This window comes from Globicephala melas, chromosome 15 (assembly GCF_963455315.2).
Source record: "Globicephala melas chromosome 15, mGloMel1.2, whole genome shotgun sequence".
Taxonomy (NCBI): domain Eukaryota; kingdom Metazoa; phylum Chordata; class Mammalia; order Artiodactyla; family Delphinidae; genus Globicephala; species Globicephala melas.
The window spans coordinates 23,506,064-23,649,729 of NC_083328.1; the positions used below are offsets into that span (position 1 = coordinate 23,506,064).

At 39.6% G+C, this 143,666-nt stretch overlaps 3 protein-coding genes and 1 non-coding gene across 6 annotated transcripts; 3 read left to right on the forward strand and 1 right to left on the reverse strand.

Annotated features, from left to right (window-relative positions):
- Window positions 1-216: 216 nt before the first annotated feature.
- SMG1 (SMG1 nonsense mediated mRNA decay associated PI3K related kinase) lies at window positions 217-98,064 on the forward strand. Its single transcript, XM_030847169.2, has 63 exons — window positions 217-579; window positions 25,374-25,537; window positions 26,062-26,217; window positions 28,071-28,207; window positions 29,733-29,791; window positions 30,784-30,997; window positions 33,570-33,695; window positions 34,091-34,163; window positions 35,246-35,343; window positions 36,629-36,802; window positions 38,633-38,857; window positions 40,431-40,532; window positions 41,147-41,416; window positions 42,933-43,063; window positions 43,580-43,741; window positions 44,179-44,297; window positions 44,766-44,853; window positions 44,944-45,045; window positions 45,434-45,574; window positions 46,168-46,367; window positions 46,765-46,961; window positions 47,130-47,291; window positions 48,760-48,914; window positions 50,630-50,772; window positions 50,925-51,126; window positions 53,953-54,062; window positions 54,731-54,878; window positions 55,279-55,438; window positions 56,248-56,368; window positions 59,538-59,786; window positions 60,116-60,400; window positions 61,550-61,694; window positions 62,159-62,297; window positions 63,211-63,441; window positions 63,551-63,728; window positions 64,391-64,552; window positions 65,331-65,548; window positions 65,850-66,004; window positions 67,648-67,870; window positions 70,334-70,580; window positions 71,003-71,232; window positions 72,126-72,374; window positions 72,863-73,001; window positions 73,081-73,190; window positions 73,319-73,537; window positions 74,798-74,988; window positions 75,719-75,891; window positions 76,041-76,320; window positions 76,773-77,045; window positions 77,273-77,507; window positions 77,669-77,895; window positions 80,194-80,344; window positions 80,447-80,636; window positions 80,832-81,301; window positions 83,829-83,966; window positions 85,320-85,472; window positions 86,917-87,096; window positions 88,042-88,269; window positions 89,200-89,411; window positions 89,573-89,679; window positions 90,766-90,945; window positions 91,024-91,130; window positions 93,435-98,064. Exons 1-63 carry the CDS (start codon window positions 488-490, stop codon window positions 93,510-93,512), a joined length of 10,983 nt encoding a protein of 3,660 aa, XP_030703029.2. The 5' UTR covers window positions 217-487; the 3' UTR covers window positions 93,513-98,064.
- Window positions 33,103-33,211, reverse strand: LOC115847400 (U6 spliceosomal RNA). The gene has a single exon (XR_004037296.1). It is a non-coding gene; the product is annotated as a U6 spliceosomal RNA (small nuclear RNA).
- Window positions 98,065-100,444: 2,380 nt separating the features above from the next.
- ARL6IP1 (ARL6 interacting reticulophagy regulator 1) lies at window positions 100,445-108,629 on the forward strand. 2 transcript variants are annotated; one of them, XM_030847173.2, is made up of 6 exons: window positions 100,445-100,601; window positions 102,796-102,929; window positions 103,365-103,484; window positions 105,881-105,998; window positions 106,594-106,678; window positions 107,110-108,629. In XM_030847173.2, the coding sequence occupies exons 1-6, from the start codon at window positions 100,566-100,568 to the stop codon at window positions 107,226-107,228; spliced, it is 612 nt and encodes a 203-aa protein (XP_030703033.1). In that variant the 5' UTR covers window positions 100,445-100,565; the 3' UTR covers window positions 107,229-108,629. The 2 variants fall into 2 exon arrangements, with proteins under 2 accessions (XP_030703033.1, XP_060140971.1); XM_060284988.1 differs by lacking the exon at window positions 103,365-103,484.
- A 3,547-nt stretch (window positions 108,630-112,176) lies between these two features.
- Window positions 112,177-118,070, forward strand: RPS15A (ribosomal protein S15a). Of its 2 annotated transcripts, none has more exons than XM_030847174.2 (5): window positions 112,177-112,211; window positions 113,305-113,442; window positions 113,931-114,010; window positions 116,687-116,772; window positions 117,938-118,070. In XM_030847174.2, exons 2-5 carry the CDS (start codon window positions 113,310-113,312, stop codon window positions 118,029-118,031), a joined length of 393 nt encoding a protein of 130 aa, XP_030703034.1. In that variant the 5' UTR covers window positions 112,177-112,211; window positions 113,305-113,309; the 3' UTR covers window positions 118,032-118,070. The 2 variants fall into 2 exon arrangements, with proteins under 2 accessions (XP_030703034.1, XP_030703035.1); XM_030847175.3 differs by lacking the exon at window positions 112,177-112,211 and adding an exon at window positions 112,233-112,556.
- Window positions 118,071-143,666: the final 25,596 nt, after the last annotated feature.

Here is a 143,666-nt window from a genome sequence, read left to right on the forward strand (position 1 = left end):
GCCCCCGCCCCCGCCCCAGGCCCCGCCCTTCCGATTCGGCCCCGCCCCTCTCCCCTGGCCCGGCGGGCGCCGGCCCCGCCCCTCACTCCCAGCATGCCGTGCGGCAGCGGCGGCGCGGCGGGCGGAGTCGGGAGGTGGGGTAGCCGTGGCTGTGTGAGCTTGAGGATCCGCGGCCACCGCCTCCTCCTCGCTGTTCTCCTCCTCCTGCGCCCCGGCGTCGCGGGCCGCGTACGGCCCTGTAAGAGACGTCGCCTCCCCTTCCTCCACCTCCCTCTCACCGCGCCGCTCCCGCCTCCCAGTCCTGCGCTGCGGGCTCAGGCGGAACCCGGAACGGCCGTCCGCCTCCCCCGCCCTCCGCCGCCTCCTCCTCCTGCTCGGCTTCCTCCTCTGACCCGGGCCGGAGCGGAGTGTCGGCGGCGGCCGGTTCGGGCGGCGACTCGCGCTTCTTCGGGCGGCGGCGCTTGGCCATGTCGTGTCGGGGAAGGTAATGAGCCGCAGAGCCCCGGGGTCTCGGCTGAGCAGCGGCGGCGGCGGCGGCGGCACCAAGTACCCGCGGAGCTGGAATGACTGGCAACCCAGGTGGGTGAGCCGGCGCCCAGCTCGCCGACCCGACCACGGGCCCCGCCTCGGGCGGGCCGAGGCCTAGGACCGCCGGGGTGGGAGGCGCGGCCTAGGCTCTCCACCCTCCTCCCCCCACCCCATCCCCCGCCCCGGGGAACCAGGCGCGGCTTCCTGGGTCCCCTCCCGCCCCGGCCGGGGGAGGAAGGCCGCTGGGAGGCGAGGCCTAAATGCCTCCCCTCTCCCTGCATTTCAACTCGGGGGCTGGAGCCAAGAGCCAGGGCGCCGGGAGAAGGCACTGGCCTAGGAGTTGGGTGAAGGAAGGGGGACCTGGCGGTGGGGGCACTTTTTACTTGCCACCTTGCCCTCAAGTTGGGATATGAGTTGGGGGATCCTGAGAGTACGGGACCCTCTCTGTTACCCATTAACTTCCCTGATCTTTAACCCTTTGAGTCCCCACGTGAAAGATTTCCTTAACTGGGATCCCTTCTGTGACCCCCACGTGTTAATATTAAAAAAACAAAACAAAACCCAGCACTCCAAGGCATTACTCTGACAACAGCGTAGTTGTGGAGCATGAGACTAGATTGTGACTGTGTTAATGGGGCCGACCGACCCTGGTACTAGGAAATGAAGTTTTCCCCAAGTGCAGGGGCAGTTACTCTGGCGGAGAGCAATTCATACCCGGACACTTGTACGGACAGTTGCTTAGAGGAGTAGAGAATTTGATTTGATTTCAGACAGGTTTGGGGCCTAGTTGGAAATGAGTATATGAGGAGGATCGAGTTTTGTTCCCGCCCCCCCGCCCCACCACTTTTTGGCCACCCCGGGCCGATTGCAGGATCTCAGTTGCCCAACCAGGGATGGAACCTGGGCCTCGGTAGTGGAAGCACGGAATCCTAACCACTAGGCCACCAGGAAACTCCCTGCGGAGCATCGACTTCTTAAAAAAAATTAATTTTCGTGTCTTTCTGATTAATCATGGGGCAGTTGTACCTAATTTAGGACTAATTTATTCTTATCTCTCTTACTGAATAAGTGCTTGTAATACTCAAGACTATCTTGGAACTTAGCCCAGCGCCTAGAAGAACTTCCTAAACGTATATAATATTTTGGGGTTAGTTGATTCATGGAGCTCTCATACTTTGAAGCACACTTGCCATATGATTGTCCAGGAACTGGCCAAATAAATGTTAGACAAACACACGTTGTTGGGATGACTTTTGCTTCTTGATGGTTTCATGTAATTCCAGCAGTGTTTGGAAATAATTTGGTAAGATGTTCGAAGGTAACACTTTAATACTTGATAGAAAAATCAAAATACTCTTTTGGCTACTGAGTGGTACACATCTCATTCTGTTTAATATGCCTTCCCAAATCCTGTGTCTGTTGAGATCGGGTGTATATAACTAGGTGACTTTAAAAGTTAATGCCTGAGCCTAGAATTGAGATAAGTAGTTAAAAAAAAAATGTTTTGAAAGCATAGTTTTACTTGTTCTTTACCACTTAGGGTTTATGCCTGCTTTACATAAAATCAGTTAACTAGTTTTGGTATTTTTATCTGTAATTGACATTCTTTTGTATGTTCATTGAAATGTGTGAAATTTGATTTTTTTTTGCATCTAATGAATTAGATGATAAATGAGCTTGAATTTGACATTTGAGAGCTCTTTGACAGTAGATTTTCCATTATTTTTCAGTACTGTGGTCAGCATATGTAAAAGAATGTACACAGTATCCCTTTAGAGGACTAAATAAAGTGCCCTTCACAAATAGTCCTGGAGCTTCTGGAAAAGAATAAGTTGTAGCTTGTGTTTCTAAGTAAATGGAGTAGCCCAGTTGCAGCTATGGGTTGAGATCACCTGGCTTAATTTGACAGGTATGAAGCAGAATGGCTTGTATAGTTGTGGAATATGTACGTGGGTTATTAGTATTGTCTGTTTTTCTTCAAGTACTTTATTTCTTGGCTGTGTGTGGGGGAGGATGTATGCATTCTTGGAAGCTGTGCTGTTTCACAGTCTCAGAACTTATTGCCTAGGTAGACAGATACTGTGAGATGCCCTTGGTTACATGGAGTAACAGTTGATTAGGATGTTGGAAATACTTGACTTTTTTGTAGAGGAAGGAATAGAAAAGTATGGACAGTACGCCATAGCAAAACTTGATTTCTTTGCACTGTTGCCTAATTGTTTTGTTAAATAGCCAATAAAAAACTTCAGGTGTTTGCCAAGTCATAAATTTTCATGAGTTAAATTTGAGGTGGTTATTCTGTACCCTCTTCACTTTAGAAAGGTGACAGACTCCAGTTAACTGACAGAATGGAGCTCGATTTTTCCCCTTGCTTAAATGGGGGTTTGTTTTTCTAAACATCTTCAAATGCAGGCACATTCCGTATGGTTCATCAGAGTCATTTTGGTTTAAAAAAATTTTTTTTTGCCTTTCTGTACCAGTCCTTGTCTGATTTTTTTGGGTTCTATTTTACTAGATTTAGTCTTTTTGAAAAGTAGGATTTAAAAAAGCAATTTTTGCTTGGTTTCTTTTAGTGTTAGTTTGTCAGTTAGTCTGGAAACCGACTGTTGAGTCAATGATGGCCACACCTGATACTTCACACGTATTGACAGGAAGTGTTCCAGGTGGCTGAATAGACTAGTGTCATGTGGCAACAGAGCAAGCCCACCTTTGCTAAAAGCATACCTCTAGCAGAAAGCATTTTCTTCGTTTTCATTCACTGTACTCTCCATTAACTTTTTTTAAAATAAATTTATTTTATTTATGTATTTTTGGCTGCGTTGGGTCTTCGTTGCTGTGCGCGGGCTTTCTCTAGTTGCAGCGAGCGGGGGCTACTCTTCGTTGTGGTGCGTGGGCTTCTCATTGCAGTGGCTTCTCTTGTTGCACAGCACAGGCTCTAGGCGCGCAGGCTCAGTAGTTGCGGCTCGCGGGCTCCAGAGTGCAGGCTCAGTAGTTGTGGCGCACAGGCTTAGTTGCTCTGCGGTATGTGGGATCTTCGCGGACCAGGGCTTGAACCCATGTCCCCTGCATTGGCAGGGGGATTCTCAACTGCTGTGCCACCAGCGCAGCCCCTCCATTAACATCTAAGAATGATTAGGCAAATGAGTGGTTTCATTATTGGCACTAACCAGTCTCTCCTTTTCTTGACTTTATTTTGGGGAGTAATCTTCTGGGTGCACCAATCAAGACAGAGATCAGAATGATTTGTTTTAAAATTAAGTGTATATGGGACTTCCCTGGTGGTCTAGTGGTTAAGACTCCTGGGCTTCCACTGCAGGGAGCCCGGGTCTGATCCCTGTTTGGCGAACTAAGATCCTGCATGCCAGGCGGTGAAGCAAAAAAAAAAAAAGTGTGTAATTTGTTATATTGTTCATTTTAATTCTCCAAGATGACAAGACTGATTTGACATTGGAGTCAAATATAGATTAGTTCAACAAGCAAGAGTGAGCGTTGTCAAATGAAAACACATAATTTTACTTCCACACTTGGGCATCTTAAGACTTTATTCGTTTAACAGATATATCTTGGGTATCTTACTGTGCCCAATGTTAAGATCTTTCTACAGTTCTAAAAGGATGAAACTGTATATTAAAGACAGCTTCTATTTTTGGTAAAATGTAGACAGATTGAAGTTCTCACAAGTACAAATACCTTCATTCTCCATTGTCACAGACCAAAAGATGGGGAAGAGGGCTGTGAAGATAGAAAAGCCAAAAACTAGTATGTCTGACATTGTGAGAAGCTGGATTTTTGAAACTAGAGTTGTCTATTCAGCCTTTTATGAGTCTGTACTGTCTGATGTCCATAGGTGCATAATATAGTGAAATACATAAAGGGTGAAATTAAGTGGAGTTACATATTTTATAACTATAAATAGAGCTTTAGTTAAACAGAATTTAATGGTTGCCAATTCTGTACCACAGATTTTCATGTACATTAAGGAGTTCCAGATAATTGTGTATGGGTGTTTAATTTGGGGGGAAAGTTTATTTTTTCCATTATAGAATAAAATATATTCCTTATGAAACATATGGCAATTTTATCTTTAAATTGAACCCTTTTCCCCCTTCTGTTGTGGTTCCTTTTTAAGTTGGGAGTATAACTGAAGGGTTTTTTAAATAATAGGAGATTGTGAAATATTCTAATTCAATGAAAATATTCTAATTCAGGAAATAGTGATCCTGTAGGGATTTTTATGACTAATAGAGCTACTGTCTTTAAGGAGATTATCGGTTAGTATGGGGGATAAGAAAGGGCTTTGTAAAAGGTAAAGCAGTATATGGATATTAATTGTGATATAATTCTTGGTAAAATTCTTTTTATATGTAGTTTACAGTTTAAAACTTGGAGAGTCAGAGGAGGGAAAGCTGTATAGTTGAGTAGGGGGCAGTGGGACCATGAAATTGATCTGTTCTATTTTGACAGTAAATTTGGGGGGGGGATCAAAAAATAGAAGAAAGCAGGGAAATGGCAAAATGCAAGTTGTCCTTGGTAAAATGTTACCAGTTTGGTTAGAAGGATGGGGTATTTGTGAGGTGTGATACAAATAAGAGATGAAGCTTAAGAGCTGGAGTGGGGCTGTATTGTAGGTCTTGAATCATACTGGACGTGTTTGGAATGACTTTAGGGAACTACTGAAGTTTTACCAGCATGGAAGTGGCGTAATTGAGGAAGATTAAAATTAGTTGTGTGTGTGTGTATGTGTGTGTGTGTGTGTGTGTGTGTGTGTGTGTGTGTGTAACCACAGTAGGAGGCAGTTGGAACAGTCTAGACAAGAGACTGTTGAGGACCTGAATATTGTTTATAATTCATGGTTTAAATTCAGACAAAAGTATTCAGCTCAATATATGGAATTTCCATAAGCAAGAGCCCCTTATTTGTTATCTGGTGTTGATTGAGGGTGATCACTAAAGTGATACTTTTTATCTGCTCACACTACAATTCAGGTTAGGACACTTACATTATATAGGATGATCATATACACAAAATGGAGTGTGGTTGATGGTTTTTTTTTTTTTTTTTTTTTGAACACTGAGTTCTCACAACTTTTAAATTTAGGCTTTCCTGCTTTCACTGCTTGGCACTTGCTTACTTGATTTTCTTTCCCAATCCTAATCACCTAAAATAAATCCCTGAGGCGGCTTTCAGTGGACCTCCCTTTATAGATTCACACAAGCTGTCATTTGTTTGGTGTCTCTTCATATTGTTTTCTGCTTACCTGTCTTTGACTATCTTAAAGTTTTCTCAGAATCCATTTTATTTTGGGGACTAGAAAATAAAACACATCCCCTCTTGTTTAGAGGTCTAACAGTGAAGGTTGCAGACATTTTGTGGTTTAATTCCTGTATGAAATACTCCAGCTTATTACTTTTTTTAATGTAGAATATAACCTATTAAATTTTTAGGGAGACATTTGTGTTCTTTTTTTTAAATTGAGGTATAACTGACATACAACATATTAGTTTCAGGTGTATGTATATGTTTTTATTATGTTCTGCTCCATCTTATATTAGTTGACGGTACTTTTTCTCTCTTAGTTGAATTGTTTTTTGAACTTGTTACTTTTTTGAGATAAAATTTATCCATGTATAGGTCTTAAGTTGAGTGATTTTTGACAAATGTATACACCTGTGTAACCATAATCCTGATCAAGATACAGATACACAATGACTTTGCAGTTGGATAACTTCCCTTCCCACTGCACCCACCCACCCCCAAAAAAAACAAAAACCCTGGCAGAGTGTACATGTGGATCTTACCTTAAAAGTTATTATAGACAGGAAATTTTTGAATATTATCTTATGATTTATTACCAACTTATGGTTTCTGAAGATTGATAACCTCGTCATCTTCAACATAGTTCTGTTATTCCTCTTTTGCTATAAACAAACTTGGGATATCTGAAGATCCTTGTGAAAACAGTTTCAGATGGTGGATCCACTGTTAACCTTTTCAGGCATTTGAGTCCTGGAACACAGAGGAGCTCTCCTAAGTTTGTTGGCTAAATTTATTCCTGTGAACTACAGGTTCACGGACTTTTCTCTTCCCTCTTGAACCTACCGTTGGTAGCTCTGTTTTTTTGTCCTCTCCCCAACCTAAACATTGCACTTCCCTTAAGATCCTTACCCTACCCTCTGCCCTCTGTGATCTTTCCAAATCTTGGTACAGGTCTACAATGAAAGGGAACTGTGCTTATCACTTCAACCTTTTTTTGTTCTCCCAACTAGTTTGTCCCTGAAGGCTGAGCCTGTCATTTTCTCTACTGTTCTGTGTACTTAGCCTAAAGCACTCCCCAAACTCATTTCTGTCTTAAGGGCCTTTGCAAGTCCTGTTTTTGCTGTGTAGCTACTGCATAGATTGTTCTTCTCAGAGTGCTTGACCTGGGTGTTTTCATGCTATCTCAGCCTAAGTGCACCCCCTCAGTGAGAAGCACCAGGCTTCTCTAATAACACTCACTATCTGAGTTTTTTTGTGTGTGTCTTCCCCAGTAAGACATAACCTTTATGTATGCATGCATTGTATAATGGTTTTACTTCTGTATCCCTTCTTCCCTACCAGTGCGTCAATAAATAGTAAACACTCTAAATTTGAGTGTCCTTTCTCAAGTAAATACATGAAAATGGAATTCTGCAAGTTTGTTTTTGTGTTTAGAGTTAACTGCAGGGCTTAGAACACTGTAACTGTAGGAGGCATTTTGAGAGGAACTGTTCCTTGTACAGCAGCTCGGTTAGCCGGAGGCAGCAACTTAAGTAAGGTGATTGTACAGGTTCAAAGGGACAATGTTCTAGTGGACTGAGGTGACCAGATCAGACTATGGCCATTTAAGATTCATAGGTTTTATCCATCTTGAAGAAATACTCTGCTCACATAAAGTTAATTTATACATTGACAGTTTATCCCATATCTGTTGTATCTATTTGTACATTATTTAAACAGTCTAATCACCAAAAAGTTAAGCACTGGGTGGGTTGAGCCTCTTTTGACATTCCATTAGAAGGCCTGAGGAAACAAACCTCTTGCCAGTTGTATGCCTGCTGATTGGGGAATGACTGAAATCCAAAATTTCCAGAATCAACAGGTTTCTTTCATAGTGAATTACTTCTTTCATATTAATCTTCATACCCTTTGAAAAAAGGAGATTGTATTCCTGTTAGAAATCATTCCTTAGGAAGTTAATGTTGCTATTCATAGCGTGTCTAGGATCTCATGTTTATTATTTAAAAACCTGTTACAGACTTTTTGTGTTTATTACTTAAAAATCTTTTTCAAAAGAGGAGTTTCTGGGGAATTCCCTGGTAGTCCAGTGGTTTGGCGCTTTCACTGCCAGGGCCTGGGTTTGATCCCTGGAGGGGGAACTAAGACCCTACAAACCACACAGCCCGCCCCACCTCCCCCCTCCCCCCAAAAGAGGAATTTCTGGCTTCCCTGGTGGTGCAGTGGGTTAAGAATCCGCCTGCCAATGCAGGGGACACGGGTCTGAGCCCAGTCCCGGAAGATCCCACATGCCGCGGAGCAAGTAAGCCCATGTGCCACAACTGCTGAGCCTGCGCTCTAGGGCTCGTGAGCCACAATTACTGAAGCCGTGGTGCCTAGAGCCGGTGCACCGCAATGAGAAACCACCGCAATGAGAGTCCTGTGTGCTGCAACTAGACAAAAACCCGCGCACAGCAACAAAGCCCCAATGCAGCCAAGAATAAATAAAATAAAATAAATAAATTTAAAAAAAAAAGAGTTTCTGGTATCAGAATTGTAGATTGCTTTTTGGTATGGAACTTACTAAATTCTGCTATTTCTTTGTTTATAAGGAAAGGCACTACTTTTTTCCTTTACCCTTTTTATCATCAATAAAGCACCTCAGCAGTGCTCTTATAGGTCCACAAGAAAATTATTACAAGCTCTGCAGTGGCCTAAGGTAATTATATGTATATGTGTGCAGATTTTTTAAAAAAATTGTTGAACTTAGTATTTACTAGATTTTTATTTTTGGGTGGCATCTAATGTATTAATACCTTTTCTGCTGATTAGGCAAAAGCCTTCACTAATAAGCATGTCTTGGACTATATAGTGACATGTATTAGTTTTTCCTCTGTATATGACAGCATTGGCAACAATCTTGTTTTTTACTGAAGTTCTTTGAATTAAAATTTTCCCTCTTATTTAAATTTAATTGAAAAATTATCTTTACTGTCTCCTCTTTAGCATTTTAATCTTCTGATTTAAAAAGATGTGTGTATATGGAGTGTGTGTGTTTGAAATTTTAACTTTCATCTTGGAATATTTAGTTCTTTGAAGCAACCTATGACTCTTGCTATCCTGCCTCTTAAGGGTCTCCCTAGTTTATATTCCTAGTAATATGGACCCTGGAATCCTTGTCTGAAATATATCACTTTATTTCCAGTCTCTTTGCTTTGATTCTGACACTGGAAATTCAGACTCATTGCCCTAATGACAGAGTGTATGTTGACTTCCTGCAGTTTGCCAGAAATTAGGCAGAAAAATCTATTAATTTGAGGAAAAATGTCAGACTTTTTGTCTGTTCTCTGTAGAATGGGACTCTCTTCTGATTTGATGATTAAAAAGATCCAAAGATGATCACCAGTATCACATAGTATTGTACAGATGAATTAATGCATATTTAATTGGAAAGAAAACACATCCTGGATTTTCTTTCCTAAAAAGATTGATTGTTTTTCTTCCTGTCCTTATATTCTTTTGATAAATTTGAAGAAAAATGAAAATGGTTTTCCAGAAGTAAGACAATGAACCTTGAGATTTAGTGTCTATTCATTAGTCTGGTTTAGAGGAATCTACCCTGAGGTACAGTTTGTATTGTTTTTGAAGGACTTGAGTTAGAATTCTGTTATAAGTGATTAATTGTCATTATTTGAAATATTGATGTAATTTTCATATGTGGTATCTTGTTCCTTTTTTGAAAATACTGAAACTAAAGATGAACTTATGCTTAATAAAAGTGTGTTGGGGGTGGTAATCAATTGACTGACTATAAGACAAAGTTTTGTAAAAGCAGCCTTTTATTTAATTAAAGTGGCCTATCTTGTATAGTTACTATAATGCTAGTATTCCCTGTGTTTTTATTGTAATCTTATTGAAGATGTGAAAATTACACCACAGTGCTCTTCTCCCTGCTCTTTTAGTCCATTTAAAAATCCACTTGTTGTCTTACTATAATTACATTGGAGAAGTTAGAAGTAGAACCAGAGTGTTTTAGATTCTTCTCTAAGGTATATTTATTTTTAAGAATGTGTGCATTTTTAGTTTTGATCCTTTACAAATATTTGTCTTAGGAGAGGCTGGGGTCATGAAAATAGCAATGGACTAAGAATGGGAAGACAGAGGTCTTTTGTACTGACGTTACCAGCTGTCCCTCTGAGGAGGGATGCATTCCCTAAGACGCAGGGTTGTGAGGGTTAAAGATAAAGTTTGGGAAATTACTTTCAAAACTGTAAAATGCTATACAAATGATATTTATTTTGTCACATCTGAATCAAATTTGGAATTTTAAAGAACCTCCCTCTTTTATCTCTTCCTCAAAAAGTTAGAATTTACTACACACATGCACCCACGCTCTAGTTCAAATTTCATTTTTCTCTTCTAGAACTCTGAGTACCTAGAATGTGTGTGTGTGTATGTGTGTGTGGTAACTTCTAAAAGTTTCATGAAGGGCATTTATGTCAAGTGTCTTAGAGGATATATGACTGGAAGCTCATATAATTGTTAAATTTCTATTAGGTATGGCATTTGCCATCCTTAGTATAATAGTGGCTTTTCTTTTTACATTTTCTACTTATAGGCTTCTAGAATGAAAATTTCCATTAGGCTATCATCCTGTTTCAAGTTGGCCAATGAGGAATTTGACTGTAGGTCTGCATCATTCTTTATTATTTTTTCTATATATCTTATAATTCACACTTTAAGAACTTGATACCAGTTGAAATTGTGAGACAACAAAAATAATCTAATCTTTCTGACTGCATTTATTGTAGGGCAGGTGCAAATGGAATTAAATAGAGACAGGGTAGGTTAAAAGGTAGCTTGTACCTTGCTTAACTTGCATTATACAGTTGGAATTTAAAAACTGATTCTTATAAGAACATCAGTTGAATGCTGCATTGCGTTTTCTCCCCTACTCTAGTACGTATGTATGTTTGTTTTAAAGGGAGTAGGGAAATCATGGAATCATGGAAAGGATAGCCTCTGGCAATGTAATAGTTTGAAATACATAAAAAAAGAAGAACCACATACATCTTCTAAACAGATAGGAATTAATGAAATTTTGTATCATTACGTAGTGTATATACAGTATTAAGCTTTCATGAGATTTTGGTACTATTTTACATTGTAGCACTATAAATTTACTCAAAATGGGTAAATACTGCCTCCTAAGGAACTTCATATCTAGAAACATTGATTTTTCTCTTCCGTTTTAAAGTTCTTATTTTATACCACTTAAATCGATCTGATACAAGTGTGTTTAGTGTAAAATATAACAAAAGAAAGAGATAGGGTTTGTATAGGCCTTTTGAGTTTGTATAGGCCTTTTGAGTTTAAAGTGGCTTAAGTGATGATTTTGAACTGTTTCATAGCTTTCTCAAACTTATAGCTAAATACTTTAAATACCTCAGTGTATTTCTGGCCACTGCTGAGCACAGTTGGAGTGCTGTTTCTTGGCGCTTGATTGCTGCTTACTAGAATATTTCAATAACTACCCCAAACTGTCTTCATTTAATAAATATTTCTGCAGTTAGAAGAGTAATCTGGTTTTTGTGAAAAATGTCTTCCTTTCCCAACTATTTGATTTAGGAGCCCATGTCTTTTGAGATTTATCTATGAGACATTTTTATTTGTTTATGTTTAAGCAGGGGAGGATATGGCTGTTCAAGATCACCTCTGAAAAAGAGGTTCCAATGCTTAAGTAGGAGGGTTTACCATACATACTTTACCATGATACCACTGACTACAGGTAGTATGTTTCTTTACCAGTTTGGTGTTTAATAGTGTTATTTCCTACCCCAGGATACCTAAGGAGATAGGTCCTAAAGGAGTTACTGGACATGTTGAAAGGAGTCAGAGTCCATTTAAAAATCCATTTGCTGTCTTCGTATAATTATGTTGGTAAAGTTAGAAATAGAACCAAGTGTTTTAGATTTCTCTCTAAGGTGTATTTATTTGTTTAAGAGGGTTGGGCTTGGGGGTCATGTGTCTGATTTGAGAATGGCCTAAAGATATTTCTGGTAATGTCTTCCTCTGTTGAGAATCATGTGTGGAATATGAAAATCAGTGTCTTTTCCCTACTTGCCATTATATTTAAGATGTGTTACATGTTAAGGGGTGCATGTTAGAATATTGCTTTTTCGATGCCCACATCCTTGACTCTGCCCAGGATTTGTAGGGTATACCATACCATTGTGGCAGTAGAGCCTAACTTGGTAATAGTTTTCTTTAAAAATACCTGTGTCTAAATTGCCTAGTATTTACTTTTTCTTGATGTGTTACAAGTGATTTTTGGCAACCACATCATTTTTCTTGACCTGTAAAAAAAAAAAAAAGTGGTAATGATGTTATCTGTTACACAGTACATATTTGTACCACAGTGCTTTTTTGGATTATTTTTAAAGGGAAAATTTAAAATATGTAATTGTTAGAGAATCTCACAAGCATGTTAGTCCCTTGGGTGTATGCTTGAGTCTATTAGTCAGAGGAACTTTATCAGAATAACTCTACAGTCGTTATTTGCCTGTTTTCAGGACTTTTGATTTTTATTTACTTATTTGTTTGTTTTGGCCCCCCCCACCCCAGTTTTCAGGACTTTTTATGTTTTTAAATATTTATTTATTTGGTTGTGGTGGGATCTTCGTTGCAGCGTGTGGAATCTTTTAGATGCGGCTGCAGGATCTTCAGTTGCGGCATGCAAACTCTTAGTTGCGGAATGTGGAATCTAGTTCCCTGACCAGGGATCAAACCCCGGCCCCCTGCATTGGGAGTGCAGAGCTTTAGTCACTGGACCATCAGGGAAGTCCCCAGGACTTTTTAAAAGATGGTCGCACACATTTCTTATATTATAAAACACTCTGCCCTATCCTTGATTAGAGTCCCCCTCTGGTCTCAAGACTTCGTTTTAGGATTTCTTTAGTGTTTAACTCTTAGTGATTCTTAATCTTCTGTGTCCTAAGTGGCTATGTTTGGCATATAACTGGAGAGTCTGCGTGAAGGTGAGGGGGTGGGACATGTTTCTTGGTAGACTTTCAGTCTTTTTGTCCTTCCTCTACTAGGGAGGTCACGCAGTAAGAGATTTCCTTTCAATCTTGGCATTTTCCCAGGCCGAATGGGATGTTTCTAAAGTACTTCCAGGACTTGCTGACAAAAGAGGAAGATAAGGGATGCAAATGGTAGCTGAAGCAGGGTTTTATTTAAGGCTGTAAACTAGCTTGGGTTAAAAATAAAGGTCAGGGCTTCCCTGGTGGCGCAGTGGTTGAGAGTCTGCCTGCCGATGCAGGGGACACGGGTTCGTGCCCCGGTCCGGGAAGATCCCACATGCCGCGGAGCGGCTGGGCCCGTGAGCCATGGCCGCTGAGCCTGCGTGTCCGTGTCCGGAGCCTGCTCCGCGCGGGAGAGGCCACACAACAGTGAGAGGCCCGCATTACCACAAAATAAATAAATAAATAAATAAATAAAGGTCAGAAGAAAGTGAGTCCAGTTAACGTGGTGCCTTAGATTCGGAAGCCTTCAGGTGAACAATTATTTAGCATTAACAAAATTGGTTTTTTTTGTTAAATGCTGAAAATTGAATTCACATCTGTATTGGAGATTAAAAGCATACCACCTTTTATCAATATTCTTAATGCCTAGTAAGAAATGAATTTATGCCAGATGAGGTACAGAACCTCATAATACTTAAATACGTGAAATAAATTAGAAGTGGACTGCCTGTCTCTCTCTCAGGCAATGATTTTTCTGATTTTGCCAGCGACAGTGCTTTGACTCTTTAAATTTTTTATGAAAGCTATCAAAATGGATAGGTAATAAAATATTAGGAATTTACAGGGTGTTTCTTTTTTAAAAAAATAAAGTGCTATAAGGACTTATCTCAGGCATTTCTCAAGCATTGCTGAAGAGTAAAATTACTATCTTGCTAGAAATTTGGAACTTTTTTACTATTAGTCTAGGTAACAGTTGTCTTTTACTGGTTTAAGTGCACTGTTTTGTTTCTTTCTGTACCTTGGCTAGGTTAATCCTTCCCTAGCTTAAAGTTCCAGCTCTCATGCCTGATTAATTCAGACACTGACAGTCTTTGGTTTCATTGGAGAGCATCCAGTGCTACGTTTTTGCTTTTCCATTGAGAATGGCTACAAAATATGGCAGGCAATATAAGACATGAAATATCGAATTATTAAAAATAAATCAATGTTCTTTTACTTTTATACCTTTACTGTAAAGAAACATACTCTTTCCTATATGTCAGATTTATTGAGGTTTAGTTTATATGCTGTAGAGTTCTTTGAGTTTTGAGGAATGCAGATAGTATTGTAACCATGAGCACCACAATCACGCTGTAAATAGTTCCATCATATCTTCCCTTCCCCCACCCCAAGTTTCCTTGCTCCCTTTTGTAGTCAACTTCTCTCAGCCCTTGGTAACTGGTCTTTTTTCCCCTATAATTTTGTCTTTTGAAGAATGTCATAAATAAGGTTTTAAAAAATTGTTGTAAAATACACATAAAATTTACCATTTTACAATTCAGTGGTATTACGTACATTCATAACATGTGCAACCGTGACCACAATCTAGTTCCAGAACTTTTTATCACCCCAAGTGGAAACCCAGTATCAATTAAGCGGTCACTCCCCATTTTCCCCTCTTCCCAGCACCTGGCAACCACAAATCTATTTTCTCTGTGGATTTGCCTATTCTGGATATTTCATGTAAATGGAATCATGTAATATGTAACCTTTTGTGTCAGACCTCTTTGACTTAGTATAACATTTTCAAGGGTCATCCGTGTTATAGTAGGTATGGCTGAATAATCATCTGTTGTATACCACATTTTGTTTATTCATTCATCCTTTGATGGGCATTTGAGTTTCTATCTTTTGGCTATTGTGAATAGTATTGTGGTGAACATACACCTAGAAGTTTTTGTTTGAACATTTGTTTTCAGTTCTTTTGGGCATATACCTGGGAGTGGATTTGCTAGATCATGTGGTAATTCTATGTTTAACTTTTTGAGGAACTGCCAAACTGTTTTCTGAAGTCCTTTGTACCATTTTACATTCTTATCAGTGATGTACGAGGGTTCCAATTTCTCCACCTCTCACAACATATTCCATTAAAATTTTTTTGGCTATTCTAGTGGGTGTGGTTTCTGTTTGTGGTTTTGATTTGCATTTTCCTATTCACTAATAAAGTTGAGCAACTTTTCATGTGTTAATTGGCCATTTGTGTGTCTTCGGAGAGATGTATCAATTCAGGTCTTTTGCCCATTTTTAAATTGGATTGTCTTTTTGTTGAGTTATAGGAGTTCTTTGTATATTTTGGATACTAGACACTTCTCTTATGAGGTATATGATTTGCAAGTATTTTCTTTGGTTTTATGAGTGGTCTTTTCATTTGATAGTGTCCTTTGCACAAAAATAAATAAGACTTCTAAAATGCATATTAAGTAGAATTTAAAAATTTGGAATCATTTAAATATATTACCGAAGCCATCCGTTTCTATTACTGGCTTCTTTTTTGTGTTCAGAGAAGTTATTATTAAGATCATATGCATAGACCATATTTTAGTTATGTAAAGTTTTACCTTAGAAGACAAAATTTTTACTTAAATAATCACAATGGATTTTGATCCAAGGTCATCTTCTACTCAGTTCCCCACCCCTCTCCATGCAGCAACCACTATATTGTTTTCCTTTCCTTATGAAAGGTGTGTGGTATTAGATAATACAGTATCTCTGCCTTCAATACTAGCATCTTTTCAAACTAGTGGGCAAATTGAAGCTAGTATATAACTACTAAAGTGCAAGCTAGTGTGGTTCTCTCTTTGAGTGTTGTAAGAGTTTGAAGAAGGGGCTGAATGATGGGATTTTTATTTTATGTTTTTTCTGAAAGCACAGAACATTTTATACTCCTAATTGGAACTTATACTAACAGTTCTTTTTTTTCTAGATTGTAAATTCTTAGAGGGTTGGAACTATCTTACTTAGTTCGCCTTTTGGAGTCATTACTCCAAGTTAGTGCTCTTGTTGTAGAACATAACCAAGAAAATATTGTTGATTAGGGAGTATGGGTTCTAGGTTGAATGTTGAAGAAAACTTAGTGTTGGGTTAGGTTAGGGGACTGCATTCCAGTGTCAAGAGAAAGGCCTCAATTGTGAGAATAGGCAATCATTTAGTCAACAACTAATTTGTGTGCCATCAAGGCAATGAGGGGTACAATGATAAGCAACGCTAACAGGCTCTTGCCCTTTTGGAATTTACAGTCTCCTGGCAGAACACAGTTAAATAAGCTTCTCAAATGGTGTAAGAGCTAAGGGAACTATTAGGTTCTCTGGAAGCACTTATATAGCAGGGACTCCTAGTCACCCTCAGGGGAATCAGAAACTTTGTGAAGGAAAGCTGAAGCTTGAAGGACATTGAAAAATTAGCTAGGGTTGGCAAGTGCTGAGGACAAGGCTGTTCCAGGCAGACGAGCTGAGCAAGGTGACTGAAAAATTGGGATGGATGGAGCATAGAATGTAAAAGGATTACAAGAGTGTGGAGAGTTAGCTGAAAAGGGAAGTAAGGTACATAAGATGATAAAGGGCAGTGGGAGGACATCAGATTTGTGTTTCATAAGAATTATTTTTGTTGCACTGTGGAGGAGAAGTGGGAGAGAGGTGAGAATTGGAGGTGGGAAACATACTGTGTCTGACTGGCCAAATAGTGCCATTTATTGGAAAATACCTGATGGTGGTACCATTTATTAAAATGGGGGTTCCAGGAAGAAAGGAGCCAGTTGTGTTTGAGGCATTAGAACATTAAGATTGTTTTTTTAAACAGTTGGGTTTATAGGTCTGGACCTCAGAGTGGACATCTATGATGGAGGCCTGGATTTGGGAGTCGATGTCATATAGGTGATAAGTACTGCCATCGGCATGGATTGCGGGAGAGAGTACAAAGTGAGATGCATAGAGGGCCTGTGGTCAAGCTTTGAGAAACTCCAAGATTTAGTATTTGGTAGAGGAGGCTGAGCAAGCCTTCAGAGGTTCCTGAAAAAGCAGAACCAGAGAGGCAGCAAGAAATACAGACTATAACATACTATAAGCCAAAGGAAGGGAAGAATCTGGTTACTTTGAATTCTCAGGATCTGAGCCCAAGTTATTGTAAGGATTTTAAAAAGAAGTTTTCATTCAGCCCACCTCATTCCTCTGTAAGGCACCTTTGTGTAGGCCACAGCCTGCTCAACCCTGCTCAGAAGCCCTGTGAAAACCTGCTATGAGAGGATGAGTAAGAAGCAGCCTGGAGTATATCTTGCTTTTATCAACCTGGAGGTCTTAGTTGGTTTTGCCAAAAGTGATAGGGCAGAAGTTGGATTGGTGTAGCTGGAGGAGCTAGTGGAGGTAAAGAAATGATACAGCGAGTAGAGACAATTCTTAGTGTGACTGCAAAGAGCAAGGGCAGATTGTTTAGTTGGAGGGATGTGGAATTGATGGACTTTTTCTGTTTTTGGGGAGTTTTTTTTGTTTCTTTTTTTTTTGCGCTACGCGGGCCTCTCACTGCCATGGCCTCTCCCGTTGCGGAGCACAGACTCCGGACGTGCAGGCTCAGCGGCCATGGCTCACGGGCCCAGCCAATCCGCGGCTTGTGGGATCTTCCCGGACCAGGGCACGAACCCGGCGTCCCCTGCATTGGCAGGCAGACTCTCAACCACTGTGCCACCAGGGAAGCCCTGGGTGTTTTTTAATTTTTTTTAATATTTTTATTTTTTTTCCGATACGCCGGCCTCTCACTCTTGTGGCCTCTCCTGCTGCGGAGCAGAGGCTCCGGACGCACAGGCCCAGTGGCCATGGCTTACGGGCCCAGCCGCTCCGCGGCATGTGGGATCTTCCTGGACCGGGGCACGACCCGTGTCCCCTGCATCGGCAGGCGGACTCTCAACCGCTGCGCCACCAGGGAAGCCCCCTGGGTGTTTTTTTAAAATATGTTTTTGTATTCTTATGTTGGAGATATTAGGAAATTTTACATGTTTAAGGAGAGCATTCAGTTTGGTGGGAAAGGTAGACTCCCTAGGAGAAAGACTATTTGTGAAAAGTTATGAGCAGGTAGACATAGAATCCTAATCAAGGCCTAGAGTTGGGTGCAGGTGTGTTATGGTATCTTTTTTTTCCCCCTTGGTTAGGTAGAAAGAGAGAATTTGTCAGGGATTTAGGAGAGTATTTTGGAATCTGAAGAGAATGGGGAATGTCTGGATAGTGCATGTGGGAGATGAACATTGGAGGACCTGGGGATGTGGTGCTTACTGATGGATGATGGAATTGATAATTGGGTTTATGCAGGGTTGGGATTTTGCCAGATTGGTGTGAGGGAAATGTTAAGGCAGGTTAAGGGAATTGGCAAGAGTTATTGAAATGATAAACCATGAAAAACTGGTTAAAGAAGGAAGTTAAGAAGAAAGAAGTTACTTGGATTGGAAAAAAGTAGAGAGAATCACTGGAATTAAAGTTACTAAAAAAACCTTTAGAGTGGTATTGAGAAAGTGTGAGTAGTAGAGAGTTGTCAAAAGCAAAGCAAGTCATTGGGGGCATTGAGCAAGAAGAACTGAAAAGGGCTTGTGGGATTTTAGAGACAACTAAGCCACCAGTGGCGGTTGCTACTGGGGCAGGAGCAGTTTCTGTGGAGTGCGGAGGGTGGGACCCTGGTTACAGTGAGTTGGAAAGTGAGAGAAGGCAAGGAAAAGAAATTTTCAAGAGGTTTGGCTGTGAAGAATCTATCTAGACAATTAACTTTAGAAGGAGAAAGAGAATTAAGGTTTTTGTTTTTGTTTTTTTAGAGGAAAGACCTGAATGTGTTTATATGTTGATGTTGTGATGAGCATTGGGAAAGTCAGAGATGCAAGGCATACTCCAGAAGGTAGGGGAATGTACGAATCCAAAGGGTTACTGCAGATAGGAGGTTTAGTTGTTCCATTATGTGAGTGTGATGGGAAGAAATGTTCTGTGTGCAGACATAGGTAAATTTGTAGATTGCTGGAAGGAGGTTGGCAGGCAGTGGTGGAGTGTTGAAGAACTTGAAAGTTAGAACTGAGTTTGAGTTCTTGCTCTGCCTTTAATTAGCTGTGCTGCTTTAGGTAAGTTATGGAATCTTTGTTACCTCATCTGTAAGAAGGTAACTTACCATCTTCAGTAATCACAATAGGATTATGTTGAAGATTAAATGAGGTGATAAATGTATGTAAACTGCTTGGGGAGGTTGCCTACCAGACTTTATTATGAGCTCAGAATTTAGTTCTTACTATTCAGAGTGCTGTAGAAAAACTTGTATTTCTAATATAGCAAGAATCTGTAAGGTTATCAGTGGTAGTGCTGGGGGAAGGAGAAAAGTGCAGAAAGTTTGAAAGCTGTTTTGGAAAGCAGAAAACCCTGGCTAGGGAGTCACGGGCAGCATTGAAGACTCAGTGATAGGGAACTACGTGGGAGTGGTGTATTCACCAGCCTTTACACTGAAGACACTTGTGCACATGAAGCAAAGTTTAAAATCTAATGTAGTACCCTCCTAGTTACTTTGTTTGTCCTTTGTGGTTAATATGATTAGAGATCTGTCAATAGAGGCTGTTTGAGATTCCTTGGGAGGAATATAAACTATACTGAAGTTGAATCTTTTCTATGTTTTGCTTAAAGATATTATATAAAAACAATTTACAACCCTTTAAATTTTGGGTTAGAGTATATTCAGTCATATAGGTGCAGAGTTAGAGCATGTCTGTAAGACCACCCTTACTTCTGATAGTTGCAAGTTTGGGGGTCCCCAAGACCATTCCTGGGTTGGATGATTCACCGGAAGGACTTATAGGACTTATTGAAAGCTGTTATACTCATGGTTACAGTTTATTACAGCTATAGGATACAGATTAAAATCAACCAAGGGTAAAGGTGCATAGGGTAGAGTTTACGACAGTTCCAAATGTGGAGCTTCTCCCCGTGGAGTAGTGAGCAGTGTTACTTTCCTGGTATTGATGGGTGATAATACGTATGGAGTATTACCAGCCATGGAAGCCCAGCCCAGCCTTGGTGTCCAGAGTTCTTATTTGGGCTCCATCATTGACTGCCCACATGCACGAACTTAGTTTCCAGCCCTACTAGAGGTTGAGTTGATCCGTGTGACTCAAAGGCCCCACCATGCATAGATCACATTGTTATACTTTCTAGTGTGACCCAAAGTTCCCAGGTGGACAAGGGCACTTTTTTTTTAAAAAAATTATTTATTTATTTTTGGCTCTTTTGGGTCTTCATTGCTGCCTGCGGGCTTTCTCTAGTTGCAGCGAGTAGGGGTTCCTCTTCGTTGGGATGCGCGGGCTTCTCATTGCAGTGGTTTCTCTAGCTGCGGAGCACGGGCTCTAGGCTCACGGGCTTCAGTAGTTGTGGCTTGTGGGCTCTGGAGCGCAGGCTCAGCAGTTGTGGCGCACGGGCTTAGTTGCTCCACAGCATGTGGGATCTTCCCAGACCAGGGCTCGAACCCGTGTCCCCTGCATTGGCAGGCAGATTCTTAACCACTGTGCCACGGGGGAAACCCAAGGGCACTCTTATTAGTCATTATATTCCAAGAGTTTAGAGATTACCTTCCAGAAGCCAAGGGTTAAGTCCAGATCTCTCTTTGGGCAAGGTAAAATTCTTTACAGTTTTACAACAATCGTTAAATATATTTTTATATTTTGAGGCTGCAGAAACTAATTAGTTGATGTTTGATTGATAATTAAAAGTTGGTAATAAAGAACCCATAAATTGTATGGGTTTGGTATCGTAGACACTTAATACTTAAGTAGCTAAGGAAGTTTCATTAAGAAATACTAGCTGTTAATATTTATAGTAAAATTGAGGTAAACTTATAATTTTGGCATGATGGTTCAATTCTGTTATATTAAATTTGAACTTACTGTTTTCTCCTGTGGAAACAGTTTCATATAATGAAGTCCCTGAACCTCCCAAGTGAATTTTTTAGCCATAGACTCATATTTTAGAGCAATGTCTCTAATGTGAAAGTACACAAGCCTCAGAGTTATGCATAGTTTCACCTTTTCTCTTATACTTTTTTGAAAGTATGTCTGAATCCAGGTGAGTAAGAGATATCACAGAGATAACCTTGAATTTATTTATTTATTTATGTATTTTTGCGGTTCGCGGGCCTCTCCCGTTGCGGAGCACAGGCTCCGGACGCGCAGGCCCAGCGGCCATGGCTCACGGGCCCAGCCCCTCTGCGGCATGTGGGATATTCCCGGACTGGGGCACGAACCCATGTCCCCTGCATCGGCAGGCGGGCTCTCAACCACTGCGCCACCAGGGAAGCCCTTGAATTTATTTTTAAAAAGTAAATCAGTTTTAGTGGTATTAGCTGTTAGTATGAAAAACTCACAGCATATCCTACAACTGCTTTGTGACAGTGATGCTATGCATCTTTGAGTACCATTGCTTTAGAGAATAAATGCATTCCCACCTCATTGGCTTTAGTGCAAATATCATTTCCTAGTTGATATCCATTACAAATTAGATCTCACCATGAGAACGAAATCCCTTAATAAGCCTAGTTAAAAACAACTTGAAGCAATATGATGCTTATTCCGGTGGCACCACTAGGTGTGGTGTTTGCATCAAGTCATTTCCGGGTGCTTTATGGAAATGTTTTCTGATAGGGAATTCCCTGACTTCACATTTCCAGGCTGACTTTTCCCCCTTAAGAACTGGACCACAAGACCACACTTAGCCAGGAGATACTTAACTATCCCCTAACACGTGGTAGGTTGTTGACGTGAGGTCTGAGGGCTTGGGTCATTGAAAATGAATAACCTCTCAGATGTATTACATTTTCTGTATATTGAGAATAGGTGACTAAAATGAGCGGTAACTATATTTGCATGTGATTTGTATGTTATAGTTAACATTTAAATTCTTTTGTACTAAAAATTTTTTTGTTGCCACCTTAAGCCTCTGTTCTCTAAGGCATAGAGTGGCATGTGCCATCTCAGTTTTTGCTTCAACATATGAACCCTAGAGGGCCATAGTGCAATTAAAAGCACCTAACCCATAAATGATATTTGCTTCATGTTTGAACAACAAATGTTTTAACCCACTGTCTTCACTAATATTGTAACTACTGTCTTACAGATTGACTTGATGCAAAAACATCACAAAGGCTCCATATTATACAGTATGCGATTTTTGAGGTATGAGCTTTAGAAACTTACCTCTCATGTGGCATGTACATCAGGCTTTAACTTCAGTTTAATCATTTTGGGGAATTTATGCATTTCTTTTTTTTCCCTCTCTCTCTCCATAGTATTTTTAGAGTATTAAAGGGGCTGTGGAGGTATTTTTGGATTCTTGCTAGGATACTTAGTCTTAACAGATACATTTTCTTTTTATCACTAAATTGAGACACTAATTCTGGCAGATGATAGCTTTTTCAGCCCTTATAACTAGCTTAACATTTATGCCTGCCTCTTTGAGTTCAAATCTGCATTTTCTATTTTGTGCCTTTGATTGCCTCATTTTAAGTGCTCATTTCTGTTCTTAACAGTTTTCTATTTATTGGACTGGGATGATCTTGTTGGTGCTAACTGCCTGATATTGACTTTTTGAGAACTAAGCTGTCTAGATATTATAAAAATAGAGATTTCATATAAATGCTGAACTATTTTGTGCTTTTGGGTTCAGAATACCTATAACTTGAATTCTGGTTAGAAATATTTTGATCAGTTTGTATTGGAAGAACTTAGCAACCAGGGAGTTTTTAGACAGTTCTGAGACAGTAGTTCTACCCTAGTGAATTTTTTGCTATATTTCTGAAAACCCAAATTCTGGAAAAAAAAAAAAAAAACTTGGTGTTTATTACTAATGAGATTTAAAAACGTGTATTTCTAACAAATTGGGAGGTTGTTCCTGTTTTTTTTCAGTTTAGTTTGAAATCAGTGCTTCCTAGTTAGCAATGGATTTGTTGGTAGCAGTAGATTGCTTAATTTCTTCAGTGAAGAAGTTAAAATCAGCTATTGTATGTTGAGTATAAAAACTTGTTTTGATCATATTCATATGTTTATGAACTATTTATATTTATTTGTTTAGACTGAAAACCTTAAGTATATTTACTATTATGGTCATAATAACTTCAAGTGTACCTTAAAAGCTAAGTATTTCTTAAGAACTTATCTTTCTTAAGCCTCACAATAACATTATATAATAGATAGGTATTATCCCCATTTTATGCAAAAGACAACTGAGGCTTGGAAATTAAGTTCCTTGTGCAGTCACACATACCTTTTCAGTGCTAGAGCTGGGATTTGAGCCCAGATCTTTTTTTAACCCATATTCGCTATTGCCTTGTGTTTACTGGTATGTCACCAGAAAAAGATACAAATATTTAACTCTCAATGGTAAGAGTATATATGTGATGCATAAGCATAATGAAAATTAGAAATTCAGATTATTTAGATATTCATTTAAATATTGATAGACTTAAGTTATCTTGATGTTTTAGAATTATTTTATTCATTCATGTACTAACAGCTTCCTTTTCTAGGTTGTGTTAGATGCTATACGTATAGACAGGTTCAAAATCTGCCAGAAAAGCTCATAAGTCCTCTTTTATTTTTCAGTTCCCTTTTAGAAATTAATGGTATGTTATGGTTTATTATAGGTGCTCATTTAGTGTGCTATTTTAGATACATGGGGGTAGATCATTATGTTAGTTTTAAAAAGTTCTCATGCTCCATTTAGTGGTAAAGGTATTTAAATGCTTATACTTAGTATACTTAGAAAATATCCTAATACATTTTTTTTGAAATTCCATAGATTTTATTTTTCATATGTTGGAAGTTCTGAGCTTTGTCAACAAGTGAACTCTGAATGTTTGAAGAAGATACTTCACTATGGAACCTTAGTTATATGCATAGTATGCTAGGGTTATGGATTTTTATCAAGTTTCAGATTGAGAGCCTTCAGGAATAATTTAGATTGGTGCCACATAGGTATCCAAGTTTAATTGAACCTATTTGTCTACATTCTGTATTAACAGTGATTGCAGTAGGTACAGATCAGGGTGTCTGAGCCTATGCACCTTTTCATATTTAGTGTTCTTGGGGGGGCAACGAAAGGATGATAAACTCGAAATGAAATACACAGACACTTTTTTTTACACATAGGGGAGGGCCATGGGGGTTGAGGAATAGCTCAGTTTCTGCTCTTGCCAGTGTCCTTAACTTTTCCAGATAATTATGGGTGCAGCAGGTGTTTTAGTAAGTATCATAAAAGTGATTTTTTTCCAGAAGGTTGTTCCTCTCAGAAGAAATATCAATAGCAGAGGAACTTTTTTCTTGGTATTTTTCATATGCTGCCATAGGGTAGTTAGTGTTTTATTTCTTTTTTTTTGCGGTACACGGGCCCCTCACTGTTGTGGCCTCTCCTGTTGCGGAGCAGGCTCCGGATGCGCAGGCCCAGCGGCCACGGCTCACGGGCCCAGCCGCTTCGCGGCACGCGGGATCCTCCCGAACCGGGGCACGAACCCGCGTCCCCTGCATTGGCAGGCGGACTCCCAACCACTGCGCCACCAGGGAAGCCCATGTTTTTTTATTCTTGATACCTTATGGTTGATGGAAGAATAAGGCTCATGAGAAATTATAAAGTTTAGCTCCCTATTTTACTGATGGGGACATTGAGGCATAGAGATGATCCTTAGATAAGGGTACTAATTTTATCCTGGGGCTGAGCAGCTTGTTAATATCAGGTATCTCGGATTATTCTAGGCGGTACTTGAATTTTAAATAGATTATGGACTGCAACCTTCAGCTTTATTGGATTCCTGACACTTTGCTTTTATTTTCCTCATTTTTAATAATTTTAATAGATATTCTTTATATGAGGACTCTTCAGTGAAGTCCTCAGTATTGCCATACATTAAAACAATCTTTGCAGCTAATGTGTTCTTTCCTAATATCCTATTGAGCTTGCTTTCAAATTTCATTCTATAATTTATTTTCCCACCAAATAGTCAAGTTACAAATTTAGGTGAGAGAGGGAGAGAGCCACATTGCCATGAGGCAGTACTTTAAAAATAATTTGGTAACACATTGCCCCTGCCTGATATGTTGCCAGTGTTTTTTTTATTTTTATGACTGGGAAGATTGTAATTTTTCCACTGGTTAAAACCCTGTTCTGGGAGGAGGAGATTTAGGAAGAACTATTCCTTTTATCAAGTCATGTGAAAAGAATCCTGGGACCAGGGTGACCAACTGTCTCAGTTTGCCTGGGACTGAGGGAGTACTTAAGACATGGAACTTTCAGTGCTAAAACCTGTTAAGGTTTGCGTTGGCCACCCTAGTCCTGGTAGTTATTTATATTTCTGTATGGGTCTTTAGATAGCAGGAGGGGCTGAAAAGCTGGTATTTCATCCATTGACAATCCCTTCCCAGTTGAAAGACTTCTTATTACACATTGGAATGCTTATGTATAATAGTAATGAGGGGAGAGGCATGTATGAAAGAAAGATTTATGATTTGGGTTATCAAAATGTTTGTTTAAAGTTGTAACCTTATATACTTTTCTCTCTTTGCAGAACTGATAGTGCATCAGCCGACCCAGATAATTTAAAATATTCTTCATCCAGAGATAGGGGTGGGTCTTCCTCTTATGGACTGCAACCTTCAAATTCAGCTGTGGTGTCTCGGCAAAGGCACGATGATACCAGAATCCATGCTGACATACAGAATGACGAAAAGGGTATATATATTTCCTTGCTGCTAGAGGCATGTTTTTTGTGCGTTTGTTTTTTTTAACCTAGCTACCTCTCCCTTTCTTCCTCCTTGCCTGTCTCTCGCTCCCTCACCTCTCTCTTCTAATATGTTTAAAATATAAATATTACACACAGTGCTGTTCTTGAAACTTCTTAAGTTTACCCCCTTAATTAAAAAAAAATTTAAATGTACTTTTCACACACGCAATACATAAATGCAGTTTCCTTGCCCCCAAAATGCAATATTATCACTAAGGCTTTCCTGACTACTGTCTCTCCTCTAGACTTCTGAAAAGTTTTAAAGTACAAAATCTGAGTTGATTTAGTTTCCATTTCTCTTCTTATCTTCCACTGAAGATAACAAAATGAAATCAATGCATGCATCACAGGGAAAGAGTAGAAGCCAAGGCTGGTTGAACTGCAGATTGGGTCAGAAGAACCTGAACTATCAGGAATTGATTGAGTGAAACAAAGAGCCCTATTGAAATAATGTAAATGTTGCTGCTTTTAGGTGGCTACAGTGTCAATGGAGGATCTGGGGAAAATACTTATGGTCGGAAGTCGTTGGGGCAAGAGCTGAGAGTTAACAATGTGACCAGCCCTGAGTTCACCAGTATTCAGCATGGCAGTCGTGCGTTAGCCATCAAAGACATGAGGAAATCACAGGGTAAGGCTGGGTAAACTGGGGACAATCACACAAGCCTCTGCTGAGACATCTCCTAAATGCCTCTTTCTGTACCAGTGCCTTGCACCTGTGTGAGTTGGTTAGCTTACTGAGTTGAGAAACATGTGCAGGTGATAATTGTTTGCATTCCTTTTCCTGTGAACTGTTCCCTACCATGAATTACCACAAGAAGGTTTTTAATACTTTTTAAAGGAGAATTCTCTTAAAATAAGATTAGAAGACTGGGTAAGATTTTAAAGAAAGGATTTTCCTGATTATAGTGGATACTGAATGTATAGTGGACTCTTACTGCAGCAAGTCCTTGAACTCTAGGGTGAGGGTAGGGGTGTACATGGACTGGGCCCTTTTCTAAAGTTAAATACACAGTTACTGCTTCTTGCTTTATAACACAAACCTCACTCTATAGGTAAAGTGTCTCGAAAATTCATAGGATTAAAGGTAATGATCATTTTTTTTTTCTAAAAGAGAAATTTATTGTATTGGTAAAGCTGCTTAAGAAATCAAGATTTCTGATTTATACACTTTGTTGGGTATAATTACTCTTTGGACATTTAGTTTATGACCGTTTTTTCCCAGTGACGGCTTTGTGTGTGTGTTGTGTGTATCTTGGTGAACATCTTTGTGTTTATAGTTTTTTGCATGCAGTTTAAAAAAAATTTCGATAAATTTTCTAAAATGGAATGACTAGTCAAAGCCTATACTGTCTCAAAAGTGTTTGAAGGGACTTCCTTCGTGGTCAAGTGGTTGGGACTCTGCGCTTTCATTGCAGGGGGCACGGGTTCAATCCCTGACCAGGGAACTAAGATCCTGCATGCCAAGTGGTGCGGCCAAAAAAAAGAAAAAAAAAAACCACCGGTGTTTGAAGTCTTAGATTTAGGTATGATAGAGTTAGAAAGTGACTCTAAAGCTTATTTAGTTTAGATCCCCCTTGCAAGCTCAGAGTTATGCAGTTTGCTAGGGGTAGAATTGTAAATAGAGCCTAGATTTCCTGACTAGTAACCTAAATACATTTTTAGCAGTCATCCTTACTGAAAATACTCTATAGGCTAGGGATTTTTAAAAATCTTATTCCTTCTCTCAGATGTTGTAATTTCTTTTATTATCTATTTTCCTTTCATTCATTAGAAATGAAACTGTCAGACCCTTTAATGTGGTTTGTGTTAATGTACATGGGTTAATGATGATAAATTGTGCAGCTGGAAATTTAAAAAGAAAAATTTAGTACTTAAAACCATCTTTATTAGTAGTGTTCAGCATTTTGAGTACTCCTGCTTGTTCTTGTCATTAAAAAAGGGAAGAAAAGTTTTGATTTGCCACTTTCCTTGTGGCAGCATACTTGCACATGGCAGGTGGTAATTAGACATTTGTTGAACTGAATATGTGATTGCCATTCACCAAAACTTTGTCCTAGGAAAATGATGATGATGTGAACAAGAGGCTCCCCTCCAGTGGGAGACCTAGGTGAGAAATAGAAGCATGTACCCTGTTTCTGCCTGATAGAGACTTTATCCCTAACCTGTTGAAGTTTCTTAACCTATGCTCTTTACCTAGATGTTGAAAACAGTTTGGAACAGATTCGAAGAGAATAATTTCTAAGCCTTTCTTTTTTCTCTGTCAGTTGATCCTCTGGAATGAGATGTTTGCATATCCTTTTTGAGGGTCTGCTGTGTGCCCGCAGTCTGCTGGGGCTGGGTTTATAGTGATGAACTGAAGTGTTAAAGGACCTACATTCATTGAGCTTTTATTGTCTGGTGGACTGTGATTTTTAATATACTTTAAAATATTTGGGCTGTAAAGTTTCTGTGCTGATTCATACTCAATGTTTATATTCACAGAGCGATCGATGTCTTATTCTGATGAGTCTCGACTGTCGAATCTTCTTCGGAGGATCACCCGGGAAGACGACAGAGACCGAAGACTGGCTACTGTAAAGCAGTTGAAAGAATTTATTCAGCAACCAGAAAATAAGCTGGTCAGTATAGTATGTTTGGAAATGTTGATCAGTTTCATTTTTCCATAGTTTAGTAGATAATGTTACCTAGAGTGGTTTTTTTTTTTTTTTTTTTTTTTTTTAGAGTGGTTTTAAGAAGGGAAAAGTTTTGCTTCCAAGGAAAAATAATAGGGATTCCTTATTCCAGATTGATTTGGCCTATATTATGGTGGTCTAGAACTTAATGCCCCTAATGTATAATTTATCTATACAAATGTTAGATCCACATTGTTTGGTTCCTTCTGCAATAAAGTGCTTTTGACCTTTTACACATTTATTCTGTTGTCCTCGGAATTTTTTTTCTGTGTTCCAGGACAGAATATCTCTGTTTTTCATATGTGAAATTGGGGTAGGAGGTACATATTTTGTTCATGGGTAAGTTTGGTGGCCTGGGCTAAATAAATGGAAAAACACTTTAAAGAGTAAAGTACAGGAGGGAGTTCCCTCGTTGCCTAGTGGTTAGGATTCCGGGCTTTCACTGCTGTGGCCCGGGTTCAATCCCTGGTCAGGGAGCTGAAATTCCACAAGCCGTGTGGCCCGGCCAACAAAAAAAATAAAATACAGGAGCAGTTACAAATTTCTTCACCCTCCAAGTAAGTCTCCTAATGTTAAATTAAGAACTTGCTATAGGGCTTCCCTGGTGGCAGTGGTTAAGAATCTGCCTGCCAATGCAGGGGACATGGGTTCGAGCTCTGGTCTGGGAACATCCCACATGTCGTGGAGCAACTAAGCCCGTGCGCCACAGCTACTGAGCCTGCACTCTAGAGCCTCCGAGCCACAACTACTGAGCCCGCGTGCCAGAACTGCTGAAGCCCGAGTGCCTAGAGCCCGTACTTTGCAACAGGAGAAGCCACCACAATGAGAAGCCCGCGCACAGCAAAGAAGAGTAGCCCCCGCTTGCCGCAACTAGAGAAAGCCCGCACGCAGCAACAAAGTCCCAACACAGCCATAAATAAATAAATAATTTAAAAAAGAACTTGATATAGAACAGGAGAAAATTAATGAAATGGTATAGTGAGTCAAATAACATTTGGTTCAAAGCAAGCTTCCTCCAACCCTCCTCCCCATTTTATTATGAAAAATTTCAAATACACAGCAAATTGAGAGAATTTTACAGTGAATATCATAGTGTCTAAGCTCTGTCATTAACACTTTTATCGTATGACTGTATCATATATCTCTCTACCTCTTCCTCTATCCATCAATCCATCTTTTGTTTTAAAAATGCATTTCAGAGTAAATGAAACAAGCTTTTTAAGTTTTTTTTCCCCCCCATTGATGATCATGGCTGTATATTTCCTATGGGTAATTTTCTTTCAGAGTCTGAAAGGAAACTTATGACACTCTTAACTTATGATATAATTGGGACCTGGGAATAATAAGAAAAGTAAGGTGTGGTCCAGTTATAATTTGGAGGGAAACACAAGTTAAAAAAAAAAGAAAGTACACAGTGTTATTCTTAAAAGTATAGGAATCTGAAGCTTTTATTAATGTGTTTTTTTTTAAGGTACTAGTTAAACAATTGGATAATATCTTGGTTGCTGTACATGATGTGCTTAATGAAAGGTAAGTAATTTAAAAGACTAAAATATATTTTTAGAAACTATTAAAAAGTGTACAAGAAGATAAACCCATTGGCTTCATTTATGAACATCTACTTAATGTTTAACTGGGTTCTCTTGTCATCTTTATTTGTGTAAAAATATTTAAACAGTAATTACCACTGAATACAAACGAATCCACTTGAAAGGGAGAGCCATTCTTCTTTTTAATTTGTCAACATGACTGAATAATTGAGCATTGACTTGTAGAATGACGTAAACTCTTAATGCAAGTGTGAATGAATGCAATTAACTTTTGTAAACTAGAGCATTTGGAAACTGCTTAGAGAGTAGAGGTGAAAGGGAGCTTCTTTCTTTGGGCAACAGTGGATTCAGGCCATCTATCCTCTGAGGCTACTGGGGTTCTCCAAAGGTGTGCAGTCATTTCTTCATATGGTGATTCCTAAAGAATTGCAGTGTTGGAAAGCATCCAAAACTCATCTCAGCAGATCACGAACCTTACTGCTTTTTGATGGTTTTATTTTATATAGTTTCTCATTAATATAATACTTAAATCAGTGTTGTCCTTTAAGTTTACTGTATTTAACTATTACCATTTCCTATTTTATAGTCCTTACATATTGAATATTACCAAGTATATAATTATATAGTGTGTTTTATCTGATCACTTGTTGCTGCCCTTTTCTGCAAATCAGTTAATGTAGTTTGAGATGGAATTTGAAGTCTGAATTTTAGTATTTCTAAGCCTTTCCTTACTGTTTGTAAATAATTGATTCTATAAAGGAAATCTAAAGTCTTAACAAAGGTACTTTTGGCATTGCAGGAGACAGAATAGAGAGAATATTTGAAGTGGATAAAACTTCAACCTTTTGTGTAGTTTGAATAAAAATTATAAAATCATTTAAGACATTCTGTTGTAAGATGTGTCATTCTTGTCATCTTTGAAAGCTTAAGCTTTTTGTGTATTTTGTTTTGTTTGCATTAAAATAAACACAGTAGCAAATTGCTTCAGGAGTTGAGACAGGAGGGAGCTTGCTGTCTTGGCCTTCTTTGTGCTTCTCTGAGCTATGAGGCTGAGAAGATCTTCAAATGGATTTTTAGCAAATTTAGCTCATCTGCAAAAGATGAAGTTAAACTCCTCTACTTATGTGCCACCTACAAAGCACTAGAGACTGTAGGAGAAAAGAAAGCCTTTTCATCCGTAATGCAGGTAAGAATTTCTGGAGGGTTGGGGGGAATGATGATGCGCTTGGGAAGAAAGTTGTCCTTAACACACATCCTTGAAGGGGAGCTTAAAGAAAGGAAACTTAGAATAGGGGTTATATACTGATTGATATATGACGTAAATAAAACTCGTGTTTCTGAATTAGAGTAAATGATACACACTGAAGGTAGATTTAAAGTAAGTTATTTTAAAAATTTTGTCTTTTTGCTTTTTAGAAGCTTTCTTTTGAATTTGCGTAGTACTAGAATCATTTACAGATTTGAAAATAGAAGCTCCATGAGGAAAACCACGTAGAAGGGGGCTTCACATTTTTTGAGGGAGATAAAAACTAAACACCACAACTTACTTTGGGCCTAAAGTTTTGATAATATGTCAAAAATTCTTATTCCTAGTGATATAAAATAAATAATTGTGTGTCTGAATTACTATTATTATTTTTTTGGCTGTGTTGGGTCTTCGTTGCTGCACGCGGGCTTTCTCTAGCTGCGGCGAGCGGGGGCTACTCTTTGTTGCGGTGCGTGGGCTTCTCATTGCAGTGGCTTCTCTTGTTGAGGAGCACTGGCTCTAGGTGCGCGGGCTTCAGTAGTTGTGGTTTGCAGGGGGTACGTGGGCTCTAGAGCGCAGGCTCAGTAGTTGTGGCGCACGGGCTTAGTTGTTCTGCGGCACGTGGGATCTTCCTGGATCAGGGATCAAACCTGTGTTCCCTGCATTGGCAGGTGGATTCTTAACCACTGCACCACTAGGGAAGTCCCTGTATCTGAATTATTAAGATCGTTCCCAATTTAATTTTGAGCAAAGTTATAAGTAAGTAAATTTTTGTTGAGCTAATGTTTTTAAAAATTTAGGATGTGGTGTCTTTAGAATATTTGATATCTTTATTTAATTTGCTTTTTTTTATTAAACAATTCATGGTATGTTTTATTTTGGTTAATTATTTTTAAAAAACATGAGAAATCTATTCTGTCTTTAAAAATTTTATTTTTATTTGATAATAGAGGTTGTGACAAAACTTTGGAAAAGATGCAGAAAATAATTTGTAACTAACCAGCATAACACCAAATTTGGCTTATTCTGCATACAGTTTTCATAATATGAACATTTCCCCAAGTATTTATTTTGAAAAATTTTAAATCCACAGGAAAACAGATGGGCTGGCACATTAAACATCCATATATCTTTTACCTAGATCTGTCACTTATTAACATTTTGCTGCAGTTGTTTTGTTTCTACACACACACAGACACAGACACACACAGAGACACGATTTTTTGTTGAACTGTTTGAAAATAAATTCCACACATCATGATGGCTTATGCTGTGATACTTCAGCATGCCTCTGCTAAGGTTAAGGCTAATCTCATATTAACATTATAATCATACCTAAGAAAATTAATTTTGTCACATAAGACAATCCATGTTCAAATTTTGCAGCTGCCACTAAGATGTCTATAACTTTTGTCTTAACCCAGGATCCCATCAAGGTTCATGTATTGATGAATCTTTAATCTCTTGAAGATGGTGGTGTGCCTCTTTAACCTCTTAAGTAGAACAATTCTCTGCACCCTTTTTTGTCCCCCTTATTTTGTAGAACGTTCTATGTTTTGGGCTTGTCTGATTATTCCTTCCTGTTTAGATTCAGTTCAAATATTTTGGTCACGAATACTTCATGGGTTCATACTTAGTGCTGTATCACACTAGCAGGCATATAACTTCAGGTTCACGTAACTCTTAGATAAAGAGTTTCATCACTTGGTTAAGGTGATGACCAACCAGATCTTTCCATTGTGAAGGCTTATTTTTCTCCCTTTGTAATTAGTGAGTAATGTGGGCATGATACTGTGAGACCTCCTGAATATCCTGATTTTTTCATAATATTTCACTTGATTTTAGCATTCATTCATATTCTGTGCATTGTATAGATTATAGCATTGGCTGTTGCAAAATGGTGGTTTTCTAATTGTAGCATTTCTTCTATATTTATAACATCATTCTTTTGTAGAGAAGAACTTTCCTTTTGGGGAAAAAATTGATTTTAACAAAAAATTTTAGCTACAAAATATTCTATAGGTAGTATGCCATATATTTATTTAAAATATATATATAGTGGTAACATGAGCCTGTGTGTCATTCTTGTGTTGGGGCCATGCTAACCTTCTTTAAATCATTCCAATTTGAAGCAAGTACTAATATCTTAAAGTATAAGTCGTACAACATGTGCTCTATGTTTTGAATTGGAAAATAATTCTGGTACTTTAAAGACAAGTTTCCCAAGCACATCTTAGTTTTTCTACTTAAAATTTTAATCACACCCATGGTTTTGAAGAGAGCAGTTAGGAACAATGTAAACATGTTACTTAGGAATAATGTTAATAGATATTAAATGAGGGGAAAACAGTGGATTGAAATGTTTTCAACTTTTTTGGGAACTAAAACTATAGAATTTATTTTCTTTGATATAGTCAGTTTTGGCTATAGTCACTATTAAATAGTGAACCTAATTTGCTTGTTTTCTCCCTGTTTTATTAAATGTTCACGGTTTGTAACTTTTATTTTTTAGCTTGTAATGACCAGCCTGCAGTCCATTCTTGAAAATGTGGATACACCAGAATTACTTTGCAAATGTGTTAAGTGCATTCTTTTGGTAGCTCGATGTTACCCTCATATTTTCAGCACTAATTTTAGGGTGAGTTCCCCGCCCCCTCTTCCCAGATGATGGGGTAAGGGATTGGCTGCATGTATGAGGACCTGGGGAATTAGATAGAAAACAGAGTTTCTGCTCCTTTGAGTATAATTGGTTTTAAGGTCCAGGATTGAATGATGCAATAATGTAGCTTTATAAAAAATACCATCTGTACTTGCTAACACTAATACCTTAAAATACTTAAAGAAATATTTCATCAGTGTCATAAAGAAAGTTCCATTATTCTCCTGCCCTGCCCCTCCCAATCCCGCTTTAATGTATAATGTCAAGAAGGTGGGACGTAAGATGTTCTAGGTTCTCTTACTCTGAAATGTTCCACAGGTTGGAATAGCAATAAGACCTTAAAATGATTAGTCCCCTTCTCTGTCTCCATCCAGGATACAGTTGACATATTAGTCGGATGGCATATAGATCATACTCAGAAACCTTCGCTTACACAGCAGGTGTCTGGTGAGTCCTTCAGCATATACCAGTCATTTAAATATTGTGGGAAGGAGTGTTCGTTTCTCAAAGACCAGCTGTTAACACTACTTTTTTGATAATGCAAGAAAAATAATTGCTTCAGAGGATATTTTGGTGAAGATTACTTGTTAGCTAAATTTATCTTTTAAAAGGAAAAATGTGTACTTTTGTAGTAGGTAGGGAGAGTAAATACAGATTGTAGTGTTGCACCTGTGAGTAAGGACTTTATCTCAAGTCATTTGCTGCGTGTGCTGGTAGGAGATACCACAGTGGCAGTACCCTGAAGGGTAGAAAGGAAGATCCTGGATATTCGTGATTTATTGTTTTTCTATTGATTAAACAAATGGATTAATTTGGAGGATTGTCATAAATGATAAAGAAAAAATTTTTTTTCCGTGTTAAATGAATGACTGATATGACTCACTTGGACATTTCAACTTGTTCCAGGTGCTGTAGTTTCTCATAGCTTATTTGGTGAAATAAACTTCTGAAATTAAGATATACAGGTGAGAGTAGTTCTCTCAATTCCACTGGCAAGTGGTCCCATTTCCCCTGGGGGGATGAGTGTACGCTTTTGGTGACCACGTGTGGCCCTGGAGAAGAAAGCCAAGGTGGCCATAGATTGGCACATTTTAGTCTAAGTCCTGTGTGTAGTGACAGTATGGCTACTGAATCTACTTATTAAAAAAAAAAGGACATGAGATTATATTTTACTTTCTGGAGAATTTTCATTTCTGTAGCGTTAAAAGAGGTAGTGGTTAATCATTAGTATATTAAACGGTTTACAGGGAATTCCCTGGTGGTCCAGTGCGTAGGACTCTGCGCTTCCATTGCGGGGGCCCGGGTTCAGTTCCTGGTCGGGAAAATATTATCCCGCAAGCCGCGCAGCACGCAGCACGGCCCCAAACAAACAAAAAACAGTTTACAGTCCTAATTTTATGATATAGGGCATGTTTCAAGAGTGGGCAACTTGAAAACCAGATACCTTTTAAAAGAATTCTCTTAAATATTTTTTAACTTGGACTTAAAATTTTTTTCTACTCTTCCAAAATTTCTTGTATGATTCCTAGGGTGGTTGCAGAGTTTGGAGCCATTCTGGGTAGCTGATCTTGCATTTTCTACCACTCTTCTTGGTCAATTTCTAGAGGACATGGAGGCATATGCTGAGGTGAGTATATAAAAAATGAAGTTATTTCCTAAAATTTCAGGTAAGAAAAAAGCAAAAACAAAAATCTAAAGCAGTGCTAGATTTATTTTAAAACAATTCAGATCACCTGACATTTAAGCAAAAATTATGAGACCATTGCAATATTTTAATTATTTTTAGATGTTTTTAAGTTGCCAGCAGAATTACCAGAAAGATAGAAAAATTGCAGGCCTAATTTCCCAAAGCTTGAAATAATCTTGGTGGCTGGTAGTTTCCTGAAGACATTTTCTTCAGTTGTTTCTTATTTTTTGTTATGAAAGAGGTGAATTGATATTGTATAAAAGCCCCTAAAGGCTTTTTTCTCTTACTTCTATTGGCAATCTTGGATCATGCTTCGGAGGACAAGGCTTGGCTTCAGCCACCTTTGAGTATGGTACCTTTAATACTGCTGTTGAAGTGTCTATTATTGGTTCTTGGATTTCCTGGCCACTGTCCTGACTTAAACCTGCCATCTTAGTGTTTCTTCCCTACTCAGTTGGTAATTACCAAGATTCTTGTTTGGTGGTCAAGGCTTCCGTAAAGATTTAGCTTCATCTTTTCTTTATACTTTTGCTACTTCTAGCAAACAGTTACTTCACTACTTTTAACTCTACCAATCTATCTGCCTCTTAACTCTACCAATCTATCTGCTCCCTTTCAGAGAAAAGTGAGGGAATATTTTGCTTCCACATGTTTCTTTACCCCTATGCCTAGGATGTCTTGGTTCCTAGCACACCTTTAAAGCTGATCTGCTTCTGATAAGCCACCCATTCTAGTTTGTAGAGACTTCCCTTTGCTATCCCTAAGATTGAATTCTCTTTGATTATTTTGGTGCTTAATTATGTGTAGGTATATGTTGGTTGTAGTACCCCGTTTTTTGTTAATCTTTTCCTTTGAGTATGTCTAATTTCCTCAGCTAGCTTATAAATCTGTAGGCTAGGTCTTCTAAGGTCTTATAATTTTTTAAACCAACCTCCTCTAAACTCCCCCAACCCCCTTGCTCTTCATGTGAATAATATTGGCTTAGTATACTGTTGACTTGAGTGGCTCAAAGAATCTATTGAGGTTAATATTTGCTTATTTAAATAATTAGAGAAGCAAAATCTACTTTTATACTTAGATTCATGTTTCCTTTTCTCATAAGCCGAAATTCCTCCTTATTTGTAAAAATGTATTATAAAGCTAATTGATTTAAAAATTGGGAGTTGTTTTTTGTTTTTTAAACAATGTCTTACTTAAATAAGAATGCTATTGAATTCACATCTAGGACCTCAGCCATGTGGCCTCTGGGGAGTCAGTGGATGAAGATGTTCCACCTCCATCCGTGTCCTTACCAAAGTTGGCAGCGCTTCTCCGGGTATTCAGTACTGTGGTGAGGAGCATTGGGGAACGTTTCAGCCCAATTCGGGGTCCTCCAATTACTGAGGCATACGTAACAGATGTAAGTTTTAGTAGTCTTTAGTATCATTCAGCAAAAATTGCCTTTTCTTTTAAATGCTTCTGTTTACCTAGTGAGCTGTTATTAATCCCTCATTTGTTTAGCATGTGTGTAGGTGTCTGGCCACTTTCTTAAATGGCCAGAAAAGTAGGGAATTCTATATCTCACTCCCCTCACCCCCCAACCTGATGAAAAAAAGTCCACTCTGAATTTTTAAATGCCTATGAACTTTTCTTTTAGGAGATTCTCTGTAGGTTCATTTATTCTTGTTTTTAATATGAATTCTAAAATCTTATTCTTTAGTTTTTTAATAATACTGAGTTTTGCTTTAAAATTATTGTGTCTCCTTTTAGTTTTTCAACATACTAAGAATAACTCTTAACAGGGAAGGCCTCGAAAAGTAATTTTCTCTAAGCATGAGAGGATGAAGCAACTTGATAGCCTAACATCAAAGGATATAAAGATATAAGAACTTAAACTATGTAATAGCCTGAGACCAATTATAAGAGGTAGCTAGATTGCCACATTTCAGCAGCCCCAGACATCAGCTGCACTGTATTACAGTCCAGTGAGTGGTTCAGTGTAATGAATGTGAGAAATGAACCCCCATCATTATATTCTGCTTGAATAAGAAGGGAGAAGAAACCTGTGTGATAGTCATAAAAGATTTAACCTAAATGATTAAAATTTTACTGCTAGTGTAAAATTCTAGCTTTTATGAGCATTTACTTTCGTTGAACACTTTGCTAGATAAAATAGGACATTAATTATATATATATGTAATTCTTGGTAAGTTAATTGTGTATTTGAGCAGAAATGTCCTGAAGATAATTAAAACCAGCATGTTAATATGTTAATATTTTGAAACTGATCCAAGTGGTTTAGTATTTTTATTTTTACTGTCTGAAAGATGGGTGGTTGATGACTTTGTCAGTGTTGAAATAAAAGCAGTTTATTATATCTATTTATTTATATCTATAAAACAAAAGGACAGGAATGTATCATTTTCCAGGATAGTTCTATATTAAATGTACTCTTTTATGAAGGTCTTTTAGGTCCTTGCCAAAAATGGTCTTTTAGGCCTTTTAAATCTATATGCAGGTTTACAAAAAACCCCTATATGTAGTGGTTGTTGAATATTACAGAAAAATTTGAGAAATATTTTTCTGTATCAATCTTTTCTGTGTCTGTTTTTCTGTACTTGTTTTTTCCTAAGTTATTTTTATGAGAAATGTAGTACATTGACTACTATAGTTTACTGGGGTTTTTTGGGGCTGGAAATGATAAGATTTTCATAATCCTCAAATAGGTATTATATGTTATGAATGAGAATGTTTATATTTATCTTTACATAGAGAGCATCAGTACATGAACTTTCATAAGCTAAAGCTATCTTGGATATTTAGTTTTAAAAGATTGATTAAAAGTCCAAGTGCTAGATTACGGAAAGTTATTCTCACGGCAGGTTATTCCCATGTTGTTAATACTGTTACTGTTCTAAGTTCTGGTGTATTTCATGATTATTATGAAGATTCTGAACTTCAACCATTTAGTGACTTTGGTGGGGGGATAAGAATTGGGTATAAGGGAAATAGAGTATGGCAAATTCCATTCCTCTCACAATAGTACTTTAGAATACTTAGGCAATATCCTTTTTGTGTATTGTACCAGAGATACCTTATTATTATTCAGCCACTGAGAACTAGAATATTAAGAGACTACTGACAAGGCAGGCAGTTAATTTTCAATAGAAACTGCATTAAATAGAAAATATTTCTTGCTCTGTGGAAGAATATGAGTTTTTTTTAAAGCTGCTTGTTTTCCCCATTGCAGGTTCTGTACAGAGTAATGAGATGTGTGACGGCTGCAAACCAGGTGTTTTTTTCTGAGGCTGTGTTGACAGCTGCTAATGAGTGTGTTGGTGTTTTGCTCGGCAGCTTGGATCCTAGCATGACTATACATTGTGACATGGTTATTACATATGGATTAGATCAACTGGAGAATTGCCGGACTTGTGGTACAGATTATATCATCTCAGTCTTGAATTTACTCACATTGGTATGTGAATTCTTTTTTGTTTAATATGTTTATTCAGGCCCTTAAATTTAAATTGATGCGGAAGAAGTTAAGCCCTTGTTTGTTTGTGTTTTTTTGCATTAATTAGTCTTATCTATATAATCTAGTTTGTTTTTGCTCTAGTATCTGTGTACTTTTAGTATTTGAGAGCTCATCTCAGTGTAGCTGTACTTTTTTTTCCGATGAAATATCCTTTATTTCGATGAAATATCATCCTTCACATGAGACTATCTAGCACTCCTGATAAATACTGTGTAGAGAAGGTACTTGATAGCTATTTTGAAAGACCCTGTTATGTTTTGTTTCTGAAACATGAAAACTTCTTTGATAGTTTTTATTATTTTCTTAATCATAAATATCCCTCCTCTCTCCGCCTTTTATTATGGACCTTTTGAAGTATATTAAAAAAAAGTAGAGTAGTATAATGAATCTCTGCATACTTAATACTCAGTTTCTGTAATTAGAAGCACATGGCCCATCTGGTTTCATCTAGGCCTCCTACGCTCTGCCTCCTCCTTGCCATCCCTGCATCCCCAACTGGATTATTTCAAAGCAAATTCTAGATGACATTCTGCTAAACATTTCTGCCATAGTTACACTTCCCTTTGCCAACGTGAAAAAAAACCCATGTTTAAGTGTAAATACATGTATACTATTTCGGTATCTAAACGTTTTAATGTCACAATGTTAAGGCCTAAACATATAGCTTAGATATATTACTTTTTTCTTTAATAGATTAATTTTCAGAGCAGTTTTTAGGTTTACAGAAAAATTAAGCAGAATGTACAAAGTTCCCATATAACCTGTTCCCCCAGTAGTTTCCTCTGTTACTAATATCTTTAGTTTTAGTGTGGTACTTTTATTACAACTGATGAGCCAAATAGAGACATCATTATGAATTAAAGTCCATAGTTGACTTTAGGGTTCACTCTCTGTATTGCACATTCTGTGGGTTTGACAAATGTATAATGCCATGTATTCACCATTACAGTATCATGCAGAAGGGTTTCAGTGCCCTAAAAATCCCTTGTGTTCCACCTATTCTCTCCCCTCTTCTGGCTGGCAACCACTGATCTTTTTACTGTCTCTATAGTTTTTGTTTGTTTGTTTGTTTGTTTGGTTTAATTTATTTATTTTTGGCTGCACTGGGTCTTCGTTGCTGTGTGCGGGCTTCTCATTGTGGTGGCTTGTCTTGTTGTGGAGCATGGACTCTAGGCACGCGGGCTTCAGTAGTTGTGGCACGTGGGCTCAATAGTTGTGACTCGTGGGCTCTAGAGTGCAGGCTCAGTGGTTGTGGCGCACGGGCTTAGTTGCTCGGCGGCATCTTCCCGGACCAGGGCTCGAACCCACGTCCCCTGCACTGGCAGGTGGATTCTTAACCACTGCGCCACCAGGGAAGCCCCTATAGTTTTGCCTTTTCCAGAGTGTCATATAGTTAGAATCATACAGTATGCAGCCTTTTCATATTGTTTTTTTTTCCCTTAGAAATATGCATTTAAGATTCCTCCATGTTCTTTTGTGAATTGATAGCTCATTTCTTATTTTATTCTTTTAGATTGTTGAACAGATAAATACAAAACTGCCATCATCATTTGTAGAAAAACTATTTATACCATCATCTAAACTACTATTTTTGCGTTATCATAAAGAAAAAGAGGTAAGTGATTCATTGATCAGACTTGATAAACTTAGGTCATTGAAGGGTTTGACTCCTGTTCCTTAGTAGGCTACATAAATGAAATCGAAATGATAAATATTTGATTTAGAATATAGAAATTATAATGATTCACTTAATATTTGATTTTCATACTGTATACTTTGATCAGTGATATGCAGGTAGTTTTTTCAGATTTTATTAAATTTGTTTTATTAAAATGTGATGTGTATGTTGTAAATGATACTTCATTGTTAGCTTCTTAACCGACTCCCAGTCAAAGCCACTATAGACTCTCTAAGTAGATGTAGGAAAACTTATCTTAATAAAATGGTGTTTGTATGTGTTTTGATACTGGCTTGAAAAAAAAAAAAAGGACTTTTAAGAAATTTCACATTGTCATTTTTAATTTAGAGGACCCTTTTTTAAATAAAGCTTTATAGATTTTAAAATGCTTACTGATACTATGTAGGTTTCCTAAATTGCTTTTTGAAAAATTAAGGTCTTTGGTGTTTTGGACAGTAAATTTATCAGTCTTAAACTGATGTGCATCACCATTATGCAGATAGTAATACACTTTCCATTTAATTATCACTTTCGTGAATTCTTATTTTAAGGTTGTTGCTGTAGCCCATGCTGTTTATCAAGCAGTGCTCAGCCTGAAGAATATTCCTGTTCTGGAGACTGCCTATAAATTAATTTTGGGAGAAATGACTTGTGCCCTAAACAACCTGTTGCATAGTCTACAACTTCCTGATGCCTGTTCCGAAATAAAACATGAGGCTTTTAAGAATCATGTATTCAATGTAGACAATGCAAAATTTGTAGTTATATTTGACCTCAGTGCTCTGACTACAATTGGAAATGCTAAAAATTCACTGATTGGGGTGAGTATTTACTTGTAATGTCTTTGTTTTATCCCATTTCAGCCTCTTCTTATTGCTTGTTTACATATTTCATTTACCTATCAAGGCAGTGTGTCTACAGAATCACATAGATCAAACGCCATATTTTGGACATGCCTGGATAATTAAAATTGACAGGAATATTTTCTTGCCATTATGTTTAGCTCTTGCTTTCCTTGATAAGTTTTTTATATTCTATTTTTACAAAATGCATTTTAATGCTTTCTCCTATTTACTCTAGCATGCTTTTAGAAAAATTGTCAACATTTTCCACAGGGCAAGTTTGTATAGTCCTTTTAATATGCAACCCCTTCTTCCCCTGGTACTCTTTTCCTTCTTCCCACTAGAGTTAGTGCTTCCATATGGTCCTTATTTTTTGACTAACTACTTTTCTCTAGGAACATTCATATATTCTTTTGGAAAAAGAATAAAGATTTCCTGTAAGAAATTTGAAGTGACCATGCTTTTCATTTATAATTATTGCTGTGGTTAGTATATTTCTCCCTCCTAGTGGACCTTGCAGGATTGAAAAACATGATTTATAATGAAAAGTAATGGGATATTATTAAGGGGATAATGTAGTCTAAGAGAGAAGGGAGGGAAGAGTCAAGATTTGATGTTTATATATGCATGCTTTCCATATTGTTAGATCAGATTGCCCTGTGTCCCTCCATAGCTGCTCTTTCCCTCACTGCTAGGCTGCGGTAGACTCTTCCATTCTTTGCATTCTAAAATTTGGTTGTTGAGAAATTCACATTGTGCTCAGATTTGAGGTTTACATCCTGCACTCTGGAAACGAGAGGGAGTCGGGACCGGGCAGTCAGATGGAAAGGAGTATCTTAGCAATGGAAAGAAAGGGAAGGATGGAAAAGACTTAGAGTGGCAGCGTGTGCCTTTTTTCTCACTGGACAGGGCAACTTGCCATTTGAAGTACATGGAAAACTGAGGAAATACGATCTACTACACTGAAGGGTGCAAGGGCTTTGTTTAGACGAAGGATCAGCAAATTACAGTCCATGGACCAAATCTAGCCCACTACGTGTTTTTTTTTCCTTTCTTTTTTTAAAAAATATTGAGATATAATTCATATACATTATAATACTCATTTAAAGTATGCAATTCAGTGACTTTTAGTATACTCACAGAATTGTGCAACCATCACCAAGCATCACCTCTTTTTGTAAAGAATTTTTATTGGAACATAGCCACTTTTATTCCTGTTTTTTTGTCTGTAACTTTTCTCTCTGCAGTGGCAGAGTTGAGGAGTTGGACATTGTACCAGAGGTGTCATGTGGCCTGCAAAGGCTGAGATATTTACTCTCATCTTCACAAGAAGTATTTGTTGATCCCAGGTTTAGTGTACTAGCTTGTTTCCAAATTTAAATCTGTCAATTTTAATTTTTAAAAATGTGTAGACATATTTTGAAGGATAAACTTTTTGTATGCTCTTGTATGTCTTGGAGGAGCCATACGTTTACTTTCTTTTGTATGTCATCAGATGTGGGCGCTGTCTCCAACTGTCTTTGCACTCCTTAGTAAGAATCTGATGATTGTGCATGGCGACCTGGCTGTTCACTTCCCTGCCATTCAGTACGCAGTGCTCTACACATTGTATTCTCATTGTACCAGGTAATGTATTTACATATACTTCTTAAGAAAAAAAAATTTTTTTTTAAAAGGGAACATGGGTCCTTTAGAGTATACATTTATTTTATAATTTATTTTATTTTATAAATTTATTTATTTTCGGCTGTGTTGGGTCTTCATTGCTGTGTGCGGGCTTTCTCTAGTGGCGAGCGGGAGCCATTCTTCGTTGTGAGTGGGCTTCTCATTGCGGTGGCTTCTCTTATTACGGAGCACGGGCTTCAGAAGTTGTGGCACTCGGGCTCAGTAGTTGTGGCTCGCAGGCTCTAGAGCGCAGGCTCAGTAGTTGTGGCGCAAGGGCTTAGTTGCTCTGTGGCATGTGGGATCTTCCCCGACCAGGGATTGAACCATGTCCCCTGCATTGGCAGGCGGATTCTTAACCACTGCGCCACCAAGGAAGTCCCTAGAGTACATTTTTTAAAATGTGTATTGACTTAACTTTGGAATTGCCTTTTTTTAAAAAATGAGAGATGAAAAGATGATCCAAATTTTGTCTTCCAGGCATGACCACTTTATATCTAGTAGTCTTAGTTCCTCGTCCCCATCCTTGTTTGATGGAGCGGTGATTAGTACTGTAACTACAGCTACAAAAAAACATTTCTCAATTATATTAAATCTCCTGGGAATATTGCTTAAGAAAGATAATCTTAACCAGGACACAAGGTAACTAATACTTATAATATTGTTTCTAACTTTTGTTAATTTGGCTTCATAATTTGAGAAAAAGAAATGACTGTCATTTGAATGGGTAGAGCAACTTCTTCATTATGAAACACTTTAAATTTTTGTTTTATTATTTAATCTAGAATTTCTTGTTCTTTCCTGAAAGAATTACATGAAACCTCGCCCTCCTGCAATATTTTATAGATGAATGTATTTATAGAGATTTAAAAATATTTTTTGCTACAATTTATGCTAGTTTGGGGAGATTTTCTTAAAAGACAGTTTTGGCAAAGGAATTTCTCTAGTTTTAATATTTGTTTCTTATCGCTTGAGGTATTTAAAAGACCAAAAGAAAACTAATGTAAAAAGAATAGGTTTTTCAAGGTGTTTTTCTATTTTTTTTTAATGTGAAATCAACTGTATATTTTGTGTTTCAGGAAACTATTAATGACCTGGGCTTTGGAAGTGGCTGTTTTAATGAGGAAATCTGAAACATACGCACCTTTATTCTCTCTTCCATCTTTCCATAAATTTTGCAAAGGCCTTTTAGCCAACAGTAAGAATCTGAGATTATTTAATTTTGTTAATCAGTGCTTAAAAGAGATCTTTGTTAATGGCAGAAAGATAGTCACTTGAGTGCTTTTCATGACTGGAGATGTATCGTCCCCATTTTAATGACAAATGCATAATCTGTCTTAATTTTTTTGCCATTTTTAATATGTGAAAAACAAGTTGTTTTTAAGTGATTGTCACATTTTTAAGCTTATGTGATTGTTTATACATTCCATGTACTTTTAAAGTTTCCTTCAGAGAAAGATTTGGGTTAAGACTAGTCACCCTGAGTGGGTTTTGTTGAGAGTATCATTTTCCCAAATGTTACTGCCAGTGATGGTTCCAGGCAGGAGCAGCCCCTCATCCATAGTAGGCACTCATTGTTTATTGAAATGAATGGATTTAGAAAATTATGACATAGTGGCATATAATTTCTTCTGGCAAGCTGAAAGTGTCTTTAAATTTTTAATAGCTCTTGTCGAAGATGTGAATATCTGTCTACAAGCATGCAGCAGTCTACATGCTTTGTCCTCTTCATTACCAGACGATCTTTTACAGAGGTATGGATTAAAGATCCAATATTTTGACCCTGGCCCTTTTGATCCTTGGAAATATTCCACACTTCTATTATCTATTTCATTTTTTTGTAGGTGTGTTGATGTTTGCCGTGTTCAACTAGTCCATAGTGGAACTCGTATTCGACAAGCATTTGGAAAGCTATTGAAGTCAATTCCTTTAGATGTTGTCTTGAGGTATGTTGGTGCAAAGACATCCCACAATGTTTAGTTCAGGAAAAGACAAGTTGCCTGTTAGTGAATTAATATCACATCTTGTATGGCACTTCTCAGTGACTGAAGAGATGATAATTGCTACAGAATAATACTTATAATGTCAAAATATTTTTCTCAGTAGTTATTATTCGTAAATTGTATTCTTTTGTAGTTTTAAATTAGGTCAATTTTGGTGCTTTAAGAACCTTAAATTTCAAAGTTGTAACATTTCTGTATGTATTTTTTAAGTCTTAATTTTATCAGTTTTTACTTTCAAATTTAGTTGGCAGGGAAATGATTCATTTCCAGTATGAACTAACTTCTTAATGAAAACATTTTGTATAACAATGACTTTATTTTCTGTCTACAGCAATAACAACCACACAGAAATTCAAGAAATTTCTTTAGCATTAAGAAGTCACATGAGTAAAGCGCCAAGTAACACATTCCACCCACAAGATTTCTCTGATGTTATTAGTTTTATTTTGTACGGGAACTCTCATAGAACAGGGTAAGATTATTTCTTTGACTCTTTCATCTGGGAAAAGTAATTTAAATATACATGAATGTCTTAACCCTGTGCCCAGTTTTGAGGAGAAAATATGTCAGGGGTGGCAGAGTAGAAAGTAATATTCTTCTCAAATGGGTTGTTTTAAGTTTTCAGTAGTAGGAGGAATTGCTTTGAAGATGGCATCTGAAGAAATAAAAATGGGCTTTGCAACTGACAGTGATGGTGAAATGGAGTTGACAATTAACTGATCTGACCTAGTCATCAGTGCTTTGCGGAGGGGCCTGGGGGCGTAGGCATTCTGGAGATTTTTAGTTGCAATGAATGTTTTATCCTGATAGCCAAATTGTCATGAGCCTTTTACCCTAATAATCTGTCTATACCATACCCCATCCTATTTCAGCTCTAAAAGACCTCTTTAAAATGAGAGGTGGGGACATAATGCTTCCCAATTTTACATGTTTGCCTTTTTCAAGTGGGGAAGATTGTAGTCCCCTACTCCCATTTCCCTTGCAGTTTGTTTTTTGTTTTTGTCTTTTTTTTTTTATTTTAACGAAGTTATCATTGTCTGTTAAATATGAAACTGCTTTTCCCAGGAAGGACAATTGGTTAGAAAGATTGTTCTATAGCTGCCAGAGACTGGATAAACGTGACCAATCAACAATTCCCCGCAATCTACTAAAGACAGATGCTGTCCTTTGGCAGTGGGCTATTTGGGAAGCAGCACAGTTCACTGTCCTTTCTAAGTTGAGAACCCCACTGGGCAGAGCTCAGGATACCTTCCAGACAATTGAAGGTAATTAATTGACTCTGCATTGTTTCAAACTTTGTGATGTAAATACTTTCAAGCTTACATTAAGAAATAATGGATTTCTTATCTTGTTAAAGCAAAAATTTGAGAGTATACGATTTTTTTCTTTAGTACTTTATCAGTTAATCTTTTAGATATGTTTGTTAGAATAAACTTTTATTAAATAATCATGTTGTATGTGTTTTTGTTCACAAATTTAGGGGATTTGTGTGGAGAAGATTTTTTTTCCTCTAAAAATGAAAAGATCTTGTTGGGACTTTTGTTTTTAAATGATGAATATACAGAGGATACTTGATAAATGTGAATTTGTGAAATTATCTCTAAGAACTTCTAGAATCTTTGAAGATTCCTTTTAAATTTGGAATGCTGTTTTTGGTTTTAGGTATCATTAGAAGTCTTGCAGCTCACACATTAAACCCCGATCAAGATGTTAGTCAGTGGACAACTGCAGACAATGATGAAGGCCACAGTAGCAACCAGCTTAGACTTGTGCTTCTTCTGCAGTATCTGGAAAACCTGGAGAAGTTAATGTATAATGCATATGAGGGATGTGCCAATGCATTAACATCACCTCCCAAGGTTGGTTTCAGTGGGCTGAATGTTGCTTGGTCAGTTTCGTGGTCAAACCTGGCAGTGTGTGCATGCAGAGCTGAAATCGCAGTAGACCTGTGTATATGCTTTATGTGTATTTGAGACATCTCTGCCTGTAATTTGAACCAGTCCTGAGCTCTTCTTTCTCGTCTAAAGGTCATTAGGACTTTTTTCTATACTAATCGCCAAACTTGTCAAGACTGGCTGACTCGGATCCGACTCTCCATCATGAGGGTTGGATTGTTGGCAGGACAGCCTGCTGTGACAGTGAGACATGGCTTCGACTTGCTTACAGAAATGAAGACAAATTCATCTCAGGTAAAGTGGTGTGTGTGTGGAGTTAATTAAATCTGTTAATTAGAAAAATTCGGGCTTAATTCCTTTGCTATGATCTAATCTATGGATGAAAGAAGTTAAAGTTTCTATTCATTTTTTTAAAATATAAATTTATTTAGTTATTTATTATTTTTGGTTCTGTTGGATCTTCGTTTCTGTGCGAGGGCTTTCTCTAGTTGCGGCGAGCGGGGGCCACTCTCCATTGCAGTGCGCGGGCCTCTAACTGTTGCGGCCTCTCTTGCTGCGGAGCACATGCTCCAGATGGACAGGCTCAGTAGTTGTGGCTCATGGGTCCAGTTGCTCTGTGGCATGTGGGATCTTCCCAGACCAGGGCTCGAACCTGTGTCCCTTGCATTGGCAGGCCGATTCTCAACCACTGTGCCACCGGGGAAGCCCCCATATTTTTTTAATGAACTTTTAAAAAAATATATTTATTCATTTATTTAATTTTTGGCTGCATTGGGTCTTCGCTGCTGTATGCAGGTCCTCTCTGCTGTATGCAGGTCCTCTGTAGTTGCTGAGAGCGGGGGCCACTCTTCGCTGTGGTGGCCTCTCCTGTTGCTGAGCATGGGCTCTAGGCACGTGGGCTTCAGTAGTTGTGGCTCGTGGGCTCCAGAGTGCAGGCTCAGCAGCTGTAGCATATGGGCTTAGCTGCTCCACAGCATGCAGGATCCTCCCGGACCAGGGCTTGAACCCGTGTACCCTGCGTTGGCAGGCGGATTCCCAACCACTGCGCCACCAGGGAAGCCCGGTTCTATTCATTTTTAAAGCTTTTGTTCCAGTATTTTTATACAAGCAGTAACTTCCAGGGTCACCTATTCATATTTTTTACTTAGAATGAAAATATTCATTACTTATGTTTAAGGGTTAGAACTTTAAAGGTAATTCTAAGAAATATGTGTATAGAAGAAAGAATTTTTATAATAATATATAATGATTAAGTATAAGAGAGTAATAATTTTATTATAGATGTAAAAGTATAGTACTAATAATGTTATAATGTAGGGAAATGTGCTGGCTAGTAAGTAGGGTCACTAAATAAGTGGAATCCAAAAATTGCACATGTTTACTAGTTAAGGTAATGTCAGTAGGCAATATTCAAAGACATAAAATTAAGCATTCTTTAATTCATGGTTATTTAATTTTTGTTTTATATTTACCTCACGTGTTACTCCCAAAGATGCCACAGTTTAAATGTTTAAGTAAGTTTGTTTTGTAAAGACTGACGCGCATGTGCTATTAAGGTCCATCACCACCACCGCCCTTTGTATCTACATTATATGTAACATTTTAGGTAATTCCAGTAATGCAGTTTCATTGTTGTAAAAATAATTGTTAAATAAATTTGACTTCAGGCTTTAGATTGTGATCGGTAGTTGTAAATTTAGTAGAGATTTGAATTTTGAAGGTATTGAGGTCTGTGATTGATTTTTCTGAATGCCACTCTCAGGGGAATGAATTGGAAGTAACTATCATGATGGTGGTAGAAGCACTGTGTGAACTTCATTGTCCTGAAGCTATACAGGGAATTGCTGCCTGGTCATCTTCGGTCATTGGAAAAAATCTTCTCTGGATTAATTCAGTGGCCCAACAGGCTGAAGGGAGGTAAGTTGGAAGGAAGGAAATGGGTGATAGGATTTCTCTATGTTAAATTTTTTTGTATTACTGACTAACATTGTAATTAAATGTTAATTACACTTAATGTTGATTCTTAATTGATAACCTTTTATGTCAGAGTCTGATACAAATTGCCCTTTGTGGCCGGAGTTCTTGCTCATTAGCTCTGTGCACTAAATGTTCAAACTCATTGCTCTAGGTAAACTCATTCAGTGCCTCTATGTATGCTTATGTAAGTTTTACCAAATCTGGAAAATGTAGGGAAAATAAAAGAATGGCTCATAATTCCATCTCTTAGTGGTAACTGTTAGTTTTGGTGTACATATATGCCTTCTTTCTAGTTCTTTTTTCTCTTATATATAGTTTTTTATCCTTTTCACAGAATAGCAGTATTTCTGCTGGTCTCATGATTTTGCTTTTTCTACTCGGCAATATTTAAAAAAATATTTTGCCGTGTTAAATATTCTACGATGTGATTTTTAAAAACACATTTTTTTTTCTTTTTTTTGGGAATGCACCATAATTTAACGTTCCTTATTGTTGGACAGCAAGGTTATTTGTGATGTTTTTACTAATCTTAATGCACCATGGTACTTAGTTCTTTGCTTTTGTTTGTGATTATTTTCTTTGAATGCATTCCTACAAGTTGATTTACTAGAAGAAAGGCTATAGACCATAAGGCATATGATATAAACTATTGCTAATTTACCCTACATAAAAGATGGTTCCAATTTGTATCTCTAACAGTAGAGTAACACCTCTTCCCTGCACGTTTGTGAATACAGAGGGCTACTGAGAAACAAGAACCCTGCCACCATATTAGTGAAAATGTTTAATTTACATTTCTTTATTAATAATAGAACTTTCCCCATATGTTATTGACCATTTGTGATTTTTAAAAACATAGATTATGTCTTTGTGGCCTCTCGGTTTTTTGTTATTGATCTGTGAGGTTTTATTATACACCAAGATTATTGATGCTAACTTCTTGATTGGTAATTTGTTTTCAATGTTCATGTTTTTTAAAAAATAAATTTATTTATTTATTTTTATTTTTGGCTGTGTTGGGTCTTTGTTGCTGTGTGGGGGCTTTTTCTAGTTGCGGTGAGCAGGGGTTACTCTTCGCTGCAGTGCACGGGCTTCTCATTGCAGTGGCTTCTCTTGTTGCGGAGCATGGGCTCTAGGTGTGCGGGCTTCAGTAGTTGTGGCACGCAGGCTCAGTAGTTGTGGCTCACGGGCTCTAGAGCACAGGTTTAGTTGCTCCACGGCATGTGGGATCTTCCCCGACCAGGGCTCCAACCTGTGTCCCCTGCATTGGCAGGCAGATTCTTAACCACTGTGCCACCAGGGAAGTCCCTTTTTTTTTCGGATGCCCAGAAGTTTCAAATTATGATGTCATTAGATCTGTTAACTTTATGTATTTTTTTTCTTGTGTTTGTTTTTCTATTTAGTCTTTGCACACATTGAGATTAAATACTGATATATTCTGTTAGTTATTTTATACTGTCTCTTAAACATTTAACGATTTTTGAACTTATTTTCATTTTTTGTGAGGAAGAGATCTAATTTTGTGCCTGCTCAACCCCACACAGAATAATCAGCTCATTGTCTCAGCTCAATTGATTAACTCTTTCTTTCCAGTTTTTTTAGAAATGAAGTATGTGGATAATTAAAAAATAAGACTGTTTGAACTTGTGTTGAAGGTTTGAAAAGGCCTCTGTGGAGTACCAGGAGCACCTGTGTGCCATGACAGGTGTTGATTGCTGCATCTCCAGCTTCGACAAATCTGTTCTCACATTGGCTAATGCTGGGCGTAACAGTGCCAGCCCCAAACATTCTTTGAATGGTGAGCATTCAGGGTTTAAATAAAAAGTTGTAGTCAAATAGTTTGTGCTCATGATCTTACTGTATATTTTTAGATTTCTTTGCTCTTTGAAATATTTATAACCGCTTTGGGTCTCTCTCTCTCTCTCTATTTTATGAAATACTTTCACTCAGGTGAATCCAGAAAAACTGTGCTGTCCAAACCAACTGACTCTTCTCCTGAGGTTATAAATTATTTGGGAAATAAAGCATGTGAGTGCTACATTTCAATTGCTGATTGGACTGCTGTACAGGAATGGCAGAATGCTATCCATGACTTGAAAAAGAGTACCAGCAGTACTTCTCTCAACCTAAAAGCTGATTTCAACTACATAAAGTAAGGATTTCTTACCCCATTAAGCAAATTTTCAGTAAATTTAAAGTCTTCTTTTATGGCAGAAAAATATTAAAATTGTCCATATTTACTATGGCAAGATGGTTATAGTTCTAATAATACTGCCATTCTAAAAATGACTACAATGAAAAACCAACATTAGAGGTGAGGTGGGTATTCATGCAATGGGAAGACAGATTTCTATGTTGAAACAGTCATTTGGTATTGATTCTCAGAGCCTGTTCTAAAATCATGACGAATATAAAGAGAAATTTGCCACTGTTTTAGAAAGGATAATGTTTGATGGCTTTGTTTCTAAACTAGGTGTGAATATATCAAAAACATTTATTATAAAGAGGTCAGAGTTCATGACATTTGTAAATTAAACTCCCTTTTTTGTTTTTCCCTTATTCCTCTCTGCATTTATTAATCTCTTAATTCGAAATTTGAGTACAGGCTGTGTCCCAGACACTTCGCTGGGATGATAAGGGTCATTAGCTGTCCTCACCATCAAGGAGCTCAGCTTGTAGTGAGTAAATGAATTAATGGGTAGTTTCTGCATTGAGCACGTACTGAGTGCCAGCCACTGGGGTGTAGCACTGTGTACGACAGACACAAATTCTAACCCTTGAGGAGCTGACCTTCTAGTGAGGAGGAGACACACAGACTAGGTTGGGCAATGCCATCAGGACGTCATTTGAGCACAGACTTGAAACAGACCTGATGCAAGGATGATAGGCTTGGAGTGTTCTGGAAATGCCTGGGAAGCCACTGTGGTTGGAGCAGAGTGAATAATAGGAGATAAGGGTAGAGAAGTAGGTGGGAACTCTGAAAAAGACTTTGACTCCCAATAAGGTAGGAAATCTTAGGTGGGATTTGAGTAAGAGAGGCATAGCATGATCTGACTTACTGGCCCACTCTGCTGGGTTGTCAGGAGACTGGAGGTAAAGGGCCAGCGTGGATGCATGTAGACCATTGATCTGTGGGGCAAAGGTAGAGGGAGGAAAACAGATGCTATTAATTGAAGTAGGAACACACAGAGAACAATGAAGTATGTTTAAAGTATGTGAAATATGCAGACAAGATTGTTTTAGTAAGCAGTTAAGAATTGGATTTGGAACTAAGGTGAAAACCCTGAGCTTGAGAGAGATTTGGGGAATCATTAGTATATAGGTGATACTTACAGGTCCTCTTTCTTTTTCATTCTTTATACTCCAGAGCCTTCATAAACCACCAAACCACAGATAATGCTCTGGAGAAGAGTGAGTGAAAAAGAAAGAGGGCCATGGTTAGAGTCCTTTTGAGCATCTTTGTTAAGGGATGGGAGAAGAAGCTGCTGAAGAAAACACAAGGACACTGAGGAAGGCAATGTTAGAGATGCAGAAGAACCAGACAGGAATAGTCATCCTTGTCGGGAGCTTCATAGACTTTGAGCAAGAAGAGCTTTGTAGAGAGAGAAGGAGAAGCAGCCAGGTTGAATACTGTGGAGTGGTGGAGAAACTTGAAAATGAAGTTTTAGTTAGGTTAATTGGGTAATGAAGTCAAGGAAAGAACGCTGTGGCTGGAACAGAGTACTGTGTGTTTATTATAAATATTGGAGAGATTAAATGTTCTTTTAAGCCTTGGGGAAGAAGCCATAAGAAGACAGGTTGAAGAAGCAGGGTAAAGAAGAGTGATTGAAGGATTAACTGGACTCCACCTTTCCTGTGCCTCAAGGAAAGCAGTTAAAGTTGGATATATACAGTTTGGGGAGTGCATGTGGATTGGGGGGTAAAGGTAGAGAAAATGAAAACAGTCTGTGTTTGTTTTTTTCCTGAGGTGTCAGTCACTAGCTGAAAGTGCAAGGGCATAGTGGGGACACAGCAGACCTGCCTTTTCTGTGGTGGCAGAAATGATAAGTGTGTTGGTCACCACACCGAGACAGTTCATCAGTGCCAAGTGATTATGGCTCACCTGAGAAGCTGGTGGTTGCATTGATCCAAGCTTGGGGTTTATTAAGGTAGAAGCAGGTACAGTCAAGTGATGTACATTTCCAGTGCTATATTCAGTGCTGGAAATGTAAGGGAGGTGACATAGTGAGAGGGACGGGAAAAGATGAGAGATTAATGGAAAAGAGGGAAATTGAGAAACTGTAAATCATCATGTTGGTTGGAGAACAGCTGTAATAGGAATGGGAACAGAATGCAAGATCTGGAAGTAGCAGTGGGTTGCTAGGAGGGTAAGGCCCTCATCCTGGCATTGAAGCTACAGACTATCGGAAGGAGTTCCAGAGGTGTACCATTTTCAGGTAAGGTGAGGAGAAGGGAAGGAAAAATTCTTTGAAAGAAGAGAAACAGCTTCCAGGAAACAGTGGAAAAGGGAGAGGAGGAGGGAGGCCAGCAATGAAAGAAGGCAGGAGTAGGATATCAGATTGAGATTAATAGAATAGGAGACCTACTGGGGCTTGCGCTTTAGGTGAGCAGTGAGGCCATGCAGGGAATTTAGTGGTAGCTTGGGGAGAACTAGATGTTGAAGTTGCCCTGCAGAGCTCTACTGTTAGTGTTTTGGTCGGGCCCCCAAGGATAACAGACTGCAAAAAGAGGAAGGAAACATGGAGGGTTGAGTATGCTAAACTGAATGTCTGTAGCTATGACTTTCCAGTTTGCCACTCTAATTAAGATGGTAGTCACATCTTCAAAGTAAAAATAAAATGGTGGCCTACGTGGAAGGAACTTTCATCAAAGGAATTCTGTATAACTGCTTTCTTTTTCTAGAATTTGTTCTGTATTTTTGAATGGTTCCACAGGCTGGATAGAGTGTAAAACGAGCTAACCAATATTTTAATTACAGATCACTAAGCAGTTTTGAATCTGGAGAGTTTGTTGAATGTACTGAGCAATTAGAATTGTTACCAGGAGAAAATATCAATCTACTTGCTGGAGGATCAAAAGAAAAAATAGGTATTTGAGATAATTTTAAAATTAAGTATTTTAATGAACAAGTTGTTTAAAATGTTTGACAGTATATTTTAGTGGAAAATCTGGAAGTTTTTCTGTACATTTTTTGGGGCAGAGTGTGAAGCAAAAAATTAGGGCTGTTTCCTTTACCTTTGATTTAGCAAATAAAAAATAGTTTAATTCAAATTAAGCAAACTAAGAAAGGCTACTGTAACACTTAGAGATTTATCTAGCCATTTTCTTTGAAAAAGTGCAAGTTGTGTTTAAATATTTCTCTTGCTTGACATCTTGATGTGGTTCATTAATTAAGTTCTTTGTCACAACTGGAGCATTTTGTAAAATGTAATACTGAAGTTAATATTATGAATATTTTGTGTGTTAACGTTGACTTGCTAAATTCAGTGTTTGCCCCTTTAAGTGGTAGGTTGACTTACTGATTTTTGAGTCTTTGAACTCATTTTGAGAGGTCTGAGGTATTATTTTATGTGAAGTATTTTTATATAGCTACCAGAAATGCTTAATCATAGTATCTGAACTTAATATGAAACTGCCTGAACTTAAATATGAACTTAAACATGAAAGGAGGTATTCATTGGTGATTGTTTTTTAATACTGTCAAGGTATCTTGTTAAAAGCGAATTAACTTAGTGGAACTTACTCAATTTCTGTAGATATGAAAAAACTGCTTCCTAACATGTTAAGTCCAGATCCAAGGGAACTTCAGAAGTCCATTGAAGTTCAGTTGTTGAGAAGTTCTGTTTGTTTGGCAACTGCTTTAAACCACATAGAACAAGACCAGAAGTGGCAGTCTATAACTGAGTAAGTGTCATCCTAAGGAGGTAAATATGCATTATGTGTACCTTATGGTAAATGTGTGTAGATTGGTGGGGGTGAGACAGTTACCAGATCACTGCAGCGCTAGTCATGATAGCTTCATTGTAGAAGCCGTAGAAGCCGTTGTAGAAGTCGTATGATACGTGAATGTCACTTGCTAATATACAGAGGTTGAAACTAAGTAAAATTAAAAGTTTTATATCCCCAAAAGCTAATATTGATATCTTGACTTGCTTGTGTCATTTTACTTAAGAGCAGGCAGTTCCTTTTTCTTTCCCCACTTTGGATGCCAGTATAGTAGCATCTTATCACACTGCCTTATCCCTTTAGTGGTTGCAAGTTGGAAAATCTTATTTATTAATTAGCAGTAAATATTTTCTTTCAGAAACGTGGTGAAGTACTTGAAGCAAACCTGCCGCATAGCTATTGGGCCACTGAGACTTTCTACTTTAACGGTTTCACAGTCTCTGCCAGTTCTAAGTACCTTACAGCTGTATTGCTCTTCTGCTTTGGAGAACACAGTTTCTAGCAGACTTTCAACAGAGGTGTGTATATGTGTATTTTTAACCAGGATATCCTTCTGAACATTAATAGGCATTAGTGTGGAACAAAGGCTGTTTTTCACGTTTTAAAAATAGCATTTGTAGCATTTTTTGGACAAGCTAGTAAGTAAATCCAGAAATCTAAAATTCCATTTTCAGGCAAATTTTTATTGGAGAAGTATGTGAGGAAGATGGAACCTAAGATGTATAATCTCAAGGATGGCTGGTTGCTTAGGGTTTTTTCTCCCTCCCTCCCTCCCTCCCTCCCTTCCTTCCTTCCTTCCTTCCTTCCTTCCTTCTTTCCTTCTTTCCTCCCTCCCTCCCTCCCTCCCTCCCTTTTTTTGGAAGAGGAGTTGGTTACGTAAATGTATACCAGATTATATAAATTTCAGATTTGACTGAAAAGAAGAGACTGTGCCTCTTCCTTCCAAATAGGGTAAAGTTTAACCGAAGATGGGCCCTTCCCTAGGGAAATAATCTTTGAGAATCTGTTTATGAAGCAGTAGTTTTATGTTTTTCTGTAACTTAGCTTCTGCTTTATAGTAAATGAGCTGTTTATTTTTTTATCAAAATGTGACTGCTTTATTGATAAGTACAATGATAAATTGGACTTAATATTCTGAAAAAAGTTTTTTCTTTTGGCAAAACATAGGTTTTTCTCTTTAGCGTGTTGTTTTCTCTTGTAATTAGAAGATACAGTGAAGAAAGGGGAGCGTTTAATAGATAAATCTGGAGTAGATCTGAAGTAGCTGACCTGTGGGGTCATATAAGGAGCCTGTTTACATTAAGCAGTTTTGGTTTTTCTCTGGCAGGACTGTCTTATCCCACTCTTCAGTGAAGCTTTGCGTTCATGTAAACAGCATGATGTCAGGCCGTGGATGCAGGCATTAAGATATACCATGTACCAGAGTCATTTGTTGGAGAAAATAAAAGGTAATTAGCTTTTTTTAAAAAATGGCTTTGTTGAGATATAATTACACATTTTGAGTGTATAGTTCATGATTTTTGACATTTCTTCACCTGTGTAGCCACCAGTTCAGTCAAGGTATAGCATACTTATCTCACCCCCAAAGGTTTCCTTATGCTTCTTGCCAGTCATTTCTCCCATCTGTCCTGTCTTGGGCAACTGCTGATTTGCTTCCAATCACTATAGATTAGACTCATCTTTACTAAAGTTTTTTTTATAAATGGTACAGTATGCTCTGTGTCTAGCTTCTCTTGCTCAGCATTTTATTTTTTAAGGTTCCCTGTGTTCCATGTGTCAGTAGTGCCATCCTTCCTATAGTTGAGTAGTATCCATTGTATGAATATACATCGTATGAATATACATTGTATGAATATACCACAATTTGTTTATCTGTTGATCCTTTGATGGATATTTGAATTGTTTTCAAATTTGGGCTATTATGTCTAAAGCTGCTGTGAAATTCATGTACAGGTCTTTGGGTGGATATATATTTGCCTTTCTCTTAAGTAAATGCCTAGGATTGGAATTGTTGGGTCATATGGTTTAACTTTTGAAATAGTTCGGCAGTTTCTTATAAAGTGATTGTACATTTTACACATGACATCTACATACTTGCTATAGTGGTTCTTTAATTTTAGTCACTGGAGTGAATATAATAGTATCTCATTGTGGTTTTATTTGTATTTTCCTGATGATTAATGATATTGAGCATCTTTTCATTTGAATAGTGGCCATTGTATATCTTATAAGTGTTCAACTCCTAGCCATTTTTAATGAAGTCATAAGACTTAAATATTCTGGATTCAAATTCTTTGTCAGGTACAATGTACCGTGAATGTTTTAAATGCTTCAATTGAATAGTTAGAGAATTAGTATTTGTATCAATATTCATAGGTCTCATATTTAAGAAAGAAATGTCATATTAAAGGGATATTAACAATTTCCTTTTCGCTCTAATACAGAAAAGTTGCCAGAATTCTGTAGAATTAGTCAAAAATCTGGTCGCTAGGGTTACCGAGTAAATTTGAGTTTTAAATTTTAAGTAAGCCAATGCTGGGGTATGCAGGGTGATTACTGGCAACTGTGACTCACTTGGACCCTCAGTGCCAGATAGACCTGGGTTTGGATCTTTAGCCCAACACTTGCAAATCGAGGGACCTTAGGGCAAGTCATTAAACTTCTGAGTCACTTTGCTTTTCAGTTATGGGGGTTGCCCCACTCATGAGATTCTTGTAAGGATTATAGGAAATGAGACAAGGTATATAAAAGCCCTAGCACAGAGCATGGCATATAATAGGAATACAAATATCATCTCCTTTCCCATCCTTCCCATATTGAATAAGTTTTAGAACTGAGAAGAAAAAGTCAGTAACCCAGTAGTTACATTTGGAGACAGAACCTCACTCCTCCTTACTTTTCTTTCTTTATTCAGCAAGTGTTTATCAAAATATGTGCTTTGTGCCAGGTACTGTGCTGTAAGTTGGGATGTAATGGTGAACAAGACAAGCCTTTTTTCTGCATTCCTAGGACCAAAGAGATTCTGGAGTCTAGCAGGGAAAATTGTCATCAAGCAAGGAGCAGCAATATAGTGTGCTAAATGGAAGTGCACATGCATGGTGCTTAAAATAGCACAACAAGGGCACCGATTTAATCCTAGGAATCAGAAAAGGACTCGGGGAGGAAGTAATATTTAAGCTGAGACCAAGGGGCGGGTAGAGATGAGAAAGAAGGCAGACTGGTGTAGTTAGAGAAAATATCATGTGTGAAGTCCAGCAGCAGTAGTAAAAGATTCTTAGATGACTCAATTCTCAATTCTCGCCTAAGGGAGCATGGGAAGAGATGAAGCTGGATGAGATTGAGATTAGAATGCAGTGTAAGCATCAGTGCCTCATAAGCCAAATTTCAGAGTTGGGGCTTTATCGGAAGGACAGTGGGAAGGCCTGAAAGGGAAGTTAAGTGATCAGATTTACCTTTGTGTAAGATCAGTTCAGTTGCAGATTGGAGAATGAATTAGAAGAGGCTAAGGCTGGGGGCAGAGGGACCAGTTAGGCTGAAGTCCCTGCTAAAGGTAACCAAGGTAGTAGCAGTAGGGACAGAAAAAAGCAGATGTGATATGAGGATTGAAAGTAAAGGCTAAGATGACTGCCAGGCACCTGCTTAGGTAGCCAAGTTGATCATGTGCCTTTACCTGAGAAAGAGAAAACAGAGAAGGAAGTAGCTTTGGAGGGTGGTGGAAAACGGATTCCATGTAACACAGGTTAAAGTGCCTTTGAAATACCTGAGTATAGGTGACTGGTAGGCAGGTGGGACTCAGATGTCAGGTCTGGGCTAGAGATGAAGATTCAAGAGTCATCAGCATTTGTATGGTAATGGAAGCCACAGGAGCAGATGATATTGTCCAGGGAGAGTATGCAGAGTAGAGTAGAGAGCCTAGGACTGACCCCGAGGAACACCAATTATAATGGATGGGTAGTGGATGAGAAGGAGACTGAGAAAGATTCTTCAGAAAGGTAGGAGTAAACCAGGAGAGAATGGCATGGTAGAAGGGCAGAGGGTACTTACTCAAGAAGAGGGGATGGTCTAGCCTTACCCTCATTCCTCACCCTTGGCTTAGGGTCTTTATACTAAAACGATTCAGAAGCTAAAAAGTTAAATTTCTTCTTTTTTTTTTTTTTTTTTTTTGCGGTGCGCGGGCCTCTTACTGCTGTGGCCTCTCCCGTTGTGGAGCACAGGCTCCGGACGCGCAGGCTCAGCGGCCATGGCCCACGGGCCCAGCCGCTCCGCGGTATGCGGGATCCTCCCGGACCAGGGCACGAACCCGTGTCCCCTGCATCGGCAGGCGGACTCTCAACCACTGCGCCACCAGGGAAGCCCAAAAGTTAAATTTCTTGTACTGAACGATTTTTACTTCTGTCTACTCTGTTGTATACATTTATTTTAACAAACATTTATTGTTTATTGTATGCCAAGCACTATGCTAGCTGTTAGGGATTTAAAGATGATGAAAAATGAATTATCTTTATTTAGGGAGGTAGTGGGGAAGGGAATAGTTGGGGAAGAAATTTTTTGGCCATGTTTCTCTGCAATCTGGGATTAGACCAGGCAAGGACTAATAAAACATTTTCTTCTCTCCAGAACAAACAATTCCAGTTAGAAGCCATCTCATGGAATTAGGTCTAACAGCAGCAAAATTTGCTAGAAAACGGGGGAATGTGTCACTTGCAACAAGACTGCTGGCACAGTGTAGTGAGGTTCAGCTGGGAAAGACCACCACTGCGCAGGATTTGGTCCAGCATTTTAAAAAACTATCAACTCAAGGTCAAATGGATGAAAAATGGGGGCCTGAACTTGACATTGAAAAAACCAAATTGCTATATACAGCAGGTTAGTAAAATGAATTATGATTAATACGCGACTATAATAAAAATCATGTGTGTGAATGTTACTGTGTATGGTGTAAGGCAATAATAGAAAAGTTGATTTTTTTCAACTGTTGCAGAAAATTTGGGTCCTGAAGAGTAAGTTATGTGTAATTGACTTACCTCTGCAATTTGGTGCTTTTAAAAGAGGTAATTTTGTTATTGTTTATTAAAGTAGGAAATGTTTCCAGAGATCATTGGTTATCACTGAATTTAAAATATTACTTTATCCTGAAAAAATGTCATTTGTTTGCTTCTAAGGCTTCTAAGGGCTGGTGTTTTGATTTTTTATAGGCCAGTCAACACACGCAATGGAGATGTTGAGTTCCTGCGCCATATCTTTCTGCAAGTCTGCCAAGGCTGAACATGCTGTTGCCAAGTCAATTCTGACATTGGCTAAATGGATCCAGGCAGAATGGAAGGAAATTTCAGGGCAGCTGAAACAGGTTTACAGAGCTCAGCAGCAGCAGAACTTGACAGGTCTTTCTACTTTATCTAAAAACATACTCACTCTAATTGAACTACCGTCTGTTAATACAATGGAAGAAGAGTATCCTCGGATCGAGAGCGAATCTACAGGTAGGATATGTTTGATTAGCTTTAAAATATTAATTTTAGAAGTTATTTCCCCCTATTTTAAAGTTTACAGTGTTAGGCAGGCTATAATTGGCCACAAAAACTGTCTCTGTGGAAATTTAGTATATTATATTGCCCAGAAGTGACTAAAGCACATTTCTTTAGCATCTGATGCCACTGTGGAAGTCACTGAACTCCGCCTCCAAGGCCATACTTCCCACCTCCCCAGTTCATGGTGCTTTTATGGACCTTGATGTTTTTCCTGGCAGTAAGGTCCTGCCTGTGATATCTAAAATTCTACCTCATGCTAGGAGGAACAACAAAGTTACAGAATAGTGGCCTCTGGTCCCGTTGACTGGTGGAGCACAGAAACTACAGAAAGGTTCAAGTTTCACATCCTGACACTAGTGCTAGTAACAGAAGGATACTCGACAAATAGGATAGTTAATTCATTCAGTGTTTGAGTGCCTGTTATGGTAGGCACCATTGTCCAGGTTTTACAGATTGGGAGATAACTAACCTTTTTGCTGAAACATGAGAATTTTGTTCATGTCGTTCATTTTGTTGTTGTGAAGCCTAGAATTGTAGTTACTTACATTGGTCTTACTAAGTAATTCTAATCTATGTACTGTAGCCATCTTTATTCACAAGGGATATGTCTTGTGATCATTATAAATCTTCATATTGGCAAGTGGCACTATAGCAGGAGATTTCTTCACTTCTAAACTGGAAATAAAGATATTTACCTCATGAATCTTTGATTGAATGAAATTGTATACTCATCACCTATCTGTCATTTTTGCCAGAATGTTTAAGCTGAATCTAATTGTGAGGAAATGGCCAGTCAGATTCAAAATACAAGACATTCTAGAACACATCTGACACCTGAACTGTTCGTAAAGTTCAGTATCATGAAAGACATTGATGTGTTTTACAGGGTGATAATTTAAGCTTACTTGGGAAGCTGAGTGATTCATTTCAACATATTAGCCTTTTAGAAAAGCATAATACAAATGTGGGCTTTATCAAATTATGTACCATATAACGTTATAGAACTTATTATTTGCAGATAGTAAAATCCTAAAATGTTAATGGGAATGCCATTAGAAATTTATGAATGTGACATTGTTATTTTTTTCTCCACTACGGCAGTACATATTGGAGTTGGAGAACCTGACTTCATTTTGGGACAGTTGTATCACCTATCTTCAGTACAGGCGCCTGAAGTAGCCAAATCTTGGGCAGCGTTGGCTAGTTGGGCTTACAGGTGGGGCAGAAAGGTGGTTGACAATGCTAGGTATGTATGTTGAAATGTGTAATTTATTTAATGCATTGTAAAATAGAGATTTTTTTTTTATAAATTTATTTTATTTATTTATTTATTTTTGGCTGCATTGGGTCTTCGTTGCTGCGCGTGGGCTTTCTCTGGTTGCGGTGAGCGGGCTTCTCATTGCAGTGGCTTCTCTTGTTGTGGAGCACGGGCTCTAGGCGTGGGCTTCAGTAATTGTGGCACATGGGCTTAGTAGTTGTGGCTCGTGGGCTCTAGAGTGCAGGCTCAGTAGTTGTGGCACACGGGCTTAGTTGCTCTGCGGCATGTGGGATCTTCCTGGACCAGGGATTGAACCCATGTCCGCTGCATTGGCAGGCGGATTCTTAACCACTGCGCCACCAGGGAAGCCCACAAACTAGAGATTTAAAATCTCTGCTGACATGGCAAAGTTTAGGTTGCTGAAATACTGATGATTTGTTTTATTTTTATAGTCAGGGAGAAGGTGTTCGTCTGCTGCCTAGAGAAAAATCTGAAGTTCAGAATCTGCTCCCAGACACTATAACCGAAGAAGAAAAAGAGAGAGTATATGGTATTCTTGGTCAGGCTGTTTGTCGGCCAGCGGGGATTCAGGCAAGGAAAACATGATACAGTGTTTGGGGGAAATAGTGTCAAGTTCACTGTTCTAAATCACATATACTTGATTAAATGTTTTGTTTCAAATGAAACTTTGATAAGATGAAAGTGAGTTAAAGTAGTTTTCTAATAAGAAGAATGTGATTTCTTGAGAAATCAAGTCATTTCCTTAGGGTCCTGTTAAAAAAGGCAAAGTTTGTTTTATGTAGATTTCTCTTTTAATTGCTCTTCTGATCAGAAATTCTTAATACTGGCTTGGAAGCTTTTAAAATATGCCAGTGTCTAAGCCCTTCTCCACATATTCTGGATGGAACGTTTGTGTATGTGTTGGGGATGGGAGGGTTTATTGAAGTTTTACTAGGTGACTCTAAATATACAGCCATAGCTGAAAACCAGCGGACTAGATGGTCTGTAGCATTTACTCCCGCCCCTCTCAAAGTTCTATGAATTCTAGAATGTTATAACTATTAAGTATTTAGTTGTAGACTTTAGAAGTTTGCATTTTATTTGCTGAGATAAAACTGTGTTGACTTAGTTCTTGCTCTAGACTTCAGCATATATCAGTGTCTGTCAAAGCTGGTGTTAAGTACATGTGCAGTACTGTAGAGAGAGTAAGGTAATTCTCTGCAGGCAGAGTATTATGTTGTAACTCTGAAGCATTTAAATTCCCCAAATCAAAATCTTTGATCTTTGCTAAATGCTTATATCCTTCATCATTAGCTACGTTAGTGAGTATATCATAAAGAGAAGCATAGTAACATTGATTTAATATGTATAACACTAAATGTGGAGTATTTTGGTCTTTCATAAATGAGAAAATGCTTGCATATGTTAGGAAAATCACGTACCTTTCTCCCTTTTTTAATTTGTGCCCAAAAATAGCAACTTTTTTTGCCCTATTTTTCTTCAGGATGAAGATATAACACTTCAGATAACAGAAAGTGAAGATAATGAGGAAGATGACATGGTTGATGTTATCTGGCGTCAGTTAATATCAAGCTGCCCATGGCTTTCAGAACTTGATGAAAGTGCAACAGAAGGAGTTATTAAAGTGTGGAGGAAAGTTGTAGATAGAATCTTCAGCCTGTACAAACTATCTTGCAGTGCATATTTTACCTTCCTTAAACTCAATGCTGGTCAGGTAGGTAGCACAGTGTTCTGTTAGGAAAGTTTATTTGAAATTTCTTTTCTCGTAGATGGAAGCAGTATTCTGAATTGTCTTATTTTTTCCTTTTGTTTTTCATCCTTAGATTCCTTTAGATGAAGATGACCCTCGGCTACATTTAAGTCACAGAGCAGAGCAGAGCACGGACGACGTGATTGTGATGGCCACGTTGCGATTGCTCAGATTGCTTGTGAAGCATGCTGGAGAGCTTAGGCAGTATCTGGAACATGGCTTGGAAACAACACCTACTGCGCCATGGAGAGGTGATAGTCTAAATGTTTCAGGAAAAATTATTTCTGGGTAGAAGATAATAAGGCTGTTGAAAAATAATAGTTCCCTGGACTTCCCTGGAGGTCCAGTGGTTGAGACTCTGCGCTTCCACTGCAGAGGGGCATGGGTTCAATTGCTGGTCAGGGAACTAAGATCACACATGCCAAGTGGCGTGGCCAAAAAAAAAAGTTCCTCTATGTTTACTATTTGAGTGTGTTATGAAATAGCTATATTAGTTCATAGGACACTCTGGACTGCTTGTTATACCACTTCCCTCCCACCTTTCAGAGAAATGGAAGGCTGAGAGGCGGAAGCTTTTTATATACAAAAGGAATTTTGGAGAGAGTGGTAAGAATAAGTTTCAAAAACTTTCATATACCCTTTGAAAAAATTGTCTGTTTCTGCCTTCTTTTACAGGCACTCACGAAAATATATTTCTCTATAACATTTTTGAATTGCTTAGGATTTTGATTATAGCTCTGTACCCTGACTAAACTTGCAAATCAAGAACTATTGTGTATGGTTCTTTGCTATCACAGGGAGAAATTTGAGGTTCTTGGAACTTATGCTGACATATATCAAGTTTTATCCTTTTGCCTCCACCATGTTGACTGTTTTTAATAACTTTAAAGTATTTTTCTTTCTTATCCTGAAGGAATTATTCCACAACTTTTCTCACGCTTAAACCACCCTGAAGTGTATGTGCGCCAAAGTATTTGTAACCTTCTCTGCCGTGTGGCTCAAGATTCCCCACATCTCATATTGTATCCTGCAATAGTGGGCACCATATCGCTTAGTAGTGAATCACAGGCTTCAGGTAAGGAATTTTAAAATACTGCTACTTTAAGTATAAATGAGTTTGCAAACAACGTTTTATAGGTAAAATTTTTTGAGCTTTATGTTCCAGAGTTGATAGAGTTTGTAATTTTTCCATAATAATAATAGTAACAATAATAACACCATTTATTGAGTGAGTAACTACCATGTCTGGCAGTAGGATGTGTGCTTTACATGGTATCTTCAGTCTCACAGTAACCCACCAAGGCTTGGAGAAATCTCAGGTTCACCTAGCTGAATTAACTGGCAGACAAGGATGGAAAATAAGTTCTGGGCTCTGGCTGGGGGAACACTTTATTTGTTGAGACTCATTTATTATATTTTCCCCCATTTATCTTTTTTTTTTTTCGGTACGTGGGCCTCTTACTGTTGTGGCCTCTCCTGTTGCGGAGCACAGGCTCCGGACGCGCAGGCTCAGCGGCCATGGCTCACGGGCCCAGCCGCTCCGCGGCATGTGGGATCTTCCCGGACCGGGGCACAAACCCGTGTCCCCTGCATCAGCAGGCGGACTCTCAACCACTGTGCCACCAGGGAAGCCCCCCCATTTATCTTTTATTAGCTTATAATATTAATAAATATAGAAGCTGAACTTGTAAAAAGGCAAAATATCCATGATCTTTGGTCAGCTTAGTGCACAGAAGGCAAAATTAGTTAAATGAGTGCTCTGGGATCAAATACATTATTGATGTTTTCCCTAACTCAACATACGCACATGGAGAAGTATCCAAATTATACCTTATTCTCCCATTTCACTTTAGGAAATAAATTTTCCTCTGCAATTCCAACTTTACTTGGCAATATTCAAGGAGAAGAATTGCTAGTTTCTGAGTGTGAGGGAGGAAGTCCTCCTGCTTCTCAAGATAGCAATAAGGATGAGCCTAAAAGTGGATTGAATGAAGACCAAGCCATGATGCAGGATTGCTACAGCAAAATTGTAGATAAACTGTCCTCTGCAAACCCAACTATGGTGTTACAGGTACAAAAAAACCAACTCATATGTTTTAAAATAAATTTTTATTGTCACCACCCCCCCACCCAAAAAAACTCACCTAAAAACTAAACCCATAAAACTGTTACAGAAATATTATTCAAGGAGTAAAGCTTTTAAAATAACCAAAATTGGTTTTATAAATCTTTACTGATAGAATCACTGACCAAGGTTCTCTAATTGGTTAATGAACAAGATGCACACATTTCACTTGCAATATCCAGTGTTTGCAGAACTGTGCTGTGTGTAGATTTGTAGATGAGCATATTTGGATGTGCCGTGTGTGCAGGTTCAGATGCTCGTGGCTGAGCTGCGCAGGGTCACTGTTCTCTGGGATGAGCTCTGGTTGGGAGTTCTGTTACAGCAACACATGTATGTCCTGAGACGAATTCAGCAGCTGGAAGATGAGGTGAAGAGAGTCCAGAACAACAATACCTTACGCAAGTATGTTTTCATATACTTACACTCCAAAAACATAGCTGCCTCTTTTTTTTTTTAATGTAAAATATATATGAAGTTTGTCATTTTAACTAATTTTAAGTGTACAGTTCAGTTGCGGTAAGTACATTCACAGTGTGATGTCCAGTTCCAGAACTTATCCATCATCCCGAACATCTCCGTACCCATTTAATAGTACTTCCCTTCTCCCCTATCCCCAGCCCCTGGTTACCACTATTTTGCTTTCTGTCTTTATGAATTTGACTATTCTGAGTACTTCGTGTGACTGGTATCATATAGTATTTGTCCTTTTGTGTCTGGTTTATTTCACTTATCATAATGTTTTGAAGGTTCATTCCATGTTGTAGCATGTATCAGAATTTCCTTCCTTTTTACTTCTAAATAACATTCCATCGTATGGATATACCACGTTTTATTTATGCACTCAGCTGTCAATGGACACTTGAGTTGCTCTTGTCTTTTGGCTATTGTAAACAGTGCTTCTATCACCACACAAATATCTGTTTGAGTCCCTGCTTTTAATTGTGTGTGAGCCAGTGGATTTGCTGGGTCAGATAGTAATTCTATGTTTAACTTGTAGAGGAAGTGGTAAACTAGGTTCCAATTTCTCCATACCCTTGCCAACATTTGTTGTTTTCTGTCTTTTTGATAGTAACATCCTAATGTGTGTGAAATGGTATCTTGTGGCTTTGATTTGCATTTCTCTAATGACTAATAATGTTGAGCATATTTTCATGTGCTTATTGACCATTTGTATATCTCCTTTGGAGAAGTGTCTATTTGAATCCTTTGCCCATTTTTGAACTGGGTTGTTTTACTGTTGTTGAGTTTTAGGGGCTCTCTAAATATTTTGGATATTAATCCCTTATCATACACATGATTTGCAAATATTTTACCCCTGTTTTATGCATTGTCTTTTTCACTCTCTTGAGTGAAAAAAAAAGTCTTTTTTAAAAAAAATTTATTCCTGGCTGTGTTGGGTCTTTGCTGCACGTGGGCTTTCTCTAGTTGCAGAGAGCAGGGGCTACTCTTCGTTGCGGTACGCGGGCTTCTCATCACGGTGGCTTGTCTTGTTGCAGAGCATGGGCTTCAGTAGTTGTGGCACGTGGGCTCAGTAGTTCTGGCACACGGGGTTAGTTGCTCTGTGGCATGTGGGATCTTCCTGGACCAGGGATCGAACCTGTGTGGCCTGCATTGGCAGGCGGATTCTTAACCACTGCGCCACCAGGGAAGTCAAAAAAAAATGTCTTTTGATGCACATGATTTTTTAGTTTTGATGTAGCCCAGTTTATCAATTTTTTCTTTTGTTTTCTTCTAAGAGTTTTAAATAAAGCCTTAGCTTTTATGTTAAGGTCTTTGATCCATTTTGACTTATTTTTTGACATATAGTAAAAGGTAAGAGTTCAGCTTCATTCTTTTGTAAGAAGATATCCAGCTTTCCCAGCACCACTTGTTGAAAAGAGAAGGCGCCTCTTTTATATGCTGGATTTTTTGCAATGCTGTTTTTAGTCAGTTACCTTGCTTATATTTTATTACTTTATTTTGACTATTCTTTGATACTGTTTACTTACACTTGACAATTAATTTGTTCCTTGTTTGTATTGAACTCTTTACGTCTTTCTGGTCAGAGAAGAGAAAATTGCAATCATGCGGGAGAAGCACACGGCTTTGATGAAGCCCATTGTGTTTGCTTTGGAGCATGTGAGGAGCATCACGGCGGCCCCTGCAGAAACACCTCATGAAAAGTGGTTTCAGGATAACTACGGTGATGCAATAGAAAATGCCCTAGAAAAACTGAAGACACCATCAAACCCTGCAAAGCCTGGAAGCAGCTGGATTCCATTTAAAGAGGTACAGAAAAATCTCAAGAATGCTACTGAAATAGGAAATTCCCTGAGATGAAAAATTTAAGTAAGGGGACTCTTTTTACTTAGAACACAAGAGAATTTTCTAAGCCCATGGAAGGCAGCCAGTGGTCAGTTCCTTGTAAAGAATATAGAGAAAGGTGTTTTCTTCATTTTTAAGAATTTGAGGATGAGTGGGCCTAGGGTGGCAAACTAATCTACTGAGGGTTCACACCAGGGAAGAATATACTGTAAGAAATTAGACAAGGAGGAACTGTGGCCTTGAGCTAAATACTGACTGCCTGCTATATTCTTCTCATAAAAGATTAAGAAATTTAATCTTGGACCTATGTAGTTTTTCTTGGTGGAATGGTATTCAGTATTTCTAACAGACAAAATATTCACACGTCACAACATCAATTTTTATAAGGAATTCTTTGACAGCAATTCTGCATAGCCTGTTTGAGGGATGATTAGTGTAATTAAATACTTGAGAATCCTTATTTTTTATGTTTTGGTCCCCTTAATTCTGTATGTTCTTTGGTTTTCATATGTTTCAGCAACAGCACCACTAGTTGGGGGAGCCTGTTTATTTATTTATTTAAAATTTATTTATTTTACTTTTGACTGTGTTGGGTCTTCGTTGCGGTGCGCAAGCTACTCATTGCAGTGGCTTCTCTTGTTGCAGAGCACGGGCTCTAGGCACGCGGGCTTCAATAGTTGTGGCACACGGGCTTAGTTGCTCCGCGGCACGTGGGATCTCCCCTGACCAGGGCTCGAGCCCGTGTCCCCTGCATTGGCAGGAGGATTCTTAACCACTGTGCCACCAGGGGAGCCTATTTAAGCTACCTTGTAGCTTTTTTTCTTATCCCTTCTTTTCTTATCCCTTTCCTATATTGCTCTTAACTGATTTCATTAACTTTAGTAATGAAAAAACTATTAAAAGATATAGTGTAGAGACAAAAAATATACCTGACTTTAACTAGTAAATGCAAAATAGAGGAAACTAGAGGAAATGCTAAATTCAGGGGAAATGCCTTAGAAGCACAAGATAAGAGCACTAACATGAAGGATGAAGTTTATTATGTGTGGCCTAGCCAAAACTTGTTTTCTCGTGTTCCAGCAGTAGTTTCTTGCTTCTTTGTGTTCTTCTCAGTAAATCAACCAAGAAATCCAGAGGAGGAGACAGGGAGAATAGTTTTTTTTTTAATTGAAGTATAGTTGATTTATAATGTGGCGTTACTTTCTGATGTACAGCAAAGTGACTCTTTTATATATATAGACTTACATTCTTTTTCATATTCTTTTCCATTATGGTTTATCCCAGGATATTGAATATAGTTCCCGGTGCTATACAGTAGGGCCTTGTTGTTCATCCATCCTATGTATACTAGTTAGTATCTGCTGATCCCAGTCCTTCCCCCACCCCCTTCCCAGGGGGAGTACTTTTAAAAAACCCCGTGTGTGTGTGTGTGTGTGTGAAATAAGTCATAGAGAAAACTTTTAGAAGTCCTATGTCCCTCCATAATTATATCTCCCTTTCCACAACCACTGCTCTGAATTAATCATTACTTACTTAAACAGTTTTTATTGATACATTTCTAAATGGTATATTGTTTAGCTTCTCCTGTTTTTGAATTTCATATAAATGAGATTATATTGTATGTACATGCATGTGTTTACCACTTCCATAATTGATGGATCAGCATTAGGTTTTTGTTTTTGTTTTTGTTTTAATGTCATCCATATTTTGTATACAGCTGAACATTGATAGATTATGGGACAATACCACAGTTTATCCTTTGTCCTGTCAGTGGATACTTGAGGTGTTTCCAGTTGTCTTTTTCCTTTTATGAACAAATGTTGTAAAAGATTGATTTAAAAATTTTCACATGAAAGCAGAGCCCAGAGTTCATTAAATCAGGTGTAGATTATTGAGTTAGCTACAAGTAGAGATACAGCTATACATGATCCACTCCTGTGAGTTATAAGAGATTGTGTGTTTTTCTGCATACTTAAAGTAGTCAGAGCTCTAAATTGTTACCACATTTTCAGATGGCTTCCTTAAGTGTGTGTCTACCTGACAGCCAATAGCTGGCTATATCTTTTGCTCTACTGCAAAGACTGAAGTGACTTGTTTGGGCATTGATTGGACATAGCTTAACAGTGGGGAATTTGCTACAAGCCTTGAATTTTGTGATCACAGTAGTGATTTCTTTCCATCTGCTATGATTTCATTGCATATTTGTACAGAGGAGGTGGGAGAGGTCTGAACAAAGTAGAAATCACCTAGAGCATATCAGCACACCAGTGTTTCCCCTCCCAGGATGGCCTGAATATGTAACATCAAATTAAATGTAAGAACTAGACAGGAGGTGTTTGTATTTTAAATTTATCTTTAAGGCAGATAGAATGGAGAAGAAAATAAGTGTTGTAATGGTATTGTAAACTTTTCCTATCTTAAATATAGATAATGCTGAGTTTGCAACAGAGGGCACAGAAACGTGCAAGTTACATCTTGCGTCTTGAAGAAATCAGCCCGTGGCTGGCTGCCATGACTAACACTGAAATTGCTCTTCCTGGAGAAGTCTCAGCCAGAGACACTGTCACAATCCACAGTGTGGGTGGAACCATCACAATCTTACCTACCAAAACCAAGCCAAAGAAACTTCTCTTTCTCGGATCAGATGGGAAGAGCTATCCTTATCTTTTTAAAGGTGAGATTTAAAAGAAGAACATTAGTCTGATTATTAACACTGTGTGTGTGAGTGTGTGTGTGTGTGTGTGTGTGAGTGTGTGTTAGGATTGTTTTAGATGAATATCTATATGTTGTGAATAGCCTGGAGTATCCTGTATTTTGATAGAAGTAGTTGGAGGCTGTGTAGTATGATTTTCCATTGCTTCCTCTCTTCTTGCTTATGAACTTACAGAAGCAGGGCAACTGAGGTACAGCTAATAATGCTAGTATCTAATACCTTGTGACAATAGAATGTTGTCTAATGCTCTCATTGTGCTTCTTTGGCTGTCACTTCTTGACTGCTGTTGCTAATTGAGAGGAGCACAATCCCATTGCACCCATCCCATTGCACTTCACCCCATCTGGTCACCTACTCTAGCTACTTTAATTTTGTTTCCATAGGATTGGAGGATTTACATCTGGATGAGAGAATAATGCAATTTCTGTCTATTGTAAATACTATGTTTGCTACAATCAATCGCCAGGAAACACCCCGTTTCCATGCTCGACACTATTCTGTAACACCACTAGGAACTCGATCAGGCCTAATCCAGTGGGTGGATGGAGCCACACCCTTATTTGGTCTTTACAAACGATGGCAACAACGGGAAGCTGCCTTACAAGCACAAAAGGTTGATTAAAATTAAAATATGTGCTTTTATTTGAATGTTAATAAACAAGTATATATATTAGTCTGTTCTCTGTTACATGTGACATATTTCTAGTCTTACTTGCCCTTGAGGTTTTTTCCAAGTTTATAAGAGTTAAAGAAGGAATAGACACAACTTTAAATTTGGAGTTAATCACTGTGGCATCCTATTTTGTACCCGTGAAATTTATTACGATTTAGAACAGTTTTTTAGAATTCATTTAGCTAAGTAGCTGAGTGCTTAGTGTATATTACAGGAGTAGTACTAAGTACTACAGATAAGAAGATAAATTTTTAAAGTCACAACTTCAGGTTCCAACATCTAGACAAATAAAATGAATCTAAGTAGGGCAGGTATGGGAAGGAGCAAGAGTTTGAAAGGCTTCAGATTTTTTTAGGTAGGCCTAGGAGACTACAGAACAGGTACTGAGGGGGTGAATTGGAGGTGGAATTAGAGAAGGGCTATTTAAATTTTTGTCTAAGGTGTTTCTGAATATCTGTTGTTAATTTTACATTGATTAAGTCATATTGGTGAAGAATGAAATATGTGCAATAAATGAGTGATAAATTTTAAACAGAATTATATGTTACAAAGAAGAATGTAACTTGGATGTTGAGCTTGAATTGAACCTCAAGAAAATATAACAGTAGACAGAGTTTTCAATAAAGTAGTAATACCAAATTAAGAAAATGATATGTAGATTGTAAGAAAGATGCATAGTCCAGACGACTTGGCTATTTGATGGATGAGATTTAGCTAGCTAAGTAGAGAGTTCCGCTGAAAAACCAGTTTTTAAAATACTGCTTTATATTCAAGGTAATCTTTATCCTTATTTAAAGAAAGTTGATCTTTCCTTAAAAAAAATTTTTTTAAAGGCCCAAGATTCCTACCAAACTCCTCAGAATCCTGGAATTGTACCCCGTCCTAGTGAACTTTATTATAGTAAAATTAGTCCTGCTTTGAAAGCAGTTGGACTTAGTCTGGATGTGTCCCGACGGGATTGGCCTCTTCATGTGATGAAGGCGGTATTAGAAGAGTTAATGGAGGCCACGCCCCCAAATCTCCTCGCTAAAGAGCTTTGGTCATCTTGCACCACCCCTGATGAATGGTGGAGAGTCACACAGGTATGTGTTTTGTTTTAGACTATCATTAGTATTATTGTTTCTTTGCCTGCTTCCTGTCTTGTCTTGTTCACCTTCCTCCTGCCTCCCTCCAGACTTGGTAGTTTGAGACCTGCATTTGAATCTTATATTACATTTATTTTTATGAGTCATAGCCATGACTGGATGAAGGCAGAATGGAGGGGATTATGGATTAAATGAAAAGGAGAATAAAAACTTTAGAAAGGGAAAAACTAGAGAGGCTGAAGAATAGTTCTGTTTTTTTAAACCTGCATTCTGATACTGATTAAGTTGGACCAACCTGTGTCGTATGCTGTTGCTCAGTGCAGAGTTTCTGTGACTACGTGCAGCGTCCCTGCAGAGCGCTAGCTGTTTATTTAGAAATAAGGGAGTAGGATTATGGAGGTTTGTAAATTTTAGAGAATCAAGTCCATGTTGGAAGGAAATTTGCTAATGATGCTTAACTTGCTCCCCCATCCCCTCTTCTTTAGTCTTATGCCAGATCTACTGCAGTCATGTCTATGGTCGGATACATAATTGGCCTTGGAGATAGACATCTGGATAATGTTCTCATTGATATGACGACTGGAGAGGTTGTTCACATAGATTACAATGTTTGCTTTGAAAAAGGTAAAATTAAAGACTTTTTATATGAGGGTCGAATTTATTTTGGTGAAAGGACAAAAATATAATGATTTATCTTTTCAAGGTAAAAGCCTTAGAGTTCCTGAGAAAGTACCTTTTCGAATGACACAGAACATTGAAACAGCACTGGGTGTAACTGGAGTAGAAGGTGTTTTTAGGCTTTCATGTGAGCAGGTATGTGGTTTTTTTTCTCTTACACCTCTTAGTGTACCTGTTTAAATCAACAAATCCTTTGGAATGAAAAACTACATTTTAATGAGGAAACTTGTGGCAAAACTTAATTAAAAGTCTTCTGAAAACAGGTTCTACACATTATGCGGCGTGGCAGAGAGACTCTGCTGACACTGCTAGAGGCCTTTGTGTATGACCCCCTGGTGGACTGGACAGCTGGGGGTGAGGCCGGGTTTGCTGGTGCTGTCTATGGTGGAGGGGGCCAGCAGGCCGAGAGCAAGCAGAGCAAGAGAGAGATGGAACGAGAGATCACTCGCAGCCTTTTTTCTTCAAGAGTAGCTGAAATTAAGGTGAGGCCAATGATAATAAGTCATCGTCATCTTTTGGTTAATAGTTAACGTGTCCAGGACTTCCCTGGTGGCACAGTGGTTAAGGCTCCGCCCTCCCAATGCAGGGGGCCCAGGTTTGACCCCTGGTCCGGGAACTAGATCCCACATGCATGCCACAACTAAGGAGCCTGCCTGCCACAACTAAGACTTGATGGAACCAAAAAAAAAAAAAAAAAAAAATAGTTAACATGTCCAGGGAATTCCGTGGCAGTGCAGTGGTTAGGACTCGGCGCTTTCACTGCTGGGGCCTAGGTTCCAGCCCTGGTCGGGGAACTAAGATCCCACAAGTTGTGTGGCATGGCCAAAAAAAAAAAAGTTAACATGTCCATAAAAAAGTTGAGTGAAACTTTTTCTTTTTTTAAAAAAATTAATTAATTTATTTTTGGCTGCATTGGGTCTTTGTTGCTGTGCACGGGCTTTCTCTAGTTGCGGCGAGCAGGGCTAGTCTTCGTTGCGGTGCGCGGGCTTCTCATTGCGGTGGCTTCTCTTGTTGCAGAGCATGGGCTCTAGGCACATGGGCTCAGTAGTTGTGGCTCGCGGGCTCTAGAGCGCAGGCTCAGTAGTTGTGGCAGACGGGCTTAGTTGCTCCGTGGCATGTGGGGTCTTCCTGGACCAGGGCTCAAACCCGTGTCCCCTGCATTGGCAGGTGGATTCTTAACCACTGCATCCCCAGGGAAGTCCAAGAGTGAAACTTTTTCTAAAAATTGGTTTTGTACGACTGTAGTGTATAATACTGAAATGGCAGCGAAGTAAGACACAGTTTGCTGTGATCTTTCACTAAGAAATGCTCCCATGCAAAGACACACAGTCACCCTCACACATGGGAGGTGGGTTAATGATTTGAAAAAATTATACCTTTCTTAATAGACTGAAAAGTGTTTACCAATGACGGTTTTAAGTGTTCTTTACTTGGATAGCCTCCCTCCTTCTTGATTTTAATATCGTGGTAGCCAGTGATGCTAATCTTGTTTTGTGTGGCATGGTGGTAACTGCGTGTTATTGTGGAATTGAGTCTTCATTTTATGGCTGTTTGAATTGACCACATTAGTTATCTTTGTAAAAATATGGGTGATGCCATCACACACACACACCCCGGCTTTGTTGAGATTTAAGTAGAGTAACATGTGCAGAATGTCCTTCTAACATGATCCTTCTGACAGACATCATCATATCTCATAGTCAGCCCTATATAAGAATCTTCCTAATAATGTCTTTTTACAGGTGAACTGGTTTAAGAATAGGGACGAGATGCTGGTTGTACTTCCCAAGCTGGACAGCAGTTTAGATGAATACCTGAGCTTGCAAGAGCAACTAACAGATGTGGAAAAACTGCAGGGCAAACTGTTGGAAGAAATAGAATTTCTAGAAGGAGCTGAAGGAGTGGATCATCCTTCTCATACTCTGCAACACAGGTTTAAAACAAGTGTTGAACTCTTATTTCTAAAGATATGCCATTAAGGATAATTTTCATATTTTTGTGTAAACATTGTCAACTTGAATTAGAATTATTGCAGCAACTCAGATAAATAAAGCTCTCCCAAGGACTGCATTTTCAAAGTGTTAATAAAGCAGAATTCACTTAAATTTTCTGCTTTATTATATTTAATTTACATGTTTGAGTAACTATGGGAGATGGTGGACATGGTGGTTAGAACACTGAACTTGGATTCAGAAAACCTGGGGTTTGGTTTTCTCTCTGCGGTTTGTATCTGAATCCTTATTCATTTGTGCAGTGGATCTTGTCTGCTTGGCTGAGTTTTTTTGAGCATTAAACTAAAAGTGATCTAAGTGAATGAACCTTGCACAGAGCTGCTGCCCAGCTCAGTGAAGGGTGGTTAAATGTATAAGTGCCAAACACTGCCGGAGACGCTGAGATTACGGAGACCTATTAAGTCTCAGTCTTCCATACTTCAAATAACTCGTAACCCTGGCAAATGTGGTAGAATTTTATTTAAAATGTTGAGTGTAGTTAGGGAAGTCTGTAGGGTCAGGAAAAAACAGAGAAGGAAAGGACATTTGAGCAGTGCCCTCAAGATTGAAAAGGAGCTTACCAGGCAGTCCAAGTATAAGCAAAATGTACTTTCAGGGTGATGAAAGTACACAGAAGAAAGAAGAGCAATCAAAAATTTTTCCTTCCATTAGGTATTCTGAACACACTCAACTACAGACTCAGCAAAGAGCTGTTCAGGAAGCAATCCAGGTGAAGCTGAATGAATTTGAACAGTGGATAACACATTATCAGGCTGCATTCAATAATTTAGAAGCAACACAGCTGGCAAGTTTGCTTCAGGAGATAAGCACACAAATGGACCTTGGTATGGGCTGACTTATTTTAGATATACATGTGAGCATGTGGGTTTTGTTGTTGTTGTGTTCGTGTGTGGAGTTCTGGTTTGTACTCCCTTTCAGTAACTGCTGATTTGAAATGGTTTCATTGTAATCAATGATCATCTTTTACCCAAAGGTCCTCCAAGCTATGTGCCAGCAACAGCCTTTCTGCAGAATGCTGGCCAGGCCCACTTGATCAGCCAGTGTGAGCAGCTGGAGGGGGAAGTCGGTACCCTCCTGCAGCAGAGGCGCTCGGTGCTGCGAGGCTGTCTGGAGCAGCTGCACCACTATGCAACCGTAGCTCTGCAGTATCCGAAGGCTATATTTCAGAAACATCGAATTGAGCAATGGAAAAGCTGGATGGAAGAGCTCATCTGTAACACCACAGTAGAGCGCTGTCAGGATCTCTACAGGAAGTAAGTTTGATCACTTTCCATTTTCTTTACTTCTCATTGGGACTGGAAGCAAAGTTGTGTTCATGTTTTTAATTGCATAGTATTCTATTTTTCTGAAAGAAATGGTTGATAGATGGAATTTAAATGGAGTCACTTTTCTCTTGGTTTTAAGAGGGTTTGAGCTCATGTTTTCCTTTAAAAGACAGTGTGTTTTTCCTAATTGATTAAAATGTATCCCAGTGTAAGCATGGTTGGATCAGGGTAAAGAGAGCTGAATTCAAATATTGATTCTATCGCTCACTAACAAGTTATCTTAGGAAGCTACTTTCGCTTTCGAGACCTTTTCTGTAAAATGGAAATAATGATTTCTACTCTTCAAGGTTTGAAGATCAAATGCAGTATTCCATATTGTCTTTTTTCATATTTTGTAAGGCGTGAACTTTTTTTACAAGCACCTCTTTCTCTGTTTACAGATATGAAGTGCAGTATGCGCCCCAGCCACCCCCAACCGTGTGTCAGTTCATCACTGCCACTGAGATGACCCTGCAGCGGTACGCAACAGACATAAACAGCCGTCTTATTAGACAGGTGGAACGCTTGAAACAGGAAGCTGTCACTGTACCTGTTTGTGAAGATCAGTTGAAAGAAATTGAACGTTGTATCAAAGTTTTCCTTCACGAGAACGGAGAGGAAGGATCTTTGAGTCTAGCAAGTGTTATTATTTCTGCCCTTTGTACCCTCACAAGGTGAGTTAGCTGACCACATAGTGAGACCATTTCATTGTCTTGCGAACATTGATGCTTATGGAGAGTGCATGTGTCTTTTGTTTGATCCCAAACTTAAGATATCCTTTTTCTTTCATTAGTCTTGCTCGGTGTAAGACTGCTTTATTTCCTTTCAGATTTTGAATATCCCATTTATGTGTGTTTAGCTAAGTCAGTTTCACTGTACAAATATTTATCTCATTTTTTAGACGTAACCTAATGATGGAAGGTGCAGCTTCGAGTGCTGGAGAGCAGCTGGTTGATCTGACTTCTCGGGATGGAGCCTGGTTCTTGGAGGAGCTCTGCAGTATGAGTGGAAATGTCACATGCCTTGTTCAGTTACTGAAGCAGTGTCACCTAGTGCCACAAGACTTAGACATTCCTAACCCCATGGAAGCATCTGAGGCAGTTCACTTAGCTAATGGTGTATACACCTCACTTCAGGTGAGTACTTCTAAATTAGCTTAAATTTTAGAAGTTTGTTTTCGGTATTGAACGTTGTGTTTCTCATCTCTGGGTCCGAAAAGTGATTTGACTTCCTCCCTTTTAATGCTGCTTTCTCTAAACTCAGAAAGCATTAAAATATGTTTCTCACATATTTATAGGAATTAAATTCAAATTTCCGGCAAATCATATTTCCAGAAGCACTGAGATGTTTAATGAAAGGAGAATACACATTAGAAAGTATGCTTCATGAACTGGACAGTCTTATTGAGCAGACAACTGATGGTGTTCCTCTGCAGACTCTAGTTGAATCTCTTCAAGCCTATTTAAGAAATGCAGCTATGGGACTTGAGGAAGAAACACATGCTCATTACATCGATGTCGCCAGGCAAGTGAATGCTAAGCTGTGTTCTCTTTTCTTGTGAAAGAGATGGGTAGCCAGATAAAAGTTTTGAGTTCTTATTTTACTGTAAGCTTACTTTTAATTTTCAGAGCAGATATATATATATATATATATAAGCATTTATAAGTAATGTCTTTAAAAAAAAAAACCTTTTATTTGGGGGAATTCCCTGGTGATCCAGTGGTTAGTACTGTGCGCTGAGGGCACGGGTTCAATCCCTGGTTGGGAGCTAAGACCCTGTGAGCCTTGAGGCAGGGCCAAAACAAACAAACAAAAAACAAAAAACCCTTTTATTTGGAAATAATTACAGACTCATAGGCAGTTGTGTTTAAAAAAAAAAGTGTGCAGGGAGGTCTTGTGTACCCCTCATTCCTCCTTCAGTGTAACGTCTTGCATACCTATGGTACAGTAGCAACACCGTGAAATTGACATCGGTACAGTCCACAGAGCTTACTCAGATTTCACCAGTTACACATGCACTCGTGTGTGTGTGTGTGCGCGTGTGTGTGTGGTTTTATCACGTACATATATGTATTCTTTTAGGGCTGTAGTTTCACCATACATGTGCACACACACAAAGTAGAGTGTGGTACTTTTTAAGCCAGCCCTTGGAACTCCATGGAAGCATCTGAGCCAGTTTAGTTAGCTAGTGGAGTATACACCTCATTTCAGATGAACACTTTTAAGTTAGCTTAAGTTTTATAAGTTTGTTTTAGGTATTGAACATTGTATTTCTTGACTCTTAAATCTGGGTAACAATTTGACTTTGGAACCTGTAGAGGTTGGGCAGTTTCTCCAGCCATGCACTGTACCCAAAGCTAAGCCCTACTCTTTGTGCTTCGTGACTCAAGGCCTCTTTCTTTGGCATTCTGATGTCCAGTTCCCTTCAGAAGGTATAATTGAGAGAGTAGAAATGAATTGACCCACCATACTTCCTCCCATGGGAAAATTTCCAAGATACAAGAAAGTAGAATAGTAATGAACCTCCATTTTACCAACTTCAGTAATTATCTGTACCTGGTTAATCTCTCTCTCTCTTTCTTGCACCTGTTTAATCTTATTTAAATTGTACTGCTCCAGTTATTTTGAAGCAAATACCTTTTCATTCTTAAACTGCAGGAAGTATATATCTAAAATGCAAACTTATTTTTCTTAATTTATGGAGTCTTATTTCACCAAAAAAGGTAACAGCTCCTTAATGTTTTCTTTTATGTTGCATTAAAAATTTTCCTATTTTCTTGTTTCTTTGTAGTTGTTTTACCATAAAATTTAAAAAGTAACTGTAATCAGTATAGCATAAACATAAATGCCAGCCAAATAGTGATTTAGATTATTTGCACAAGAGCTTTATCATAAAATTTCTAACATTATTTTAAAACTTAGATGCTAAATCTATACACTTTTCTTCCTCACAAAATTTCAGCCCTTATTTTCCCTTAATATCTAATCTAGATTCCCTTTACTGTCAAATGGAGGAATGTTTCCTTCCATGTATGCATTGGGTTACAGACTTCGTGTTTGATTCTGTTACAGCCTGTGTGTATCTTGTATTAGAGAAACTTTTTGGTAATCTCAAGTAAAACTTTATACCATCATGCAGCTCTTTTTCCATTAGAAATTTCTCGGGTAGCCTAAATTTTAAATTCTCTTAATAATTCCTGATAGTTTTATAGCTATTTATGTGTGTGTGATAAAGTTGAAAATCTAGTTAACATTAGTTTTACTGATAGTAGTCATAGGTACTGGGAATTGTATTTTTGCTTTTTTATATAAAATGTTTAGAATAGTGCTTGGATACATAAACACTACGTAAGTTCTTAATTTAATGATAATGTGAAAGGCAAATTTATGAAGACCTACCTTCAAGCTATGCATTATTCGAAACTCAGCATGCCAAAAATGATAGGTATTTCCATTTACTGTCTGTAGCTGGCTCTGCCATGTGACAGTAGTGTGAACATACTTGACAACTTTTGCTAGGTCCACCGGCTTTAGAACTGTGTGATTCTCGACATTTAAAAAAAAATATTGTCATTTTATATTATTTTACATTCTGTGTATAAAGTGAGACTGTAATACTTTATATAGTTCTTTTTAAAATGTCATAGTTCAAATTTGCATAAAATTTACTCACATTAATGATGGCTAATAACACTCCTTCCTTCATACAGAGACTTTTCCCCTAGACTCCATACACTAGCTGTAAGACTTGTTGATCTTACATTTTCCCCCAAATTTAATACTCTTCAGCGAGGGTTTTAACTCCCCTTTCTTTTCCTCTAGAATACTTCATGCTCAATATGGTGAATTAATCCAACCAAGAAATGGTTCAGTTGATGAAACACCAAAAATGTCAGCTGGCCAGATGCTTTTGGTAGCATTTGATGGCATGTTTGCCCAAGTTGAGACTGCTTTTGGCTTATTAGTTGAAAAGGTAAATATTGACATGGTTTTATGAATAATGCAAATGTAGGAAAGTAGTTGTTCAGTGTGTGAAGAGTGGAGAAGTGAACTTGCTTTTCTTTCATTTACATAGCTAAATAAGATGGAAATTCCTATAGCTTGGCGAAAGATTGACATTATAAGGGAAGCCAGGAGCACCCAAGTCAATTTTTTTGATGATGATAATCACCGACAGGTGCTTGAAGAGATTTTCTTTCTAAAACGACTACAGACAATTAAGGAGTTCTTCAGGCTCTGTGGTACCTTTTCTAAAACTTTGTCAGGTAATATTTCACTCTTAAACAAGCTGGGTTTAGTTGTGTAGTACTTTGGAGGGGGACAGGATAGAGTAGGCTTAATTTAATTGTAAATTAAATTAAAATACTAAGTTAATGCAATCTTCAAGTTTTTAAATAAGCAGCATTATTACCTTATTTTAGTGTTGCATGAAATACTGAAAGAAAAATTTCCTTTTTTAGGATCAAGTTCACTTGAAGATCAGAATACTGTAAATGGGCCTGTACAGATTGTCAATGTGAAAACCCTTTTTAGAAACTCTTGTTTCAGTGAAGACCAGATGGCTAAACCGATAAAAGCATTCACAGCTGACTTTGTGCGGCAGCTCCTGATTGGACTCCCGAACCAAGCCTTGGGCCTCACGCTGTGCAGCTTCATCAGTGCTCTAGGGGTAGACATTATTGCTCAAGTGGAGGCAAAGGATTTTGGTGCTGAAAGCAAAGTTTCAGTTGATGATCTGTGTAAAAAAGCAGTGGAGCACAACATCCAGATCGGGAAGTTCTCTCAGCTGGTCATGAACAGGGCGACTGTGCTGGCGAGCTCCTACGACACTGCCTGGAAGAAGCACGACTTGGTGCGCAGGCTGGAGACGAGTATCTCCTCCTGTAAGACAAGCCTACAGCGCGTTCAGTTGCATATCGCCATGTTTCAAGTTAGTATTTCTCTTTATAAAGGGGTTTTTCCTCAATGTAAGAATTTGAAAAACTGCGGGAATTAATACAGAACAGTATAAAGAAGAGAAAATTTTAAACTTCCTGAATTGTGCCAGCCCAGAGCAAACACCGAAATACATTAGCATTCCGGTGCTGTCTTTCCAATTATTCCTTGTTTCTCTTTTACGTAGTTGAGATCATTTTGTGTTCATGCTTTGTGTCCTTTGAATTAGTTTCCATCAGAGTTGTATGGTTCGTGTTTTCATTAAGTATTACTTGTAAATGTAATTTCTAACAGTTGAATGTGTTCGTTAGGTGGATATGCCTTCTGTACTGTCTAACATAATTATTTCTAAAGTGACTTCTGTTTCCCTGATTCTCTAAGCTCTGTGCATACATTGGTCATCACTTGGGAACTGTTTTTTAGAAGGCTGTTTTTGTCCTTGTTTGTTTAGAGGCAGTATGACAGGCTTTGGGGGAGTAAGATGGATTTGGATTCAGGTATATGAACTTAAGTTTAACTTCCCTTAAGGTCTGATTTCCTTACTTGTAGAATGGGGACAGTATCTCTCTAAAATGTTGATGACTGTGCAGGTTAAAAATGATGATTTGTGGGGCTTCCCTGGTGGCGCAGTGGTTGTGAGTCCGCCTGCCGATGCAGGGGACACGGGTTCGTGCCCCGGTCCGGGAGGATCCCACATGCCGCGGAGCGGCTGGGCCCGTGAGCCATGGCCGCTGAGCCTGCGCGTCCGGAGCCTGTGCTCCGCAACCGGAGAGGCTGCAGCGGTGAGAGGCCCGCGTATCGCAAAAAAAAAAAAAAAAAAAATGATTTGTGTAAGACACTAAGCACAGTATAAATTATAGCTATTTTTCTTCTTTCTTTATTTCAAATATAGGCTTCAATATTGTCAGTAGCTTCAGACAAGTTGTAACTCATGGAGTAATATTGGGGGACTACATTATCCTGGGATCTGTTTTGGCACAAACACTGGTTACTTTGTGTAACCAAATTTGTTTTCTGAAATGTATATAAAGCAGTTATATTTGGCAGTGTTACAAACCAGTTAATAACTTCATTTATATTGAAGCTACTTCCCAAGAGTGGAATTGGTGGGGCATGGAACCAGTGTATTTCCTTCTGTTTGCAGTTTTATCATTAGCTGTGTTCTTACCTCATAAGAAAAGTAATTTATTCAAATTCTGAAGTTGCATTTATTATATATTAACAGTTCTTCTAGCACATTGGGATTTTTTGGTATTTATTTTACTTCTAAAAAATATAATGTTGAGGGGCTTCCCTGGTGGTGCAGTAGTTAAGAATCTGCCTGCCAATGCAGGGGACACAGATTCGAGCCCTGGTCCGGGCAGATCCCACATGCCGCAGAGCCGCTAAGCCCGTGCGCCACAACTACTGAGCCTGCGCTCGAGAGCCCGCGAGCCACAACTACTGAAGCCTGTGTGCCACAACTACTGAAGCCCGCGTGCCTAGAGCCTGTGCTCCGCAACAAGAGAAGCCACGACAATGAGAAGCCTGCGCCCCGCGACAAAGAGTAGCCCTCGCTCACTGCAACTAGAGAAAGTCCGCGTGCAGCAGCGAAGACCCAATGCAGCCAAAAATTAAATAAATGAATAAATTTATTAAAAAATGCATATATATATATATATAAAATGTTGAAAAGTTTTTTTTTTTTTGGTACACGGGCCTCTCACTGTTGTGGCCTCTCCCGCTGTGGAGCACAGGCTCCGGACGCGCAGGCTCAGTGGCCATGGCTCACGGGCCCAGCCACTCCGCGGCATGTGGGATCTTCCCGGACCGGGGCACGAACCCGTGTCCCCTGCATCGGCAGGCAGACTCTCAACCACTGAGCCTGAAAAGTTTTATTGTTTAATACATTTTAGAGTTTATTCCCTTAAAAAATTGACAGCTATATGGAAAACATTATCAAAATCCTTCCAGTTTTGTTCATCTGAACACATTTTAAGCTGTAAGCACAATGTAACTTTTAAATTTTAACCCAAATGCCCCTTGGGCCTTCTGGGGCCACCTTACAGCATACAGGATGGCTTGATCCTCTGTCAGTAGTTACCTATGCCTTTCTGTCGCTTGTAGGTTCTCTGGAGAATTCTTTCTTCTGTGACTGCTGCCATTGCTTCTTTCAGTTACTTGTAAACTCCGTGCTGGGGAACTCTTCCCCTACCTTGCCTATTCCAACTTCTTAACTGGAGATTATATTTTAGGGGGATTGTGCAGCAGATTTTTACTTAGACTAGGAAACATCTTCGGAATTACTATTTAAATGTTGCATATCAGTGATCCCAGAAATTTATCAGCCATTCTCTACCTCAGGAAATTTTCCACCTGGTTGATTCTTTTATTGTGTTTCTGTTATTCTTCCCTGCTCACCCCACCTTGCTGCAGCTGGGTTTTTTCCCTCTTCCCCCAGTCCTAAATCACACCTCCCCTCCCTTGTTTATCTAAAGGCCTTTTTCCTGCTTATTTTATTACATTTCTTTTTCTTTGAACAGTGGCAGCATGAAGATCTCCTTATCAACAGACCACAAGCCATGTCGGTCACTCCTCCCCCTCGTTCTGCCATCTTAACCAGCATGAAAAAGAAACTCCATACTCTGAGCCAGATTGAAACTTCAATTGCAACAGTTCAGGTGTGTTTTGTCAGATCCTCCTTCTGGTACATCTTACTTTTAGAAATGACCTCCACTGTGGTGAAGTGTTAGTGCTCTGTTGTTCAGTCTGTCCTTGGCTTCTAAGCCACAGGAACATAATACCTTTTCACTTTTATTTTTAATTTATATCTTTTTTTCTTACCCTCCAAAGTAACTGAATCTTAGCAGTATATTTTGAACCAAGAATAGAGATATACTAAATATTCCAAGTTTTTAATGAATTTGATATTACCATGCTTTTATACATTAAGGGGACCTTGGTAATGGGAAAAACTCGAATACCAAATTTATTTTCTGAAATGTATACAAAGCAGTTATATTTGGCTTATTATTAATATCCAAGAAGCTTAGGCATTTCTTTACTTCTATTGTGCAGTTACTTAATGGAATTTTGTGATGTCAAAGGCAGCAGAACATTTTTCCAAACCATTTTTATTGACTATTTTTTGGTCATTTCAGCAAAATATTTAATCTCGCTTTCCTTTTTTAAATAAGAAAAACTGGTTTGATGATGGCTTTATATATCTCTCTATAGTGAATATTCCTATATCTCGTACACTCAGTAGTAACTGACATGTTTCTGTTCTTTTTATAGATTAATACTAGTATAAAATCAAGTATAATCACTTTTATAATAATTAAAATTTTTTTAATAAAATTTTTCTGGAGCTCACTTCTTTGAAGATTGAAATACCTTTTCTCTACAGCATGTTAGTCCTAGTTTTCAATTTAGGAGAATGAACTCATGCCCTTTCTGATTTTAGAGGTGTATATGTGTGAGAGAAAGAAATAGGGGAGGGAGGGGAGAGCGAGAGCAAGAGAGAGACTATGAATGTGAATTCCTCCGCTCAAAACGTTGAATAAATAATGAAGCAACTTCGTTATATAAAATCTTCCTCGTCATGATAACCTGGCTGTATTTTTACCATTATTCGTAAATTTTTGCATTTGTGGGAATCTGATTTTCATCTTTCACAATCAAAAGTATAAATGGATTTTCTTGTAGATAGCACATATAGTACAGTGGGAATTTGGTGTAGCAGGTGTTTTGTTTTAAGGACTATTTTATTTAAAAATGAAAATGAAACTTCTTTCTGCAAATTTTAAGACAATAAACTGAAAGCCAATCCTTACCTATCCAAAACGTGTTTAGCCTTAAATATTCAACGTGAAATCAAGATTAATTCCAAAAGGTGACAGTTTGTTAAAGATGTTTTCTAATTTACTTATGCCCCATCCTACTTCTTTTGAATCTCTTGTATTTATATAAAATGCTCAACAGACAGGAAGTGAAGAGTGTCGTTTTCACTGAGATTCTGCTGGCTTTTATAGGAGAAACTGGCAGCACTTGAAGCAAGTATTGAACAGCGACTCAAGTGGGCAGGTGGTGCCAACCCTGCACTGACACCTGTACTACAAGATTTTGAAGCAACAATAGCTGAAAGAAGAAATCTTGTCCTTAAAGAGAGCCAAAGAGCAAGTCAGGTATAGGCACTCATGTGCGCCATTTTGTTTTCTGTTACAGGATTATATAATTGATTGGAAGTTACATGTGGGATAATTAGGAGTAGCTTGAGAGCCACTCTCTAGTTTACAGCACTGGGAAGAAGGACTGATAGGCCTTGGGGGAGAAAGATGGGGCATCCTTAGGCTGAGCTCACAGCCAGTTGTTTCCCTAGACTCTTATTACCTCGCAGTTAAATATAAGGTGGATCCAGCCTCTTGGAAAATAAGGAGTTTAATTCCATATTTATCTAAGATTTTCCTTATATGCAACTATAAAGATTTGAATGTTATTTTTTCCACATGGCAATAAAATGTCTTAGGACCTTGTGTACTGCCAGAGGTTGTGGATTAACTTTGTTGTGATTGGGAGCAAAAAACAAACAAACAAAAACTACTATGTACTTTTTAATCAGGTGCAAAATTGGACTAATATGATTCCCATATCCCATATACCCATTACCAAAATTTAATAATTATCAACTTAAGCCCTACTTTATTTCCTCTATACTTCCTACTCCTCCTTCACATCCCATATTTAAGGAAATCCCAAATATTATATCATTTTATCTGTAAGTATTTCAATAAGTATAAAAATGAGAACTATTGGGACTTCCCTGGTGGTGCAGTGGTTAAGAATCTGCCTGCCAGTGCGGGGGACACGGGTTTGAGCCCTGGTCCGGGAAGATCCCACATGCTGCGGAGCAACTAAGTCCGTGTGCCATAACTGCTGAGCCTGTGCTCTAGAGCCTGTGAGCCACAACTACTGAGCCTGCACACGTAGAACCAGCCCATGCTCCACAACAAGAGAAGCCACTGCAATGAGAAGCCTGCACACCACAACGAAGAGTAGCCCCCGCTCACCGCAGCTAGAGAAAGGCCATACTCAGCAACGAAGACCCAACGCAGCCAAAAATAAATAAATTTATTTTTTTAAAAAAAGAGAGAACTATTTAGGAACACAGTCACAATACTATTGTTGTACCTTAAAAGATGTGCTTAATATTGTCAAATATCCAGTTAGTGTTTTCTGATCTTTATGGTAAAGTTAGGCAGGAGTAGAAGCAGAAGGGGAACATTTCAGGTTGGAATTCAGACACAGCACGAACAAATTGCAGCTGAATATCATAACAGTTTTAGTATGGAGTAAAATTTCAGTTAAAAAACAATCGTGCAGAAGATAATATTTACCTGATTCTCCTTAGGTGCTTTTGGCCATCTCAGTCTTAACAGCATCAACCAAAAAATGTTCATTTATTTAGCTTTTATAAGGAGTAGGTCTGTTTCCCACAAGAGTCATACATTCATACATTTTCAGGACCTGGTCCTGAATTCTGGAAATCAATAGGTAGTATTTTTTTGTTTTCATTAATTGCAAATTTTTTCTTCATTGTGGTGGTTCCACTCTTCTTTTTCGTCTTCACAGGTCACTTTCCTCTGCAGCAATATCATTCATTTTGAAAGTTTACGTACTAGAACTGCAGAAGCCTTAAACCTGGATGCCTCATTATTTGAACTAATCAAACGGTGTCAGCAAATGTGTTCATTTGCATCACAGTTTAACAGTTCGGTCTCTGAGTTAGAGCTTCGTTTATTACAGAGAGTGGTAAGTCTTGAATCTTGGTGGGAGTGAAGAGATTGGGTGATTAAAATAAGACCAACTATATGCCCTCAAAATCAATTTAATACATTCACTCACTACTTTACATTTATTGAGCATGTACTGTATATGAGATGTTATGAGGGGGTACCGTGATGATTAAATCTTGCTTTTAGCCCCCAAGGAACTTATTTACACAAATAATACAGTGAATGAAAAAGTGAAAAGAACTCTCAGAGTTACAACTGGAAGTACTGTGGAGGTTCGGAGGGGAGGAGAAAGACAGTGTGTAGCAAATGACTCAGATGCTCTGAAAGTAGGGTAGCAGACAGAGGGCTAGTGGAAGATGAATGCTGGATTATCAGGTTGATAAATTCGGCATTTCTACTTTGTGGGAAGGCTTTAGACTATGTATTACGAGACTCTGGTTTCATTTTAAAGAGTGATTTAGGGCTTCCTGGTGGCGCAGTGGTTGAGAGTCCGCCTGCCGATGCAGGGGACACGGGTTCTTGCCCTGGTCTGGAAAGATCCCACATGCTGCGGAGTGGCTGGGCCCGTGAGCCATGGCCGCTGAGCCTGCGCGTCCGGAGCCTGAGCTCCGCAACGGGAGAGGCCACAACAGTGAGAAAGAGTGATTTACAGTGGGTTTAGTTTCCCGGATATGGATCATCTTTGTTATTCCTTAGGTTTCTTAGGTTTTCTTAGGTTTTAAACTTTAAACATTTATGCCCTGTATGATTATGCAGAAAAGGTAAAAATCTTAGTCTGTATTTTATAGATTGTTTATTATTGTCAAGTAGTGTTTTGTAGGTAATTAATTCATGACTCAGCAACTGAGGTTCTTTGTGTTGCGGCTTGAGTTATGAATGTCTTTTGAGATGATGATGAAGAAAAGAACCTTATATTATTCTGGCTGATACTTAAAATCAAACAAATGCTTATTCTATTTAGGACACGAGTCTTGAACATCCTATTGGCAGCTCTGAATGGCTTTTGTCAGCACACAAACAACTGACCCAGGATATGTCTACTCAGAGAGCAATTCAGACAGAGAAAGAGCAACAGATAGAAATGGTCTGTGAAACAATTCAGAATTTGGTTGATAATATAAAGACTGTGCTCACTGGTCATAACCGGCAGCTTGGAGATGTCAAACATCTCCTGAAAGCAATGGCCAAGGTAAGACTAATACCATTGACACATAATTACTCCCCCCTTTTATAAAATTACAAACAGTTTTATTTATGAGAAAAAACCCTAATTTCTCTCAGGTCATATTGTTTGTCACTGAGTTAATTTGTGTTTTCATCAACTATTTTTTTTAAAGCAGGTAGTAAGTATAAGTAGTATTCTGATTTTGTTCACAGAGAAACCGGGGCTTAGAGAAATTGATTTATCCAAAGTCATATAATTTATAGTAGAGCTGAAACTTGAACCTAGTCTCACAGAGTATTTAGATCTCTAACCTCTCTTGCACCTCCCTACCCAAACTTGTATAGCTTGCTTCCAAAATAAATGAAATATCTTCCCTCCAGTACAGAATCTAGATAGTAAGGAAACTGAATCCCCAGAAAAGGCTGCGTTACTTCATCATCACAAAACAGTAAATCATTTCCTTTTTGGATTTTTTTTTTTTTTTTCCCACATCACGTGGCTTGCAGGATCTCCACTAGGGATCGAACCCATGCCCCCTGCAGTGGAAGTGTGTAGTCCTAACCACTGGACTGCCAAGGCATTCCCTGGATTTGTTTTTTTTTGTTTGTTTTTTTGTTTGTTTTTTAACATCTTTATTGGGGTATAATTGCTTGACAATGGTGTGTTAGTTTCTGCTTTATAACAAAGTGAATCGGTTATACATATACATATGTTCCCATATCTCTTCCCTCTTGCGTCTCCCTCCCTCCCACCCCTGGATTTGTTTTTCATTGGAGTTTTTATTTGTGCTGGAAACAAGATTCCTGTGGAAAAGGAGTTAAATTGTAATAAGCATGTTATAAACACATTGGTATTTGAAAAACACGTATTACCTGTTATCCAAAAGGTGATGGTTTTAAGAGTAATTACTGAAGCAAATACCATTTTTCTTGATCATTAACATACTGATTCTAGGATGAAGAAGCTGCTCTGGCAGATGGTGAAGATGTTCCCTATGAGAACAGTGTTAGGCAGTTCTTGGGTGAATATAAATCATGGCAAGACAACATTCAGACAGTGCTGTTTACATTAGTCCAAGCTATGGGTCAGGTTCGAAGTCAAGAACATGTTGAAATGCTCCAGGAAATAACTCCCACCTTGAAAGAACTGAAAACACAAAGTCAGAGGTAAGAATGCCTTCTGGCCTGAATTTAAAATATAAGCAAAACATCTGGTAGAGTAAGTTTGTTTATTTAATTCATTTAATTTTTTTTCAGTTTTGTTCATATTTATAAGTAGCTATTTGCTAAAGCATATCATAAATGAGCCATTTTATTTTATATTTCAGTGTCTATAATAATTTAGTGAGTTTTGCATCACCCTTAGTCACCGATGCAACAAATGAATGTTCGAGTCCAACGTCATCTGCTACTTACCAGCCATCCTTTGCTGCAGGTAAGACTCCCCTACTTCAGAAGAACCTGAATCTTGACCTGTTAATAATCTACACATAGATGCTAAGATGTTTAATGAGTGTCTAATATGTTTCTAGTCATCACCTTTTTAAAGGGTTTCCTTAATGAACCTATTTACAAAGCAAATTGAGTCACAAATGTAGAAAGGGGGAGAGCGGGAGGAGGGATAAATTGGGAGATTGGGACTGACATATACATAATGCTATATACAAAATAGATAACTAATGGGGACCTACTGTATAGCACACGAACTCTACTCAGTACTCCGTAATGACCTATATGGGAATAGAATCTAAAAAAGAGTGGATATATGTATATGTATAACTGATTCACTTTGCTGTACAACAGAAGCTAACACAACATTATAAATAACTATACTGCAATTTTAAAAAATTAATTATTTAAAATAAAGGGTTTCCATAAACTTGTCATATCTCAAACTGAACAAATTCTGGCTTAATTTTAAAAGTACTTATTGTTAGAGAGTAAAAATACCGTGTGTTCAGATACTCTCTAAATAATTTATTTTATGATTATAAAATATATTCTGTTAGGAAAATACAGAAAAATAATTATAGGAAAATCTATAGTTCCATTCCAATTAGAGGTAAAACCACTATGTATTTGTTGAATTCCCTATATGCATGCACACACATATACAAGTTGGATCATTCTGTGAATGCAACTTTTGTTGCCTTTTCCCACTTACTATTAAATAGATAATTTCCCTATCATTAAGTAATCAAAAAAATGACTTAATGGCAAGATTTAATGTGCCATTCTATGACTTTACCGTATTAATTGTTGGACAGTTAAGATATTTGTAGTTTTTTAATGCCACAACAAACTCGTGAGCATCATTGTACAAATTTATATCTGAATATCTAGCTGTTTAGGCTATATTTTTAGGAGGAGAGTTTTTATTTTAAGGGATAAGGACTTTAAGGTTGTAAAATCCTATCTAGTATCAGGGCTGTCCATTTGTAGTTGATGACTGAGAGAGCACTGCCCTGCTCCTTCATTTTCTGTGTACATGTAAATTGAGCTACCAACTCTTTCTCTATAGCAGTCCGGAGCAACACTGGCCAGAAGACTCAGCCTGATGTCATGTCACAGAATGCTAGAAAGCTGGTTCAGAAAAATCTAGCTACATCAGCAGACACTCCACCAAGCACTGTTCCAGGAACTGGCAAGAGTGTTGCCTGTAGTCCTAAAAAGGCTGTCAGAGACCCTAAAACTGGAAAAGGTAATTAGTCAGAATAAGGATACCTTAAATATTAATACTAAGTGGTGGTTTGACTTACACGTTTCCATTGCTTCACAGCTGTGCAGGAGAGAAACTCATATGCAGTGAGCGTGTGGAAGAGAGTGAAAGCCAAGTTAGAGGGCCGAGATGTTGATCCGAATAGGAGGATGTCAGTTGCTGAACAGGTGACCATTTTTTAAACTTGAGCTACACATTTTAATGCTGCTGAAACAGTATAGGTTTAAAGATCCCCTCACCCCTATCCTTTGGTGATATATCAAGAAATAAGGAACTTAAATTGATTTTATTGGCTTCAGAAGATTTTGAGTGACACAGTTCTAGGATTATCAAATATTCAGCATTTGACTCTGACTCTACCCTATTAGCACTTTCCTTTCTTCCCAGTTCTCTTTTAACAAAAATTTGGGGTGTGGCTTGACCCCCTGTCCTCCAACAGAAGACCGTTAATTTGCATTTTAGAGAGGGCTGTGTGAAGGTTTTGAATGAAATAAGGATGACATTTTGGGTGTCATAGTATGTATAAATAGTAGTATCTATAAAGTGTTCTTGGGTGTCAGTTTGTCTGAAGTTATTACTCTGAAATTTTATCATTAGTGTTTCTAAAATTGTATATATAAATTCAGGAATGAATTCTTTTCCCCATAGCTGTTTATTTTGAAAAGTTTCAAACCTATAGAAATATAGGAATGCTCATATACTCTTTACCTAGAATTGGTAGACCAATTGTTGATGCTTTCTTAACGTTCACTTTACCTTTCTGTGTATGTGTGTTCATACACACAGTTTTTCAGAACCACATTTGAGAGTTAGTTGCAGACATTCTAACACTTCATGCCTAAATACTTTGTCTCCTAACCAAAACATTTTAATAATATATAGCTATGATACAATTATGTAATTATCAACTCAGGAAACTTAACATTGATGTTAACCATTGACTTCTATCCAACATTGAGTCCATATTCAGATTTCTCCAATTCTTCAAATGTCCTTTATTACTTAGCCTGCCTCTCCTTAACCACCAACCCAACCCCACCCCAACCCATACAAGATTTAGTCAAGGCTTATCTTGAATTTCATATACTTGTTCTACTTTTAATCTCCTTTAATGTCTAGAACAGTTCCTGAGCCTTTTCTTTCTTTTCTTTTATGACACTTATATTTTTGATGTGTCCAGACTACTTGGTTTGCAGAATGTGTCTCAGTTCGTATTTGTCTGACATTTTCTTCATAATTAGATTCAGAATCAACATTTTTCGCAAGAATACTTCGCCAATGATGTGTTCTTAGAATCTTACATCGGAGGCATGTGTGTGTTTGTGCTATCTTTGTTGTTAAGTTAGATCACTTGGTCAAGGGTAGTGTTCTCCTGAATTCTCCATTACACATATGCCTTTTCTTCTGTGGGGTAAAAATTTGAGACTTGTGAATGTCCTATTTTTTTAATGGTTTGGCATCCACAATTCAAATTTAACATCAACAAGGAAAGTTTTTTTTTTTTTTTTTTTTAAAAAACACTGTTACATCTCTGTATAGGATCTAAGCTTAAGCTCTTCTTGTTTAAGACTCATTCTTTAGAGAGAGTTCGTCAAGTTTGTCAAAAACCATGGACGGTGTTCTGGGTCCGGGGGTATCCTTACTTCAGAAACTTTTTGGTAGGTTAATGGGCTGTGTGCTTTCATGACTGTGCATCTTAGGTCTCTGTCCATCTTTTTAAAGGATGCTTGGCTATTGTGCTTTTTATTCTGATAGTTATTAAATTTTATATGAAAAAGTTAAGGGGCTCACAGGAGTGGGGTAAGTATAGAGTTCTTTGCATACAACTTTTGGTGTAGGTTACAATTGAGCAGCCTTATATTGAGCATTTACGATATAATTGGACCCTGATGGGTGCTCTGGATAGAGATAACGATTATATCTCTTACTATAAAAGAAAATTTAGCTGAGTCAGAATCAACAGATATGGGGACTTCCCTGGCAGTCCAGTGGTTAAGGCTCTGTGCTTCCACTGCAGGGGGCATGGGTTGGATCCCTGGTTGGGGAACTAAGATCCCACATGCCGCACAGTGTGCCCCCCCCCCAAAAAAAAAGAAGAATCAATAGATATTTGCTGAGTACCAATCTGTTTCAGAATCTATCTGCTGGGCACTTTTTAATGCACCTAAGCATTTGCCCAGTGAATTCATATGTTTAATCCCAAGGGCACCTGTGGGGTCAGTGGTGCTATCTCTTCATCTAAGGATTCATAAGGCTTAAAGGGGATTGTGACTTTCCCAAGACACACATTTGTAAGTTATGGAATTATGAAGGAAGCTCAGATTACTTAACTTCTCTTCCCACCATGACAACTACACATCTTTGGGTAATTAATTTGGGAACTTACTCCTAAACAGTTCATATAACTCATATATGAGCCATGTTCTTTCAAGTTTTAAATGGCTTTAATTCTATCCTGCCTATTTTTACAGGTTGACTATGTCATTAAGGAAGCAACTAATCTAGATAACTTGGCTCAGCTGTATGAAGGTTGGACAGCCTGGGTATGAATGGCAAGACAGTAGATGAGTCTGGTTAAGCGAGGTCAGACATCCACCAGAATCAACTCAGCCTCAGGCATCCAAAGCCACACCACAGTCGGTGGTGATGCAACTGGGGGCTTATTCTGAGGAAACCTAGGAAATCTCGGTGCGCTAGGAAGTGAATCCTGCAGGACAGCTGCACTCAGGGATACGCCCAACACCATGGCCTGCAACCCCAGGGTCAAGGGTGAAAGAAAGAAAGCTCACCGCCTGAACACGGAGATTGTCTTTCTGCCACAGAACAGCTGCAAACGTGTCAGGAGGTTAGCTGCAGAAAGAAATCGGGATGCCGCGGAGCACAGAGTGATTTGGAACTCCATTCCACCTGACCCTGTGTGTACAATCCAGGAAAAATCAAACCCCGCTCAGAAACAGAGAAAACTGGGGCCGCGACACAGCCAAGGAAGATTTGATGCATTCAGATTCTTGCATAACACTTGTTGCTTGGCAACAGTACTGGTTGGGTTGACCAGTAAGTACAAAAAGGCTATGCGATATGAATTTCAGAAATGGACTGAAGAAGGAGAGCTATGTAACAGATAACACTACGTTGGAAGAACTTCTGAAATGAAGGGAAAAAACCCACCCCATCCTCCTCCTCCCCAGCCCCCACCATCTGCCCATCCCCCTTTACTTGATCTAGTAGATTAGCCATCTTTCACATTCACTTTTATTTCAGTCCTTATACTTCATATTCTTCCATCTCAATGCTGTTAACAACTTATATTTGGAGTGATAAACAGAAATTTTTCCAAAACCACCAGTAACGTGGAAAATGCAAGGATGGTTTAAAGGTCTGGTGATCACATACAAAATGTAATTCTGATTATTTAAGTCATTTCTGTGATTCTATCATGTACAGTTTCCAGAATTGTCACTGTGCATTCACAGGTAATGAATCTAACAGACATTTGATTTAATGTACACTCCCCTTCGCTTATAGTGTACATTTTTGGGAGGTCATTCAAATTTTCCCTCTTCTGTGATTGCTGTAGTTTCTTTCATAGAAAGTAGCTAATCCAATGTAATCTTTTACCTTTTTAAAAACCAGGATAGAGTACCTATTAGAGTTTTACATTGTTGATGACAGATTAACAATAAAGTGATGTTCTGGTGGAGGTAGAGTGAAATGTTTTTTTAATTCAGTTTTCTCATTTGGTACTTTTAATTTACAATTTACAAGGTGTAAATTAAAAGTGCTTTAGTTTACCTGGCATTTTAGGACATATACATGAAACATCAGCAAAAGTGCGAACCACCAACATCTTTTATTAAGTTCAGTTATTAGTGTGTGAAGTACTTTACTTTTTCCACAATTTTAAGTTTCCTGTTCAGTAGTGAATTCATGATCAAGGTTTCCTTAAATTTAGCATTGCATTTCAGTACTGACTGTGTAAGCTCAATTGTTGATCCAAAATAAAAATCCAGACTAGAATAGGATTCCTAAAGTCACGTATCAACACAAAGTAGAACATGATTAAAATCTGGATTGAGTACATTTTTCCTGCATTTTAGAGATTAGCACTGTGATCACTTTCTAGTTGCCAGTCTTCACAAACTTGAAAGGTATTAAGGAAATATTCCACATAGCTCTGGCCTTTCCTGTATCCTCATTGCCACGTTAATATATAATCTTTAAATACTCATGGGAGAATGCATTTCAGTATCAGTGCTCTTCGAATACTTTGACAGGTATTACAAGAAAGGTGGTATCTTTGAATACCCCCATGTGTCTAATAGCAAGTTAAGGAACCTAGTGCATCAAATTTTATTTTCTTCATTCATCTTGAACCTTATTTTCACAATCAAAACAACCTATCTGGAATAATAATGCCATATTGTGTTTTGCACACTGCTTTATTTCCTAGAGGCTATTGCACTCATCACTTGATTACCTCTACTCTCTCTCAAGATTAAACAGTCTTTCAACAACATTCTTTGTCACAGGAAAAACTTTTATCACAGTGATAAAACAAGTTCACACTAGTTTGTCCCTATAGGTAGTATTCAGAAATTGCTTCTTCTTTGGTAAAGAAGATAAATGAAATAGGTTAATTTTATTGCCTGTGAATTTCAGGCTTCAGAGGTACCTGGCACCTTATCCTAGCGAAAACAAAACAGCTTTACATAAAAAACATGCGTCTCTGCTAAATTGTCCATCACTTTTACTTTAAAATGGTCCCTCAGAGAATAGTGTGGCATATACATGTTTGGTTGTAGGGCAGATAGGAATAACTGGGGACTTCAAAGCTTGCTCTTCACTGCACTCTGGACAACAAGACTCCCAATCTGTACAGTTTGGCTTCTTCTGGGAAGTCATTTGGCAAGTAGCCTTATTTTGACCTGTTGTAAGAGAACTCAACAGTCAGATTTAATCAGAGGTACAAAGGCCTTGGTGATACAGCAGTTTGAGAAGACAGGGATATATTTTGGTGATTATCTTGTAAAATAATGTAAAGTTCAGAGTGCTGTGGTTATGAAGTCATGCATTTTTGACGATACAGAAATACCTGTGGAAAACCAGGGGTCTGCCTCTCTCTTTCTCTCCCTCCTTCTCTCTCACCCTCTCCCTCCCCTTCCCCTTCCTCTTGCTCTCTCTCCCTCCCGCCCCACCCCCTTCCCCTGTCTCTCTTATGCTCTCTCTCTCTCTTTTTCCCTCTCTAAGATTCAGGGGGTACAGAATAACTTATGACCCTTGGAAATTGAAGTTTATCTTAAGTGTTTTGCTGTCTTTAATTTTCTAGAATTGCCTGAGTTTTAGTTGATTTATCTGTAAAGCTGTGGAGGCTTAGTAGTTTATGGTGCTGTCTGTGTTTCTCTTTTACTGTTTCTTTGGTGTGTCCTGCAGTATTTCATTATTTCTGGTCATGAATTCTTCACATAGTTTGCTAGATGGTTATTAAGATTCTTTTGTGTCTGACACTTGTGAGTTTTTTGAGATGTGTGAGGTTTCTGTGTGAGAACTGAGAATCAAGCTCTTGATCTGCTTCCCTAAATTGCTTTCTTAGAGCCCAAACCCCAGGTTCAGGGTGAGGGTTTATAATACAAAGAAGAACTTCCATCACTTCTGCCCTTAACACTTGCCTCTATTACCTGAACTTAGTATGTAGTGTTCTTTATATTGTCCAGCGTTTGATGTTATCTGCATTGTTTTTAACTGTGGTTGTTCTGATGTGTGAAATTTAAGGAAAGAGCCATTAAAAAATTCCAAGCAGGGCAATGCAAGTGCAGCCAAATATTAGAGTTGATGTGCAATCTTAGGTCCTTTTAAATTTGGGGTGATACAGGCAGTACTTTGAATTGAAAAGTCTTCCTGGCCTATTTTCCTCCACATATTTGTGATTACTCTGGGGGCTTACTTGTTTTGGCAGTACTAAAATCAAAGAAGCTGGTTCTTCTTTTCTCCCAATTCTTTTCATATTAAAGAAAGCATCTACAATTAGCCTTGTTAGCTTCTGTTCGTATACATCAAAAATCAGTGAACGCTTTTCTGTTAGCACATTTAAGTACCTTTGTTTTACATAAAACCAGATAAATATGAAAACCAATGACCTTCCATTCTGTATCTTGAGATTGTAAAATGCCAGTAATTTAGAGCTAGGACTTTCCCCCTCCCCTTAAATCTAGGAGGTAGACTATGTTAATGGTAAGGGTCACTTAAAGAAGTGACAGATTTTTTCATTATTTGGGTTGTATTAGAAATACTCCTTCTATGGGGAAGAACTAGCATTATAAATTTTCCAAACACTGGGGAAGGAAATTCACTGTATTAGGAACCCGGAAGGGTTTATTGCACTTTTCCTGCTTTTTTTTATGCCTGGGTAAGAGTATCACCATCTCTTATTTACAAAAGGGCAAATGGACTCCAATTGAGAGAAGCTTTATAGGTTCAAGAGTTAGTTGTACAACATGAACCATTCAGTCTCTTTGCTTTCCATGGGAATTTGGGCTTACTAGGGAAGCTGTTGTGCTAATGCAAAAGTGTCATGCAATTAGCTCGGCTTTTGAAGATGATAAACTTAATGAATTGAATGTTGTTCTGAAATGCAGACTTGCAGAATGTTTTTATGTCTTTCGAAGCAGCTTTTTTTTGGTTGTTTTTTTTTGACCCAAGTTTCAGCTCCTGTTTGAAGTTCCTGTGTCAATTATTTTTTGGTTTAAATTTTCCTTATATTTCCACCTGTGATGTCAATGGCAACATCACACTTCACTTGTTAATTTACTTTACCCTTATTATGTAGAGCAAATTGAGTTGAACTGAATCTTCCTTGTTCTAGTAACATTGTATAAATAGAGTGGATTCTCTGTACAAAAGGTTGTAATGCCTCCTGATGGTTATAATTTTGTGATTGTATTTAAGGTTAAAAGTTGAATAAATCACACCAGCTTCCTGAAAGTGTTCATAATGCAACTTTTGGAAAACAAAAATACATGGCCTACTTTGTGCATATTTGCATTAACGTGGCAAAGATTGTATGAAATACCTGTTTTTCAAAAAATAAAGTGTTAAAAGACGTAGGATTTAAGCTCTGGATTTGTTGAAGTAGTTTCCAGAAAACTTAATTTTGGAATATGGGGAGATTTTTTTTTTTAAAGCTAATTATTAATACCTACAAAAGTTTAAAAACTTGATTCTAAAAAATGTATTTTACACTCAGTGTTCTAATAGTATTTTTGAATAGCAGTAGAAATTTTACTTCAGTGGGAAAGTTCTTAGTATTAAGGCACAATTTATTAAGCTTAATTTTGTATTTCTTTAAAAACTCCTGTAGAATACTATTGACATGTATATCCCTGGTGTATGAAAGCTCTGAAGGAAAACAATGTCCAGCTTGTTTTAATATCTAGAAATCAGATTGCATTTGTTGCTGCTAGATTATGTTAGGATTTATGTTAACTGTTTAGCCACCTGATATATTTCAAAAGTTCACATCCTGCCTTTGTAATACCAAAAAAAAAAAAAAAAAAGCTCCAAAGGAAGCTACACTAAGCGTGGGTGTTTTTGTTTTTTTTTAAATAGGGCAATTGGAAGGTTAGTTAAGGAACTTATAGAAGTGATCCTAGGCTGTTAAATTGCAAATCATTCTGGGCAAATGTTCCTTGAGTAACAAATACTCTATGGAGAACCCATGCTATTTGAAAGCCATTTCTTCAGGTTTTTTTCACCTATCTCAATTTCACAAGCTGGTGTTGAAAAGTCTTTCTTATGAAGTTGTACATAGGGAACTTGGGTGAAAACCAGGCACATTCTGTAGCAAAAACTGATTTCCCAAAATACACGGGGAAGTTTTTAAAGTCTAATAACCCCACACCCTGTCCTTTGGAAGAGGGCGTTGCTGTGCCTGTGGCGAGATCTCGCGCTCAGCACTCCGTATATGCACTCACTGTGTGGCTGCCGACTGACTGGGACCTTTTGATTTCCTTTGGAATAGGTAGCGGAGGGCCTGCTCCTCAGAGGTCACAACTTTAAAATCTCCCAAAATGGGCTGTCCAACTGGCTGCATTTTACCTACATAACCTGTTTCACCCCAACATTCCCTTAATTGGCAGTTTATTGAAGAGTCCCCTTTCCTTGCAAAGGCTTTTTTTTTACCCCCCTGAACTGTTTATACCTGAACAGATGCTTTATTTCTTTTCAAAGTTCCATGGCAAATTTCACACCTTTTTTGAAATTCACAGTGCTCCGGTCCCCCTGGTTTTCTTAGGAGCAGCATGTGTTGGCTCACATTTCTTTATGTCTTCCCTGAAATCTTATGAACCCGGTAGTAATTTAAGGGATGCTTTTAAAATAAACTCGATGGCATAATATAGATGACTATAAAAGGGTAAAAGGCTGGAAGTTGAAAGCTACGGTAAGTTTCCCTGAAAGAGACATCTAACCAGGTTAACTGGCATTATTTTGTTTGTATTGAGTAATGAAAAGTGTTAATGCATTTTGAAATCCTGGAGAGAAATATGTAGAATTCTCTCACATAGTTCATCTAATTCTTAGATTGCAATAAATTCCACTCTTATGAGAGGGTTTACATCTTTCCTTAGCATGACCTTAGTAAGAAAGGATCTGTCAAAACCAGTCCCTTTTTGGAGGGGGAGCTCGTAGTTTAAGTGAAGTGCCCCACAAAGAATTTCCCCAAAGAACCCATGAAAATAAGCCAATTTTATAAGTCGGTGCATTTTTCACAAGTTCTGAAACTATGCCCAGATTTCCACACCGTCTCCGCCGCCCCCACCCCTCTATCAAACTAAGGCTTTATTCCTAATGGGTAGGGAAGGAAAAGTTGCAGAAAATCTACATAAATGGCCCCTTTCACCAGTACTCAAAACCTCCTGAGATGGGCACGAGTCCGCGAGTCATATATCTGGGTCTAAGCTGCTTAGCGGCCTGGCTAGGGCTGCCAGAGCAGGTATTAGAAGAAAGGCGGGCTTGCCAGGGGCACAGCCAGGGTCAGGGCCACCGTCTGGGTCGGGAAGAAGATCCCAGCCAGCCAGCCTCCTTAATCACAATGCGGTTAGCGTCACATGCCCATCTCTGCCCTCCGCCTGATATTGGGTGGCATATTTCCTTGAGGACTAAATTCCAGAGAGGTACCTTAGCTGCTTTGAGGTCCCCCGGAAGAGTCCGAGAGCCACCATGGCGGCCCTCCCTGGGGATACTAAGGCCGTACCAGGCCCCGTCCAGGGGCAGTTGAACCGATTCCGAAAGGCCTGGGCGGGGTGTAGCACATCTCCTGGGTGCTGATTGGTTATTCCGTGTCCCCGCCCCCTCGGCCCCGCGTGGTCTCCTTCTCCTTTGATCTGGGTTTCAAGACAAGCGCTGAGCAGCGGTTGGTCCGGCCCGCTTAAGCGTGGTCTCGATTTGCCCAATGAGGAGCGAGCTTCGCGGGTTCTGTCGGGAAAGGCAGCTGGCCTATATAAACGGCCTGCTGGGCGTGCCTTTTTGCTAGGGTTGTCGTGAGTGCCTCTGAGGAAGGCTGGCTTTTGGGGGCGTTTTGCGCTCGCTGAGTGGGCACCTCGGGAACAATGGCGGAAGGAGATAATCGCAGCACCAACCTGCTGGTGAGTACCAGCTCCTCGTCGCGAGGGAACCGAGCGGGGCCTCCGGACTTCGGTGCGCTGCGGCCTCGTTCCTATCACCCGCCGCGGGCCCGGCCCTCCTCTCCGTTCCCAGGTGCAGGCGACGACGCCTGCCCTTTGGGCTTCTTGGGTAACCTTTGCTTGGCGGTCACTAGTGTCGACTCCTAACATCCCCTGGGGAAGGTGCACGACGGGGCGAGGAGGGCGCGTGATCATTCAACGCGACTAGGGGTTGAGGAGGAAGCGGGAGAAGGGGGGCTGTGACCAGCCTGGGGTGCAGTCCTTGGCAAAGGGCCGCGAGGGGCTCATCGAGCGCTTTTGCGGCCCAGACCCCAGCTGTATCTGGGTTTCCCCGTCTTTGATTTTAACCAGGATGTCCGTTCGCCCTTTTCCCCTAATACTTGGGCAGGGGTGGAGGGTCAAAGGGCTGCTGCCGAGAATTTCTTTTAGAGCTGGCACAGCTTTAAAACGGCAGGGAGGCTGCGAGCTCGCCGCTGGGAACTGGAGGTAGGATCCAGCTGGAGGGACAGTGGCAGGTTCTGGCGTTTGTCTGGAACGTGTAAGTCTGGGCGAGGGTGGGGGGTGTCCCAGGACGATTTTAGAGTAAGCCGGGGTCGGAGGGAACTACAGTAAGGTTGTATCACAGGCAGACAGTTTTAACCTCAGCACGAATCCCCCCTCAGGATCTAGGTAAAAACGAGAGAAATCCGTCCATCTTCTCAGTTGCCTATCCCCAGGAAAAGGCATGCTACTCACCACCAGAACAACAGTGAATAGAGAAACCAAATTATTTAATTTTGACTTTTGATTTTCCAAGAGCTCAGGTGCTAACGAATTAAGTGACTTTGCAGGGCAGTTTTGATTGTGCGTGATTTTCATTTTGCATTGGTTTTTAGATATGCATGACCTCTGCCCCCTTACATGCACACACACCACCACCCCCTTTTCTATGGTTAGCCTAGTGAGCCCCAGCCAGGTTTCTTTTAAGAGTTGATCGTTGCCCAAGTTCACACAGCTATTGAAACAACAGATCCTGGCCTGGAGCTCGGCTGCTCTTTCCACAGAGCAGTGTGACTTAATTTAAGGAGAACAAGGCCTTTGGCCTTGGATTTGCTGGATTCAGATATGTAAACCTCTGTGTATCTCAGTTTCCACATTTGTAAAATGTGGAAACTGAGCTTGTTGGGAGGAGTAATTAAAGTATAAGCACATAATATATTCAGCAGAGTTTCTGCCACATGGTAATCTCTTATTTAACTATATTAAGCATGGTATATAAAGTCAGAAACATTGAGGTCACCTAAGTGTCAGTGTGGCACAGATAACATCTTTATCAAGATTAAGCTGCCCTGTCTCCTGTCATTTGCATATTTCCCTGTGGTAACAGTTATAAGAACACATGGGTTTCCTGTTCCAAGTTTTTTTTCTCTACCAAAATCAGCTTAAGGGCTTTTTGCCCCATTAGCTCATCTGAGAAGTCTACTTGCAGCTGATGGTCAAATTTGCAGAGAAATTTGAAGTCTAACCAAAATGTCCTGATAAGTGTAAGAAGCATTTTATTGAGATATATTGGGCTTAATATGCCTTTTATAATTTTGTAAAAGCACAGTAGTTTTCCTTAATTGTGCAGATGATGGCAACATCTAAATGATTTCATTGCACAAAGAGCTATTTTGGAAATTGAATGCTGTTCGGGAAGAGGCTTTCCTAATGGATTCAGAAGTAGGGGGCTAAATCAATGAAATGACAAAACACCAGACCAGTTGTAACTACCTGAAATGAGAAACTTTAAGTGATCCAATTTTATACTCAGGGTGCTGCCACTTAGTAGTGCATGGCTTTGGGAAAGTGCATTCTGAGCTCGCTTTCTTTAATTGTAAAATGGCTCTGATTATCCCTATCTTAAGGGGTCTATAAGGATTATGTTACATAATGCATGTAAAAGAGTAGCCCAGTGCTTGGACTTGGAAAGTGACCATTAAATGATAATTTTTTTCCCCATTCATTTCTGTCTTTGGTTTAAAAATTGCGTTTTTCTGAGAAACTAATTTGTTTAAGATAGTGATTTGTAGGAGCTGTTTTACATACCTGGTGCCTTAGAAGAATTTAACTCTCTAGGAGCCACAGAAATGTTGAGATTAGTAGAATGATCGCTTTAAATGTTACTCACATGTAGGCTGCAGAGACTGCAAATCTGGAAGAGCAGCTGCAAGGATGGGGAGAAGTGATGCTGATGGCAGATAAAGTCCTCCGATGGGAAAGAGCCTGGTTTCCACCTGCCATCATGGGTGTGGTTTCTTTGGTGTTTCTGTAAGTGAGCTATTAAATTTCTGTAGATTGTGCTTGTTACTCATAAGGGCTCAGGTTCCATTTATGGAAGTGCCTGAATCTGTAAAGAATGCCTTTGCTTAGAGCCGTTTGCCTAGTTTTCAGAATTTGTAGTACTTTGTAAACTCAGTTATCAAGGCAGTTGAATAAATCTGTGGCTCACACTTTTTGGTCTTAGGACCCTTTACACTGCTAAAAAATGTTGAGGACGCCAAAGAGCCTTTGCTTCTTCATGTTTACATTAACCCTTACAGCTGTGATGTCATGAAGCTTCCGGAAAACTACTTGTGAGAAAATTAGAATAAAAAAGGTGAATAACATCTTTGAGAACCAGAGGACTAGGAGGATAAACATCTTCAGCTAGGATTAATGAGGTCTATGTTTTTCTAACCTTTATTAATTTTTTTTTTTAAACAGGACTATCTACTATCTAGATCCATCCGTTCTGTCGGGTGTTTCCTGTTTTGTTATGTTTTTGTGCTTGGCAGACTACCTTGTTCCCATTCTAGCGCCTAGAATTTTTGGCTCCAATAAATGGTAGGTGGCATAATGATGTGGCAGTCTAATTTCTGAGAAGTTACTGCACCAGGTAGCTATGACTAGTGTGTTGTAATTAAGCACAGAGAATTGTCTTAACCATCAGGTGACTAGGGGTTAGATTTATCGTTTGATGTAAAGAATTTCTTAGCTGATTCAGATATAAATCACAAACTTCCGGTACTTATATCTCCATAGTTCTTTTATACTCTAGCATTTATTTTGACTTTTTTTTCTTCCTAGACCTTTTTACTGAAGTGAGGCTTTTTTAGGTAATGTTTTATCAAGGATTGCAGACCTCATAATGGGCTTTCCATAAAAGTAGTATGTCTACTTCTACATTTTTTCCATTGATATTTAAGATATTATAATATTAATTTCACCAATTACTTTTGAATGAATATGAAAACAGTAACGTAGATTTTTTTTGCCTGTTCATTTAGCAACTATTTATTGAATGTCTACTTTTCTATTAGGCAGACTCTTCTGGGTGCTGTGAAATATTTTGACTTTTAAGATTCATCTTGGGACTTCCCTGGTGGTCCAGTGGTTAAGACTTCACCTTCCAATGCAGGGGGTGCGTGATCGATCCCTGGTCGGGAGCTAATGCCTCCCGGCCAAAACATAAAACAGAAGCAATATTGTGACAAATTCAATAAAGACTTCAAAAAAAAAAAAAGAAAAAGATTGATCTTGTGTTTCACGTTGAGACCTTGAGGTAGTGCAGTGGAGGTTAGCAAAAGTGCTTTAGAATACGTTCAAGCTGTATGTATATAAGTGGGTTGTTGATTGCATTTATACCACTCTTTGAACGGGTTACTTATGAGTTCCCAAGATAAGTGGCTGTGGATCCTGTTAAAGTATTTTTTAACTTCCTTCTGGAATGTTGCATTTCTCTTTTGATCCAAATAGTGAGCAAAACTAGATATAGGAATGGATTTTTTTCTCCTAGCTGCTATACTCCCTTGGTTGTTTATTTTAATTTAATTGGTAGTCTACTTGTGCCTGTCGTTTTTCGTTCTCCTGATAATAGCAAATTATAAAATAATTCTATAAAAATAAGAATTTTAAATGTAGGGTTTGCTTAAGTTATGGGATAATTAAGCATTTTTGTATTGAAATAAAGATGTTTCTGCCATAGCACAATGGTTAGTGTTAGCAAATGTGCTTTGAATTGTTTTTCATTGTGCTGCTGTTTGGGGGGCAAGTTTGTAACTATGCAATGTAGCAATTTAACAGAATCAACCTTGGACCCTGACTTTATTAGCCAGATAACATTCTAATCTGCTAATTCATAACTCCTGGAGAAGAATTTTCAGAAGTAAGCTCTTGAAGTTTCGTGGTAATCAGTATGTGGCTCAGTCTTATCTACAGAGCGATTTTGTTTTTTGACCTTTATGAAGAAGGAAGGACACTGTTGCCTAGCCACAGTCCAGCCTTGACTATGGGCAGCATACAAGGTCTGATTATTTATAAGAAGTTCCAGGGCTCAGTAGAAGCCCTTCTACTGTATCTGTCACTGCAGATTTATAGGGACAAGGACTAGAGGAGAGAAAGCAACACATCTCCAGCATAGGGCTTACTTTTTATAGCAGCCATTATGTCTGTATAGCAAAGACAGTACAAAGGCAAAAATCAGAACCCAAAATACATTATAAACTACAAAGGGCTTTTTGGAGGATCTTTTTGTATTCTTACTGCTGTTTTGTTTGTGATTATATTTTCCCTCAATGGGACTAAATTTATAAGGAATTTGGATTTGAGCTCTTTGTGGCTGCCTAGGCCTCAAATGTATGAAGCCCAGTGGAGGGTATTGTGCTTTGAATGCTAGTAGTTATTATCTTACTGACGAGTGCTTAAATATAACTGTTTGGTTGAAACTTCACATCTTCCTCAAGGACTCTGATGGGTCACCACCCAGGATTCATTGGGATCTGCAAAATAATATAGGAATAGAGAAATTAATTCATACTGATTTCTGCATGACTCATAGTAGTCATGAGGTTTTTGTTACTATCATTGACCAAATTTGGCTTTAAAACCATAGATGGCCATTACTTTGTACACACACGTGTGTCTTTATGTTAAAACTTATTCCTGTGCTATGAAAGGAGTCTTTTTTGCTATGCTGAGCAGCTTGTGGGATATAGTTCTCTGACCAGGTTTTGAACCCAGGCCCTCTGCAGTGAGAGCACAGAGTCCTAACCACTGGACCACCAGGGAATTCCCAAAAGGAGTCTTAATGGTTTAAGAACTTTTTCTATAACATAATGGTGAATCATTGTTGTTTTTATTTAGATTTTCTTTAGAAGATAGTTTCTGAAATTTGAGAGGACGGTGTATTTCTGTTTACTGTTAAGATTTGCCTATAGTAAAAGGGAAGATTCTTTTCCTAGGACCACTGAGCAACAGCAGAGATTCCATGAAATTTGCAGCAATCTCGTAAAAACTCGACGCAGAGCTGTGGGCTGGTGGAAACGCCTCTTTACGCTAAAGGAAGAAAAGCCTAAAATGGTACTTTTTTAGTTTTGACTTATTTAAGTAAAGCAACATTTTAAGATTGAGTCAATTTTTGCTTCATTATAGTGTAAAGCCTTTTTGCTTTACTCTAGTTGTAGTTTGATGTTTATCATTATCTGTTGGTTTAACTCCTCTGAGTACATTCATAAATATTTATCTGTATTAAACTAAAAGTTAAAATTACATTTTGCATTCAATTTTTTATTCTTGTAGAGGTGAATTTTTTGTTTCTCTTTTATTTACTGAAATAAATGTAAAAGACATATATTTAGGAAGCATTTGTTCTCTTTTCTCTTAGCTTCACTTGAGGTTACTATGTGAAGTTATTAATTGCAAAAGTAGTTAACTTACAAACTACTTAATTTACATACAGAATTATAGTTATTCTAGGAGAGAATGTATGTAAATTCTATAAAGGAGACCTAGGGAGTTTTCTATGGCTTTTATATAATATATAGATACTAAATATTTTTAAAGAAAAGTGGGAATAAAAACGGAGTTATTTTCCAATCTTGGAAACAACCTCCTAAAGTTTCGCTTCTTAGTCTGTTTCTAGAAGTTGATAAATTCTTGTTATTTTCATTATTAGTACTTCATGACCATGATCATTTCTCTTGCTGCGGTTGCTTGGGTGGGACAGCAAGTCCACAACCTCCTTCTCACCTACCTGATAGGTAAGTCTTTGAGGACAAACTGCAGGCACATCCTGGCCAGTAAAGTCTAACTGGAATTTAGTAAGCAATATGTTCCTGCTCCCTGAGTTCCAGGCGGTGATTAAGGAACTGTGTGAGTATGGAAAGATGACTAAATCCCAGGTCCTTGTTTTCAGTGCGTTTGTGGTCTTACTGGAAGTTAAGACAAAGAACTAATAACCAAGGTAGAAAGTAATGTGCAAGAGGTAAAAATAAGCAGTGTGTCTTATCTGAGGTTGGGAGGTATGAAGCAGAAGCTTCTGGGGATAAATACCAATGGAAATAATGGGTTTCATGTTACTTCCTCCCATTAGAGTGTGTAATAGTTTGAAGAACTACCTTCTATAAAATGTTAGAATCTTTGGGAAGTTAATTGCTGCCTTAGTAATTTTGTTTTTGTTTTTAATTTTAAGTGACTTTCTTACTCTTGCTTCCTGGACTAAACCAACATGGAATCATTTCGAAGTACATTGGAATGGCCAAAAGAGAGATAAACAAGCTTCTCAAACAAAAAGAAAAGAAAAATGAATAATACATCTGCTTTATGCAGTGTGATTAATGGTGTATACATTGCCCTTGGGGACAGTGTCTTTTATGCTGTCTGGATACTAAAATGTTACAGATGTAGCTCTTTGCTGTCCCTCATTCTGCCCTTAGTTAGTAGAAATTCTGACTTGCCAAGTAAGGCTTTATGCCCAGTGTCTTCATGGGTGTGTTGTCATCCGCTGGCCTTATATGGACAACTCATTCATCATTACCACTCGTCTTGGTTTTTCTCACCCAGGGTTAATTGAACTCTTACTTTTAAAATAATATTGTGGTGAACTTCATCCTTTAGTACAGTTAACAGTGGCCTGGGATAACTGTTCAAGTTGATCTTTGCTGTAGCTGGATACAAGATAGTGGTCTGTGACTACAGGAAGCTGGTTCTACTGTCTACTTCCACAGTCTGCTTAAACAACTGTCTGGCTTCGTGAATATAGAAACCAAGTTTACCACTTCTGATGAAGAGACCAGTTAAGATTCATTCCTCATTCTGTTTCGACACTGTGGGAGAAGAATCCTCATGGAATAAAATGAAAGTAATTCCATGGCCTAGTATGTGTTGGCTTCTCCCTTGTGCAGAATTCAGCAATTTGTTGGAAGCATTGATCCTCCCTCCCAAATGGGTAATCTGACAGGCTTAGAACTCTTGTTCCCGTGCACTTAAACTTGAAGTTAGTACATCCTTAAGTGCTTTTTAGTAGCAGGCTTACGCAAGATGGTATTTAGGATTTTTAGCATACTTTTGATTTCAGATTTTCTCTAATGAAACTAAAGTACATAATAGGTTAAGAGTCATGTCTATGACCTTCACTCCAAGACCAGCCGATAAAGAACAAAACTCATCCTGTGTTTAGTCAAGATTCATTTCAGTAGAAAATCCTACTAGTTTTTCAAGACCAGAATAAGCCTTTAAAGGTAAGCCTCAAGATTCTCATTTTATGGTATCACTGGCTGCTTTTGGTCCCCATAGATGGAGTAGTTGAAATCTGTAGGAATGAACCTCTGAGGGCTGGAAATGTGACATATTTGGGAACAATTCTTAAACTGATTAACTAGCTGTAATATAGTTTTGTGAATTTATTGCACTGATGCTGTAAAACCTGGACCTTGTGGTGTATCTGTTCCTAAGTAAGTGTTGTTTTCTCTCCTTCAATATTGCTGTAAACAGTGGCACCCATGTAGCATATGTTTGACTTCTCTTTTTTTAATGTTTCGTATACAAACTACCGTAATTTACATGTGTTTCCTCACTGTAAATAAGCTTGTCCTCCTAGATTTTTGTGTGTATGTGTGTTCTACCAATTAACTACTTTTGCAGTTTTAATCCTGTATTATTTCTTCTACTTTGTTTTGTGTAAAAGGGGAAAAATAAAAAAGCTGGAATCTCTCCTTGTGTCCTTTCTTTATAGCTTAGCCAGTACAACGTTTACATGATCGGATTTATGTACCCAATTAATGAACTACCCTGTGTGATCATTACATGGCTATAAGGTGCTCTTTAAGAATAAAATGAAATAAAAGGTTTAAATTTATTCATTCAGTAAACATCCAGGCACCACCCTAGATGGAAAAGGAGATACAATGAATAACTGATGGCCAAAGGTGATGTGTGAGAGGGCCTGGTTGGAAGAATAGGCAGGGAGCCATGCAGGAGAGAGTGCCTGCCCAGGCACCTCTGTACCCTAGGGCCTAGCTCAGAATTCGGTACCTGAGCTGCTCAGTAAATAATTGGTGGGTGACTTTTGTCTGCACTTAGAATTTTTTAAAAAATAGAGCCCCAGGCTTCCCTGGTGGCGCAGTGGTTGGGAGTCCGCCTGCCGATGCAGGGGACGCGGGTTCGTGCCCCGGTCCGGGAAGATCCCACATGCCGCGGAGCGGCTGGGCCCGTGAGCCATGGCCACTGGGCCTGTGCGTCCGGAGCCTGTGCTCTGCAACGGGAGAGGCCACAACAGTGAGAGGCCCGCATACCACAAAAAAAAAAAAAAAAAAAAGAGCCCCAGTTGGATATTTTATCATTAGGCCTTACTATCTATACGTAGTGGATCCTGGGAACAGATTCAATGTCAAATTAAATCTCTTTGCTCCCCCTCTCCCCAAAACGTATGGATCCTTCCTTGGAGCCTCCTGGGGGCTTGATGATGTCCAGAACAGGGAAGTCTCAACCCAGTCACCATAGGTCTCCTCCTGGTCACTGGATGCTCTGAAATGCTGGTCTTCCACATGCAGCTATGATTACTCCCCAGGCCAACTTGGCTACTCCTGTGCTAGCTCTGGCCACAGCACAGGTCCCCTTTCAACTCTTGCCTTTGCACCACCTCTGGCAGAGGTCCTATCATTCCAGAATTCACAGGATGACAAGAGGCAGTTTATACATGGCCCTCCCGCTCCATTTCCACCCTTCTACCCTTTTTCCAGTTCCAATCCAACCATTCTGAGATTTCTGTCCATCTTTATATGCCCTCCTAGCTCTTAATATCTATAGGCCACACACCCTTCCTAATGTTTCAGGATCCCCAAACCCCACAAGTAATTTAGTAGCTTAGACAAGTTATAAGTGACCACTTTTTTGTTTTGATTTTTTAACCTACAGCAAAATTTGGAGACTAAGTTAAGATTGAATTTAGTTTGCTCCCTCATTTGTGAAGTGGAGATAATAGTACAGATCTCACAGGGACATTATGTAATTGCATGTGTTGTTCTGAGGATTCAGTTAATCTACAGGAAGCACTTAGTGGCAGTTAGGAATTAGTAGTTGTTAGCACCCTTCACGACACAGATCAAATGGCGCTTCCTCTGTGAGAGCTTCAGCAACTTTCCAGGCCACTTCTCTGTTCTCACAGCACTTCATATTGGCGTCCTATGTGGCACACTGCCCAGTATTGTGCTGTTATTTAGAGATCTGTGTCTGCTAGGATCTGTACCTCTTAAGGGCAAGAACTGACATTTTTGTCCTCTCACCTGGTACAACACCTGGCAGGCACATGGTAGGCACTCATTAGATATTTCCTGAATGAAGGGATGAATGAATGAATGAAGTGTATAAAGAGATGGTGGTACTAATTTTCTATTTATGGTAAGGCTCTTGAAGGAAAGTGGATTTATTCACTTACCTTCCCACTGTTGCTAAGGCCCTCAAGGTGAGCACCACATTTTTAGTCAACAGAATGTGTTGTTAAGTGTACAGGTAACCAGTTCTTAAAGGAAATGTTCATTAGAAAATCAAATGTCCTTTTGTAAATGTAAGTTACAACCAGAGATTTTTATATCCCTGAGATGTTCAAACTGGGAGCTTGGTTCTCCTCAATGTTCACCTGGGATTTGAGAAGCATTGGGGGTGGGGGAGGTGGGCTGTGATGCCAATCACAGACGCTGACTGAGCACGCAGGCTCCCGGGTTTTATGTGTCTCTTTTATATGGATTATTTCATTTACCCTCATAGCAACTTCAACTGATTGGTGTATCATCCCCATTTTGCAAATCGGGAAACTGATTTGCCCATTCATTTATTCAAATACGTGTCAGCCGCCTACTATGTACCAGATGACTTTTCTAGAAGCTGTGGGTACGGCGGTGAACAAAACCAACCAAATCCCTGCTTACTTAATGGAGACAGACGATAAATACACTTCCAATATTTCAGGTGCTAAGTGCTATGGAGAAAAATTAAGCAGGGCAATGAGATCGGGGCGAATGGGGAGAAGGTTGTATGAGTGTGTGATTGAATAGAGACCTGAGGAAAGGGAGTGGGGAGCAAGTCTCGGGATAAACTGGGGGGGAGGAATACTCAAGTTAAAGGGAAAAGCAAATGCAAAGACCTTGAGGCAGAGTATGCTTGGTGTATCTGAAGAAAAGCAAGCCAGGGGCGAAAGTTGGGGGGATGATGTTCCTAGGCAAGGAGGCAGGTGTGCAAGTCAGGGAGGACCTTGGTTTTGGTAAGGAATTTGGATTTTACTGAGGGTGCTAGGAACCCTTGGAGAGTGCAAGGTCTGACAAGTTTTAAAGCGATCATTGTGGCGGCCAAGTGGGAAACACAAGGAAGGGTAAGAAGGGAGGGTAAGGGTGACAGCAGAGAGGAAAGCAGTCCATGGCAGAAGTTTCAGATGTTGGATATCTAGCCTGAGGTTACTCAGCTCCGGAGAGGGCGGAGCCAGAACTCACTTCCTCCCAGGCCGTCAGACCCTGGGCTTCAGGCCGTACCTACTGAGCATTTATATACTACGTGCCAGACATTTTGCGAGCCCTTTGTCACCATTATCTCATCTGTTCACCCGGGATTTGAGACGGCTGAGCGTTTATTTTGAAAGCGCTTAAAAGGCTGAGCGTTTATTTTGAAACATTTGTGGCTTTCTTCCAAACTGTGTATCTCAGAACTCAAAAGGAAAGCCTGGAACTCCAGTAAATAATTTCTAATATTTAGGGAGAGTCAAAAAGGAAGCACCGATTAAAAAATATATTTTTGACTGTATGAAAAAGTACTCTATACATGTTTCAAAAAACAAAACTAAATTGTATTGGGAGAAAAGCAAGTCTTCCATCCCAGTTCCTAACGCCCTTCCCAGAGGCATTTACCGATTTCTTGTGGGTCCTTCTAGAGATACTGTAAATACGCAAGTATCAAAATTAATTCTAAATGGTAAACAGTTACTGCAATAAAAATTTGCAAATATCTAGGCCCTTGTCAGTTTTTGACTTTTACGGATTAAATGCTAGAAGGTAGTCGAACCTGTGCTAACGCCGCACCTCCACCAGCTAGCTCCCCAGGGCCTCGCCTGGGTGTTCGACTCCATCGACTCTCTACTGCCCACCCCTGAGGAGGTTCCGCCCCTCGCCCGCCTCCTTCCACTAGGCAATTCATTTTTTATTTTTTTTGTTTTTGGCGGTCCTTTGAAAGTCTCGCGATAGCCCGACCGCTTCCCATAATTCCGTTCACTCGCCCCGCCCAACTTCTTTCCGCCATCTTTCCGTGCCGGTGAGTGTCTTTCTCTCAACGATCTAGTATCATCCGTCAACTATCGGTGCCATCCTATGGTCTAGGACTCGGCTTCGGTGCCCTGCGAGGATGTCGGAGACCTCCTGGGCCGGGGATACTATCCTTGCAGGGGTCTGGGCAGGCGGAGGGGGGAGTCCTGCCCGGCCGCCCCATGCTCTGCACTCTGGGGAGCCCGGTCTCTGAGGCGCAGGCCGCAGCCCCGGCGGGACCCGGAGCTTTCGACCGTCAGGGGGCAGTCCCGACTCTTTCGGCGGCGCCAGGATCTCCCATTAGTGGTCGAGGCAGCTCCTTGGCTCCGAGAAGCATCGGGGAGCCGTAACCTTGGTGAGCCGTGCAGCTTCCCATTACTTCGGCCGCGCCGGGAGCTTGGGAGACAGAAGATCCTCAGGAGGGAAAACTGGATCCTGCCTGGGGTGGCGGTTTGCTGGAACGAACTTGGGTCGTCTGGGCCCCAGGGTTTCCTCTCAGACACTTTGTTGAGCTTGAGGAAGCAGGTTGGATCCCTACTGTTGTCATTTGAGGCATGCCTCTATCCTTAGCTTTCAAAACTATTGAAGTTCGTGCCCATTGTGATAGAGTCGATTCTGGTGCATGTGAAATGTTTCTGCTTACCAGTGTGCTACGATTGCTGTTGGTCATAATTTTAGATGGCACAAGGACGGACGTTTCATTTTAATAGTTACGGGTGTTAGGTGAGAGTTGACTAGTATCTTTTGGGTGTTAGGACAAGGCTGACACTGAGTCAGTTGGTTTAAAGGACAATGTTAAATAGTACAGATGCTGCTGGATTCCAGAAGTTTGGAAAATATTGCTGGTGATTGTCGGCTCCCGTTCTGAATAACTGACCTACCATGGCTGGTATTTTCATTTGATTAATGAAATAATCAAATGAATTATTTGATTCGACACAGTCGACATATTCCTCTGGGTATCCTGGGGAACTAGCCTGCTTAGAAATGGGGAAACTTCCTTATGATAGAGGCAGAAAGGGAAGGATGTGTTCGCAGTGGAATGATTGGGTGCCTTTTAATGGCAATGCCAATAAAATCCCTGTTTTGTCTTCCCTGAACAGCCATAATGGTGCGCATGAATGTCCTGGCCGATGCTCTCAAGAGTATCAACAATGCCGAAAAGAGAGGCAAACGCCAGGTTCTTATTAGGCCGTGCTCCAAAGTCATCGTCAGGTTTCTCACTGTGATGATGAAGCATGGTAAGTGTCTTGCTGTTTATTATGTTTTGAGGTAAACATGTTACAGAATGGGTCCTGTAGAAGTTAACTGTTGGAGAGATGTGGGGAGATGTGGGAAGATGGGAGAACAAGGTGGCAGTCATACATGGGAACTAATGCAATTGATTGGGGCTGTGGACAGGGTAGTTCTGGACAAATGATGCTGTTCAAGAAGTAACTGAGTAGGGTAGAACTGTTGAAAGGAAGAGAAAGTTTGGCAGCTAAAATGGCCTTTCTTTGTGTAACATTGCAGCTGCAACATGTCACTGAAAGGGCCCTGAACCTAAGAGTTCCTTGGGATGGAAAGGAGGATTGTTTTGTCTTGGGCACGAGGTAGCCTTTGGGAGTGGGAAGCCGTGAAAAGGCAAGGAGGAAATAATCCCCTTTTTAACATTTCAGGGTGGATTGTTTTGGGTGTTGCCCCCTAAATTTTAAAAATTATTTTTAATACAGTCACTTGTGTTCTGTAGGTTACATTGGCGAATTTGAAATCATCGATGATCACAGGGCTGGGAAAATTGTTGTGAACCTCACAGGCAGGCTAAATAAGGTAAGGATTGATTATCTTCCATGTTTAAGAACCTTCAGAATGGTCTACCAAGGTGTTCCATGTTATAATTGCCCTTGTAGAATCAGATAATGTGCTTGCTTTAGGTTAAAAAGATTAAGGATTGATTAAAATCGTTAATTTTTATATAGGACCTTTTACTTCGTTTGTTCTCCAGGTAGAATTGTGAGTTAACTTAGTGTTTGTGGAGTAGAAAGTATCTGAAGGGAGATGCGGGAGGGTTGGGTGAAAATGAACAACCGATGATACTGGTGTTTGAATCTTGGGTGGCTCAAGGCCACTAGTCCTGACAATGTAAATAACTTTTGGTCCTTCGTCTCGCTTGGTGATTGTTGGGTATTTTGAACAGAGAGTATGGGATTCTCTAACTATTAATATTTCTGTTTTTGCTGACATAGGCTGAATGTATGTCTTTGAGGTCTCTTCTCCCTGTAGGCATAATCTACTGAATCTGTTTGATTCTTTTGACTTTGTGGTTTAACTGATTCCATGTATTTTGGGGGCAGGTATCTGTCTATAAGCAAGTTGGGGGTCTCTAAGCTGCTACCCTGCTTTCTGTGTTCAGGTTTGTAGCTTTCCTATTTGCAAGGGGTCCAACAGAGTGGGGCGCACGGGCCAAGAAAGTGAGTGGTTAGTGACAGGGGCCAGATTTATTGATAAGGTTATTTCCTGGACCAACAATTCCTATTTTACAAAGTTGGTTCCTTACATAGTGAATTTGCTTCCTGTGTGGATACTTAGTGTCAGATGAAAACTACTGAATTTGAAGCCTTTGAAGAATTTTTGAAGGGAATTTTGGGCCTATGTCTTGTTTTGTTCTGTTGTAGCCATTAGACTCCAATCCCACGGAAGGATTTGGATTCACTTCTCTTTCGCTCTGACCCTCAACAATGTTCTTGAAGTACAAGAGGGCGTGTCTTTTTCCCCCTGTTTTTAGGAGTTAGGAAGCTGAGAGCTGAGTCCTGCTCAAGGTCTCAGTAAACTGTGGAAGAGCTGGTTCCAGTATATAGTTTAAAGCTGTCCTGCAGCAGCTTTTGTTGATGTTAAAAAAGCAAAACCAAAAAAACTTAGTTGGAGAAGTGCCCTGTGCCACATTTCTCTTGAACTACACATAATAGCTTGAGAAATAAGTTTTAACAGAGTATTTCCCAAATGGAACTCATTTGTGACATCCTTGTTCAATGGTATACTAGTTTAGAAAATCCTGGCTAACAGGTAGTTGAAATCCAGGCCCTGCCACATTTAACTGTTTGAATTAGTTTTTGGTTTCTCTCAGTTGCAGTTTTCTTACTTTATAAGACATTTTTGCCTCAGTTTCCTTCATGCAGGAGATAGATGTACCTTATTGTGGAATTGTAATGCAGTTGGGAAGTAAGGTAGTGTTTAAAGATTATAGATTAAGAAAATTCTTGCTTTGTTTGTATCCTCTTAAGATTCATCTGCTTTGGGAGTGGATGTGCTGGAGTTCTGCTAGCTGAATGGAAGGGATTTTTGCTGCTGGAATAAAGCAAGCCTGGGTGTGGTAGTGTAGAGGCCTCAGAAAGGTCTTTCACTGTAGCTTGCTTGGGTTTTCCCTATTCCTATCCCTGTATTGCTTGCATCCAGTGTGGGATTGCCCTTGACAGTCAAGTGACATTTGTAGCTGGTAAGGTGATGTTATAAAAAGAAGAACCTGAGTGGGCCTCCTGCCATGGGGCAGTTGGGCATGACAGGTCCATTTTCAGTTTCTGTGGGTTCAGATCTGTCTAGGGAAGTGTACCAGCTCCAAAGACTTCACTAAGTTCTAATCTCATAGCCTCTTCTAGTTTACAGTTAAGCATCTTGGAATCTTGAATGATTCTTATGTGGATGTGCACACACAACTTTCTGTCCGCTCCCTTAGCCCTCTGAAGGTACTAATCCTGAGTGTTCTCACGTGATCATTTCTTGTGTGTAAACAGCAGGAGGCTTCCTGCTTTGATTTTTTTTTTTTTTTTAAGTGCGCTAGTGATTTGTAGAGTTGGTGGTCTAGCAGAGGGCGGGGTCACATTTAGCTCTAATTAACTAAAGAGCCTTTTAGTCCCCTCATTTTCCACCAAATTGGATGTAGTCATAGACCTTGTGTGAACCCACGGATAGATTCATGTAGCCTGTTAGTGGATATTTGAAACTTTATTGTGTTTTATGGTTTAGGTGTGATGGATTGTAGTGCCTTGGCTCTTAGCTCTCACTTTGGAGGATAGTTGTTGCTGTGTCATCTCTCCCACCCAACACTGTCATAGCATGCGGGTGGGATAACTCTACCTCGTTCTGCCTTCTATACATTTTGCTAGATTAGTAGGGCTTGACTATAATTTATTTGTCTAAGACTTGAGTTCTTTAAAATCTGGTCATTTGTGCTGAGGCAGCTCTGTGGGCCATAGGAATGCACACTGGTGTTATCTTGGTGTTTTACCTCTTCTGTTGACTTTTTCAATAGTTTGCCTTTTCTTCCTAAGTAGGCATAGTCTTAATTGTGTTTTTCAAATGGCATTTATATCAAAGATCGTACAAAATAGTTACCCATTAAATGTTGAGTTGGTTGGTTTATATGACTATTCAGTTATAAATGCATTTTAGTGTTACTCTTTTTCTGTTATTGGTGAAGTGTGAACAGCGTTTTCTGTTCTGTTTTTACAGTGTGGAGTGATCAGCCCCAGGTTTGATGTGCAACTGAAAGATCTAGAAAAATGGCAGAATAACCTGCTCCCGTCCCGTCAGTTTGGGTGAGTCAATTTTCCGTATTTAAAAGTTAATGCTGTGGATCCCTGTGATGCAGTTTGACTTGAGCTTTTTTTTTTTTTTAACTTAATAGCAGTAGCAGTTGTCTCCGTTTCCATCCTTGACTCAAGGATTAGCTTCTGTGTTGCCATACTTCATGTGTTAGGCTCTAGTTTCTGAGAGGCGTGGAAGAGCTGAGGCTGGCTGAGAGACAGCAGAATTGTGTGCCCTTTAATGTCTGCTCTTTTGGCTCAGTGCATATAGTTCATATATGTTCACTGTGAATCCCTTCCTATGGCCAGAATGACTTCTCAACCATTGGCCTCTGGGGAAACTCGATTTGAAAATCTTCCTCCTCGGTAAGAGACTGAGTTCAAATCCTGGTTTTTCTGCTTTAAACCTCTGAGGCCTTGGGCAAGTCATAGCCTTGATTTCTTCATCTTAAAAATGGTAGTAGTTCTCTTGTAAGTTATAGTATCACCTGATTTAGTTCTGGTAAAGCACTTTAAGATCTGACACAGTAAGTGCTTATCTATTTGTGGTTAAGAACTTAAACCCACAGTCATGTTTGGTGATGCTGAATTTACTCCCACTTCGTGGCTGCCGTATAACAGGTATAGTGTTATGAGCGAGTCATTTCTGATTGTAGTTACGATACTAATTTTCATGCCTCCCAGTTGGCATACCTTCTGTGTCTTACGTTGATCCCCATAGTAACCCATGAGGTAGCCAGGCCAGGTGGGACGCCCTTTGTCCAAATAACTGTGTACAGTAGTTGGCCTGTGATGGTACACACAGTAAGTGGCAGAAACAGTTCAGTCAGTACTTCAATGCTTTAGATTGCATGTCTCCTTGAGAGCAGAAAGTGACATTTTGAAGTTAAAGGAGTTCCAGTCTTTGCTCTTAGGTAACATTGCTTCTCGTTGTTAGCTGAGGCCAGGGCTGTATGTGTATAGCTGATATCTCTGGGTTTGGGTCTTTGGTTCTAGGAACCGTGCCTGTGTACTGCCAGCCTGTGGAGGCAGCATTAGTCTGTGTGTCCATTATGGGAAGGTATCTTAAGCACTGATAAATGTTGGAGTTTTTCTGTACCAGAAAGTAGCTCTGTGTTGAACATTCTTAGGAAAAACTTACCAGCTTTTTTTTTTTTTTTTTTTAAACTTTCCATAGTTTCATTGTACTGACAACCTCAGCTGGCATCATGGACCATGAAGAAGCAAGACGAAAACACACAGGAGGGAAAATCCTTGGATTCTTTTTCTAGGGATGTAATACATACGTGCAAATAAAATGCCTCAGAGGACTCTGGTGCTTCCCTCAGTCGTTTTGAACTTTGTACAGCAGAGTAGCAAGAGCGTCTGCGGGAGTGTACAGCCTTTGTGTTAATTGGTGAATGCTGTTTCCTTGACGTAGAAGAAAGTTTTGACTTGGGATAACTTTCGCCGTCACCCTTGTGGCTCACCAGAGGAGGGTGTGTCTGGCCCTGGATGGTTGACTCTGGGTTGGGGTCCAGGTGGTGAAGCTGTCCCTTTCTGGAGTCTTACATTAACCCTGGAAGGAGTGGTGCCTTTCCTCTTTTTAGCTTGACAGAATACACATTTCAAGCCCTAAAAATATGATACGGTTGTAGTTGATTATGTAAGTGCTCATAAGGAAACAGATAACTAGAGCCCCACAGCTCACTAAGACTCATCTCAAAGTAAATTTGGATGGCATGTCAGGGACATTTTAGCAATATGTGGTTATAAAATGTCATTTTTTCCAAAAAGTGGACCATCTTTTAAAAACTAGTTTTACTGTAAACCTGTCACCAAGTATATTCTGGAATTGGCGAGAATTAGTTTACTGGACCACTTGACCTGGGAAATGCTTGTAAAGAGCTCAGACACCAAAGAGAGGGCAGGGGTGGCTTTTGTGAAACAGACCACGGCTCCACTCTCCCTTCTAAGAGTAGTGCTGTCCAGTACAGCTGTAACAAGAGCTACACTAATGTGTAGTTAAGCCTTCTAGTAGCCGCGTGAAGACAAAGAGAAACAGCTGGGATTGATTTTTTTTTAATAACATTTTGTGTTCAAAAGTTAAAATTTCAGCATATACTTGATGTGAAAAACGAATGGGATTGTACTCTTCATGATGTCTTTGAAATGATGAACACTACATTTATTTACACCTAAAGCACATCTTAATTGGGACTAGCCTCTTTTAATAGCTACATGTGGCTGGTGTTCCGTATTGGACAGCACAGTCTAGACTCTTGATTCTTGGTGGGTCTGGCCAAGGAGAAAGGACGCTTGGAAGAGATCCTGGGTATGTTATGTAATTGAGCACCTAGCCAGCTGTATTTTCCTGCATAGGAGTAGGGTGAATGGGGCAGCTCAGCCTTACAAAAAAGGACAGCAGCTACTTTTCCTCAGTTGTCTGCTGGTCAAGTGGGCCAAAGTTAAAAAGGCTGTCAGGTTGTAGGCCTTATTACAAGATGTCCAATAGACCCAATAGGATGTTAGGTGCCTAAACCTGTCTGATGTATGGGTTTGATTTTATTTTTCTTTTCAGAAAAGGATAAGTTTCACAGTTCTCCATTGGGATTGTTTTGATAACTTTCCTATAGGGCTGTTTTTTGACTTTCTTCTGGGTCAGACAGTTCTTGGTAAAAACCCTTGCTGACCTGGCGTAAGGTGAATTCTGGCAAGTGACGACTTCTTTGTTCTTCCTGTTGGGTAAACAGGGACAACTTAACCTCATGGGGTTGCTAACATGGACTGGTGCATGGCTTGTATTCAGTAACTTAGTAACTTCCTGGAAGGAGGGCCTACTGTAAGATATGGGAAACAGGAGTACCTAGACACCCTAGAGATGTGGCTGGTAACCACATGTGGTAGGCCTCACTTGCCAAAATGTGAGAAGAAAAGTTGAGAGGCATGTCTGGGTTTGGGGCCTCTGATGTTTGGAAGGCCATGAGTAAGTAACATGGGTTTGGGGGCTCAGTACACCAGGATTGAGGTCTGCTTTTCCACGTAATAACTTTGATTCCCTCATCTGTATATTGGGGATAATGGAAAAAAATCTACCTCAGTTGAGGGAAAGATGAGGTTATATAAAATAGCACTTGACAGTCATTTTACAGCTGTATTTGTCAGACACTGAAGTGAAGTGAGTCTAGAAGACCAAAGAGCTAATGGTTGATTGGTTCTCTTAATGCCAAATTTGTAAGCTCTAGGTGGATGGAGGCCATGTTTTGTTTACTGTTGTCTGGTCTCTAGCCTGATACATGGCACATAGGGGAAGACTCAGTAAGTACACGTTGACTGAATATCATACTGGGCATTGACTTCAAATGCTAAAGTGAGGACAAGAAAATGGCCCTATTTGCCATTAGTAGGGATCCTGTGTCCTTTAAAATGAACAAGGCTGGGAAAAATCTGGATAAGGAAAATTGGGTGACCTGTTGATGAATTTAACAGCACATGAGTGAGGAAGCAGGTGGCCTTAGTCCTTGTTTCTGAGACCCAGTAAGAGTTGTAACATGACCGGGGGCTGGTTGGCTGGGTCTAGACGCCTGGGTTTGAGGCTCTGGAGATAGTTTAGGTTCCTGCTGGCATAATGACTTGGCTCAGAGTTGTACTTTGCTGTGGTGTGAACTCAGCTTTTCCTCCTAACGTGCTACTGTTGCCAGCCGGCAGAGATCTGGGGTTCGGAGTGGGACAGCCCACCAGATGCACTTTGAGTCAGTGTTAAAGGGGGCCGCAGCACGTACCCAGACCCTGGAAGTCAAAACCGCTGCCAAGAACATCCTCCATGTTTTAGCAGCACGTCTGTGTCCGCGCCAGTGCATGCCGTGTCCTCATTTAGAACCTGTTTTGCCTTGCCTCTGGGTAACTTGGGTAGATAGAATTCTGAGTACTCAGTTCTCTGGGAAAGCCAGAGTTATTACAGCCTTCCTTGGTCAGGTCAGCATCTGAGATGACTTTTCCCTTCTCCCCAGGCTAGGAAGTTCGCTTTCCACTACTGACCCCGAAGAAAGCAAGCTCTGGGAGACCCGAAGTCTGATTCTTACTTGGCTTTCCAGTCGAATTCACTGTTTCCCAAAACAGCTGACCATACCAGTTGTTTCATCTTTAATATAGAGATAATCTAATCCTAAACTCTAAATCACCCCCACATATGTGCCCCACCTCTGAGCCCTTGCTTATGGCTCACCCCACCTGGAATGCCTTCTCCTCTTCCCCGGAGGTGTTCCCAAGATCCAGCTTAAATGTCACTTCCATCGTAAATCTTCCTCCAAAAGGAACATGTGTTGTTATACTCTTATCTTTTCTCTCCTAAAGATATAAATGCCTTAATAAGGCTAATAGTAGTTTTTAGTGTTTGTTAAATGTTTACTGCTATATGCCAGGCATGGAATAAGAGCTTTACATGTATCATCTCATTTCATCTTAATTCTGCATGATGGCTACTATTGCTGGCTCCAGTTTTTCAGGTGAAAAAAATGAAGCACAGAGCTTTGACACCATTTATTGAAGATGCTAGGGAGTGGCAAAGTCAGGATTTAAATGCTTTACCAGTCTAAGTTTTCTGGCCCTTATGTTCTGGCATACATTCTCTTTATCTTCAGTGTGTAACTAAATTTATTATATGTTTACTATATCCAGGCACTTGGGGTACCCAGGGTGTGCCAACATCTAGTCCATGTTCCACAGCAGGAGCCCTGTTATCTCTGTCCCCAGCATCTAGCCTATCAAAGATGTCAGCATGTTTAAAAAAGTCATCACTGACCCTCTGGGCCATGGGAGAGTGTTTTTAAAAGTGTAATCCCATCCAGTGCCTGTGTTATAGTGTTGAGTCCACAGAATTCCATGGTCCCAAGAATCAGTCTCAGGGAAGCATGGGAGTAGAGTGGGATATGGGCAGGATTCAGTTCAAGGTCACTGTCCTGGCACCCAGGTTCCCAGTTTTATGTTTTAAGTAATCTAATGGGCAATGAAAGTGCTGCAGACCACACAGAAAATAAGGGAGGCAGTAAAGAAAGATATGGTTAATAGAATGGATCACATGCTGTGTGATCTTGGGCCAGTTGCCTTTCCTTTATGTGCATCAGTTTCTTCATCTTTAATGTAGGGATAATGGTACTACTCTCTGTGGTGGTCATTAAGATTAAATATAATGCTTGTAAAGTGCTGGAATGGTAATTAGAGCTGTTGGCAAAATATTCAGGTTCTCCACCTGACAGGCACATGTACTTTCCATGTGATTAATTGTGGTCAATGAATGAGCTGTGAGCAGAAGTGATGTGTGTTCCAGGCTGGAGCATCTAGTGGCTGGTGGGAGAACTCCCATGCACCCTGTTTCTTTCTGCCATGGTGATGGGCACTGGGCTGCATTAGCCCAGGCCTGGGAGTGTGGATGACAGTGCAGAGATCCAGCTATTCAGCAATGACAGAGTAGGAAGAGCAAGAAATCACCCGTTGATGATTCTGCTTTGTTACTAGCCTCCTGCTACAAGTGCTTAGAGCAATCTCTGAAATTTAGTAAGGGCTTATTAAGTTACAAAAAGGAAATGGGTGGGCTATAGAATAATAGGGTTTATCATTCTTTGAGTGGATGTCAGGAGACTGTAGGACCCTCTATTCTCAACGTGGCTTTTTCCGTTACCCACCGCAACCCCCTCCATGCGTACACGTGGCTCTTACGTACCCCCAACCCGCAGCCCTCTGACACAGACAGTCCGTCCTTAGGTGGGGCACCTGCCTCAAACCAGGTAGAGGATACATGAGGGTTTTTGAACCTGGAAGACGTGAGGTTTGTGTCTTTAAAATGGTGGAAATGATAAGATAAAAACCTTGAGTGCTGCTGATTATCATGATTTCGGCCACGTGGAAGAAGATGCTTGGAGCAACAGAGGAATGTCCCTGAGCAGACAGATGCATCAGGTCCTTACCGTGTTTGGCTTCCAGTGGTTCCTGAGATGCAGCTGCACCCTACCCTTCCCATGTTCATATTCTGTGAGCAAGGAATAACATTCTCCACTATTTTTTTTCAAAAGTACTAGTTTGAACTAAATTTAAATTTAGTGTATTTAAAATAAATTAATGAAGCTAAAATTAAATTTACTGATTTGAACTAAATTCTAGTTACTTGCAAACTAACACAGGCCTACTTGCAGCTCTTTCACCAATCTGCTCTGGAGCTTCTTGGGGATCAATCTTGTCATCTGTCAAATGGGGGCTGGGATATTAGTCCTACCTGCTTTTTGAAAATATTGAAGTATAGTTGATTTACAAGGTTGTGTTAGTTTCTGGTATACAGTACTACCTGCTTTATTAGTCATCATTTTTCGTTGCAAAAAACAGAAACCACTCTAGCTAGTTTAATTTATTACAGGATATAAGGTAACTCAGTCTCTGGAAGGGCCAGAGGCTTTCCTCCAGGGCTGGTATCTCCGTTACACCTCTGGCCCATTCTGTTCAAAAACTCAGCTCCTGAGTTCTTTGCCCCTGCTGTTTCTGGAAGCTTGAGGTTTCTATCACCCTTACTACTATCAGTTCTACACTGACTTCATGTTAGCCTTTGATGCATGGTTTCTCAACCTTGGCACAATTGACATTTTGGGCAGGATAATTCTGTGTGTGTGTGTGTGTGTGTGTGTGTGTGTGTGTGTGTGTGTGTCTGTCCTGTACATTATACGATGTTAGCAGCATTGTTGGCCTCCCCACATTACATGCCAGTTGAGACAACCAAAAATCACCCCAGGTTGAGAAACACCGTTCTATTGGATCAAAGCTTCACACTCCACTGCAAGCAGACTGTGCCAGGGCAAGAGTTCAAAAAGAGGCCTGAGTGTCATATGTCTGTGTATTTAAAAGTAATAAATCAAGGGCTTCCCTGGTGGCGCGGTGGTTGAGAGTCCGCCTGCCGATGCAGGGGACACAGGTTCGTGCCCCGGTCCGGGAAGATCCCACATGCCGCGGAGCGGCTAGGCCCGTGAGCCATGGCTGCTGAGCCTGCGCGTCCAGAGCCTGTGCTCCGCAACGGGAGAGGCCACAACAGTGAGAGGCCTGCCTACCGCAAAAAAACAAAAGCAAAAACAAAAGTAATAAATCAAGCTAACGAGATGTTTAGTAAAATATGTTTGTTCTCATCTCCTATCTTGACAGCTTCATAACAACAATGAAACCCCAAACAAATTTGGTTTTATATGATGAAGTTGGCAGAATGTCTAAACTGAATTATTGCATATATTCTGAGCAAGTTGATGGGACAGCAATATTTGAATGAGAAAGACATTCATAATTTATAAACTATTATATAGTCCATAAAATTTATTTCTCTTGCCTTCATTTTTCATAAAATCACTAAATATGTTGTTATAATAAAGGTTTTTGCATAGTTTATGTTCTACAGGCAGTAGTGATCCAAAAGACAAAAAAAGTGTAATTAGTTTCAAAATATAAAAATTTGAATATGTTTTCATAGAAGATATAAATGAAAGTTAATATAAAAATTTTAAAGCTCAAAAACCTCAGTGAAGTTGCTTTTTAAGTATTCAAAGGTATTAAAATTACAGGGCAAAATACAGATTATATAAGTATTGAATATCAAAGTTTTAAATCAAAGTTGTTTAAAGCTAGAAAATTTTAATATTTTGAAAACAATTTTATTAATAGTTTTATTATGTAATATTTCTCTTACATGACTTTTTGCAGTTGTACTATTCAGTATCAATCTAGTTGCTAATATAAAGAATTGGTATTACTTTATATTTCTGTCTTTGGATAGAAGAATGGAAATTTCTATCCAAATAGAAATTCTGTATCTCACATACACAAATTAGAGAGTGATATTAACTACTTAAATTGCAAAATGTTCCTTGGAAAGGACAAGCAGGAACATGAAGAGAAACAGAAAAATGGACGCTCAGCACTGCTGGCAAGTGATGCTTGTTATGCTAGAATCTATTGCACACGTGCTGCTTGAGAAGGAGAAGTTATTAAGAAGTTAATTTGTCCTTTCACTTAAGTATTTTCAATGCTAAAGTTCTTCGCATACTCTGACATGGTGCCTGTCTGCAACACTGGCAGAGGCCACTCCCCACAAACCTTTCTGATATTTAGATACAGTTGCCCTTTGTTTAGAGATTTTAGGGTAGGAGGTGAGGAGAACATTCTTGGGGGCCTAAACGGTGTTATGAAATGGGATGTTTAGGATTACAGTTCATGCTGAGCCAGTGCTAAGCATGTGATCCTGAATGACAAAAGCACCCTGTGTTCCTTAATACATTTATGTTTTTATGTATTTCTGAGATACAGGGCCAATCTTGCTAGGATGTAAGTGCACTACTGGCTGCAAGGGAGACAGGGAAAACAAGTCCTGAGCCTCCATCTTGGGGATATTTAGACTCACAATATAGGAATTTCCCCAAACGTAGAAAGAGTGCTCAAAAGGTGCTGGGAAACCAAAATCGGTGGAATAGGGAAGTCCAGGGCTCCATTCTTTCCCCAAAACAACTAATGAGCTGGTGAAGACTGTCAGAGTCAGCTTTTGAAGAACTCTGAAATCTAGTCAAAAACTAACAACAGCAAAGGGAAAACCTGGTGAAGAGAGAAACTGCTTCTTTGTGGTGAGAGGGTGCAGTGGCATTTCAGATTGCCCACCCACCATCCCCCACACTCCATAGCCATGAGGATGTGACCCAGACTTCTCGTGCTGGTTGCGAGTGCCAGAAGGGAAACTGTTCTTGAACAACTGTGGTGGTGGGGTCAGCCTGCCTGGTGGCTCCCTCAGGACAGGTGGAAAGGCTTCCTGTTTCCACACTCAGGGCATTCCTGGGGCTGGGGTGACAGGTGGCTTTTGCTAAAAGCATTTAAAGGCACAGACAGGTACTGGCCTCAGCACCCTGCAGCAATACTTGGGACAGGTAATAGATCAAGAAGCCTGAGAAAGAGACATATGTGGGAATAGGGCTTTTCAAAGCTTCCATGTGTGCCTGGGACTCGAGAAAGCCATGTGCAGGCTAAGAGTGAGACACAGTCAGAGAAGGCCTGAGAAGACTCTGGGCTTTCATCTCTTGCTGGCCTTCAGGCTCTGTGCAAGCAGGAAGTGAAGCTAAGGCAGAGTTGCAAGTAGCCTCTGCTAAGTGTTCAAGGCGTGCCCTGACACAGATCCAGTTGGCAAAGACTAAGAGGGTATTTTTTCTTTCCTCTAAAAGAATTCTTCTTTATTTCTTTTATTGGCTCCAGACATTTAAGGTAACTCTGCCAAAAGAGCAGTTGTCCGATAAGCTAAAGGAACACAGAATTCAGTGGCAAAGACTACAGACCTTACAAAAATACAAAACTCACTAAATAAGCAAACAACAGCAACCTATAATAGGAAGAGGAAGGAAAATCTGACTTCCAGAGTTGCCACATATTCAAAATATCCAGTATTCAACAACCAAAAATCACAAGCCATGCAAATAACAAGAAATTATGGCCATTCACAGGACAAAATTAATTAATAGAAACTGTCCATGAGGCAGCCGTATTTCCTCACTAAAAATAAAGCCCTGTTTTGGGGCTGTGAGGATGAGATGTGTTTAGAATGAATGTATACATGTGTGGTGACACTGAGGAACCACTGCGTGATGTGTTCTCTTGCTGTTTGGATGGGGTTGCGTGTCTGTATCCTCTTAGAAAAGTACACAGTGTGCCAAGGGAGAAAGAGGGAGAGCTCCCAGGAGCACGTGGTTCCAGCCAAAGAGATGGTGGTATGGGTGGGTGCGTAGGTGCCCAGGGAGAGGCGGTCCACACCAGCTGTGTGATTGCTCCCAAACCAGAGAGAAGATGTAAAGTTCCTGCTTCCCGAGGCGTCCAAAGGACAGGGGCTTTGTAGAGTGTAACCCAGATGCTGTGTGAATGGGAATGTAGGGGAGGGCGGGGCCTTGACAATGAACTTGACAGTAGAATGGACTGTGGGGATATAGCTCAGCCTTCTTACCTTTGAGCTTCAGTCTCATTTGTGAAAACAGATGATGATGATGATGATAATGATGACGGCCATACTTGGACTGTGCATTCTGTGTTCCAGACACTTCATATAAGAACTCATTTAGTTTTCATATTAATATTACAAGGTGGTGCATTTTACAGATGAGGAAGCTGAGGTGTAGGGAAGTTAGGTCACTTGGTCGTACAGCTAGTATTTGGAGAAAGCAGATTCAGATCTGGCCTCTGTCTTAAGCACTGCCCTGGCTTTCATGGGCTTATCATGAGGATTAAATGGGTGAACACATTTAAGAGCTTAGTCTGGTGCCTGGCACAGGATAAGTGTTCAGAAAATCGTAACAGCTGTTGTCATCAGTATCAGAATCCAAACATACAAGTGGGGGCTTTCTCCAACTCTCTCATGTCAGATGTGCTTATGTGTGTAAACAGCCACGTTTAAAAGGGGAGTGGGGAACATCGTCTTGCAACTACCTATTAAACTGGTGGATCTTTACTTAGAACAAATTACAAGCACCTTTGTGCTGCCTGGAAGGTAAAATTTGCTCAAGCCTTCCCTGGTTTTACCCCAGCTTGGGCCCACTCGGCTGGGTGAGCTGACCGCACCGTCTGTCCCTCAGCCCCTGTGCGTCTTCCCTACCAGGCACTGACCTCGCATTTGTCTAACTTCCTGGTCATGAGCCAGTCTCTCCTGTTAGACCTCAAAGGATCTGAGAGGTTCACAGGAGAACACACAGGATGTGGCTGGTCCTCTGGGTGATTCTGAGGGGCCCCAGTGTAGGCCCTGAGAAAATGTGGGCAGCCCCATCCCCAGTCCATTCTGGTGGTCTGTTTGATAGAGCAAAATCCAGATGTCAGAGAATTTGATTTTCTTTGTTTCTTTCCCGTGAAATAGAATGTGGATCTGGTGTATGGGGAAGAATCTAGTGATTCATATTTTCTGCTTATTTGGCTCCTGGCTGAATGGGAATTTGCATTACTTAATGTCTGACTTTTTTCTGGGGAATCAAAATAAGTTTCCTATTCAATTATTAAGCAAGTTTCACAGCCAAAGAATCCTCTTATTTTTACAAGTGGGATATTCCTTGGTGGAGGGTGTCTGAGTAGTTGATCCCTCTCATGTCCTCCATTTCCACTGTCCTCGTCTGTGCAAGAAGTTAAACTACCTCATTCATGGATTAGGAGTTTCTAAGAGGCAGTTTGGGAGACTTTGACCTTGGAAACTGGGAGTGAATTCTTAATATTCACCAGTTGTGGGGTAAGAGTTTGTGTCTCCTCTTTGTTCTTCAATCCATCAGCTTCGGACATGCTCACACAGGCCACATCCCTTGGGCCTGGGGTCATTGGAGACAAAATATGAAGGGAACAGAATAGTGTGTAGGGTCCAGTGTGCTCTGCCCTCGACTGATCTGGGAAAAAACCCAAAAAACTCTGATGCCCTTGAGGTGGAGCTTAAACCAGGCTTGTAGCTGGGCCATGTCTGGGAAGCCCACAGATTAGTTTCAATTAAGTGTCTTTCCAGTTGGTCCCATTTGTCCCATCAGACTGTAGGCTTCTTGAGGGCAACTCAGCCACGATTCCTCTTTCCCTTCCTTTCTCCTCCTGTGCCATCATGTGTACAGCACAATGATTTTTAAAAAAAAATTTGTTGAAGTATAGTTGATTTAAAATGTTGTGTTTAATTTCTTCTGTACAGCAAAGTGACTCAGTTATATATATTCTTTTTCATATTCTTTTCCATTATGGTTTATCACAGGATATTGAATACAGTTCCCTGGGCGGTAGGGACCTTGTTGTTTATCCATCCTATGTATACTAGTTTGCATCTGCTAGTCCCAAACTCCCAATCCATCCCTCCCCCAACCCCCTTCCCCTTGGCAGCCACCAGTCTGTTCTCTATATGTGTGAGTCTGTTTTTGTTTCGTAGATAAGTTCATCTGTGTTGTATTTTAGATTCCACATATAAGTGATATCATATGATATTTGTCTTTCTCTTTCTGACTTCACTTAGTATGATAATCTCTAGGTCCATCCATATTGCTGCAAATGGCATTATTTAATTTTTCTAAATGGCTGAGTCCTATTCCACTATATATGTGTGTATTTATATATGTATTTCAATTCCCTGATGACTGGTAATGTTGAGCACTTTTTCATGTACCGGTTGGCCATTTGTATATCTTTGGAAAAATGTCTGTTTAGATGCTTTGCCCTTTTTTTTTTTTTTTTTTTTTTTTTTTTTTGCTGTACGTGGGCCTCTCACTGCTGTGGCCTCTCCCGTTGCGGAGCACAGGCTCCGGACGTGCAGGCTTAGCGGCCATGGCTCACGGGCCCAGCCGCTCCGTGGCATGTGGGATCCTCCCGGACCGGGGCACGAACCCGTGTCCCCTGCATTGGCAGGCAGACTCTCAACCACTGCGCCACCAGGGAAGCCTCCTTTGCCCACTTTTTAATCAGATTTTTTTTTAAACATCTTTATTGGAGTATAATTGCTTTACAATGGTGTGTTAGTTTCTGCTGTGTAACAAAGTGAATCAGCTATACACATACATATATCCCCATATCCCCTCCCTCTTTCATCTCCCTCCCATCCTCCCTATCCCACTCGTCTAGGTGGTCACAGAGCACTGAGCTGATCTCCCTGTGCTATGCAGCTGCTTCCCACTAGCTATCTGTTTTACATTTGGTAGTGTATATATGTCCATGCCATTCTCTCACTTCTTCCCAGCTTACCCTTCCCCCTCCCCGTGTCCTCAAGTCCATTCTCTACAGCTGTGTCTTTATTCCTGTCCTGCCCCTAGGTTCTTCAGAACCATTTTTTTTTTTTAGATTCCATATATATGTGTTAGCATACGGTATTTGTTTTTCTCTTTCTGACTTACTTCACTCTGTATGACAGACTCTAGGTCCATCCACCTCACTACAGATAACTCAATTTTGTTTCTTTTTATGGCTGAGTAATATTCCGTTGTATATATGTGCCACATCTTTATCCATTCATCTGTCGATGGACACTTAGGTTGCTTCCATGTCCTGGCTGTTGTAAATAGTGCTGCAATGAACATTGTGGTACATGACTCTTTTTGAATTATGGTTTTCTCAGGGTATATGCCCAGTAGTGGGATTGCTGGGTCATATGGTAGTTCTATTTTTAGTTTTTTAAGGAACCTCCATACTGTTCTCCATAGTGGCTGTATCAATTTACATTCCCACCAATAGTGCAAGAGGGTTCCCTTTTCTCCACACCCTGTCCAGCATTTATTGTTTGTAGATTTTTTGATGATGGCCATTCTGACAGGTGTGAGGTGATACCTCATGGTAGTTTTGATTTGCATTTCTCTAATGATTAGTGATGTTGAGTATCCTTTCATGTGTTTGTTGACAATCTATATATCTTCTTTGGAGAAATGTCTATTTAGGTCTTCTGCCCATTTTTGGATTGGGTTGTTTGTTTTTTTGGTATTGAGCTGCATGAGCTGCTTATAAATTTTGGAGATTAATCCTTTGTCAGTTGCTTCATTTGCAAATATTTTCTCCCATTCTGAGGGTTGTCTTTTGGTCTTGTTTATGGTTTCCTTTGCTGTACAAAAGCTTTGAAGTTTCATTAGGTCCCATTGGTTTATTTTTGTTTTTATTTCCCTTTCTCTAGGAGGTGGGTCAAAAAGGATCTTACTGTGATTTATATCAAAGAGTGTTCTTCCTATGTTTTCCTCTAAGACTTTTATAGTGTCTGACCTTACATTTAGGTCTTTAATCCATTTTGAGTATTTGTGTATGGTGTTAGGGAGTATTCTTCTTTTACCAGATTTTTTTTTTATTCCTCTTGAGTTGTATGAATTCCTTATATATTTTAGGAGTATATCATATGGGTGGTTTTCGAAGATTTTCTCCCATTCTGTAGATTGCCTTTTCATTTTGTTGATTGTTTCTTTTGCTGTGCAGAAGCGTTTTAGTTTGATGTAGTTCCACTTGTTTCTTTTTGCTTTTTTTGCCTGAGCTTTGATGTCATATCCAAAAAAAATCATTGCCAAGACCAACGTCAAGGAGTTTTTCACGTATATTTTTTTCTAGGAGTTTTACCATTTCAGGTCATACATTACATTTAAGTCTTTAATCCATTTCAAGTTAATTTTTGTGAGTGGTGTAAAATAGGGACCTAATTGTATTCTTCTGTATGTGGCTATCCAGTTTTCCCAAAACCATTTATTGAGGAGACTGTTTTTTCCCATTTTGTGTTCTTGGTGCTGTTGTCAAAGATTAGTTGACCATATATGTGGACTCTCTGTTCTGTTCCATTGGTCTATATGTTTGTTTTTATGCCAGTACTGTACTGTTTTGATTACTATAGCGTTGTAATAGAGTTTGAAATTAAGACGTGTGATACCTCCAGCTTTGATCTTCTGTCTCAAGATTGCTTTGGCTATTTTTTATTCCTCTTGAGTTGTATGAATTCCTATATATTTTAGGAATATATCATATAGGTGGTCTTTGCTTTGGTTTTTGCTTTGGCTATTAGTGTTTCCACACAAATTTTATTTACTGTTTCTGTGAAAAATGTCTTTGGAATTTTGATACAGATTATGTTGAATCTGTAGATTACTTTGGGTAGTTTGGACATTGTAACAATGTTAATTCTTCCAGTCCATGAATATGGAATACCTTTTCATTTATTTGTATCTTCTTCAGTTTCTTTCATCAATGTCTTCTAGTTTTTGGCAAACCAGTCTTTCATGAGAATTCCCTGGTGGTTCAGTGGTTAACACTTGGTTCTTTCACTCAGGTTCAATCCCTGGTCAGGGAACTAAGATCACACAAGCTACTCGGTGTGGCCAAAAAAACCCCAAAAAACAACAAACAAACAACACACACAAAAAACACCCCCCCCAAAAAACAAAACAAACAAAAAGCCCTGTCTCTTACCTCCTTGGTTAAATTTATTCCTGAGCATTTTATTGTTTTTGATGTTGTTGTCAATGGGATTACTTTCTTAATTTCTCTTTCAGATAGTTTGTTGTTAATGTATAGAATGTAACTAATTTTTGTATGTTGATTTTGTATCCTGCAACTTAACTGCATTTGTTTATTAGTTCTAACAAGTTTTTTGTGACATCTTTAGGGTTTTCTATACATAATATTATGTTATCTGCAAACAGAGACAATTTAACTTCTTTCTTCTGATTTGGATGACTATTTCTCTTTCTTGTCTAATTGCTCTGACTGCAATTTCCAATACTGTGTTGAATAGGAGTGGTGAGAGTAGGCATCCCTGTCTTGTTCCTCATCTTAAAGGAAAAGCTGTTAGGTTTCCACCATTGAGTATAATGTTAGTTGTGGGCTTGTCATATATGGCCTTTATTATGTTGACATATATTCCTTATAAACCCAATCTGCTGAGAGTTTTTCACCATGAAAGAATGTTGAATGTTGTCAGATGCTTTTTCTGCATCTATTGAGATGATCATATAATATTTATCCTTCATTCTGTTAATGTGGTGTGACTCATTGATTGGCTTGCTTATGTTGAACCATCCTTATAAGCCAGGGCTAAATCCCACTTGATCATGGCATGTGATCCTTATAATGTGTTGTTGAATTTGGTTTGCTTGTATTTCACTGAGGATTTTTGAATCTATGCTCATCAGGGATATTGCTGTGTAATTTTCTTTTCTTGTGTCCTTGTCTGGCTTTCTTATCAGGATAATGCTGGCCTTGTGAAATGAGTTTGGACGTGTTCTCTCCTTTTCAATTTTTTGGAAGAGTTTGAGGAGGATTGGTGTTAATTATTCTTTAAATGTTTGGTAGAATTCACTGTTTTTTTTTAAATTGAAGTATAGTTGATTTATAATGTGTTAATTACTGCTGTACAGCCAAGTGATCAGTTATACACACACACACACACACACACACATTCCTTTTTTAAAATATTCTTTTCTATTATGGTTTATCATAGGATTTTTGAATATAGTTCCCTGTGCTGTACAGTAGGACCTTGTTGTTTATCCATTCTATATATAAAAGCTTACATCTGCTAACCCCAACCTCCCACTCCATCCCTCCGCCAGCTCCCTCCCCCTTGGCAACCACTAGTCTGCTCTATGTCCGTGAGTCTGTTTCTTTTTCATAGATAGATTCGTTTGTGTAATATTTTAGATTCCACATATAAATGATATCATGTGGTATTTGTCTTTCTCTTACTAAGTACGTTACTTACTATGATAATCTCTAGTTGCATCCATGTTGCTGAAAATGGCATTATTTCGTTCTTTTTTATGGCTGAGTGGTATGCCATTGTGTATATGTACCACATCTTCTTTATCCATTCATCTGTTGATGGACATTTAGGTTTTTGCATGTCTTGCCTATTGTGAATAGTGCTGCTATGAACATAGAGGTGCATGTATCTTTTTGAATTATAGTTTTGTCTGGATGTGTGCCCAGGAGTGGGACTGTTGGATCATTTGATAAGAATTCACTATTGAGGCCAGTTCCTGGTCTTTTCTTTCTTGGGATATTTTTGATTACTGATCAATCTCCTTAATAGCTACAGATATGATCAGATTTTCTATTTCTTTATGATTCAGTCTTGGTAGGTTGTATGTTTTTTGGAATTTATCCATTTCTTCTAGGTTATGAAGTTTTGTGGCACATAAATGTTCATAAGACTACTTTGATCCTTTATATTTCTGTGGTATCAGTTGTAATGTCTTTTCTTTCATTTCTGATTTTATTATTTGAGTCTTTTCTCCCCCACTCCTCTTTTAGGTAAAGGTTTGTTAAATTTGTTTAGCTTTTCAAAAAACCAACTCTTAGTTTCATTGGTCTTTTCTATTGTTTTTATAATCTCTATATCATTTACCTCTGCTCTGCTTCTTTCTGCTAACTGTGGGCTTAGTTTGTTCTTCCTTTCCTGAGGTGTAAAGTTAGATTGTTTATTTAAGATTATTCTTTTTTCTTAATGTAGGCATTTAATTAGAATTGCTTTTGCTGCATCCCATAAATTTTGATATGTTGTGTTTTCATTTTCATTTGTTTGGAAGTTTTTGTCATTTTCCTTTTGGTTTATTTGGCCCATTGATTGTTTAGGAGTGTTGTTTAATTTCCAATTTCCAATTCCAATATTTGTGAATTTTCCAGCTTTCCCACTTTACTGATTGCCAGTTTCATTCCATGTGTGGTTGGAAAATATACTTGATTTGATTTCAGCAACTTAAATTTGTTAAGACTTGTTTTATGACCTAACATTTGATCTATCCTGGAGAATGTTTTATGTGCGCTAGAGAATAATGTGTATTCTGCTGCTGTTGGATGGAATGTTTTATAGTTGTCTGCTAGGTCCATTTGGTGTGTAAAGTGTAGTTCAAGTCCAATATTTCCTTTTCATTTCTGTCTGGATGATCTCTCCATTGTTGAAAGGGGAGTATTGAAGTCCCCTACTATTATTGCATTACTGTCTATTTCTACCTTCAGATATGTTAATATTTGCTTAATATATTTAGGTGCTTTGGGACTTCCCTAGTGGTGCAGTGGTTAAGAATCTGCCTGCCAATGCAGGGGACATGGGTTCGACCCTGGTCCAGGAAGATCCCACATGCCGTGGAGCAACTAAGCCTGTATGCCACGACTACTGAGCCTGTGTGCTAGGGCCTGCACGCCACAACTATTGAGCCCGCGTGCTGCAGCTACTGAAGCCTGCACGCCTAGAGTCTGTGCTCCAAAACAAAGAGAAGCCACTGCAATGAGAAGCTTGCACACAGCACGAAGACCCAACACAGCCAGAAAGGAAAAAAAAAAAGAAAAAAAATTTATATTTAGGTGCTTCAGTGTTGGTGCATATATATTTACAATGTTACATCCTCTTGATGAATTGACCCCTTTATCATTATACAATGACCTTCTTTGTCTCTTGTTACAGTTTTTACTTAAAATCTATTTTGTCTGATATAACTGTAGCTACCCCTGCTCTCTTTTAGTTTCTATGCATATAGAATATGTTTCTCCATCTCTTTACTTTCAGCTTTGTGTGTCCTTAAGGCTGAAGTAGATCTCTTGTAGGCCGCATACATTGATCTTTTTTTTTTTTAATTATCCATTTAGCCACTCTATTCCTTTTGATTGGATAACCTAATCCATTTACATTTAAAGTAATTATTGATAGGTAAGAACTTACTTTTGCCATCTTGTTAATTGTTTTCTAGTTGTTTTGTAGTCCTGTTGTTTCTTTCTTCCCCTCCTGCTGTCTTCCTTTGTGAATTGATGATTTTAGCATAGTGATATGCTCTGATTCTTTCTCTTTTTCTTTTGTGTATCTACTGTAGGTTTTTTTTTGTGATTACCATAAGGCTTACATAACGATCTTATACTTACAGCTGTCTATTTAAAGCTGATAATAACTTTTAAAGCTGATAATAACTTTTTTTTTTGGCCGTGTCGCAAGGCATGCGGGATTTTAGTTTCCTGACCAGGGATCGAACCTGCTCCCGCTGCAGTGGGGGCACGGAGTCTTAACCACTGGACTGCCAGGGAAGTCCCTAAAGCTGATAATAACTTTGATGGAAAACAAAAACTCTACCCTTTTACTCTTTCCCTTTTATGTTTTTGATGTCACAGTTTACCTCTTTTTGTATTGTGTGTCCATTAACAAATTGTTGTAGCTGTAGTTATTTTTAACTGGGCACCAAGGAATCCAGGCCACCCAGAAATTCAGGCCAGCCACTCTTTTTTTTTTTTTGCAGTACGCGGGCCTCTCACCGTTGTGGCCTCTCTCGTTGCGGAGCACAGGCTCCGGACGCGCAGGCCCAGCGGCCATGGCTCACAGGCCAAGCCGCTCCGCGGCATGTGGGATCTTCCCAGACTGGGGCACGAACCCGTGTCCCCTGCATCGGCAGGCGGACTCTCAACCACTGCGCCACCAGGGAAGCCCCAGGCCAGCCACTGTTGGTGTTTCATGGGGAAATCGGTGCAGATGAAACAGAGAGCCTGATTAGTTTTCATAGGTGAAGTCCCTCGGGATGTATCCTATTTGTTAGACAACCAGCATTCTGTAGTGGAAGGATGCCCATTTTCTGCCACCTCAGGGCCTTGTTGGTCATGTTGAGCTTGCAGAATTGACCGAGTTATTGTTGGGTCTCTGGAATCATTGGGATTGCGTGGCTGGCTCCAGAGTGATGGAAACTGCCTCCACAGTTTGCTGGCCCATTGTCAAGCTGGGAACCACCTAGCTTTGATGGGGAGGGGACTGATGTCAAGAGTTAGCCAACGGGGTCTCCTGTGGTGGCTGTGTATTTTAACAATTTATCTGAACCAGGGTGAAAGATCTAGGCCTGTGCTTTCCAACAGACATATAATGTCAGCCACGTGTAGTTTAAAATTATCTGATAAACCCATTTAGAAAAGAAAAAGGATCAAGAGAAATGGAAACATTTGTCTCCATAAAATCTTGCACATGAATGTTCATAGCAGCTTTACTCATAATTGCCAAAATGTGGCAACAATTCAAGTGTTCACTAACTGGTGAATGGATAAACAAAATGTGGCATATCCATACAATGGAATATTATTTGGCAATAAAATTAAATGAAGTACTGACACATGCTATAAAATGGATAAAGCTGGAAAACATGCTGAGTGAAGGGAGCCAGACACAAAAGACCTTACACTGTATGATTCCATTTCTCTGAAATGTCCAGAATAGGCAAATCCATAGAGAGAAAGTAGACTAGTGGTTGCTAAGGGCTGAGGGAAAAAGGAAACGGGGTGTTGGGGGGTGACTGCTAATGGGTCCAAGGTTTCTTTTCGGAGTGGTGAAAATGTTCTACAGTTGATTGTGCTGATGGTTGCAGAGCTTTGTGAATATACTAAAAACGAGTGAGTTGCAGGCTTTAAATGAATGAGTTGTGTGGCATGTGAATTACTTGTCAACAAAGCTGCTTTTAAAAAGTAAAAAGAGGGCTTCTCTGGTGGCGCAGTGGTTGAGAGTCCTCCTGCTGATGCAGGGGACACAGGTTCGTGCCCCGGTCCAGGAAGATCCCACATGCTGCGGAACAGCTGGGCCCGTGAGCCATGGCTGCTGAGCTTGCGCGAATGGAGCCTGTGCTCTGCGACAGGAGAGGCCACAACAGTGAGAGGCCCGCGTACCGCCAAAAAAAAAAAAAAAAAAAAAGTAAAAAGAAATAGGTAAAGTTAATTTTACTAATATATTTTATTTAACTCAAAATATCCAAAATAGTATCATTTAAAACTGTAGTCAATGCAAAACATTATTTTTTTATGAGAGTATTTATTGAAATAAAACAGACAGGAATTAAGTATAGAGCTTGGTAAGTATATATTACACAATGTTATTATGTAGGCATTACTACCACCCCTGAAGCTGGTATTATTGCTAATGGAGTTGATGTCGACTAGCAGTTATTAACTCTCCCAAAAGATAAACATTATTCTCATTCAATGTAAGACATTATTAGTGAGATATTTTAATTCTTTTTTTGTTAACAAATCCTTGAAATCTGGTGTTTGTTTTACAGTCACAGCACATCACTTTGGATTATGCACATATTAAGTGCTCAGTAGCACATTTGGTTAGTGGTTCCATATCAGAAGGTGCAAATCTAGGCAATTATAGGTTTCTACCAGCAAAGGTCTCTCTTTGTATTCCTTTTCCTTCTCAAACTTTATAAACTCAAACAGGCCTGGGTTCCGATCACTTTTTGCCACTTACTGGGAGTATAACTTTGAGCCTGTTATTTAGTCTTTATAGATGAGTTTTCCTTTCTGTGAAATGGACACAATTAAAGAGGGATTGCAGTCAGGATTGAGATATTCAGTGGAAAGCTAGAATGGTGCTTGGCATATGGTGCTTAGTCAGTGTTAGTTATTATTCTTTCTTTCTTTTTTTTTTTTTTTTTTACCATACTTCATGGCTTGCAGGATCGAACCCAGACCACGACAGTGAAAGCACAGAGTCCTAACCATTAGGCCACCAGGGAATTCCCTTATTATTATTTCTTTTTTTTTTTGCGGTACGCGGGCCTCTCACTGTGTGGCCTCTTCCTTTGCGGAGCACAGGCTCAGCGGCCATGGCTCACGGGCCCAGCCGCTCCACGGCATGTGGGATCTTCCCGGATCGGGGCACGAACCCGTGTCCCCTGTATTGGCAGGCGGACTCTCAACCACTGCGCCACCAGGGAAGCCCCCTTATTATTATTTCTTGATCCCAGGGGCAGGACAGCCTGTGTACTTAGTTGGGAAGGACTTGGAACCAGAAAACCTGGGCTCAAACCCTGGTTCTGTCATGTACAAGCTGGCTTGTAGAGGAGCCTGTTACATCTGCGTACCCTCCACATCCACAGCCACTTCAGAGGGGTTCTTTGCTCTGAGTTACCCACTTTGGCCTTAGGACCCGGGATACAGCTGTTTGGACAGGAGTGGAACCCCGCTATGGACAGGCAACATCTAGGCTGGTCAGAGGATTGTGATGTGGCCCAGTGTGAGAAATCCAGCTCATAGGAATAATGGGGACCAACTGAACAATTCAGATTCTTTCTTCTGCAGAATCTGAATCTGAGACATGGAGAAAGGATTAGGGTCAGCATCAGGGGCAGAAGCAGAGAGACACGCAGAAGGAAAGTTCTAAGTAGAAGGCCTTGAGTCAACCTAAGTGATGGGTGAGTAGGAGCCATGAATGAACAGGAACTGTGAGTCAGCAGAAATGAGACAGAGAGGAGAGTGGGGAGAGCAGAGGGACAGGTCAAGACCCAGATGTGCTGAGTCACCATGACGGTGGAGCGCAGAGTGCCGAGCTGGGGTGCCCCTGAGTTACAGAGCTGCTGACAGCTGACTAGAGCTACTGCTCTAATCCAAAGCTGTTCCAGCCTCTGGGAGGCTTATTGGGTGGCTAAGACTTTCATTTTCTCAATCTTGTAATGAAACCTGAGAATGTTGCTCTTCCTTGCAACATACAAAGACCCAACGGACAGCACCAGATATCAAAGCTGAGTCAGTTTCCTCACCTGTGAAATGGGGACAGCTGTTGCTTTCAAGTTCAGCATCCCTTCCTTGGGGTGATGACTCTTATCTGACACTTTGCAGTTCTGGGCCTGCCAATCCTGGACGCCAGCTCCGAGGTGGCCACATAATCAGGCTTCCCGGACAGACTCCATTGCAGGGATTTGCCTCTTATGTAGAGACACCTCCGTGTCAGGGGTTGGAACCCTTGAGAGAGCTCCTGGGTCCCTCTGGCTGGGATCTTCTGAGCAGTCCTGGTTCCTGTTTTCTAAGGCCTGTTTATTAAGCTCTTTTGTTCTGGGACTTTCCAAATTGCCTTTACAGATCTCCTTTTCTTATTTAAAGTAATAACGCTAACTGGACACACACGTCGCAGGGCTGTTTTGGAGTGGAATAAGCTACTCCTAGACAGAAGCTCCTTCCTGCACCTCATTGTTCCCTCCCCCTGCCCTCTCCTGCTCTACCTAACCTAACATCCCTGGGCTCAGTGTACCTGAATGAGCACAGTGTTTTCCTCTTTTGAAAGAAGATTCTAAACCTAAACCATCCCCCAGTTTACCGTGGCCTTTACCAAGTCCTTGCCAAATGCGTTTTCATGCTTGTTTCTCTTTCTGCATAATGTGAGACCTGAGTCAAACAGGGCTCCTCTCTGCAGTACCAAAGACTCCCTGTAGGTGGAAGCACATGACCACAAATGTCCTGAAACATCCCAAGACCAGCCTGGAGAGGGGGTGAGTGAGAGGCTGGGGTAGGTAGAGCATGTACTAGCCATGGGGGAGAGGAGGTTGCAGGAGAGGGGAGGAAGGAAAGTGGCACCCACTGGCTTTGAGGCAACAGAGAGTTGGTTTGAGGTTTGGAAGACGGGTGCACCTAATCCGTCCATCCATCCAACAAATGTTTTTGACCACCTGTGCTAGGCTCTGGAGATGCTGCAGTGAACAAGACAGACACAGGCAGTCCCTGTCCTCATTGAGCTTGCACCTATCTTAGAGCCATCTTTTTTTTTTTTTTTTTTTTTCCCCAACAGCCATTATGTAGCACACCCTTCTGGGCTTGTTTCCTCATCTGCAAAATGGGATCATAAACTGGTAAGGTTTAAGTGCTGGCACCCAGTTTGTGCTTCTTCCCTTTCCCTCTGCTCCACCCCCCTTCACAGGAACCGAAGACATTGCTGAGCCCTGTGGTCATCCAAGTGTGGACTCAGTGTCCTCTCTGTATCAGGGGGAAGCACTGGCTAGTCCACCCCTTCCGCAAAGTCTGGTTAAGCCTTGAGCTTGGGTGCTGTGATGAATTGGGGGATTGGGATTGACATATATACACTAATATGTATAAAATCGATAACTAATAAGAACCTGCTGTATAAAAAAATAAATAAAATAAAATTCAAATATTAGAAAAAGAAGTATGGGCATACTTGGAAATATTGTGGGTTCTGTTCCAGACCACAGGACTAAAGCAAATATTGCAATAAAGCAAGTAAAAAAAAAAAACCCTTGAACTTGAAGGAATCCCCTAGACTGGTGAGGAAACCTCATGAATCTCAGAAATTTGAATTTGATGATTTGTATCTATTCCAGGTTTCAGTGAAAAAATGTTTCTAAGGACAGACTCACAGACATAGAGAACAGCCTTGTGGTTGCCAAGGGGGAGGGGAAGTGGCGGAGGGATGGAGTGGGAGTTTGGGGTTAACAGATGTAAACTATTATATAGAGAGTGGATAAACAGCAAGGTCCTACTGTACAGCACAGGGAACCATAATGGAAAAGAATATAAAAAAACATATATGTAAAACTGAATCACTTTGCTGTACAGCAGAAGTTAACACAACATTGTAAATTAACTATATTTCAATTAAAAAAAAAATGTTTCTGGGAATTCCCTGGCAGTCCAATGGTTAGGACTCGGCGCTTTCACTGCTGGGGCCCAAGTTTGATCCCTGGTCGGGGAATTAAGATCCCGCAAGCCTCATGGTGCGGCCAAAAAAAAAAAAAAAGTTTCGAAGGAAAAAAGTTGGAGATGTTTCTCTACTAATATATATCACATATACTGATATATATGTATATATGCCGATATATATGTGCCGATATATATACACACACTGATACATATCATACATGCAGAGGTACATAATATGCTGATATTCACATACATATATACATATACATGTATATACACACTAATATATATTACACACACACACACACACACACACACACACATGAGAATAACTGGTACTACCTTTTATTTAGTGTCAAGGTTGCTTTTATCTTTTTGTTGATTGAAAAGCACTTGGGCCTGTCTGTAGTACCCCTATTACTAGCATTTCTAATATTAACTACCCTGTTTCTATTGTTATAATGTCCTGCCCCTTCACTTCTTTTTTTTTTTTTTTTTTTTTTTTTTTTTTTTTTTTTTTTTTAAAATTTATTTATTTTTGGCTGCGTTGGGTCTTCGTTTCGGTGCACAGCCTTCTCACTGCTGTGGCTTCCCTTGTCGCGGAGCACGGGCTCTAGGCGCGCAGGCTCAGTAGTTGTGGCGCACGAGCTTAGTTGCTCCGCGGCATGTGGGATCTTCCCGGACCAGGGATCAAACCCGTATCCCCTGCATTGGCAGGCGGATTCTTCACCACTGAGCCACCAGGGAAGCCCCCCCCTTCACTTCTTAATGTAAACTAGGTGTTATCTGAGATGTTTATCTGTTTGTGATTATGATGAAATTTCCCCAAGTGTCTCTTCTTATGCTTCCACCTCTATCCCATTTCTGTGGGATCCCAAGAGCTCTCTAGGATTTCTGCTGACCCCTGGCTTTCCTTCCCCAAAGGCTCTGTTTCTGGGATGCCTCTGACCTGTAGCACGTCACATCCTCTGTTTAAAAAAATAATTTTTTTTAACAACACTAACAATCACAAAAATTCATTGAGATGATTCACACTAGGCCTCTGTGAGTTTAGCTGAGTCTAAGGAGACTTCTGGGAGGTGTCCTAGGAGGGATCACATTTCAGAGGCCCGCCCGGCGCCCTCAGTCCTCCTGTTGCTCATGCTTTGCCCACACCCTCTCTCTTCCTCCCTTGGGTGGTTGGCCCCAGGTGTACCACCCCCCTCTCCATCCACTATCCCAGCCTCCTCCCTGGAGGACTGGGGATTCTCTGAAGCTGGGGTGCTAGCTGGCAGCAAGCCCCCTGGGAACTCACATGGGGTGTTTAAATGCACGGGCTCTGCAGTCAGATGTTTGGCCTGAGAAAGTGGGAAAATGGGAGAGAAAGAATAGCATGGGGGAGAAAAACAAGAGTTGGCTTTACTGCTTAAAGTTTGTGATGCCAAGTTAAACATCCACGGGCCGGGGTCTGGCATCCAGGAGAGAGGCCAGGGTGGGGTACAGATTCAGGAGTCCGTCATCCTGATTAGCAGTTATCTGCAGCCTTGGGAATGGGTCCATCTCTTAGGAGGCGAGTGCCCTCTGACCTCCAGGCCCTTGCCTGCGTGCCCCTTCTCCCTCTGCTTGGCCAGCTCCTGGCCTCCTGTGGATGGCTTCCTGTCTCCCCCTGGGCTGGGTTAGGTGCCTCTGTGGAGGTCTGAGGCCTCAGGCAAAAGTACCTTCTTCTTTAGAGGCCTCTGGGGCAGGCTGGCTTGTGGACAAAGCATCCCAGTGACAATATCACTGTTCTTCACTCCTTCTGAGTTAATTGACGGAGATCTTGTGTTAAGGGACCCTGCCTGTAGGCACAGGAGCCTGTTGGGAACCCTCTTTCAACAAGGCAGAGTGAAACAGGTATCTTTCTGTTTCTCCCCACCAGAAATCTAGGAGATCCAGGAATTTTGTGGTCTGACTTGGGGCACTGAGGAGGTCTTTCATGTCCTAATGGAATATCTAATACGAGACCCAGCTGTGAATGCAGAGTAGGGGTTTGAAAAGGCAGGGTCAGAGAGGTGAGGCGACTAGGCTGAGGCCACACAGCTAACCGGATCAGAGCTGAGATTTGAACCTGGGTGTGTCTGACCTGGTTTTGGGGTCTTTTCAGTGTGTGAGTCATCCAGGCCCACACACCTATTCTAGAAGAAGGTGTGTGTGGGCGGATGGGCCTAGGGAGAGGAGCGTGTTCGGTGGGGCTGCATCTGGTGCTGGATCCCATGGGGTTTTGGGGTCAGGAAGTGACAGGGGACACCCCTAATTTGAGATGCAGGCCTTGGACTTCAGGGTCGGGAAGTGACAGGGGACACCCCTAATTTGGGATGCAGGCCTTGGACTTTAGGGTCGGGAAGTGACAGGGGACACCCCTAATTTGGGGTGCAGGCCTAAGACTGGAGGAGGGAGGAGCTGACAATGAGAGGGCCCAGGTCAGGGCACCCACTGGCTAAGGGGCGAAGGGCTAGGTGGCAGAAGGGAAGTGGCACCCAGCTGGGACCACAGGAAGTTCCACATTTTGGTTAGAAGTTGGAAAGTACCAGCAAATTCCTATTTCAGTGGGAAACCAGAAGGTGATAAGGTTTTTCTTTTAAAAATAGAGATGAGGGACTTCCCTGGTGGTGCAGTGGTTAAGAATCCGCCTGCCAGTGCAGGGGACAGGGGTTCAATCCCTGGTCCGGGAAGATCCCACATGCCGCGGAGCAACTGAGCCTGTGCGCCACAACTACTGAAGCCTGTGTGCCTAGAGCCCGTGCTCTGTAACAAGAGAAGCCACCGCAATGAGAAGCCTGCGCACCGCAACTAATAGTAGCCCCCGCTTGCTGCAACTAAAAGCCCATGCACAGCAACGAAGACCCAATGCAGCCGAAAATAAATAAATAAATAAAATAAATTTATTTAAAAAAAAATAAAATAAAAACATGGAGATCAAAACATCAACAAGATACAATCTTTCAACTTAAAAAATAAAAGTAAAAATAGAGACGAATGCAGAATTTGCAAAGGAAGCAGCGATC

What these genes read in the sequence shown, in the direction of transcription:
- SMG1 (XM_030847169.2), top strand. Translation starts at nt 488, where the DNA reads ATGAGCCGCAGAGCCCCGGGGTCTCGGCTGAGCAGCGGCGGCGGCGGC. An exon ending in TGAAGACAAATTCATCTCAG is followed by an intron (nt 47,292 to 48,759) that starts GTAAAGTGGTGT and finishes TGCCACTCTCAG; the next exon opens with GGGAATGAATTGGAAGTAAC. An exon ending in AAGTGGCAGTCTATAACTGA is followed by an intron (nt 54,879 to 55,278) that starts GTAAGTGTCATC and finishes ATTTTCTTTCAG; the next exon opens with AAACGTGGTGAAGTACTTGA.
- ARL6IP1 (XM_030847173.2), top strand. Translation starts at nt 100,566, where the DNA reads ATGGCGGAAGGAGATAATCGCAGCACCAACCTGCTG. An exon ending in AGGAAGAAAAGCCTAAAATG is followed by an intron (nt 105,999 to 106,593) that starts GTACTTTTTTAG and finishes TTTCATTATTAG; the next exon opens with TACTTCATGACCATGATCAT. An exon ending in CCTTCTCACCTACCTGATAG is followed by an intron (nt 106,679 to 107,109) that starts GTAAGTCTTTGA and finishes TTTAATTTTAAG; the next exon opens with TGACTTTCTTACTCTTGCTT.
- RPS15A (XM_030847174.2), top strand. Translation starts at nt 113,310, where the DNA reads ATGGTGCGCATGAATGTCCTGGCCGATGCTCTCAAGAGTATCAACAAT. An exon ending in TCACAGGCAGGCTAAATAAG is followed by an intron (nt 114,011 to 116,686) that starts GTAAGGATTGAT and finishes CTGTTTTTACAG; the next exon opens with TGTGGAGTGATCAGCCCCAG. An exon ending in CTCCCGTCCCGTCAGTTTGG is followed by an intron (nt 116,773 to 117,937) that starts GTGAGTCAATTT and finishes AACTTTCCATAG; the next exon opens with TTTCATTGTACTGACAACCT.